The following is a 134,155-nucleotide window of genomic DNA, read 5'->3' as shown; positions in this document are numbered from 1 at the left end:
TGTTGAACAAATTTTTTCATACATGTTAAATAAAAATAAACATGTACTTATGAGCATTTGTTGCAAATTTTGTTGTGGTAAACATGCCTTTAAAATATTTTGAACACACTTTACAGTTCAACTTATGTTGAATTCAAAAATGGTGTTAAGAACATAAATCGAAAATGGCCTTAGTTTTGGGGTTTCATTTCCTGTTTGAGTTTATGCATGAATGTCTGTTAAAAACACATTATTTTCGATAGGGTTTTGCATGTTAAACTTCGAAATAAACAATTCACATTTGAAAAAATGAAATAAATATATATTAATAAAGTTAAAAAAAACCCACTTCTGAAATGAAATGAAATCCTACAAACCTTTACCATCCGTGCAAAAGATGTAGAATGCAGTTGGTGATTTGTGCATATATGTATTATATAGATGGATGTAGTGTATAGGTCAATGGTATGACGGAGAACATGGGTGACAAAAGTTGATAATAGATATCTTCTGTCGGCTTAAGACAATCGCTAAGATGCTAGCCCATGTAACAGACGGGCACCATTCAATAGAGGTAAACATACTCGCTTTTTTTGTAGCTGTTTACACGTTTCAACATATTAATCATCCCTTGTTTCACATTGTGGAGGATTTTTACTTTGCGCAGTTCGATATAATCTCGTGTTAGGTAAGCTGATTTCTAAATGGTCAAAATGTTTCCTAAACAAAAAATCGATGCATCAAGGAAAAATTATTATAGTCACTAAAATGTTCAGCATTTTTATGATTTAAAATGCATAGGAAACAAGTAATCTGGTATTTTTACAGCAGCAGTACATGTTTTTTATCATCTCAAGAAGTATCCAGAATATCTAAATTCATAAACAGTTAGTCCTTTAGTACGCGCATTAATAATTCCAAAAGTGTACTTTCGACAGAAGTCACTCTATAAGTTTATACCCTCCATGTATGTAAAATCTATTTTTTTGTAATATGGGATAAAAATATAAAGCGAGAAATTGTCTGTTAAATCCCGTAAAACAGACATTACTTCTTCGAATGATTCTGTTGTTCAAAATTTGATAGAATCTGCGTTGCCGTTTATTTTGCGTTCACAGGTATATATATCTAGTTGACATATGAAGGAAAATGATATTGATAATTGATAAAACGTCATCGATATATGGAAATGTTGAATGAAAACCTCAGCAAAAGTTTTTTCATCTTCCAATATTGAAACGAAAGTAAAACACTGTCTTCTATTAAAGAAGCACAATTAGTACGAATGAATTTTAACAGATTGGTGGAAGCCCTAATCTCCAAAAAACTACAACTATGGAGATTGTCTCAACATTTGGTAAAATGAGCTAATTAGAAATTAATCTGTATTTATAACATTTTCTGGGTAAATAGTGTTGTTTCTGATAAATTAAGTAGTTCTGATGTGATTATTTGAAGAAAATTTGAGTCATTAGAATAGTAGTGTTACCGTTCCCTGCCACCGGGAGCAATATACAACGTCAGGAAAGATAAACGTCAGTGCTTAGAATTTTTGGGGAGAGGGGGGTGGGGTGATTCAGTTATTACCAGAATTAATTTTTCAATTTACCATAAAGATTACTAGCATATAAATTTATGAAGCGTCTTTTATTGTTTTGACATTATTTGACATTAAAATATACGAACAAAGTATGTACGTGTGCATGTATCCAATAAAAATAATTTTAGCCTTATTTCTAAGGTTTTTTCGCCTGTGTACTCAAATGGAGTTGCACAGTGTCACTTTGATAACGATTATTGTCCAATTCTTCAGCCGGACTTTTTTTTTTAGTTTTACTTCTTTTATTTCTATTGACATTTATTTCCAAGACCTATGACATCGAAGGTAATATAAGACAATTACCATGGACGGGGTCCTGGCTAAGCTCCCTCTGTTTAAGTAACAATATATTATAGTTAACCCTACAGCACCACGCAGGTTGCTTTATATCTAAATACAATCACACGCATATTTATTCATAAACATACATTAAATAAGTATATTGAATTGTATAAAATTTAGAAGCAAATAATAAAAATTTTGCTTCTTCACATACCTAGAAAAACCATTTCTATCATTTTAAAATACTAAGAACCAGAAACATTTCCTTGTGTCCCAGACATTGATATATTTTGCATTCCTATTGGAGTGAATTCAAATTCAAAACCATTGTGACGCCTGTTCCCAAGGCATCCGCCATTTTTCAACAAAGCAGATATCAAACCAGTTTATATAAAGCGTTATAAAATTCATATTAATTACACCACACAAGCAAAATTGCAGGAAAGATAGCTTACTCTTAAGAATTTATATTTCCAACCCCGAAATTTCTGATTACTTTCTCATATGATTCTAAATATTATATATTAATTTTTAATTGCAATCTTTTGGTATGCTCCGTCTTCTTATATCCAGAAATGAAACATTCTATTAAAATAGGGCTCATTTGTGAAATTCTTGACTCTCGGTTCCTACAAAACCACGCGTGTCCACGGAATTTTGGGACAACCCTCAGGTATTGTCAATGAGAAACTCCAGCATTTTCCCTTATCATCTTCAAAATCCATGGTATAGACTTATAATGAATTTTAAGAAAGTGGGTTTAAAGATGACCAATCACAAGATATGAAAATTGAAGAGTTCCAATTTTATTGATGAAAGTGTTGTCCACGATGTGAAAAAGCCTATTCTGTAATTGATTCACAATTATAAAGTCACATAGAAATTGTTCCTCCGTAGAACATGCTCTCGACTCAGTTGGGAGACATAAACTCTATATGCAGGTGATAATGGTATATACATGAAAACGGTAAAAGCAGTTGACGATAGAAAAATTGGAGTAATCACGTTTATTATAAAGTTGTTGTGTGTCATCAATGTTTTTCTTAAGCAAAATATCAAATATGAAACAGATGCGTCAGTCTCCGCAGTGTCTTTATTTCGAGTTCAAAGGCATATATCGAATCAACTTAGATATCATTAATTGACAAAACGTCGATATATCTAAATAGAGAGGAAACAGAGTTGCTCGAATCTGGTTCCACGATTTACATAATCAGATATGCGGAACTTTGAAATTGTTCTTTTTAGAAACTAAATTGGAACCATTCTAGATCGTATAATTTTATGCCAGTATTTTTTCTCAAGTCTTCCAAGGTAAAGTTTTGTACCTCGGGTATGGAAGACTACTTTTTATTTCTTTTAGTTACTTCACCGTATATGAAATACAAAAATGATAATGGTTAAAGAAAATAAAAGTATGAAATAAAAAAAAAGTCCCTCATTGTTAATATAATAACAATGTGATGTGGTGCATCATTTCAAACAGATGACATCTAAGGTTTATTTAAAAGCTCAAAGCCCCTAAGGAACATGAAAAAAATTGGTATTAAAAAGATCAAGTGCCAGCATAAATATAATGCATTCAGTCATCGTAGATTTGGTTCTTTGTGTATACTATTTAATTCTTTGTATTTTCTGTATATTGCTAGACGTATACGACTGAAGCATTCATTACCTCTATTGCGAAGAAGTAAAACACTGAACTGATCAGTCGGACGGCGGGTCCCAATTTTCACGTAATGCAGTCGTTGGAAAGTGGCAGGAATTACACAGCTACAAGAAATAATATGTAAAAAGTAAAAGGTACACATACTTTTCCTCATCATAGACACGCAATGAAAACATTTGTTTCGTTTGTACAAAAAAGACGCTAAAGAAGAATGAAATATGAAGATAACGAACAGTATTCAATCTCGAAAGTCCAATGAAATGATACGAATTTGGAGCAGAGCAAACACGGACCTCAAAATTGAGGGGTGGGATCAGGTGCCATGGAGGAGTGAGCATCCCCTGCTGACCGGTCGCATCCGCCGTGTGCTCCTTGTCATGATCGGGGAAAAAAACTGGAAATATCCGTAGACAGTTCAGTGTATAAATAATGGCCTAACAATTAGTATGAAAAACGTCAGTCAGCATTTGACTCAATGACAGGTTGTATATGCTGACAAGGTCATTGTATCGACCGAAGAACTTGCGAAAAGATGACTTCAAACGAGACTGTTGATATCTTTGTTTCGTCAACTTGTTTGTCAATAGCTTGCCTTTTAAGAAATTGTTCATACGTAGAGCATGCTCTTGCGTATCGAATCAACTGAGAGACATATACCCCATATGCAGGTGATAAGGATATATTGCTACATAAGTAAGGGAAGTTGACGATTGAAAAGTTGAAGTCATCACGTTTATCATAAAGCTTTGTTGTTAGGTTACCATTAACGTCTTTTTCTAGTAAATATCTAAGTATGAAACAGATGTGGCAGACTGTGTGGTGTCTTTTATTTCAAGTTCACTGGGATATATCGAGTCGACATGTGAATGAAAGTAACTATTGTTAATTGATAATACGTCGTCGATATATCTAAAGGTCGAGTTGAAGGCCACAGCAAGTGTTTCCTTCTTCTCATGTAGAAGTTTTTGAATAAATTCTGCTTCATATGAAAACAAGAATAGGTCTGCTAATAAGGAGGAGCAATTGGTACCCATGGGAATTCCAAAAGATTGTTGGAAGACCTGATCTCCAAAAACTACATAGATAATGTCAATCAAGTATCTTTTCCCCATTTTCGAAGTTGAGGCAAAACATATCCTTAAAATAGGACTAACGCTCAATAGAGTATGTCTTTACAGCACATGTAACGAACACAGGATACATGTTATGCACATTGGTTACTTTAATTTTTGCAGCCAAAACAACAAACAAACTAAATTTAATTTTTATTCAGTAAAAAAGTCATAGTTTATCAATACTATTTTTAAAGTTTCATATTGAGTCTGCAAAAACGAAACGTATGTAATTTGCAAGCGGTAATGAAAACCTGGGTTTGAAGCACACTCTTCTCATTTCCATGATAATTATTGCTGAAGAATTCCTTGATTCTAGTTTGCAGAATTAAAACATACTAGATGTGAAATTTGTTTTATTGTAAATGCGAAAGTAGAAAATGTTTGATTCATAAAAATATTAAAAAAATATCATGCCAGTGTATATTAAGCATTTTTAAATGACGTCATTTTTAAATTATCCTGCTTGTAGCTATATTGTTGTTCTCCTAATTGCTGACTTGTTGTGAAAATTTGGATGGTAGAAATGTTGTTTTTAAGCTATATTAGAAACGATTTATTTCAATAATATGAGTCTATTACGGAAAAAGTATATCATTTTGACAACACATATTCAGTTAGCTTGAACTCTTCTTTACTTACCAATGTCAAGGAAAAAATTTAATATAATATATTTTCAACAGGGAAAACTTACAATTATATTAAAATTGAAAAGTTCTGTACGCTGTGTCAGCTACATTGTATGGATTTATAAGAACATTTCCTTTCTCCTGAGTCACATATTTATTTTTCCATAGGCGCCGGAAGGCGTCAGCAAATTAAAAGTGGGGGGGGGGGGCTAATTAAAAGAGAAAAAAAAATCAAATCTGTAAAAAGCTTGGCCCCCCCCCCCCCAAAAAAAAAGAAAAAGAAAATTGAAAATTTTCCAAGCCCGAAAATCCTATTTCGGGGGAGGGGATATCACTTCTTTCAGTATCAATTCTCTTTGAAAAAAAAAGTGGGGAATTAAGCCCCCTTTAGCTCCTGGTTCCGACGCTTATGTTTCCTGTTAAGAGCTACATTCAATATTTGAAAGCTTTTACCTTTTGCTAAACAACACTTTTAAACTAGCCTGATTGTGAAGAAATCTATCTGAATATACATCATCGATCCTTCACATTGATTATTGAAAAACTTCTGTTTTGAGTTCAAATTTTAAATTGTTATGAAACTTAACTAGGTATATAGGACATATAAATGTACTAGTTTTGGAATTAATGCTTCAACACTTTGAATGTTATGGCTTGTGTAAGTACAAAAAGTCAAACGATACATGATGGATTAGAAACAAATAATGAAAATGCAAAAATGTAGTTGTTATTAACAAATCATTCGAACAGAGGGTTTTTGTTTTGAAGCTTCCAGCCAATAAGTCATCATTTCTCCTTTACCCTGCAATAAAGAAATAAAGTAAGACCTTGGTTTACCTGTAATAGCAATAGAGTCTGTAACCACAAGCATTTCTTTCTTTAAAAACTTTACCCCGTAATATTATGAAAATATTAATATACTTAAGAACCTTTAATCATAGAAACAAGCAACTTTGTTAACAACAAATAAATTTAAGATACAGCTTGAAATGTTTTAACAATAACACTGCCATGTATATTATTCAATTTAAGATTTCTTCTTTTTCCACTTATTGGTTATAAACCACTAAATGAAAAAGGTGGAAATAAACGAAAAGTGATCTTTAAAAAAACTTCAAACGATAGAAATGTATGAACATGGCATAAATCATGAACCCCAGGAAATTTCAGAAGTGGGGCTAGATGCCTTAAAGGAATAATCATCCCCTCTCGACTGTTCACTCGCTCTGCGAGTCCCTTGTATTGATCAGGTATACGGAATATTCCTTAATCAAATTTAGTATAAAAACACGCATAACAATTGGTATGAAACACGTCAGCCAAAATGATGGCTTATATTTGCTAACACAGTCATGAAAATGACCTTACAATTAGAAATTTTTGAAATGCTAATTTTAAATGAGGTAATTGAAATCTCTGTAACATCAAACAATATGTCAGTAGTCTTACCTGGTTTAAAAATTAATCGTACTCAGAGCATGCTCTTGAGTACCGACTAAGTTGGGAGACGTGAACACCATATGCAGGTGATACTTTCCATTAGAAATATTGAATTATCAACCCTTTTCGTGACAATTATGAATCAAATACCTGATCACAATCTTGAAAACATGCTTTGACCAGATAAAAATATGAAGTATGAATAATCAGTATGTTACCTTGATTTTAATAAATCCCCTGGCAGTATATTGAAAATAATCATATCTACTAATTATTTCACAAGTGGTGGAGCTCAATTGTATTCTTCCACCTGAAGAAAAGGGACATAATCAAAATTTTTAAGGCTCTATGAAAAACATTTCATATAACATATATTGAGCTAAATTCAGTGTAATGTTAGATGTATTCTCCATTATCAATAAGATATCTGTATTTCTTAAAAAGAATATTTTCTCCGTATACTATGAATCAATTTTTATTTGTGAGATCTTTATGTTCGCGTAAGTATGCGAGACTGCCTGCTCGAAAAAAAAAATCATTATCACGTACATTAGTAATATGTAAGATCATACAAAGACCAAATCTCGTGTAAAATGTCTCGCTTATAAATACCAAACAACAATAGCACGAAAATTAAGTGTCGCGAAAATTAAGCGAAGTACAGTAAAAACTATAAGAATTTCAACTGCTCGTACCTTGGCTGGTCGACTCCATTCTGGAGGCTGTATTGACGGTATCTCCAAACAAACAGTAACGAGGCATCTTTTTCCCTACCACCCCCGCCACACAGGGCCCTGAAATAGCATATATCGTAAGTAGCAAGTAGTGCATTCTAACAAATCCTTAGGGGAGTTTTAGCATAGTTACAGAAAGTCCTCAGCTCTCAGTATTATATCCTTTTAACAAAGTAGGAACACATGGATTGATTTCTTGTATATTATTTTATTACATTCTCAACAGTGATATATTGTAATTTATTTACTGAATATAAGTCATAATATGTCACAGTGTTTATGAATATGAAAGAGGTATTCTTTCACAGTGTAACAGAAGATCAAACTCTCGATTTTCTTTCCCTTCAGGAAAGTGTTGTAAAATAATTCCAGGTCTGCTCTGAGATAGCGTAACTAAACCATCTTGACAAAGAGACTGAACTGCCAAAGTTTCTCCAAATGTGTTGTTGAAGTCTAATGTTATCAACGTTTTCAATCTCACAAATGCTAAGCTATGACGTCTCAACTCTTCAATTATGATGTCACAGCATATGGCATTAGGTTACGAAAAAAAAAAAAAAAAAAAAAAAACAGAGGCTAAGATAAAATCAAAGAAAATGTAATAAACAGAAAATTCAATATTTTTTAGTTGGCTATGGAATTTATTTCACTCCTGAGACAGGAATTTTTGTAAAAATCCACTTGTGACGTCACTTTTTGTTTGAGCGCTCCATTACTTTTCAGAACATTAAAACGGTGTTTGTTACAAATTTCTACTTTCCATGCATCTACTTGGTCAAGAACTTAGAAAATTTTATATTCATAAAGTTATATTTTCATATTAAGAAGAAGTGTAGCACTTCTGGGAGTCGAACTCGGTAACTTTCCATTAGTATTCGAACACTCATCTTACTACGCTATTGAAGCTGTTGAGGGAGTGAGGGTTTAACTAACTACAAAACACTTTCTATGCTGTAATTTCTCTATTTATAATTAAATACTACTTACACTTTAAATGTATATTTAAATTGTATTGAATTTAAAGAATGTCTTTTTATATATATACTGACAAGCAATATTGTACAAACATTTACATCAGTGGATTTTAAGCGGGTGAATATACTCATAGCACTTCATTTATAAAATGGCAAAGGACCTAGGCCCGCTCGGGGCCTCGGCTCCATTACTTTAAAGGAATGGAGAGCTACTCGTACATTAACCCTTACATATAAAAACAATTCTGTCCCACTCGTGAAATAAACTCCATACGCAGCTATAAAACATTGAATATCCTCTATTTACGCCCAATTCGAGAATTTTTCACTCATATAGACGTCACCATATCAGGTCTCTAAGTGACCTCTAAAATTAAGGCGCCAGCTGGCTCCTAAAAAAATTAAGTCGCCAATGCAGAATTTTAATCGCCAGGCAAATTTACTTTAAAAGCTGATATTAGTAAATATAGGAACCCATGAGGGATAGTCATGGGAGGGGGTGTCCAGTGCTCCTTCCATTTTTGAAAGTGGAGGGACACAAGAGTATCTTTGTGCTCCCACCGCCTTGTCGAAATAGTAATGTAGGAAAAACAGTAACTAGAATATGATTTTCTCAGCTTAAAAATTTCTTTTCGCCCCTTCAGAAAAAGAAGTAAAAAAGATTGTTGAAAATGTTTATAGTTCCGGAATTCGACGATCGCCAAATCAATTTAAAATGGTGACCAATTTGGCGACTTATAGTAGAGAAATACTAGGTGCCAATCAAAACTTTTAGGCGCCATGGTGACTAAATTAGGGTCCTGCATATACCAGTGAAGGGCTCAAATTTAGACCTATACTCGGCACTCAGGTCCATTGAGCAGTGAGGGGTTTTATCGTGTGTACGCTTACTATGACACGGAACCTCAGTTTTTAATTAGGATCTCATCCGAAACATTCGTGAATTTCATTTCTAGTGCTGGGCGTATGGCGAAGGAATAGCTCTATGTTTACGTCTTAGGAAAATTTGGCGCGGCGAACGGGAATCGAACCCGGGCCTCCCGATTTCGAAGCGATCGCCCTCCAACTAGGCAACTGTGACCGGTAGGAAGATGTGTAACAAAAACAATTGTTAACTAAATATTTTATTTTAAAAAAGAGCGAATAAAAATATTGAGTTCCTTCTGAATTTGCACAACAAATATTGAAGATTAATTCTTTGGAAACGCATGATTGATGACGTTTGGGGACTGATAGTATTAATGGTGGAGATCAGCTGTACGAAGCTTGATTATTCAGTATGATTTTAGGTGACTGGTTTGGCGTTGTAATCAAGTGGATTGTATTGAACAGTCTATGTGCATTAGCCATTATAATTACCTTTTCAAAGTTTTTGTCCAAAATAAAACTACAAATATTGTAATAGCTTTTTAATCTCACAAAGGTATTTGCTCACCATGCACGTCACAGAACTGCATGCTTTCTCGCTGTGTTGCTTAGTAATACACTTTGCTGGGCTTGCTGAAATTTCTTATTATTGAAAAAAAAAATTATTGAATCAATGATCAGGTAGAAAATTCTCTGTTTTTTTTTTGTTTTGTTTATGATGATGCACAATCAGTTTGCTTGCGTGATAATTTTACGCATAAACGCCTTCGACATTTATGTAAATTATCACGATTGATCGCATAAAAAAATAGATAGTTTGAATATTGAAAGTGATTTTGAAAAGATACGAATAATAAGTGGTCTCCTTAGAAAAGAAAATGTACAGCGTTACCGTAGAATCTTTCATATACTGCTTCTTTTGTCAGTTTGTGTTTTAATTAAAGTTCTCAAAGGTATAATTTTTAGCAATATTCTTTTCTTATCACAATTTCATACACAGGTTTGATTTAAAAAAAATTATTTGCTTAATGACCTTTTCAAAATTTCTTGTAAGCTTTTCATACTCAGATTTAATCATCCATCTATCATTCTGAAACCTCTTAGGTCTATTATTCTTTTTTTTTTTTTTTTTTTTAAGTTAGATTGATTCCCGCGCCAGCGCAAGAAACCGAATAGATGCCATTGCTAACAAAACAATTCTATTTTCAAGGGATTTCTATTGACAATTTAGGAAGAAAAAATGTTATTCAATTTTTCTCATCAAACAAAGTCATTCTATGACTTTAAGAACAATGATCACAGAAGTAAATACTGGAATATGCTACCCGATAATTATATGATTTACTTCATTTTATATTCTGCTATTTAATTTAGAATTTCATTCCGCTTTTTAATATTAATTTGTTTTGAACGTATAGCGTAGAAACCTCAATTTTTTTTTTTTTTTTTTTTTTTTTTTTTTTAAAGTAATCATTCAGATTTAAAAAAAAAAAACTGCGTGCCATGTACCCTTTTTAAATGCAAAGTTCAACAGTACAAATGTATATAAAAAAATAAATCTCCTACTCCCCATTTGAAAATGTCTATAAGCGGCTCTGATGAGCATAAAGGCATCTGCAGCGTTGTGTTATAGTGTAAATAATCGGTATTTAATCTTTCAGACAGTAGCGACAGCGCATGTGCATGTACTATAGGTAATTAAATTGTCTTACATATACTGCTGGAAAAGTATTTTCTCCAATAATGTAGCCCCACTTTATTTTTTAAGGGGGGAATGTGCTTCAAATTTTCAGGATCTCCGTATTGGTGCAGACAGAGAGTAATTCGCTCCTTCAAAGATTTTGGCTTAGATACTAAATAATTGACTTTCTTATAAATACATTTATGTCTCACCTGAACAAAAAATTGTAGTTATGCAAGACGTAAATTGATACCAAAATAGGATGGATAGTTCATATGTTGTTTTTCTTCGTGCAAGTAAAGTTTCTTTGGAATGTATACATGTACCGACCTTGATCGATACGTTGTGAAAGCGCCAATGAGACATAAGCCATGGATCTCTAACTGAATAAAGAAACCATCTTATTTCAACACAAATAATAAAAAAAAACCCAACTTGAATGTATTTAGTTATTTTGTTTGTAACAATGAAAAAGGCAAAAATAACGAACAGTGATGGATCTTTAAAAAAACCTGAAAGCAAAACAAATATGTGAACTAGGCATAAAACATGGTATAAAACAAGGCCTAAAATTGGTACAGTTGGTATGATATATGTCAGTCAGAATACGATCTAACAAGGTCATTATAAGGACCATAGAATTTACGAAATGCTGACTTTAAAGAAGTTGTTGAAACCCATGTAATATCAACTTATCTGTCAGTAAACTGTCTCGGTTTAAGAATTGATCGTACTCAGAGCATATTCTTGAGAATGAAATATTTAGATAACGAACAATTAATATTCAAGTTCAAAGTCCATTACAATCGAATATGTTAAAAAACGTAAACACCATATATAGATGAAAGCGGAATATTTCTTCATAGTCCTCAATTAAGTTGTTAGTTGGCCCTAAGTAAAATATCCAGATATGAAACAGATGTGACAGACTCTGTGTGTCTTTGATTCGAGTTCTTTTTGATATATCGAGTCAACATATGTATGGAATTAATAATTGTTATTTGATAACACGTCGTTGATGTTTATGAATGTCGAGTTCAAGGCCACAGCACGTGTTTTTCTTCTCATGTAGAAGTTTTTGTTTCGATTTTGCTTCATAGGAATTTAAAAGCATGTCTGCTAATACTAGAGCTAAATGCATGTAAGTACCCATTGGAATTATAACAGTTTGTTGGAAGACAGTCTCCAAAAACTATAAAGATGTTGTCAATGAGGAACTTTAGCATGATTTTAGTATCAATTTCAAAAGTAGGAATATGTTGTGTGTATGGGGGGATGCATCTTAATTATGCATATACTTTTCATCCATCTATCTGACAGGAATTTCTAGACACCTAGGCAAAAATTAATATAGAATACCCAAAGAAAAAAAGTTGGAAAAAATTGATTTCATTCTCACGTTAGTATTTCCTTAAATAATGGAGACAATTTGAATGAAAAGGGCAACAGTGATCACATTCATTATTTCTGTAGACATGATGAATCGTGAACAGGGCATCAAAAGAAAACTCTGGAAACATACAAGGTGGAATCTTGTATTAAGGTAGAGTAGGAATCCCCTGTTAACTAATTAAATCCGTAATTAGTTTTCAGCATTGATCATGTAAACAGTGAAATCGGTAGACATTCGATCCTTGTTTTAAAACAATGGCATAACAATTGGTATAAAATATGTCAGTACAAATTTACCCAACGATAAGTTGAATTTGCAAACATGATCACCATGATGACAATAAAATTTGTGAAATACTGACTTTATACCAGACTATTAAAAGACCTACAATATCAACATGTTTTTCAATACCATGCCTCGGACTAAAAACTTATCTTTTTCAGAACATGCTCTTGTGTACCGAATCGGTTGGGGAACATGAAAACGCCGTATGCAGGTGATAGCAAAATATTCCTTCTGAAACAGATGAATTTGACGATAGAAAATCTGAAGCAATTCAGACTGTCATATATTTGTTAGTTTGCCTTTAATATCTAGATTCAGTTAAAAATCCTATTGTGAAACAGAGGCGGCACATTATTTCGAGTTCACTTGAATATACCAAGTCAGCACATGAATAAAGATAAATTGATGAAACGTCGTCGATATTTATCTCAATGTCGAATTGTCATATGTCAATGGCGTAAAGAAGGCTTAAAGCAAAAGATTTCTTCCTCTCATGCAGAAATTTTTGAATAAAGTCGGCTTCAAAAGTTGACTAGATAATACAATAAAAAAGATCATTTTCAGTTTGCTCGTTTAAATCAAATATCAACTAAAAGTATATCTTTAGTCCATGTTTTACTGTTACTTGAAGATTACACATCTCAAATCGGAAAACGAAATTTAATTTTATATAAACCTAAATACAGCTATTTGTCAACCACTTGTTCCAAAATGTAAATTGTCATACAATTAATGAAGCATCGTCATTTCTAGCAAGTAAGCTTAACTTAATGCCACTATTTAGGAGGAAAATTGCATTATTTATTCCAATCGTAGTGAAGACACGTATTTACATTTCTCAGTAAAGTAACAATATTGAATGTTGAGAAGAAATTAAAATTGAATTCATTAAAAAATACGTTAAAAATATATTACCTAGTGTATTTTGAATTACTTTCGTTTGGCAGATACCAAGATTATTGGCTTCTTGTGCAATACTTTGGACACTTATATATCTAAATGTAGTACTGTGACATAAGCAGATATTTCTAATTAGAAAATATGTATTTCCTGAGCAGAGGGGTTAATGGACTTTTCTGTGTGTGTTTTTTGAGTGACATTTTCCTTATGAATTGCTTTATATCAAATATGAAGTCATTCGCTTTTTTCTTTTATTAATTAAGAAGATAACTAATATTCAACAGAAGTCTGCCTTATAGATTCCTGCTTTGCTGACCTTTAACAAAACTGAAAAGCTCTGCATGCATTGAAGTAATAACGAAATTTAATAGTTATATGTTTTCGTTAATATCCAAGTAATTTCGATGTATTTGACCTAAAATGTTACGCTTAGACAAATCTGGTTAAAAACAACAATTATGTCTGTTCCAATTTAATCAATCTAATCAAATATGATATATATAAATAAGAACGATACAATTGGTGCATCTTTGAATGCTACTTTGAAGTTAAATATATGCTATAGATGATGCCAAAGACCTTATTTTATATTTTTACATATGGGTAACCCTGGTTTAAGTCAACGTATAGGACTTCCCATCTCATCACATCTGATATTTAAAGCAATCTTGTGCACATAAAATCTCTATGAAAATGCTAGATCTAATGATAATACTAGGTCTTGGATAATAAATGCTAACCAACGCCAGATAAGTCAAGCTCAAAATGTAGTTTCCAAGGCATAGGGCTACAATTTTAATCTGAGCGATTCTGCACCACTGTGTGATGCAACAATAGATTTTTTGTAGCTTGTATACAAAAAGTCCTGCATTTCACTAACATTTCATGCATTTTAAGTATCTCAATAAAAATTCCAGCATCGTTTTTCTGTGATGACATGATAGAAAAATTAGAAAACAGAGCTAACTGATACTAGGGTTCTTTAGTTCATGCAATACTCTATGGCACAACTTCAGTTGTTATTCAAATTTTGAAAATGAAATCAAAGGTTTTGGAAATTTTTCATTTGGTTTCAATTCCTCTATTAGCTCACCTGAATGTATACCAATGCGTATTTTGATAACCTCAGAGGAGTGAACAGGGGACCGGAAGTTAGTCATACTGTCCCGGATATCCAGAGCCATGTTACAGATATGGAGCGCATGCGCATGTCCATTTGAGACTGGAATCCCGCTTGTAACCATGTAGGCATCCCCAATGGTCTCCACTTTGTACACGTCATACTTATCAATACAGTTATCAAACAGGCTATCGGAGAAAAGGAAGTAGAAAAGGATACCATTCCAGATAATGTAGATAATACAAGAATAATCTTTAAAGGATAGAGTATACATGTATTTACATTAATAGAATAATTGATAGAAATTTGTGACTCAAAATGAAATATAATAAAGATTTATTTCTACTGCATTGTGTTGGTGATATTGCCTATCTGTTTGTATTTCTATTATAAATTCTTTTTAAAGTTATATTTAAATTAATTGTCAGGAAAGTGGACAGAATCTTTCATTTTGAAAGAAATGTTTACGGAACAAAAACGGACATAGTTCACTATTGAAATATTGAAGAATTAAAAGATGAAAAATATATTCGGATAAACTTACGAATATATTTCGTTAAGTAGGTCTATAACCTGCAAAGGTGAGCTTCTACTGCACAGTGAAGTGAAATCAACGATGTCACTGAAATAGACAGAAGCCTGAGAAAATTCTTCAGCGGGTACAAATCCCTTTGATTTCAACTGCATTGCAATTTTCCTAGGTAGCATCCGGTATAGAAGTTTCTCTGTAAGTCTCTTTTCTTCGGCTAATTCCTTGGTTTTGGATTTGATGTCGCTTGCATACCTTGCGATTCGTAACGTCATTTTGTTAACACACGATATATACCAAACCAGCAATGTAAAGCTTGCTAATGCCACAATCACCTGTAGGCATATGAATAAAACAAAACGGAACTGAGCCTCGCTTCGGATGTCTGAGAGATTTTCCTTTAGTAGTCTGGAAGAATTGTGATGAATGAGAAAGGAGAAGTCTATAATCATTGTCATGTTCCTAAACCATTCTACACTCATAGCAAACCTTTCCTCCTCAGTCTGGTTTTGGCAATCGTAAGAATTATTAGCCCACAGTTTCAAGCTTACTTCGTGAAGGTATCTTTCCGCATTAAAGTCGCTTTCTGTGTATGTATTGGCAATGCTGGAATCATAGGTAACCACAATTTCTAAGTACGATTTTGCTTTACCTTCAGTGTATCGGTACATTTGAAATTCATGGTTTGTGAATCCACATATTGTGAAAAGATAGGCTATTCTAGCTCTTTGAAGGCCAATAAGGTCAATGTGACGTAGAAGTGCCACTAACACAAACAATTTGGAGTAAAGATGCTTTCCTTCGGGTATTTGTACACCCACTAGCATTTCATCCATCAATGCGTTATTTATATTTGTATAAAATTCTAAGACTTCTAGGACTGTTACTTCGGTGTTCCAGATTTTATTTCTAGTTTCTCTTATACTAGAAATTATATCCTTTTTGGTGTATGTTGTAGTATTTATAGAAAACATTCTGTTTCCAAAGGCGATGTTTTGTATGCCGGCGTCAGTGTTCTGCTGTGCTTCCTGGAGTAGGCTCTGAGCCTCAGACGCATTTCCATTTACAGTTAAAAATGTGGCAGACCTTCCCCTTTCTCGTTGAAGCATCTGAATTAAATTCGCGAACATCTGAGCAGAGTTTATTTGTGATGTAGCAGCATCTGTGTCCTCCATCAGCTGAATAGCATTACTAAGGTTAAAGGTCGAGAAAACGATCATAGCGACGATTGGGATGATGATGACAAGAATCATTCTCCAGTGTTCGACGACTCTCCGACATCCACCTGTGTCCCGGAGATTTTTTTGCAGGAGATCTTGATAACTTCCTCCAACTTGTAGGGATTTTCCGGACATAGGAGATATGATTTCCCTGTCCGGATATTCAGGAGTAACCGCCCCTCTCTTCATAGCCTGTTAATAAACCTAGAGAAATGATGTCAATAATCATAAGAAAGTTACTGCAATTTTATTTATATATACACATATGTATATAAAATGACCAACTATACGAACAATAGAAATTGCTTATATATATATATATATATATATATATATATATATATATATATATATATATATATATATATATATATATTTTTTTTTTTTTTTTTTTTTTTTTTTCAGACCTCTATTGTTCCTGTTTTTTGTCATCTTTAGTGCTTTGTATAAAATTCCCTTTTGTGACCTTGTACCTATTTATTTAGAAGATCCGACACATTAGGATAGATGGTCTTGTTGGTATTCTAGTGCATGCTTACTCCTCCCAGACCCCGAATCCCAACTCAGGAATTCTCAGAGGTCCGTGTTTTATGTTCTCTATACAGTATTGTATTGTTTATAGTTTTTGTGAGATCTATCAATGTTCGTTATTTACAGTTATTTTCAATCTTTTCATTATATATATATATATATATATATATATATATATATATATATATACCCGCTATATATCTTTTTAGGAATCCAGTATAGGTATGGTAATTCTAATTCAATTTGATAGTTGGGAAAAATATTAAAAACTGAGATGATTTTGAAAAATTTCCTCCTAAGTAGGGAAATATGGATCTAAAATAGACTAACACTTGTAGAATTAAATCCCAGCTCTTCTGAAATACAGTTTTGATATTGAGCCTTACAAAGACAACGTTGTTACATGCTTTGTCAGCTGGTACCAGTAGACATTGATAGTGTTATCTATTTTATTCTTTTTTCACTTCTGAATTATTGAATACAGAAGGAAAAATGGTTTTGTATCATTAATTTAACTATCATTATATACATACTAGATTTCCAGAATTTAATTACTAACATGATTTAAACATTTTGAATGTTGAAATTAAGTGACATTTCATGACCTAATAACTTCTATGTCACTGAATGTGACAATATCGTGATAAGATAGGTTGTTCGTAATATTCCGTTTGAATATTTGTCTCAAATGTAAATATAATGTAACATGGAGATAATGAACAGCACTCAAGCTCAAACTTCCACTCAAACAATACAAATCAGGAGCAGAGCAAATACATGCCTCTAGAACATCAGAGGTGGGATCAGGTGTCATGGAGGAGTGAGCATCCCCTGCCGCCAGGCACACCCGTCGTGTGCTGCTTGTCAAGATCGGTAAAAACGAAACATTCGTAGACAATTCAGTGTGTAAATAATGGCCTAACAATTAGGATGAAAAAAGTCAGTCAGCATTTGACTTAAGAATGGATTGCATTAGCTGATAAGGTCATTGTATCTACCATATAACTTGCGAAAGGATGAATTTAAACGAGTCTGTTGATATTCTTGTTTCATCAACTTGTTTTTCAATAGTTTTCCTCGTTTTAGAAATTGTTAACGTAGAGCATTCTCTTGCGTATCAAATAAACTGAGAGACATAAATCCCATATGCAGGTGATAACGGTATATTGCTACATATATATGTTAGGGAAGTTGACGATTGAAAAGTGATATATCGAATCAACGCATGAATGAAAATGGATTCTGTTTATAGATAAAACATCGTCGATATTTTTAAGATGTCGAATTGACGACCATAGTAGGAGACTTTTAGAAGTTTTGAATTCTGCTTCATGTGGATACAAAAACAGGTGTGCTTATAATGGGGCTTAATTATTACAAATTGAAATTCCAACAGATTGATGAAAGACCTATTCTCCAAAAACTACATAGATATTATTATTCAAAAACCCCAGCATTTCGGTGAATCAACTTTGGAGTACATGTGTGTAGAATCAGAATTTTTTTAACAAAATAATTTTGCAAATGACAATAATGAATTTTAATTGACTGTGTAATTTTATCGAATAATTGTTAAAAAATATTGATATCTTTTATGAAAGAAATCAATTTAGTACACATTATGCCGTGTCACTGTATGTATGCATGAACCTGTACAAATGAAATAGAGAAGATAATTTATATATTGATTAATTGAAGTATTAAATAATTAAATTTTACACATTCTGAAATAAGTTATAAATAAGTGATACCGAAGATACAACCTAGAAAATATTTAAATAAAGTTCATTGGCGTGCTACAGGCTCGGATGCAGTCAGGCACTATCCCTCAGAGAGAGAGAGAGAGAGAGAGAGAGAGAGAGAGAGAGAGAAAAAAAAAAAAAAAGAGAGAGAGAGAGAGAGAGAGAGAGAGAGAGAGAGAGAGAGAGAATGTTACATGGGGGACAAACAACAAATAAGGGCCTTTGTTTTTACACTTAATTTGACTACGAATTGTTCCGTCTACCTGATGAATACATGATGCTCACGGTTGTGAAGTGTCAGGGTGTGACCGGTCAACAGGGGATGCCTACTCCTACTAGGCACCTGATCCCATCTCTGGAATTTCCGGGGATCCGTACTCTATTCCATATTCACAGATTTGTATTGTTTGTAGATTTTTTTTAGATCGTTCCCTGCTCATTATTTTAATTTTTTTTCATTACATAAAGTTAAGATACATAGTGTATAATTGGTTTATAGTAAGACCGATATATATGACTTGTCTTTTTAGTCTTTTTGAATTGTAATAAACGTCAGAATCCAAAGACATAATGGGAAGTAAGAAATCAATGTTTATCGAGAAGTTTACGATGTTTACGTATCTTGAGAATGTTTTTGTGACTGTTTTTCTGAAATTAAAAATAAATTTCTTTTAAGACGCATTGATTTTTTTTTTAATCTTTGATTTAAACAAAATATATTCAGAAACAGAAATCAAAATATGTAATGAATTGATGTTGGTAAAATTGCTTGAAACTGCGGAATACGCACTCAGTTTCATTTGGTGAAACATGAAATTTAAATTCCTCAAACAAAATAATGTGTTTTTCTTCTCCAAATTGAAACAAAAGAGAAGGGACCCCCTCCCCCGCCTTAACTGTCCATGTGATAAGTAAGTTTGATAAAATATTTGATAAAATATTCTTAAACCTATTTCTTTCCTAAGGACCAACAATTATGCTATGCATAAAGAAAGCAGAAATCACGATCCTAGAAAATCATTTATCTAACAAAAATGAAATATATAACTATTGCAAGTATACAACAAAGCTTAAGAATATTTCTTATTGAGAGTTATGGAGAGAAAAGGGCCATCATAAAGGGTTGTTCATTAATACGTATTTTTGTAGGTAATTATATAATGAGTGTTATGGCTCATTAGACTTTTGGGATCATTATAAGCTATAGTTTAATTATACTTCCGTCGTCCAATTATCTAAAGACATCGTTCAAAGCCTGAACATGGTTACATAACTTTGTGTAAAGGAAAATTAGAGTGCAAATGATGGCCCCACGGTCGCTTTTTGTTGTACATAAATATAGTCTACTGAGCTGAGTTTTATGTGACAGAAAATATTAATTTTATATTCATTTTCTAAAGAACGAAGCCAAAATAAATAAATTTATTCTTCCAATTAGAATTGTTCGAATTAATTCTAGCCTAAACATGTTTTGACAAAATGAGTTTTTAATTAAAAACAAATCCCGCTGTAACATAAATATAAACTAACATTGAGGATAGGACGCGACCCTCACAATGTGACCAATATTTAGATACAAATTCAACCCTTTGGACTTGTATGTTACAGGGAATATTCTACAAAAATATGTTACAGCAACTCTGTTTACTTTTTTGGTTGTGTTTGAGAAGCATGGCAAACGGGTAACATTTTCAGGAGTCTGTTTTTCTGCCTAACTTGTTTTGGGATCACAAAAAAAAAAAAAAAAAAAAAAAAAAAAAAAACAAAAAAAAAAAACAAAAACAAAAAAACAAAAAAACAAAAAAAAAAAACCGAGAAAAAAAAAACAAAAAACAAAACCCCCCCCCCACCCCCCCCCCAAAAAAAAAACCAGCAAAGAACAAAAAAAAAAAAAAAAAAAAAAAAAAAAAAAAAAAAAAAAAAAAACCAACTAGTTTTTGTTATTTTTTTAAAGAAGAAAAGAGGATTTTTAAAAGTGTTGAGATCGATGTACTTATACTAATCCTGACATATTTGATATTTTTATAATGTGAGTAAGTCATATAAAAACAAATTAATGTTATTGCTACATAATTTAACTTATTCGTGGCTAACAGGTACAATTATTTAAATGACTGTTTTATTATTAATAAATTCATCAGAATCAATTGGTTATTGAAAACATTTAGCAGAAGAGACTGTTGTTTAATAAGCTACGGAAAATTACAAATTGACAAAAAGTTAATATGCAGATGTTGAGTTAAAAAGGGGGTTTCATTTCACTGATGAGCAAAACATTGAAAGAGCCTTGGACACATGTTCAAGTAAATATAAAAATATATGCAATATTCTCAGTTGTTTCTTATATGACACGAATCTGATAAAATCCAATTTTCACATTCAACAAACATATGATAAATTTCAAAATGATAAATGTCGCTTTTTGAACTTTAAATAAAACTCGAAATGGGGTGACTGACAGAAAACTTATCCTTATTTGACGTAAGGCAGGAGACTAAATCATACATGTATATTTATTACTTTTCCCGAGCTTTCATGATATAATTATTTCTTCTGGTAGGTTTTATGGAGAATTCAAAAAATAAGGTTCTATACTTTTAAAAAACAATTAACACACATTTAATGAAAACAAAATTAAATGGAAAACACTGGACACCAGAAGTTGGATCGGGAGGTTGTAACATAAAGGTTACTAAGGTTTTTACTTAAGTACGGTCAAAAGTATGTTTTTGGCGCAATCTTAGGACCTGCCTAAGTACTACTTAATTATGTCTTAAACGAACTAAGCGAGGTCTAAGCGAACTCAACATTATGTTCACAATATTTTTTATGAATCACACTAGTTTTTTTTTTTCAATTTATTCAATTGTGTTTAAAAATACTCAGTTATGCATGTAATTATATAAAAATTCGACGTCCTTTCTTATATTTTAGTTAGGTTACATAAGTTATCGTATTAAAACTATAATTCTGTAAAAACGATTCTTAGTATTTGAAAACAAATTTTGCACGTTCACAAAGTGGCATGGGTTCAATTTAAATGTACAACCTTTGTTTATCACTCGAAATTGGGATGTTTTCAATTAACCTTTTATTGTTATTCTTTTGTTTTGATAAATGTTCACTCGCTTTATCATTCTCGTAGTAGGGACAATTTGAATTCTTTTTCCCTGATGCATCGGCCCATGTCAGCAAGCAAAGACTGTATACGTAGATGTTTTATGATATACTTATTTAAAATTTAATCAAGGATCGAAAAGAATTGTTTTCAGAAAATAATTTTTCGTATATCTCCATATTAACAGTTCTTTCTCTCAGACTGCAGTGAACCCCTGTCTGAATCCGCGCTTGTTGCGTTCTACATTGAATCTAATTTACAGACACTCTTTATTAGCTTTCTAGTCATCACATCATCCTCTATCTCAAGGACAATTTTTCAGTCTCTTTAAATGTATTTTATCGCATATTTTCACAACAAACCTCATGATTACTGTATACATTACATATAATGATAAGTGCTTATAACCTAGGTCCCACTAGTATTTCAGAAGATCCCAAAAATAAAATTTTACATCTACATGTATGCCATATTGAGAGTGAAACTGGAATCATCTATCAGTGATCAATAGAACTGCCCCCCCCCCCAACCCATCCCCGGAAAAATTCTGAAACCAGTATTTAACAGAGATAATTCTTTTAATGCATAATAGGAATAGAGGAATGTTTTAACGTCGAGATTGAACATTTAATAGTTCGAAGTATTTGTATAAGATAGTTAAGACATAGTTAAGTCACCTCTACCGGCCGCTTCAGTTTTGCTAAGATTGTCTTATCTTTGCTATAACACGCTTCTAGTTATGGTCTTAAGTTTAAGACTCTACATAAGTCCTTCTTAAGCATGGTCTTAGACTTAAGTACCCTTTGTATTACGACCCCCAGGTGCCTACGAGGAGTTAGCATCATCTGTCATATTCTCCGTCAGCGTTCTGTGTATTGATTAAGAAAATTGAGTAATCCGTGGTCACTCAAAATTATACTCAAAGATGGACTGTCATTAAAATAAGATCGATACAATGACCATAGAAATTACGAAAAGCTGACTTTAAACAAGACTGTTGAAACCTCTGAAACATAAACAGATCTGTTAGTAGCCTGCCGCAGTGTAAAGATAGAGTACAGGACATTCTCTAGCGTGCGGATATGGTGTCTGTCTCCCAAATGATTCCGTACAGACACTATATACAAATGATAATGTAATATTGCTACATGTATAAGAGAAAAACCTTTATTTAGTTTAGTTGTTAATATACCGGTAACGCCTGTATTCAGTCTACCATTCAAATAAGAAAGCAGAAGTCATGACTCTGTAGTGCCCTAAATATTGATTTCACCGGGATATAACTGGTCGACATATGAAAGAAAAATGAATATTGTTAATTAATTAAATGACGTCCATACATCTAAATTAAAATCCACAATCCACAACAAGATTTTTTCATCTTTGCCTGTAGAATGTCTCGACTTGAATAAATTGTGCTTTGAAAGACTACTATACACAGGCAAAAGTGGCTCGCATAAATTTTTTTAAAATAAAAAATTTACATGAATTTCATGTGAATTCTTTGTTTGAAAAAGGGACGAAAAACAAGACATGCAAAAATTTTGTGAAATCTTCATGGGATGTGACATAACTTGCATATAAATTTTACATGAAGAGCATATCGCAAAAAATATTGTGCAAAGAAAAATTCATATGAAAGTTCTAAAAAATTATTTGAATATCATACATACTAATTCACATGATATTCGAATGAAAAAAATATTTATACAATTTTTACATGATTTTTGCATAATAAATAAATAAAAAAGAAAATCACATGAATATCATGTGAGCCACTTTTCCCTGTGTTAATTAGGACGACCGAAAAAGAAACTACATGTAAATTTGTGCCTATAAAAATTCAAGCAGATTTTTTGAAATCTGAATTTCCAGTACAAGTTCCATTTTTTCAGAAACACTGGTCTAAAAAATCAAATTTTGTTTAAGTTCTTTTAAATTTATGAATCCAGATTTGATTTACACCACTTCATTAATATGTCCTAGTTCTCAGTTCTACTGGTTTGCCTTTCACTGCAGTTCATATATTTTATAACAAATAAAGAAACAGGCTTGGTAAAATATTTACTTGACCCTGCCATTTATCTTTGTTTTGGTGAAATGTTTGAATCCAGAATAGGTAAGGTAACTTATAATAAATACCTCCCGTTGTCTTTGATGTTAACAGTATTTAAAACTAAATCTTCGAATTGACTTTGAAGAATTTTATCCACTGAAAGGTAACCGGAAGTATAATGGCATAAGTAAAATTTTTCCATATTTCTTTGGAGTACCTACAGTCCATACATTCATTTGTCGCTGACGTCAAAATAGTTTTCGTTTACATTAAATTTTGCTACTCGTCAGAAACGTCTTCCTGAATTAAATGTAAAAGCTATTAGTCTTACCTTAATATCTCGTTAGATGACCCTTCATTTCCTTTACTTTGTGTTGAACTTTAAGCTGAATGGAATCTATGTTCAGAGTTTTCTTGTAATTTTCTTTTAATTGTATCCAAATATTTTCTGCTATATGTAGGCTTTACGACTGTGCTGGCCAAGATATAGTAATAATATTCTTTTCTCCACAAGGTATGCTGAATAGTCAGGATTGATGAGCGGGAGTATTGTCCTAAAATATAATTTCAAACAGAAAACTGTAGAGTAATATCAGATCACAAATTGTTTTCTTTTATATCTATATATTTTGAGAGTTAATTTTCCACTGATAAGTTCCTACCGCTTTTTAACATATACAACCCTAGACCATAGCAATAGTATGGTTCGACGGTGCTCACAGAAGATGGGGATTATCAACTTCGTCGACCGTAAGCCAAATGTACTTACAATAATTATTTCCAATACGAACCTTCTAATTGGATGTCCTTTTTTTACAGGGATGAGCTCCAGTACCAACCTGTCATCTCTAACTGAATGTCCTGTTTTTACAGGGATGAGCTACAATTCTGTTCTTCTGGTGCTTACACATTTTATTCCCATCTTTTTCTGCAAACCTTATATTCCACATTAAATATTTTTCTTTTTTCGCATTAAGAGTTCTCACGTAAAGAATAATCTTTCTTTTATTCTAAGCATTTAAAAATTTATGTAAGTCCTCCTTCTGTTACTTTTCATAAGTCTTGAAAATTTCACTTCACTTCTATTAAAAAAAACTTTAATTTCATTGTTTCATCGTTTGTAATTTCTCACTGAACAGAATTCAGAGATAAGTAGAAAAAAATGTATGTTCTGACGTCATAAAAAATAATAAAACTGGTCAAACCTCAAAAACCGATAATTTTTATTTGTCAACTATTTTAAAATATTTATCCTATTAAATTCAATATCAAACCAGAAGACTGACTGGAAAATGACGTGAACATTTATATTTTTAAAGAATATTTTACTAGACTTTAAGTGTCAATAAAAAAATACAAATGAATACGTCGACAGTAACCCCCCCCCCCCCCAAAAAAAAAAAAAAAAACCGAATAAGTTTAGATGATTTGTTAATGGCAAAGTTGATTAATCTGAGACTTTAGTTACACTATATTTGATAAATCCTTAATATAAATCAGAACACGTTAATTTAATTGCAGTAGTCTATCGGCAAAAGACGCACATCAAATGACATACCGTTATGTGATTCAATGCAACGTTTCGCTACTGCTAATCCAGAAGAATCAAACAAAATGAAAAAGATTGCTAGATATTGATTAACATATAAAACATAATTTGAACATTTGTAAACAATTATCAATAACATATATTTTCGCTTTCAAACATTAATTTATTACTAAATAAGTTTTACTGTGGCCCTCTTGGAGGATGCGGTCCGTTATCTTGTGTATTTGTCAAAATAGAAAACTACTTGTCACGGAGTTGTGTTTTTCTCTCTTAATATATAATTAATGCAAACTAAACACATTTTACAGAAAAATTTCAGGTATTGCTATACAGGAATTCTACACCAATGTCTTATTGTGCATGAATTCCAGATGGATGTGTGGTAACTGCACAGATTTCTCACCAATGAGTGGTCGTGCAGGAACTTAACCTTATTGTCGTTTTGGTCATTTAGTTGAAGTCGTTCAATATACATTTATTGACTGGGTTCGAGGGCAACATTTTGCCCGAGAACACAGTCAATAGATAATAATCTTTTATATTTTATAACGACGTATCTTCGGTTGTTTTCCATGGTGTAAAGGACAAGGTAGGATAAGACCTTTTTGGCCCCTGGTTTGGGATGTCTTTTAGAATGATGCAACAGTTTATCAATAGAAACCTGTTGTTACCCCTGCCACAAAATGGGTATTGATTCTAAGTCATGGGATACACTGGGGTCACAGGAAGGTCACAAAATATGCCAATTACCGAATTTTCTCATTTTTATGCAAATTTTCATCAATTTTACAGCACATTTGTCTCAGAAAACATAGAGCACAAGCTTGCCTATCTACCAAATTTATATATTTCATACACTAGTATCAGATGCATCTTGTGTATAAAAATCTCAGATAGGCAAGCTTGTGCTCTATGTTTTCCGAAGTGAAACGTATCTCAAATTTGATGAAATTCCACCAGAATTCAGGAAATTCGGGAAAATGTCCTTCTTCTGCAACCTCTTGTGGCCTCTGTGTAAGCTTTGAATCAAAATTAGTGCTGGTTTTAAAACAAGCATCATTTTAAGTTCTTAAATACAAACTATCACAATTTTAACTGTGTTCTGATTTTTACATCAAACAAGGGGCCAGATTCGGCCGTTACCATACCTTGTCCTTTCGTTTATCCTCACTGCAGATTTAAACTCGGTCAGTTCCGGAACTGTCGAACACCAAGGAATGCAAGTAAGATACGACTGATCCGACCTACATTAGTGATGTTAAAAGAAGTAATTGCGGTCCAACATTTCATCGACATGTCCTAGATCTACATCAATTTTTAGGGAACCGCTCAGTAAAACATTAAAAATGTTAGACTTCTTAAAGGACATGTATATATTTATTTTAATAGGAAACAATTTTTAAAGGTATAATAATAATAATAAACATTCATAAAAGCCTCAATCAATAAGCAGAACTTCACAGAAAAACTGACCATAACAATTTTAAAAGCGTTTCAATAAACAAGACATAAATTTTACATTGTTGGATTTAAAAAGGACAATTTATATTCTTTTTTTATATACAATATATTCTCTAAAACAATCTCATCTAAAAAAAAAAAGCCACTCCTGTTAGTATGTTAGTATCCAATTTACATTCAAAACTTGAGCTATCTTCCGAATAAATCATATACCTACGTGTGTGTTTTTTGTTTACTTTTTCTGTGAAGAAATATGTTTATCTTATTAATCTTTTGTCATCTAAAATGAAATCCTCTCTGTAATCTGTGCTGGACAAGTGTTTTTGATATGTGTCTCCTCTATAAAACCCTTGATATTAGCTGCTATGAAACGTAAAACTTTTTTTCTTTGATCTCCATGCTTACTAATTAATTAAAAAAAAATAGATAATATAAATAAATGAAAAAGGAATAACATGAATAATCTATGTTATTTGATTAGAACAGTGTCAGTGTCCCTTTACTCTGACAGAAGTAAGAGAACATTTCAGACATACAGGTCTACAACATAAGAACAACATAAGAAGTGAAGCACAAATGAGAGCTCTCAAAACCTCCCAAGGACTAGTAGAAAATTTGAAATCAATCACCCCCTCCCTTAATAGCAACAAAACGTATGACTTTTAAAGAATTTATACAGGTATAATCATTTCTAACGATGAATCAAAGACAAGGCTTTCTGATATATACACATCATCTTCAATATAGATGGAACTCGAATACTATCAAATCTATCAAAGTTGTTATCTAAAAAAATACTTTGTTAAAAATAATCCTAGTTCTACATTTACGTACCATAAAGGTGATAGTGGAAGTACAAGATTTCCCCACGGAATCTACCTATGTAATTTTCAGAAACCAGGTATTCCACCAAGATGTTTAAATTCCAATAGTCACTAATTCTGCTCCTGTACTTGTTAAATTTAAGAAAAAAAATAAAATAATTTGTAAGACAAAGAAAACTCTGGCAGTTGCTTTTGATTCGACATTTTGATATATATTAATTGATTTTTTTTCTCAAAAACATTTTTTTCATTTATATTTCGACTCGATATATCCCAGTGACCTCAAAATAAAAAAAAACAAAAACCACATGTTTCATATTTGCATCTTTAATTGACTATAGACGTTAATGGTAAATTAAAAACTAAACTATACATTAAACGGGATGACATTAACTTTCCATCGTCAACTTCCCCTACTAATAAACCAGGTGTATTAATTATTTTATTACATCTGCATATAGTGTTAATGTCCTCGAACAGATTCGGTACGTAATAGCATGTAATAAAATTTTAAACCGAGGCAGGCTACTGACAAATAAGTTGATGTTACAGGGATTTCTCGATTATCAGTCGGCGTTTTGCAAATTCCATGGTCTTTTTTATGACCTTGTTTTCAAATACAACTAACCCATGGGTCGTTTTTGACTTACATGTTTCCCATTATCTATCAGAACATTGATGTTATACTTATTTGATTAGGGATGAATCTGTCTTACTGATCAATAGAGATCAAGTCAAATACTATCAAATTAGTGTCAGACGGTACTTTAAGATTGACCACGCAGCTATGTTTACTTATTATTCTGATAATGTAGAGTCAGCAGACACCAATACAGATTGTCAAGGACATCAATTTTGAAACAACTACATGTACTTATTTTAAAGGAAATGCCTGGGATGCTCGGATACTTATCTACTCTGTCTCAACCTATTTGATCGTAAGGGGTAGCATAGAAAATTACTAACGTCTGTAACAAATGTATAATATTTATCGTGACCTGTAGAAATGTCTAACAGTCAAGCAGAGCGATTGAGTTAAATCCTCCATACCACACGTTGTCAGTAAAATTAACCACACAATAAAATATCATCAAATCAAGTTTTAAGAATCGAAATCACGAGTGAGACAATTCCCTGGGAATCAACAATAAATATCTGGAAATGACAAACGATAATAAGAATGGCACTTAGCCATGATTTAGAACTACACGCAGAAAAATGACAAAACATATTCATATAAGGGACATTAAAAAAAACCTCCTAAAATTGTGAAAAACAAAAGATATGGAGAAACTTATATAGATTTTTGATATTTTTTTTTAACTTTAATTACCATCTTATATAAAAAATAAAAAGTTTTAACATTCTTGTAAACATTAAAAATTTTGAAAAAGATTGATCCACTCCTCTGTTTCCCTAATTTGCGCGTCAAAGAAGTCGGTGACGTCATGCACGATCTGTTAGTACAGCAAGATCATACTCGGTGAGCACGGGGTCAATATTATTATGTAAAAACAGGTCATAATCAGTTTATGATGAAATATTTTAAGAAACAGGGAACACAAAAATTATTTTTGCATGGATGATGATGGAAATCTTATGTAGGTATATCTTATTTCGCTTATTTAGCTTACGTCATAGTTGGTTTTTCCCGTACTCGAGAAATGTCACGTGACACGTTTTTGTCATGCCTTTGTCCTCTTTAACGATGTCCTGTGAAATTTTGAGGCCAGCTTCACCATTCGAAATTTTTACAGTTAATCAATAATTTAAATATTGAATGATAGAATTACGTTTTTTATTGTTTAAGTTGTCTTAAAAAGTACGTACTTTTCCCTATCTAGATGCAGTATAATAGAAGAAACTTGCTTTTTTGAATTTTAAACCCTATTCATACTCTGAAATACTTTAAAAAATACATGTCCACTTTAATGTTTTTTATATGCTTTAAATTTTATATTGCTTAAAAAATCCCATTATGGACAGAGTAATGCGCCCGGAAACATGGAAAATTAAAACTCCACTTACATACTGTAGGGCATAGCTTTTATCAATCAATATCACCAAAATAAGGTAAGAATCCTAATGATGTAACTGCTTAAAGATAGTGGGACATACTTAATTAGAAATATACAAAATAGGAAAAAAAATTGAATGGCAAGTATTTTTTCAGCTCAAGATCCTTCTTCTCCTTAAAGTTGGAAAAGCTAGCTTTAAAGTTGGAAAAGGCAACTTTAAAGTTGGAACAACAAAGATTTGAGTTTGAATTATCAACTTTAATGGTCACCCACGTATCGCAGTGGTAAAAGCATTTGCTATAAAGTCGCGAAGTAAGGAGATGATCTTTACGTCGAGGGTTCGAATCCCACTGCGGGACGTGGAGACCGGCCCTTCTGATGAGACCGTCAAACCAAGGTCCTGTGTCGCAGTTAAAGATCCTTCACTGCTCAAAGGCCGTAAGTGCTGAGTAAAGGTTTCAATTTGCAGCTCTTTACCGGCAAGTGGTGGCGTCTCAACATGAGTGAAAAATTTTCGAAAGGACGTTAAACAAACAAACTTCAATGTTTCAAAAAGCAAAGATTGAAGTTGAAATTACCAACTTAAAAGTTGAAAAAGCCATGATTAAAGTTGGAATATTCGAACTATAAAATTGAAATTACTAAATGAAAAAAAATATAACGTGGCTCTCATACGCTTCCGTAACTATTAGATAAAGGATTAAGAAAATTTAATAATCAGCATTACCATTTATTTTTACATGGATGTACGGGTACTGACAAGGAGCAGCTTTTTAGATAGCTGTCTTTGTTCTTGTGGAAAACAAGACTCGAGGATGCATATCATATTTACCTTGTTTGTAAAAATATTCTTTCAACAACCTCTTTTAAACTCAGCGGCATTTCGTAAATAATGACCTCGTTAGCAAATATAACCTTTCATCGGGTCGTATCTTGGCTGGTATGCTTCATACCAGTTGTAAGGCTTTTGTTTTTATACTGAATTTGACTACGTAATGTTCATTCTAACTGATCAATACACACGGCGGATGTGACCGGTCAACAGGGGATGCTTACTCCTTCTAAGCACCTGATCCCACCTCTGGAATTTCCGGGGGTCCGTGATTTATGCCCTCTTCACAGATTTGTATTGTTTATAGATTTTATTATATCGATCATTAATCGTTATATTGAAAATAATTTTCATTTACCTCCTTAGAGTTGACAAAGGCACAATAGAAAAACGTTATACGTTACTTTGGAGGAAACGGAGGATTGTTAATAAAATTTTAACTATATATAGTTTTTTGTTGTTCATAAAACTTTAGAAACTTATAGGTTTATACAGTATACGTGTTTTCAAATAACTAGTAAGGTTTATACCACTCTATGAAGCTACAATCAGTACAACAGTATATTTAGTACTTTTAAAAAAAAATTGGAGATGAACTACATATATTCAATTGACGAAACTTTTCTCTCAACGCTTTAATTTGAAGTAATTAAATACCCTTTAAAAGTCAGAGTTGGGAAAGATGTGTGCAAAGGGTGATAGGGGAGGTGCGTTGAAGGGAGGTGACCTCTGCTGTAGACTTAGTATGGAAATTGTCATTTAAATAACTGGCCACCACTTCTTGACAAAAAGGAAGGGATCTTGCTATCCCCCTTTACCTATACGGAATTTCTTTTTGTTTGTCAAAAATTTTTGGGCTCTTTTCTTTGCTTCTCGGTTATTTCCATGCCCCCCCCCCCCCCTTTGAAAGGACAATGATACGTCCCTGTATATTATACTCCTATCGTGCAGAATAACTGAATGGACCTTATTTGTCCCATTAAATTTTTTTTACCTTTCTTCTGTATTTGCTTTTATTGCAGAAAATTGACCCGATGTCTGGAAATCAGTTGAGATTCAGAATCATTCACATCAGTGTCTGCTCTGGAGATGTAACATTTTGTTCATCTGGCACTTTGAAAAACTGATTTTTTCACTGACTTGTCCAATTATTAAAGACCAAAACGTATAAAAATATGGTTTAAGTGAAAAGTACGAAATACCTTTGGAATTATAACTAGTTCAATATATCTTTTCATGTTTCTAAATCACAAAACCCAATAAAGTATTGAATGTTATAACGTACTTTTGTATTTTATGACATTTTTATCCGTCAATATTAATCTTCAGTAGATAAGAAAATGGATTTGCTGGCCTATCATAAGGGCTATTATAGCAGCTATGCACCTGTTCGTAGTATTAAGAGAGAATGTCACGAATCATCAAGCTTCAGATGGAAACTTAAAATATTAACCTCCTGTTTTCTTTTATTGGTTATAAAAAGTGTTCACAGTACACAACTTTTACATATATGAAAATGAAGTTTGACCAACAAAACTATAATTTTTTTCCCTTGCTATGTGTTGCCATGGAAACCACAGTAAGTTAAGAAAAATAGTTACGATTTTAACATTTTTGGAAGAATATTTCAACTAAAAGAATACTGATATCATCTACAATAGACTTTATGCTAATTATCAAAGATATGTAGTAAACAAAAAAGTTTAAAAGCAAATCTAAATACCTAAGCATCTGTTGCCATGGCAACACAAATATTGTACAGTTTTACGGTTTGAAAAATTGAAAATTACCTCTAAGTTTAAACTTGTATATATAAAATCTACAACAAGCTGAGCATTAAAATGAATTTGATTCTTGCACAATACATGTTGATCTTCAAGAATGACATATAAAATTGAGAAGCATTTTTATTGTTTTTGTGGGAAAAAAAACGAGTAAATTTTATGTTTTTACTCTTAAAAAATGTTAAAAATACACAGCAAATTTTAAGGAAAACTTTCAATTTCTTCCAAATTGATAATTTTTTAATGTATATTTGCTATTATACTCTTGCATTATCAATAAATAAAGTGATAATATGAGATAAAAATCCTGTAATGTGTCCATAGCAACCAATTTTACTGCATAGCAACCAAGGCATTTTCAAGAGAATGTGTCAAAAAATAAAGGAGAACATGTATTTAAATATAAAAAAATTAGATAAACAAGCTTTATTTAACTTAGAAATAATAAAACATACTTTAATCATATTCTGTGCATAGCAACCAAATGATGTCCATAGCAACAGAGCTGAACAGACATTTTGTTATTTACGAATTATCAAAAACTATTGGAGACACTTAAATGGACTACGGTAGTTATGAGAATTCAAATAAATAATCTAGTAGTGTGCATCCCTAGATGCAATATTTATGCAATTTTGGTCTGATACCTTCATTATCTTCGTCAATCAAAATTATGATTGACCAACAGAACTGTTATCTTATCCCTTATTATGTGTTACCATGGAAACAACATTAAGATTAGAAAAAAACTGCTTCAATTTTAACAATTTTCTAAATATGTTTTAACAAAAAGTATACCAATATCAGCTTCAGCAAAGTATGAACTTATTATTAAAGGTATGTAGTATACAAGAAAATATAAATGCAAATCTAAATACCTAGGATCTGTTGCCATGGCAACACAAACTTGTACAGTTTTACAGTTTAAAAATGTGAAAATTACCTCTCTAGTTTGAACTTATATATATATCTAATCTGCAACAAGTTGAGCATTAAATTGAAACTGAATTTTTCAAAACATAGGCTGATCTACAAGAATGACATATAAAATTGAGAGGCATTTTTATCATTTTTTGTGGAAAAAAGATTAAATTTTAAAAGTTTTTACACCAAATAAAGGTTAAAAACACACATCAATTTTTAAGGGAAAAACCTTCAATTTCTTCCTTGTTGATACTATTTCATGTATATTTGCTAATATACTCTTGCAACATCAATAAATAAAGTGATATAATGTTGAAATAATTATGTAATGTGCCCTTAGCAACCAATTTTACTGCAGAGTAACCAATGTATTTTCAAAACACTGACAAAAAAATGAAGGAGAATATGTATTTTAATACAGAAAACAAGATATCTAAGCTTCATCTCACTTATGAATTATAAAAACATATTCAATTTTCTGCATCAGTTATGTAATCTGTGTATAGCAACCAAATGAGGTTCACAGCAACAGAGCTGAACAGACATTTTGTAATCCTTGAATTATCAAAAAATGTTGGTAACACTCCAATGAACTATTTATGAAAATTCAAACAAAAGCATGATCAATTTATTTATGAGAATTCTTTTCTCTCTCCCTTTTTTTTTTTTAGGTTTAACCTTTACATAATTTGTCTTAAATTCATTATTTCTCTTCTTTTAATTGATTAGTCATTCCTCATTCGATGAAAGCTTCAATCCATCTAATTTTCATCTGTTTCTTAATAGGACAATGCCCATGTCACAGCATTCAAAGAAATCATCTCAAACTGTACTTTTCGGAACATAACCAGAGAGACCCATAATGCTAGTGGCTTCTGTCATCTCACTTGTCTCACTCATGTCTGTTTCTTGACTCCCTGGCAATTACAGTCTTTCATGAAAATCTGACTGCTTTGTAAAAACTTAAAAAATTACACAAAGTTGTCCAAACTACATTCCTTAAATAGAGAAAAAAATTAACAATCTCAAAGGATAGTTTATTCCTTTAATCTGAGTAAAATTAAAATATTATCTTGGGTTCAAATTAGCAATTTATGAATTAAAAGAAAAAAATTATAAGAAGAGTTCCATAGGTCACATTGCTCACCTAAACCACTTGTGCAATGGTATTATTTTTTAGAAGTTCTTGAAAAACATTGCAATCTATATTCCCATGAAACATTCATGTAAAATTTGCTTCCAAATTAGGCAGATTTTAGCCCCCCCCCTTTTCAACCCAGCTGTATCTACAAGACTTGGGAATTTTGATTTTCTCATGAAATATATTGCACACCATTTATAGTTTCGCTTGTTATTGGCACATTAGGATACAATGAGTTCATTTAAGAAATGAATTCAACTTTTGAGAATTCATAAGGACATGAATTAGGACGCTTCACACAATTTATTTTAAGAAACGTGATTTGAACAAATTTAAATCTACATACCTGAGGATGCTTCCATATAAATATGACTGATCAAGGCCTTGCTGTTTCAGAGCAGATGATTTTCAAAGATTTTTCCTATATATCCCTATGTAAGACTTTGATTGCCCTTGTTGACCCCATCCTACCCCAAAAAGGTCAAGATTTGAACAGAACTGAATTTACACTATGTAATGAAAGTTTCACATAAGTTTTAACTTATCTGGCCAAATGGTTCTGCTTTTTTAAAGATGCCACTAAATTTTCACTAGATTTTCTCCCTCTTGAAAGATTGTTTACAGCTCAGGTGAGCTAAAGGGTGCAAATGAAAAAAATAAACAATAATTATTATACATGATAATGTACTAACATTATCGTAAGATCCATCTGTGCCTAATATAACTGATACTGGTTTCAATAGATAATTTCTTCATTCTCTCTATGAAAGTATAAAAAAAAATATAATTATAGGTTTACCTTGAAATTATGCCTGTTATTACACTGACTTTTCCGTGAATGTCAAAATGTTATGACACTCATCCATTTCACTTGAAAATTGAGAAATATTGGAGAAAATAAAATACATTTAAGCAACATGTTTTTTAATGGACAGAGGGAATTAAAATTTAGTGATCACTATTGGAAGGTTTTACATGCATGGGCATGTATATCATGATGCAGTATTGTCTGTGGAAACATTGATTGTATGGAGTTTTATAAATCTTAGCAATGCCACACTTCTTCAACCATGAAATTAATTTTTTTTCTCAAACCTTGAAAATTTTACCCCTCAAAATTAAAAAAAATATATATTTTACAGTATTTCTTTTCTTCTGTTCAGAGACATAAACAACAAATAAATAAATGATTTATATTTCTGTTCTTATTTGATAAGTCTTTCTGTTTAAAAATAAATGACTGCTAATACCAGTGAATAACTGCAAAAGGCTAAATTGTTTTTTTTTTTCTAGATGCTAGCAGCAATTTTGAAATATTCTGTTGAATCTGTAGAGTGAAGAGTACATGTATCTGCATGTAGAGCTACCTTGTATAATTTACATGAAGTTCTGTACTGCTGCTAACAAGAGGTTTTCTTGGCTTTTGTAGAGTAAAAAAGGAAAGAATATAGAAATACATTTATAATACATTCATGCATAATCTTTTATCTGAAAACAAATCAGTTTGACACTGTCATCTTGCAAAATTAATTAATGTATTGCAATTTGCAATTTCCATGTGCAAATCTGATATACAGACTTTCATAGTAAAAGTAACAGTAAAATGACCTTTGCCGAGGAAACAAGGATCCCTCTTATATTGGTAAGCAAAGTAATATATCTGAAGGAATTGACTTGAGAAAGTATCCTTTCATACACCCTCCCCATCCCCCCTCCAATCCTGAAATTGAAAAGGTTTTTCAGGGATTTTAATTTTTTTTTCTTGCATGTCAAAATTTTTATGTTTGGCATCTGTTAAAGTTAATGTGAAAAACCCCACCCCCACTCCATCCACCGCAAAAAAATCTTTGATCCGCAACCTGAATTTCAATGTGCGGTTTTTTAAATGTATTTATACAAATTAATGTTTCACTTTAAGAACATTTTAAACTGTTAAATAAATTTAAATAATGATTAAAAAATCTGTGATTTATTTATAACATGTACATAGATATATTAGGCATTTCAATAACAAATAAATATAGAGAAAATACATATATGTACCAGTTCGATAGGTGTCGGTCTTGATCATGATTGCCCACTGCATCATCTGTGCATGATTATTCATGTTACTAAAATATTTGCATCAAATGAATTTAATTGTTTCTGCATACTTCTGCAAAAAGGAAAAATATTTATAAATTGAAGTAATGTGTGTGGCGATTTTTTGGATAATAAACAAAGGAAACTAATTCATTTGTATTTTACATGCATTTAGTTACCAGTTTACTGCAAACAGATGAATGGAGAAAATTCGGATAAGAAAGAAAGTGATCGCTTTTGGGAATAAATATTTTTTTTTTTAATTGTATTACCTTATTTGTCAAAAGGTTTTTGTTGTTGACAAGATTCCAAGCTTATGAATCTTTTTCTCTCTTGAAACAACATGAGTTTTCCTTGAGTCAATGCTCCAGAACATCCAAAGGTTGCCAACATTTTTTGTTTCTATCACAGAAGAGCTTCCAAGGGAGGTAATTCATGACAATAAAAGATGGGAAAAGTACCCATCAGTATGATAAAAAAATCCTTTCAATTTAAGTCCACTTAAGAATGTTTCTCAATTTTAATTTTGATATAAACAGTAATAATGTTCACCTTTTTGAGAATAGCATGAGCTATTTATTTTCTTGTTGTAGATTTGAGAATTCAGTCACCGAAAAAGGGTCAAAAATAGGCTAAGTGCATGTAGAAAAACTTATAGAAATTTGAAAGTTTTTGTTCACATGCAGACAAAATATAAAAATACTAGTTTCTTAAAAATAGTTTCAATCAGTTTTATCAATATTTATTTATTTTTTATTTGTTGTACTATGCAAAAGTACTGCAAATTGACTGAATCTGAATTTTTCTAAAGCGTGTATGTTACTTACTTTGATATATGGTTACCATGGAGACGATTTGGCTGATCATTGTAAAATTTTACCACACAAATGATAAAACTGTTAAAGAGGTTTATTAACGCAAAAATCCCGAATTTTTTAAATTTTATAGTTTCCATCAATTACACTGAGTAAGCTTGATGATTCGTGACATTCTCTCTAAATAACATTGAAAACAAACGGTTTTTATGAAAACGTTCATTTTATGTTATTTTATCCAGCCATATATATATATATATATATATATATATATATATATATATATATATATATATATATATATATATATATATATATATATATATATATATATATATATATATATATATGTTTGGCGGTGTTGAGATTAAAACTTCCCTGAATTAATATCCACAGAAAACAAATACAGGACCTAAGAAGTTCCCTCTTATGTACTGCACGTAGTAATTGACAGCTTTCTATTTGATTTTAACTTTTATTGACATTAACAATAATGCTTTGATTTCATCAATCACAGTAATTACCAAGCATTCAAAACTAACCTTTTATATGATGTAAATAATAAAGCAAACGGAATGATTGATTGGTTTTATATTGTTTTACGTCCCATTCGAGAATTTGTCAATAGAGGTTACCTAATACCGGTAAAGGACTAGATTTTATTCGGCGCCGGGAGCAAGTGAGTAAAAAGGGATCTTTATTCTGCCATCGCCTATTGTGACATGGCGCCTTGGTTTTTTGAGATCTAACCCGAAAGACCCACAACTTTCAATTCAAAATGCCGTTTGGCGAAGGAGCAATTACTACTGTAACGGCACTCTATTGCCGTCAATGTATAATGAGTTCGAAAAGAACTTTGCTAAAGAATAATTTTCCTCAGTCACTGATTAAATATTTATTTATTTATTTGAATGTCAATAATAAATATAAGAAGAAAATCAGTAATAAATAGTCAGTAAAACTTTTTATTTAATAGAATGAAAACATTACACTAACTACTTTTTATCGACTTAGGTATGTCGGGGCCGGTATTTGAACCCACGGCTTTCCGTGATTTCTATCAACTGAGTTATCGTAAAGGAAATAAAAGATTTGATAAAAGACAGTAGTCGTTATAGCTCAAAGAAATGTAGAAGTTGTGATGGTTCAATGATTTGATAGTAAGGAATCTGAAAGCTTAAGTTTAAAGAAACATGCATATAATTGAGAATTGCATTAATTTTGAGTAAGGATTTTGATACATCAAATAGTAAGTTATACAAATAAATTGATTCTCTAAAATTAAGAATTGTAATGCACAATTAATGTAGACCAACAAATGTAACTTCCCATCCTGTGAAATACACTGCACACGATTTTGTCCTATCATTACCAACATCGATTACTAGTAGTCACCATCAGAGAATATAAAATATACTTCGTTGTTGATTCTAATACATCACAATAAGATACTAATGAATTTATCATCCTTTTGCGCACTAAATCAATAAGACTTTGCTATTGCAAGCAATAGCGTAAGGTTAAAGCGTATGTCTTCCCGAACTGACCTTCCTCCGTTTTAATGGCAACTGTTCTTATTTTAAAATTGCATGCATAGCTACACTTGGCGATTATTATTAAAATGAAGTTTCATTAAGATTATCCAAGCTAACTGCGAAAAACTCTGGCGGACAAAATTAAGGTACAGTAATAACAATCGCCCCCTCCCAACTTCCTTCTCGGTAAAATTATTTCTATTATAGCACGATTAAGTTGATTCAAGATATTGTAACATTCAACTGTGTGCGTTGGGAAGGTGGATCATTTTATTCCAGGGACTCAGAGATGTAATATTTTATCCAAAGTATTCGTCTGAAGGAGAAAGCATCAGAGATCTAAGTTAAAGCTCGGTATACACTAAAGTGTGGAAAGCCAAAAAGCACAATTAAGTCACCCTTTATATCATGTATTTTTAAAACAGTGTTCAATGTATTATGTTCACCTGAGTTTCGTTATCCTGGGAGTAGTCCAAAGGAGAATATATCAAAAGAAATCACACCACTATGATATCAATTGCTTTGTTTGATTGTTTATTGTTTAACGCCGAGTCAGCATTGATCGAAATCTCAAATAGCACTGCAATTCAAGATGGATCTTTTTTTTTCTTAATATTCAAAGAGACGGATATGCCTAGTAATAAAAGGTGTATCATAATATAAAATAATTAATAATATTAAAATAAAACTGAAGAGAAGTTTTGCAAAGTTGAAGAAACTAACCATCCTTCCTCCCATGGGACTCTGCTTCACATACATATTATGTGAATTTCTGTAGGTTTTTCGTAATGTAAGACTTACAAATTAATTTTCTCTCAATTGCTCCAACTTTGATAGAGTATCAATGGTATATTTACTGAAGAATCAATCTGGTGAAGAATTTTTGATTAAAAGATTTTTTTAAAATAAAATTTATTACTGCACCATAGCACATAAACCAAGCTTTTTGCGGCATTAATATCTCTAATTACGAGATCAAACATTTAACATTGTCACGGTAAAGATGTATCAGAGAGAAGTGGAAAATTGAAATTTGATTAAAACTGATCGAATTAAGCATTGTCATTAAGCGACGTTTTTCGCTACTTCTGATTGAAGCACGAGTATTGAAACATAAAATCAAATCAACACCTCTCCGGAATAAATCTTAATTGAGGAAGTATTATAAGCTTACAAAACTCAGTCAATTCAATAGTGAGTAGTACAAACAGTTTAAATATTTTTTTAGAATCTCAAATGTCGCCTGACCAGCAATTAGTTTATCATTTTTTCTTTTATGTCATTGCCCCTCTTAACAAGTACTAGTGATATATTACTCTAATGAGGAATAAGAAGATTAAAAAAAACCCACCTTCATATAAACTTAAACTCTCTCTCTCTCTCTCTCTCTCTCAAACAAAGAAATGTTTGATTGTTTGAGGAAATCGTAATGCACGATTATATTTCTTAATAAAACTTGAATCAGTGGATTTTTGAAACTATTAGAAGTTACAGATGTTTTTTTTAATCTTTAAAATGTTCTACCATTTATATTCATTTTTTTAAATTGTATTATTATCTAATTAGTGATTTAGTATCTTAGTAAATGTACATACCGTGACTTGTCGTAATGATGCCTTTGTGAAAATCTGTGAGAAGATTAAGAGATCCAGGTTAAATATCCTCAGCATCTATTGATTTCTCAAAATATCAAATCCAGGCAAAGCAAAACAACACTTCTAAAACATATCTTTATTTCCCAGGTATTAGTTCAAAGCTGACAAAGTTTTTTTTCTTGCGAACAGTGCATAAAAACTTTAAAAATTGCATTATTGATTTAGCTTAGTTCTCTTTTCACATTTGACTTTTGCTAGTGAGACACAAAGTATTTACTGACAACCTGTTTACTGATGAACAGAAGCCATGGGTTATGACTCACACACTGAGAAAGACAAATTATTAAAATCTAGTCAAATCTTAATGTAAGTTCATCTCTCCTTATCCGAGAAAGAGAGATTTATTGTGCAAATAAATAAGGAACAAGGACACCGTAATAATAAGTTAGAGAAGAGGTGTTGATAACCGACACACTTAATATTGAGGAATTATTGGTGTTGTAGGCCAAAAAAAATATTTTGTTACCTTTTTCAAAGTTTAATAATAGAACCTGATCTTATAGCTATTATTGTAATTCTTGAAATGTCATCAGAATGTCAAGGCACATTAATCGATGATGAATTCTCTGAATTGACCAAAACATTTGTATATTTAAATATTAATAGTGTTTTCTTGTAATGGCATCTTCTTTTGACATCTAAAATGACATGTGAATTTCCAGAGACTCATTTCTAACTAAAAAGTATGTAGTCATACAGACATTCAAAAATTAAAATTAAGTTCTATTTTCGGATCTTGTACATTATATAATTTCTAATTTATTTGAAGAGAATATTGTCCCATATAGGATTTAAATTGCCTCAATATGAATTTGTAAGTGAGATTTGGAAAAAAATTTATGATTGCATGAAAAAACTCTTTGGAATTGATATTGGATGAATAAAATGGACATTATTATTGGAGAACACTGTAAGTACTATAACACCCTAATAACGTACTCAAACACATATACAGAAAAAGATGTTAAAACAAATTCCTTCATTCGAAGGAGCTAAAAATAAAATTGTTTACTATTATGAATGAAATATGGATATAACGAACTTTAATCATGCTCAAAGTCCAATTAGATATACAAATAGGGAGGAGAGCATAGACAGACCTCCAAAAACATCAGAGGTGGGATCAAGTGTCATGTAGGATTGAGTATCCCCTGCCGACCGGTCACACCCGCTGTGTGCTCCTTGTCATGATCGGGAAAAATGAAAAAAAAAATCGGTAGACGATTAAGTGTATAAATAATGGCCTAACAATAAGTATGAAAAATACTTACACAGGACACATTGTGATACTGAGAAATTGGATAGAAAATGGAACTGTCTATCATTTGTATCATGTGTAATTGTTTTGTTGATGCTATAACTCCTGCTGATCCAATAATTAAATATTGAAGCAATGATCTTTATGGGTACCTGATTTAAAAGAACCTCCTTTTTAATGAAAAGACATAACCTTCAATAGAGGAATAGAATAGGTCGTTTTCAAACAATTATGCAATATTTATAAAAAAGGATATACATGATAAAAGTATTTCTCTAAGGAAGAGTCAATATTCATACATATAATACCAAAAAAAAAAAAAAAAAAAAAAAATGATTTTTTGTATTAGTTATATAATATAGTTTTTTTTTTACTATACTTGCGTATGCATGAATTGTATGATTGAGGTGTGAATTTTGCTTTTCCTTTTTTTTTGTTTATAAAAAAAACACCTATCACAAGATATAAATAATTGATATAAGAACTCAAATTAGTATGCAGAATCTAAGGTTCCCCAATCTTGGCTATAAACTTATTAATCACCATATTCACGTGAGGGAGGTAATAAAAATAATTGATAAAAAAATATTGTCCCATGTAAATTAATTTTTTTGCCACACTAATTAATTGTTAAAAGCGCGTCCGACCTCATCACCCTCGCAATTCCTGTCCCATCATGTACATGTTTGCACAGGTCCTGTTCTGGTGAATTTTTTTTTAATATTACCTGGTTCGTTCAAAACCTTGATTTAATTGGGATTCATGCGATATGACAACAATAGGAGTACATTGATTAGTCTTGATTAGTTCATTATTTAATTATTTCATAATTGTACTGTGACAATAGACTGTGAATATTGACGTATTTAACAGTGGTATATATAACTTATGCAAATAATTGGTCGACCTTACGTGTATACGTAAATGGATAAATACAAGATTATGTAACGGACCCGGCAACATTCCAATTAAACATATTATTAATTAAACATATCAAACGTAAATCTATATATATAAATACTGATAAGTCTTGTGGTATAATAAGATTAATTCTGGTTTAATATGAGAATACACTAGCCTAATTTCAAACATTATAACAAACGTATCTAAGTAATGAAATATATGGAGATAACGAACAGTATTTAAGCTCAAAAGTTCATTATACAATACAAAATAGGAGCAGAGCAAACACGGACCTCCAAACATCAGAGGTGGGATCAGGTGCCATGGAGGAGTGAGCATCCCCTGCCGACCGGTCACACCCGCCGTGTGCTCCTTGTCATGATCGGGAAATAACGAAAAATCCGTCGACAATTCAGTGTGTAAATAATGGCCTAACAATTAGTATGAAAAACGTCAGTCAGCATTTGACTTAATGATAAATTGTATTTGCTGACAAGGTCATTGTATCGACCATAGAACTTACGAAATGGTGACTTTAAACGAGACAGCTGATATTCTTGTTTCATCAACTTATTTGTCAATAATTTACCTCGTTTTAGAAATTGTACATACGTAGAGCATGCTCTTGCGTATCGAATCAACTGAGAGATATATACCCCGTATGCAGGTGATGAAGGTATATTGCTGCATAAGTAAGGGAAGTTGACGATTGAAAAGTTAAAGTCATCACGTTTATCATAAAGCTTGGTTGTTAGATTACCATTAACGTCTTTTTCAAGTAAAATATCCAAATATGAAACAGATGTGTCAGACTCTGTGGTATCTTTTATCTCAAGTTCACCAGGATATATCGTATCGACATAAGAATGAAAATAGCCATTGTTAATTGACAATACGTCGTCGATATATCTAAATGTCGAGTTGAACGCCACAGCAAGTGTTTTCTTCTTTTCACGTACAAGATTTTGGACAAATTCTGCTTCATATGAATACAAAAAAGGTCTGCTAATAACGGGGCGCAATTGGTACCCATAGCAATTCCAATAGGTTGTTGGAAGACCTGGTCTCCAAAAACCACATAGATATTGTCAATCAGAAACTCAAGCATCTTTTTTATGTCAACTTCAGAGTACTTTGTGTACAATCAGAATGTTTTTTAACAAAATAATTTTGCAAATGACCAATGACAAGGTAAGTATATTTACGAGTTCCATTTTTATTGAAAAAGCAGCTGTCAATGATATCAAAAAGCCTGGACTTTAATTTATCGTGGGAAATGGTTGTGTATAAAGTTGAAAAGTCGTAAGTTTTTAAGCTGTTGATTTTGGTAAAATCTTGTGATTTCAAATTTTCCAAAAGTTCCTTGGAATTTTTAAGTATCCACATCTGATTTACACCACTTCTCGAATATATTGTTGCACAGTACTCTTGAAGTTTCTCCTTCACCACTGTTAGTATCTTAGTGAGGAGTAAAGATAGAGGCTTGGTTGAACATTTACTGAACCCGCTATGTATCTTTGTTTGTAAGGATTTTTATGAAGTTTCGGAATCCAGTATAAATATGGTAATTCGAATTCATTCTGGTTATTAGGAATATTAAAAATATTCAAAACTGAAATATGATTTTGAAGAATTTCTTTCTTAGAAAGGGAACTATGAGTATAAGTTGGATTACCACTTGTAGAATTCAATCCAAGTTCCTCTAAAATACATTTAATATAATGAGCCTTACAAACATAGACAATGTTGTTACCTGCTTTGTCAGCAGGGACCAGTACGTACTGATCATGTAATCTATCTAATTCTTTTTTCACTTCTGGATTATTGAATACAGAAGGATAGATGGTTTTCATATTACCTCTCAATCTTTTAATGCGCAATTTTAACATACATCTGATACATTTAATCCATTCTGACAAACTGTCAAGGTCTTCTTTTTCATGTCTGGCCCATCGCCTGGCGTAGTCCTCTACAGAATCCATAATATTTATGAAATTCTTACGCCAGTTGAAGGATCTGAGTTCCCTAAATTTAGGACCTTTTAAAATTAGTGATCTAAGGTCCTTGTAGGGCATGTGACTCCCCCCCCCCCCCTTTTTAAATGATGTAATAATAGTAATGTTAGGTTACATGGTGTAACTTTTTATTTTATCCACAACAGTGTTTAATCATTCTGAGTCGATGACTGTAATATTTTACTATATTTGTGTGAGCTTGGAGCGTTGATTTTTCCATCAAATAGGGTCAATGACTGTAATATGTTATCATGCATTGTGGTGATTTGGAGCGGGTTGATGAAATTTGTTTATTCACAGTTTTATTTTGTTTTATATGAATGTGCTATTCGCAGAGTTGTACCTAAGTCACTTAATTGTAAATGTATATACTTGTGAAACAAGGGTAGATTGATATATTTTTATAACATAAACATGACTGAGATAATTCGAACTGAGATAGAGTTTGGTAAAAGATTGATAAAGTATGTCATTTGTAAATCAGCACTTAAGCATACATCCTAAGACTATAACTGTGTGAAATAGTACGTAATTGTTGTTTGGTTGGTGTTATTTAGTTGATATAATACCTGTGAAATAGTCTAAACTTCTGTTGTCACATTGTTTGACAGTTTCGCTCTTCATTACGGTGTACTTCCGGTTTAGAAACTTGTTAAAGTAATTGATAAATTTATCCTTGCATTTGTAATATAACCGATAAATATATCGAGTTTGAATGGCGGTATCTTATGAATGACTGTATTTTGAGATAAACTGAATATTGTTTTAAGTTTAATTTGATTTGTTTTAATTATTTATTGTGAAATATATTTTTATTTAATTGATAGATATGTAAGAATTAATTATTTCATAATTGTATAGAACATTTGGTGACACTTGTTCACGTGAAAGATCGTGATGTTTTACAATTGACCAATCAGATTGTTCGATATAATTGATCATTAATTGATAATCCAATGAAATTTCATAATTAATAATTCGGTTAATATCCGTCATTTTCCAGCATTTTCTGTTATTTTCTGTCATAGAGTCATATAAAAGTTAGACGCTGAGATTTTTTTAGTCACTCTTCTGCTTATTTTGATTTGGTAGGTCCGTTTTACGGAACTCTCAGATTTTTTTTTAGGATTTTTTTTTTAATTTTTATTTTGTCTATCTTTTATTTTATTTTATTTATTTATTTTTATTTAGGAATTTATTTTTAATTTATTTATTTAGGATAGGGTTTTACCGTGAAGGACACAAAATAGTAAAATATTTTTGTCCGCTATCGGTTGTTTTTAAAGACTCAACAGTCTATGACTGAGTAGTCTTCTTTAGTAATTAATTGATATAGGATTATTTTATTTTTCATTTTTACTCTATTTTATTTCATTTTCATTTTAATGCAAACTATGTAACTAAAGTTATACGTTTGCTATCTTTCTCTTTTATGATGACTAAAGTTGATTAATTCAACGAAAGTCAATTATTTATTTTATTTTCATACAGTAATTTAATTATTCTAGATACGTAAATTTCTCTTCAATTATTTTTAATAGAAATTATTTTATTAGAGTACTTGGGAATTTTTAAACGTTGCTTCTCGATAAACTTACTTATGATTAATGGAGTTATCTTTCTTTGCCCTTAGTGTTTACAAGCTAATCTGTTAAATACAGTAATGCTTGTTGTTAGGTTTAACAAGTCAAGGTTAGAAATAACCACGGCTTGTGTCCTTATTTAATAAAGTATTTTAGGAGTTTAACAAGCTAACCTGTTAAATACAGTAAAGCTTCGTGTTAAGTTTTACAAGTCAAAGTTATAAATAACTACGACTTGTTGTCACATATTTTTATACGCATAGGAATTTTGGGGTGGTTTTTCAGTCTGTTTTATGGTATGATTTTAATTATTTATTTTAATTAAACATTTATTATTATTAGTTCGGTATGAATGTGGTGTGAATGTCGTCGTTTAAATAAATTGTTTGTTGATAATGCACTTAATAAATTTAATTGTTAATGTTTATAATCTTACGTCTTCTTTGCGAATGGTACATTTATAAAAGGAGTTGAGTGAATTATTTGTACTATGAAAACAATTTCTAGCAGAACCGCTAGCGTTACAGTCCTCATTATTAACTATATTTACGTCACCAGTAATTACGTGTCCAGCAGGACTATAGTTATAGGGCGAAGAAGAACATGAACACGATGGAGGATTATGTTTCAGATATTCGATATCCAGGCCCTGTAAAGTTTTCTTGTAATTAAAAAGTTTGGAAGCAATAGTCGATGTATATTTGTAGGAAATACAAGGTGTAGTCTTTAACTTGAAATATGGTGGAATACAAGACTGGACCCTTTTGTGATTAAGAATATTACTTATATTAACCGCGTCAATTCCTTTGTTGGCATATTGAAGTTTAAGGAAAAAAACGGATTGTTTTAGCTGCATTTTCTTCAGTAAAACGCGGGGGTTTAAAAAGCCTATGATTGGCAATATCCATAACTACAGATCCGAGCCTATATTCTGGTGTCGAAGAATCAAAAAACGGACTTTCCTTGACCTTTTCAAAAAGACTATTTAAAAGTTTCAAAGGGACAGAGTAAAGTTTGGTGCAAATATGATGCAGACCTAACTGTTGATTTACGTAAGATAGTAATGAATCAAAAGAGACATAATTAAGAAATCAAATACATAATCTGACTTAGCTAAGATCCAGATCAACTTCTGCGATCATTTAGTCTGACTTTAACACTGCAGTGTAAAAAGGGGACTTGTATCCGAAAAGTCTGTGTGGAATATTTGAATGAAGGAGTCTCTAACAGTGTAAATTTAATAGGATGTGTCTCAATTGGATAAGAAAAACACAGAGTCTATAAAAGTATCTATTAAATCGGGTCTGTCTAAAATTAGCAAATTGTGCCCCAAAGAATAAAGCTAGAAAAGGCACTCTTTAACAGTGTAATTTAACAGGATGTTCTTCAAATAGACCCCCTCCCCCCCCCCCCCCCCAACATTAACTGCAGTAAAAGAGAACTTCAGACGTACTGCCACAACATATTCTAAATGGTGGAATCTCAAAACTCAAAAGAACTTAAAGAAAATTTAAAATCACGCAATTTGTCAAAAGTAATTGGCATATTACACTATAACTTTTTAAAAACACTTTATACACACATTCCTCAAGATGAATTAAAAACTAGGCTTTTTGGTATCATAGACAGCCGCCTTTTCAATAAAAAAGGAAATCGGAAATTTTCATATCTTGTGACTGGTCATCAACAAAATTACTTTATAAAAATTCAATCTAATTTTTCACACAAGTACTCTGAAGTTAAAATTAAAAGGATGGACTATCGATGGGCAGTAACTGCCATTTTATTAGCTTTAGCCGACCTGTTTTTATATTGCTATGAAGCAGAATTCATCAACAAAACTTCTACGTGAGAGGAAGAAAAACTCGGTGTGGCCTTCAACTCGATATTCAGATAAATCGATGACGTTTTATCAATTAACAATTGTTTTACTACTTCCATTGATATGTCGACTCGATTTATCCCAATGAACTCGAAATATAAGACGCCGACACATCTGTTTCATATTTCGATGTTTTACAGACTATAGATAATAATGGTTAACTAACAATTGACTGTATGAATAACGAGATGACTTCAGTTTTTTCATCATCAACTTTCTTATGTAGTAATTTTCCGTAATCATCTGCATTTGATGTTTATGTCTTCCAACTAATTTGATATTCAAGGACACTCGTGGGACAAACCCCGGAAATTCTAGAGGTGGAATCAGGTGCTTATAATTAGGAAGAGTAAACATCCCCTGCTGAGCGGGCACACCAGCCGTGAACCTATGTATTGATCTTGTAAAAGGACACTCCGTTATGAAATTTAGTACAAAATCAAAGGCCTTACATTTGGTATGAAATATGTCATTCAAAATTTGACCCAATGATAGGTTTTATTTTCCAACAAGGGCTTTATAAAGACAATAGAATTTGCGAAATACTGACATTAAGCGACGCATTTGAAATCACTGAAACATTAACTTATTTGTCAGTAGATTGCCTTGGTTTAAAAATTCATCAAACTCGGAGCATACTCTTGAGTATGTAATTAGTTGAGAGACATAAATACCATATGAAGGGGAAAGCGGAATATTACTACATAAATGATGAAAGTTGACGATGTAAAAGCTGAATTCATCTTGTTTGTCATACAGTTAAGCTGTTAGTTTGCCCTTATCGTCCTTAGTCAGTAATATAATGAACCAAAAATTTGTACTTGTACGAAAAACGACAATCAACATCCGACCTAACGACAGAATATATTTGCTAACAAAGTAATTGTATCGATCAAAGAGTTTATACAAATTGCTAGGCCATGATTGTCACGTTGAATTGTGTGCGGATTTTTTTCCCTTTAACCCGATTGTGAGTAGGAGCACAGGGAGGATGTGGCCGGTCGGCTGAGGATGCCAACTCTGTTTTCAGAGATTTTCAATTTCGTGTTTCAATTTTCAGAATTACTGTTCGTTACCTTCATATTTCATTTTTATGCCTTTCGAATTTTGAGAACTGCTCATCTTGGGCTGAAATTCTAGGTTTACACAATGCACAAATAAAATATTCCTTCACAGAAAGTCTGAATAGCGTAGGATATAAAGGTATATTGTATTAAATCAAATATAGAAAAGCTTTCATAACCTTTTAGTTCAAGAAAAATAATAATGGGAATAATGCAACATGGAATAGAAAAAAAAATATGTGGTGTGCATTGTAGGTCGTAGCTAAACCTACTTCATTTAATGGTTAAGATAAAACCACTATTCCAGCGATACTATCCCTTTCATGACAACCTTTTCCTACATAACACATTTTGTTTGATTAAAAGAAAGGAAGCTCTATACTGTATACTGAATCGGAAATGGACTAGACAATTAGGAAGTATTGGTTGAAAGAAAGCAATCGTTATATGAAGAAATATCAATGCATTGATGTTTCCATTTCATAATCTATTGTATTTCAAAGACTCAAGAAATCGATTTCAACACAAACTTAATTATATCGAAGTTTCAAAAAGAAAAATCAGTAGGAGATATCTTGGTCTGTCTCTAAAATATAATTTTATAGGGAATCCTATATCACTGAATGAAGACTGATGAGAAAAACTTTAAAAGATACAGAGGTGTCTCAAAATTTATGCTTAGATATAAAGTTCAAAAATGCAGGTATGTTTGTCAACAAATTGATTGGTTAATTGATTGATCGTTGTTTAAAGTCCATTCGAATATTTTTCACTCGTATAGAGACGTCACCATATGCCGGTGAAGGGCTTAAAATTTAGACATTTACTCGGTACTCAGGGCCATTGAGCAGCATGGGATCTTTTTTGTGCCAATGCCTACCGTGAGAGTGGTCCTAGGGTTTTAAAGTCTCATCCGAAAGGCTCGTAACTTTCACTCCAAAGCGCCGAGCGTCTGGCAAAGGAACAGTTGCTACCTTTTTTCATTAACTAAGGTTTCGTAGCAGCCGGGGCTTGAACCCCAGACTGACCTCCCGATTAATGAGCGCGTGTTCGAATCTACCGAATGAGCTAGTGACAGTATCAACAAATTGAACCCACACCCACATCAGAGTGGAGTGATTTTATGGTGGCACATTTCTGCCCCCTACATGCAGTATTTATTATGTTCATATGCAACATAATTATGTTGACATGTGACTTATTTATGTCAACTTGCAAATTAATTATGTTGACATGCAAGTTACCAATCTCTTTAGAGAATCTTATTTTAATATTGGTAAACTTGCTTACTAACGCCATTATATGAAATCATACAAGCAAGATACAATAGGATGAAGTTGACACGCGACTTATTTATGCTACCATGCTAGATAATTATGTAGACAGGCGACTTATTTATGTCAACTTGCAAGACAATTATGTAGATATGTAAGTTATGTCAACATGCAAGATAAATATATTAACATGCGAGTTAATTATGTCGACATGCGAGATATGTATGTTAACACGCAACTTATTTTCTTGCATGTTGACATAAATACCTTGCATGTTAAAATATAACACGCATGTTGACATTAATAAGTCGCATGTTAACATAAATAAGTTGTATGCTAACATAATTTTCGCATGTCTACATAATTATGTTGCATGTTAACATAAATAAGTCGCATGTTGACATAAATATCTTGCATGTTAACATAATTATCTTGCATGTTAACATAAATAAGCCGCATGTCAACATAATTCTGTTGCAGCTTGCATGTATGATGTCGTATACTGCCGTTAGTAAGTAAATTTACCAACATTGAAATTAGATTCTCAAAAAAGATTGGTAACTTCCATGTTGACATAATTATTTTGCATGTTGACATAATTATTTTTCATGTTGACATACTTTTCTTGCATGTTAACATAATTTATCTTGCATATAGGGGGCAGAAATATTCCACCATATGATTTACCTCAAATACACATACCTAGATCTAGGATGCGGCTACTGTCAAAGAGGGACTGATGTAATTTTTCAGCATACATTGTTTATGGTATTTGATAACACTGAAAAGCCAATGATTGCAAATTGGTTTGAGTTATCCGTGTTTCTGCCATTGAATCTGTCCTTCAATTTTATATTTTATGATACTTTAATTGGACTTCTGAACATGAGTACTGTTCGTTATCTTCACATTTCATACAGAATATGCACTGTAGCAATTTATCAGCAAGTGCCATGGATGATATTTTACTGGCGCTTTCTATTATCTTACTCTATTATAATGATATCAAAAACTTTTCTTTTGAAATCAAGAACGGTTTGGTATGTTTCAAGCTGGCTGTTTGGAAACAAAATCCTATGCTGCACATACTTTTTAGACTGAAAGTTAATTGAACCCATTGTAATATAAAACCCTTTTATCAACATTTTCAATTAAACAAAGCTCAAGTTCCATATTATTTTACTTCTGGAGACGAATTGTAATTTGTTTGCAGAAATTCAGCACATGAGCATAACATATACTAACTAACAGCAAATAGTTCATTTCACAGCGTCCACTAACACTTAAAATACTTAAATAATGAAAATATGGAAATAGCAGTAGTAGTGTACTTTTTATAAAATCGTAGATGGACCACCACAGAAATGTCGATTTATAAATATCAATTGGTCAGAAACAATTATTGTCAGAGATTGGGTTAAGAGAAATAACTCAAAACTACTTATTCAAATATTCAATATTTGAACTGAATAAATATAAAACACAAAAACTCAATTAATGATATGTGGAGCCTATATTATCTATGATCGTAATATAAAAATAGGCCTGACTTGATTTGATGATAAAATTGTACATTATTCAACCTTCGTGTTAATGATAAAATTGTACATTATTCAACCATCGTGTTAATGATAAAATTGTACATTATTCAACCATCGTGTTAATGATAAAATTGTACATTATTCAACCATCATGATAACTGCTGATGATACAACGATCACCAGTGATAAAAATTATATTTTGTATCGCGTTTTACGTTGCCGTAGAAGTGGAAGAGCAAAAAATTAACAACATTGAACTGTTAAATATACGTATACTTATCAGCTAAACGATTAATGCTGTATATAAAGATATACGAGGTTCTTTTGGTTATATTAATCAGACATAATATTGAAATAGCCAATAATCTATTGAAAATGATGCTATTTGTCCAAACTGCATTTCCTGTAAAATCTTATCAAGCAATACGAATGTACCTACAGGTTAACACTGATACGTGTATCATTAAAATAGCAGGTTTAGAAGATTTTATCTGTATAGATTTATTTGCATAATTAACTATGATGCAACAATTTAAATATTTTATGCTCTTAACACAGCTCTTTTTCAACTCTAAACATTACTTATATATGAATATATAAAGAACATGAAATTATTGAGAATGTAATACAGCCGTATCGATTTGTCTCAGATAAAATTTCTGCATCAGCATCTCTACATCTCTTCTCAGCTACTTCCCAACGGCGATTGCCTGGATTATCTCGCGTACCGTTTCATTGAACCAGTCGGAAATTAAAATTGACTGTTCCTACTCTGAAGAGTTCTTATTAAAGAATGAAAATGCTTGTGCTAATAAGCCAAGGTATTATTTTTAGTGCAATTTTGTATAAAGTAAAGTTGTATGTTCTATCATAAATATTAAGGTATTCAATGTTTAACGACCATATTTTGTATCTAATAAATGAATGGTCCGATATTTTTCAGCATGGTAACATTTTGAAGATGTTTTCAAAAAAAAAAAAAACAAACAAACAAACAAACAAACAAAAAAAAAAAAAAAAAAAAAAAAACCAAAACAAAACAATACTGCACCGAAGGAATTTACAAAATTTTGATTATTGTCCCATTATTTGCTTTTTGTTTTTTTGTTTGTTTGTTGTTTAACGTCCCTCTCGAGAATTTTTCACTCATCTGGAGACGCCACCTCTTGCCGGTGGAGAACTGCAAATTTTGACCAATGCTCGGCACTCAGGGTCATTGAGCAGTGAGGGATCTTTTTCGTTCAATCACCTACTGCGACAGTGGACCTCGATTTATACGGTCTCATCCGAAGGACCCGTCTCTACGTCCCATGGTGGGATTCGAACCCGCGACGTAAGGATCAACTCCTTACTCCGCTACTCTAGAGCAGACGCCCATTAATTGCACATTGAATTTTAAATTGAAGTCTATCATGAGCAGCGCATCTGTTATTAAGATATTGTTAAAAGTAATCTGAATTTCATATAAATCTCATTTAGGAATGACTCTAATTCTTGGCCAAATTATTCGAGTATAACCTGGTTTGGGTCAGTTTACGCTTTATAATCCGCGAAGCGGATTATAAAACAGCGTAAACTGACCCAAACCAGGTTATACTCGAATAATTTGGCCAAGAATTAGAGTCATTCCTTATAATTTAATTTTAAATCATTAAATAACTATGGGTGTAAAATTTCGTTGCTTTTTATTAGTTCAAATTTGCCGCTCAATAATACAACCGTAGTAACGGAAGTGATGGGAAGCGAGGGGAGGTAAAAACTGATAAATAGGCCTAGCAGCCATGTTGTTTGTTTACATGTGGTAAGATCGAATTATTGTTTGAAGTTAAAGGTACATTTATTAAATCTGGAATTTTCCATGAATCCCGACGACTGGAAATGAGAGGATTGTATGGATACAGATGATTCAGCTGGTTGTCAGGGGGGTGTGTCCCCATACCAAACCAGGTTATACAGAAATAATTTGTGTTCCTTTTTGGAAATTAACCAATCAGAGGCAAGAATACAAACAAAATTAAATTATTTTAAAATATTCATAAACTCTCTTTCTTCAAATATAAAATAAAATGAATCATTTACCTTAACTATTTTGACAAAATTAATTTTTTGCTTTTTATAAAGGGCAGACAACTGTTCAGAAACGTTTAAGGTGCAAAATAGCCGGCTTCTTATATGTTATCAGTCTTGTGAATTTGGTTCATTTCACTTTCATCGTTATCTAGCAATACATATTTAACTGGTTTAAAATGATTTAAAATTGTTCAGTTGTATCACTTCATTTTACATTGAATACCTTAAATAAGCATCGGTCCTTGAGAAAAAAATCTTTTTCTTTTTGATTTAACCTGTTGCCTTATGTTAGGTTTAACTGCTGGTAATGCTCATTCACATATGGACAGAGAACAATATTAATAGGATTTCATGTAACATACAATCAAATCTGAAGAGAATTCTTTTAAATAGCTGCTGCATGTAAATTTTGATCAAGAGAAAAGTTTAAATTTCCCATACTGTAGTATGACATCCTTTCATGCAAGGCATTAGGAAAAATGTTTTCAGAATGATAGAAAATTTATATATTAAAATCAGTTATCGATATCACAATAGAAACATATTTAAGTTATACATTTCTAATCCTCATTAATGTCAAATAAGGCAAAAACCACTTTTCAAAGCTTTACTGGTTTCATTTGACATATTAAAACAATTGTCATGCAATGAAGGCTATTTTTTCCTAAATAGACGTGTTTTCAACAGAAAGCCCCCAAAAAACCCACAAAAATTGGGCAAAGTTGATAAAATTAATATATTGACAACAAACAACCCGTGAAGGAGGTGTAGTCATACAGGTAAACATTGGTGTATGTTTCCACCTGAACCCACACATGTGTCCCGGCCTTCAACTCCAACAGCAGGGTGTTGGATCCCGTGTGGTAGTAATTTCCAGCGTTTTCCCCAGAAATAATGTAGCCCTTCTTCACACCATCTACCATAAGGGAGGTTGCGCAGTGGTGACTTCCGCTGTGGAAACAGTTCATGGTCCAGTGAAACATATAGAGACCATGGACAGGTGCGATAAAGATTCCGTCTGTTGGGTGGTAATGATCTCCAATATTGGTTGTAACATTACCGAATTTCAGAGAAAATCCCGGACTCATTCCAGATTTTGTTTTCATCCAGGCAGAAAATGCTACAAGATTCTTTCTTATCGGCAATATTTCTAAAATGAAATTAGTGTAGTGAGATAAAAACTTTACCCTGTATTACTTCGATTACTTATATATATATATATATATATATATATATATATATATATATATATATATATATATATATATATATATATATATATATATATATATATATATATATATATATATATATATATATATATATATATATATATATATTATTTATTTATATTAAAGATAATTAATGATAAATAAAAATACATGATAAAATTCATTCCATTTTCGCTATAGTAAGGAAACAATTGACTGGACTCTGTGTTTTCCCTCTGTTTTATACAGACAAATTATTAAAGTTACTAAGAATTTGTGTCTTAAATAGATTTCACTCCTTTATCTTATAAAAAAAAAATAAAGAATTGAATATTCTGTTCAAAATCATTAATTAAGAATTGAACACAAAACCTTAAATTAATACTTTTCAAAATATCTACCTTTTTTCTGGAACTTGATGACCTGTATATCAGTGATGCTAGCATTATCCTTCCCAGTCAGAACACTAGCCAGGACCCTCTCCAGGTTAGTAATGCGGGACTCAAGACTTGGAGCAGCTTTCTTTGGTGTTTTCATGGTCGTCTCATGACCAGTGCTAAAAGACGCCAAGAAGAGGCAGACAGTTATTAAATACATGTACATATTGCTCTGTCCAGTGGCAAAAACAACTGTGAAAATATAGCGTATGGCAGGATAAGTTTTGTCAAGAAGCCTGACTATTTGACTGGATTAGTAAGAGGATCATGCGTAGATAACTAACATTTGCAGTATGACCTTTTATCCTGACACTTAATCGTGTTAGATGAGATGAGGATGTAGTTATTTTTGCCCAATATTCAACAACTTAACAAAGTTTCAACCTGTATGAGGCAAAAACATGGTTGTGTATTATATATTACTGTACCAAACTTTTATCTAAGTTCTTTTGTAATAGAGAAATGTTCAAAGAACATAAAATATCTAATTACGACATTTAAACTAATCAAGAAAACATATCTGAAAACACCATAAGCTGCTCTTGTTCACGAAACACTCAATATGATTATTGTAATATATAGTAATATTGTAATATAGTAATTGATGCACCGGAAGTCCATATGTCTATTTTTCTAACAAAGATACTTTCATGTTTTCACTGACTCTTCAAACGAAAATAGATGTTAATGGTGTTATTTATAAGGTCTGAAATAACGATTGTTTCTCACAGATTTTAACTACTTATGTGGAAAACTGCTATATAAACCTATTTTCTACTGCCTATAATAACTACAAATGCAATAAGGGAATTTATGTATGTTAAAAGAGTTAAAGGAATAATGGAAAAATACAAAAAAGGATTCCCTTTAATTAATGGAAAAAGGATTCCCTTTAATTAATGGAAAATCTTTGTAACAATGGAATGTGATCAATGTCAAAATCCAACAACATACTACAGTTGAAGGCAGCTAAATGGAGTAATCCGAAGATTAATTAGTATGAAAATACGATCATATTTCATCCTACTTTTGTTCCAGATATACGATAAAACACGGTTAGGTAGAAGTCATAAGGACTTCAGATTTCACATCCTTATAACCAAGATTTTTTCTTATATCTGTATAAGAAAAATAGTGCAATGTCTTTAACAGGACTTGTTTAATTTTTATTATAACCATGATTTCCTTTTAAGACCTGTTTTACATATTTCTATAATGAGAAGAAAAAGTCACTTGCTGTGGCCTTCAATTCGACATTCAGATATATCGACGACGTCTTATCAATTATCAACAGTTACTTTCATTCAAATGTCGATTCGATATATCCCAATGAACTTGAAATAAATGACACTATAAAGTCTGTCACATACTGGATTTTTAACTGACTATAACTTTGACTAACGAGATGATTTAAGCTTTTCCATCGTTAACTTTCCTTATTTATGTAATAATATTCTGTTATCACCTATATATAATTTTTAAGTCTCCAAATTATTTCGACACTCCAGAGCATACTCACGATAAAATTTTAAAACTGAAAGATAATTTAATGGAATAAGGATTTCATCAATTTCGTTTGAAGTCAGCATTTTGTAAACTTTATGGTCGTTATATTCTTGTTAACAAATATAACCTTTCACTTGGTGGCATTTTTGCTGACATGTTTCACATCAATATTTTAGATTTTTAGTATTTTTTTTATTGTGGAGTGCTTGCGTATGAATAAGAGTTATCGTAGACCCGGAACTAGGATCATAAATACAGACTTAGAATTAAGTCCAAATTTCAATCGACCATAAAATGTTTATAACTTGTGAACCGAAAATTTAATTTACATGCAACAGCAGTTTATTGACACAAAGTGAAAAAGCATTTTCATTTTGGACTGCTAGATTTCTATAAGCAATATATAATTTTTGACTTAAGCTTTGAATGTTTCATGATACTGGGACCTTCAGAAGATTTTTTTTTTATATTCCCTTGCCAAACATTAATCACCTTCTGTCGCCCAATCCTACCTCAGTTTCCAAAATTTTGAGGATTCTGAATCTGAACTACTGATTTATCAAATAAACCTTTTAAATTCCACTAGTTTTGATATGAGATTTTAAAAGATTTCCCATTATTTTTTATGCAAGGACACACTGATCTTTTGTAAAGTAAGACAATATATCCATTGATGCAAACAAAATGATTGTTTTACCTCAGAAAATAGGTATTCTTCAAAATCAGTATACGTTTGAGAAGAATAAAGTTAATAATTGCAGTAAAACAATGAAAAAGCAAATAGAAAAGTGAAGTATAAATATGACTGAGTCTTAGTATGTTTTTCTCTTCGGGTTATTTGTTAATTTGTATTCCTTTCATTTGATAATTTGAAGAAATTTCGGACTATATGAATATTATTTGAATATGAACGTTATTTGTTAGTAAGCGGTGAGGATGTTTTAATAACTTTTTTTTTCTACATATGAATTTGAAGATTGTGAGAATCAGTCCTCGTTTCAGACCTTATTGGTAAAATAAGTTACACCTACTTTTGATTGAAGAGAGAGAGAAAGATAGAGATATCTCCATAGTCTCTCTCCTATACACATAAGCCTTTAAACTTCCGATCCATTATGTACAAATTTAAAAGGGTTTCCTGAAAATGAGAAGCTTAATAACACATACTTGTGATACGTGTCAAAACTTATAACTTCATTATTTTAATTGTTGTAATTAGATATTTCATTTATTTTGAACACATTTATATTTCAAAGAAACTTAAAGAGAAATAAAGTGAAGTGATATATATATATATATATATATATATATATATATATATATATATATATATATATATATACATATATATATATATATATATATATATATATATATATATATATATATATGTACTGTAAGCCAACTATTATTCGCGTCATCTTTTATTCGGAATTCGTCAGTTTGCAATAATTCCTCCACGATTAATTTTTTTCGCGACCGAGGAACATTCTACAAAAATACACAGCAACATAAATATATATATCATATATAATAAGATTCAAGGGATAAAGTGCAAAATTCAATTATGTTCTCATGCCCCTTAACTAATCCAATCGAATTGCTTGTACCCCTCTTTCCGCCTTATAGTACATTTCCATACTTTTTTTTCTTACTTCACAGTTTCGTTTTCATTTAACATAGCACTATGTTCATGCGTACGTTTATTGTTTGTCTTTTTTCGGTGTCTTTTTGCACTGGTCAGAAAACGACAAACAAAACTCTCCAGAAAGCTGCTGTTTCAAACCTTGAGTCCCGCGTGGCTAACCTGGAGAGAGTCCTAGCTAGTGTTCTGACTGGGAAGAATAATGCTAACGTTACTGATATACAGGCCATAAAGTTCTCGAAAAAAGGTAAATACATGTACTAGACTAGTATTAAGCCTATTTATTTAAGGATCTTAGATCTAATCAATTTAAACAAACATAATATAAATGTATTAATATAAATAATTTCCAGATTACATGTTTTATTCAAAACATACAAAATCTTTTAGTAAATGTGATACAGTGGGAACCACCCCTTCCAACAATTTCTAATATAGCTAAAAGAAATAGTTATTTTTGTTTAATTTGATAATTTTTATAATCAATAAAAAAGTAATATAACCTATATTTTTATTCAAATGCTATAATTTTTCGTTTTAGAACTATTTCCAATAAGAAAGAACCTTGTAGCATTCTCTGCCTGGATGAAAACAAAATCTGGGATGAGTCCGGGATTTACACTCAAATTCGGTAATGTTACAACCAATATTGGAGATCATTATCATTCAACAGACGGAATCTTTATCGCGCCTGTCCATGGACTCTATATGTTTCACTGGACCATGAACTGTTTCCACAGCGGAAGTCACCACTGCGCAACCTCGCTAATGGTAGATGGTGTGAAGAAGGGCTACATTATATCTGGGGAAAACGCTGGAAATTACTACCACACGGGATCCAACACCCTGCTGTTGGAGGTGAAGGCCGGAACACATGTGTGGATTCAGGTGGAAACATACACCAATGTTTACCTGTATGACTACACCTCTTTTTCAGGCTGTTTGTTGTCACTGTTTTGATTTCGTCAACTATGTATAAGCCTTCGAGTTTTCTCGCTTTGTATGGATGAATACGTTTCAAAAGAGAATTGCAACTCAGTTTCACTGTATATTTTTACTTATCGAGCAAACTTAGTACAGCTATAAAAATTTGTATACTTTTTTAAATTTGTTGAGACTATCAATTATTCATTTACTATCTTTGTGATTTTTGCTTCTTTTTTTCACCAATTTTGCCTAAAAGAAATGTAAAATTTGAATGTTATATAAATATCATTACTATTTAAAATTTATATTGATATCAATGAACATGTATCATATATTTGATGGTGTCATTTGAGAAAGTATAATAATTCTTCTTATTTTTGGCTCTTTATGGCAAGACAACTCCCGAAAGAATGATGAAATGTGAGAATGCTTAGATTTATTTACGCAGATTATCGGAGCAGTTTATTACAGAAAAAAACAACAATAAATCTATTTCTCTGAAGATACGTAAATTTAAATCATACCCTAACAAAAAAACCTACAGTTTACTATAGCTAACTATAGTTTACTATAGTATCAATTTTTTTTTACTTTAGTAAATTAAGGTATTTTACTATGGATTTCAGATTGTAATATTTTTTGTTCTTCAATTCACACATGCACATTTTGTTTTATATTAAATGGAGCTACTATTTATATATTCATATATTATTTCCAAATTTTACTTCAATGTTATCAAATTTTAGAGATTTTAAGCTTTGAAATCTCAAAAAAAGTTCCAGAGTAAAGCTTCAGAGTAAATCAAAGTATCAAAGTTTTTACTATAGTTAACTATAGTAATTTTTTTATTAGGGTAGGTATAATATATCAAAATTGTATATTTACTTTCATTTTAATATTTATCGCTAAAATTGCATTTTAGATATATATCATGAAATATAAAGGTAATGAATAATGATCAAGCTCTTTAAGAAAATTTGAAATACCAAACTCAATAACATAAGAAACGTATGACTTTTCTTTATACAACCATTCCCCACGATAAATTAAAGTCCAGGCTTTTTGACGTCATAAACAGCTGCTTTTTTTAAAATAAAAATGGAAGTCGTAAATATACTTACCTTGTCATTGGTCATTTGCAAAACTATTTTGTTACAAAAACATTCTGATTGTACACACAAGTACTCTGAAGTAGATATTAAAAAGATACTTGAGTTTCTGATTGACAATATCTATGTAGTTTTTGGATATCAGGCCTTCCAACAATCTGTATCAGAATCCCAATGGGTACCAATTGCGCCCCGTTATTAGCATACTTGTTTTTGTACATCTATTCATATGTATATGTATAAAGAATTTATTCAAAAACGTATACATGAGAAGAAAAGACACCTGCTGTGGTCTTCAATTCGAAATTTACATATATCGACGACGTATTATTAACAAAAATTTCTTCCATTCATATTTCAACTCGATATATCCCTGTGAACTTGAAATAAAAGATACCACAGAGTCTGACACATCTGTTTTATATTTGGTTATTTTTCTAGAAAAACGTTAAAGGTAACCGAACAAGAAACGTTCTATCGTCAATTTGATCGGAAGGTCGTGTGTTCGAATCACGGCCGCGAATGACCTAAGTCGATAAAAAATAGGTGGCAACTGTTCCTTCGCCAAGCGCTCGGCACTTTGAATTGAAAGTTGCGGGTCCTGTGTATGAGACCTTAAAAACCGAGGCCTCGTGTCACGGTAGGCGTTGGCACGAGAAAGAACCCTCACTGCTCAATGGCCCTGAGTCTCGAGTAGAGGTTTAAATTTGAAGCCCTTCACCGGTATATGGAGACGTCTGTATAAAAGTGAAAAATTCTCGAACGGAACGTAAAACAACATACAATCAATCAATCTATCTATCGTCAATTTCCCTTACTTATGTAATAATATACCCTTGTTGTCTGCACATGGGGTTTATATCTGTCAAGGCCATCTTTGCAAAGATTGCTTGGTTGCTCTCTTCCGACCGATTGGCTAAAAATGGTCAGACTCAAAAAATTGTTAACCTTCAGAAACAATTATTTTTTATGCATCTTGAAAAAAGATTTTGAAAATTCAGCATAGCATTGAAATTAAAATTTTCTGAGAATAAAAAAGAAATTCTCACCTACCTACCGACCCAATTTTGTCATCCCAAGTCGGGAGAAGGCAAACATTATTTTAAAATTGACTCAGTTGATTCTCTACGTAAGAGCATTCTCCAAGTACAAACACTTTCTAAAACGAGGCAAGCTATTGACAAATAAGTTGATGAAACAAGGATAACAACAGTCTCGTAAGAGCAAGTGTCCTCAGGTGAAAAATATTTATCTTGTTTATATAATGAACCGTTGCTAGATTGGATCCACAATAGGGGGTTAAAGTTAAATATTGATACCTGTATCTAGTGAACCTTCTTTTCAAATCATCTCAGTTGCAAGAACGACCAGAACACATTTGGTCATATTGATATACAAGCATCGAAGCAAGTTCGTTTAAAACATGATACCTTGGGAAATGGTCCTGAGAAGATAGAGGGATGAATTTTACTTTTGGGTATGAGCTTAAAATTCTTTTAATAACAACATTGCCTTTGTTTGTAAGGCTCATTATATTAAATGTATTTTAGAGGAACTTGGATTTAAATCTACAAGTGGTAATCCAACTTATACTCATAGTTCCCTTTCTAAGGAAGACATTCTTCAAAATCATATGGCAGTTTTGAATATTTTTAATGTTCCAAACAACAAAAATGAATTTGAATTACCATATTTATATTGGATTCCGAAACTTCCTAAAAATCCTTACAAACAGATACATAGTGGGTTCCAGTAAATGTTCAACAAAGCCTCTATCTTTACTCCTCACTAAGATATTAACAGCGGTGAAGGAGAAACTTCAAGAGTACTGTGCAACAATATATTTGAGAAGTGGTGTGAATCAGATGTGGATACTTAAAAATTCCAAGGAACTTTTGGAAAATTTGAAAACACAAGATTTTACCATAATCAACAGCTTAAAAACTTACGACTTTTCAACTTTATACACAACCATTCCCCACGATAAATTAAAGTCCAGGCTTTTTGATATCATTGACAGCTGCTTTTTCAATAGAAATGGAACTCGTAAATTTACTTACCTTGTCATTGGTCATTTGCAAAATTATTTTGTTAAAAAACATTTTGATTGTACACACAAGTACTCTGAAGTTGACATTAAAAAGATGCTTGAGTTTCTGATTGACAATATCTATGTGGTTTTTGGAGACCGGGTCTTCCAACAATCTATTGGAATTCCCATGGGTACCAATTGCGCCCCGTTATTAGCAAACCTTTCTTTGTATTCATATGAAGCAGAATTTGTCCAAAATCTTATACGTGAAAAGAAAAAAAAATTGCTATGGCCTTCAACTCGACATTTAGATATATCGATGACGTATTGTCAATTAACAATGGCTATTTCCATTCTCATGTCGTTACGATATATCCCGGTGAGCTTGAGATAAAAGATACCACAGAGTCTGACAAAGCTGTTTCATATTTGGATATTTTACTTGAAAAAGACGTCAATATTAATCTAACATCCAAGCTTTATGATACACGTGATGACTTTAACTTTTCAATCGTCAACGTCCCTTACTTATGCAGCAGTATACCTTCATCACCTGCATACGGGGTACATATCTCTCAGTTGATTCGATACGCAAGAGCATGCTCTACGTATGAACAATTTCTAGAACGCGGTAAATTATTGGCAAACAAATTGATGAAACAAAAATATCAGCTGTCTCGTTTAAAGTCACCATTTCGTAAGTTCTATGGTCGATACAATGACCTTGTCAGCAAATACAATTTATCATTGAGTCAAATGCTGACTGACGTTTTTCATACTAATTGTTAGGCCATTTTTTACACACTGAATTGTCGACGGATTTTTTCCGTTATTTCCCGATCATGACAAGGAGCACACGGCGGGTGTAACCGGTCGGCAGGGGATGCTCACTCCTCCATGGCACCTGATCCCACCTCTGATGTTTGGAGGTCCGTGTTTGCTCTGCTCCTATTTTGTAATGTTTAATGGACTTTTGAGCTTTATTACTGTTCGTTATCTCCATATATTTCATTTTAACATTTTTTTCTCTAAAACAAACTTACCATAATTGTCATTTAAAAAATAGTTTTGGTACTAACTTTTTCGGACTAGAGTCGTCTTCAACATGGGATTCGAATTTAAAGTGGGAATATATCTTCATTTCAAGAACACCCATTTATTGCATACTTATAAGCATGTGTCCTCAGATAATGCATATCCAATTAGTTTTAAAATCCATGATCCATGGCGAAAAGTTGGGGTTGCAATTAGCAGTCAAATCTAATTGGAAACATCTTTCAAACATTTCTTAGTTTAACCTATATTTGTATTCATATGAAGCAGAATTTATTCAAAACCTGATACATGAGAAGAAGAAAACACTTGATGTGGCCTTCATCTCGACATTTAGATATATCGACGAGGTATTATCAATTAACGATAGTGACTTCCATTCATTTGTCGACTCGATATATCCAAGTGAGCTTGAAATAAAAGATACCACAGATTCTAACCATCTGTTTCATATTTAGATATTTTACTAGAAAAAGGCTTTAATAGTAACCTAACAATGAAACTTTATGGTAAACGAGATGACTTTAATTCTTCAATCTTCAACTTCCCTTAATTATCTTATGTAGCAATATAGCCTTATCACCTGCATATTGGGTAGTTGTCTCCCATTGATTCGATACGCAAGAGCATGTTCTACGTACGAACAATTTCTTAAACAAGCCAGGCTTTTGACCAACCAAATTGATGAAACAAAGATATCAACAGTCCCGTTTGAAGATATTTCGCAAGTTGTATGACCTTATCAGCAAATACTGCCTATCATTAAGTCAAATCCTGACTGACGTTTTTCATATTTATTGTTAGGCCATTATTTACACGCTAAATTGTCGATGGATTTTTTTAATTTTTACCGATCATGACAATGAGCACACGGCGAGTGGGACAGGTCGGTAGGGGAAGCCAACTTCTCAATGGAACCAAATCCTATCTCTGATGTTTTTAGAGGTCCTTGTTAGTTCTTCTCTCGATTTGTATTGTCTGCATGGACTTTGAGTTTGAATACTCTGAGACATCACGGCTAAAATCAATATTTTTGAAACGCTAACAATATCATATACTTTAGTGGAAAGATTTTTCAATCACATCTTTGCTTGCAAAAAGAAACAAAAATTTGTTAACTAGATCTTAAGTTTCAATAAATGTAGGTTAAAATTGTTGAAATCATAAATTATGCATATTTTTTATGACTCAGTTGGGCGTGATGAACAAGGGAATTTTGTCTGTCACCGGTTACTTCAATCTCCAGGCTTTGTTATTTTGAAACTCTTTATTTTTTGCTTTTTCAAACTTTTTCACTCATATAGAGACGTCGCCCTATACCGGTGAAGGGCTTCAAATATTGACCTTTACTTGGCACTCAGGGCCATTGAGCAGTGAGGGTTCTTTACCGTACAAATGCCTACCGTGACACGGGGCCTCGGTTTTTAAGGTCTCATCCGAAATAACCGCAATTTTCATTTCAAAGTACCGAGTGCTTGGCGAAGGAACAGTTGCCACCTATTTCTTTATCACGGCCGTGGTTTGAACACACGACCTTCCGATCACGGAGAGAGCGCTCTATTGACTGAGCTACCGTGACGGTGTATTATTAGTCCCCTACTGGTTAAACCGGAATGGGCTATAGGTTTCCTCTGGGTGTGTCCGTCTGTCCGTCTGTCCCTCTGTCTGTCTGTCAGTCTGTCCCACTTGGTTTTCCGCACTTTTTTTCTAAACGCTTGCAGATATTGAGTTGATTTTTGGTATATAAGTGTATCTTGATGGTTACAGATTAAGTTTGCATTTCATTCCGCTTCAATGATTTTTGAAGGAATTACTACCTTTTCAATTTTTCAGGGTTTTCCGCAATTTTTTTCTAAACGCTTGCAAATATTGAGCTGATTATTGGTATATGACTTTACCTTGATGAGTTATAGATCAAGTTTGCATTTCGTTCCACTTCATTAATTTTTTACTGAATTATGGCATTTCAATTTTTAACAGGAACCAGATTACACTTGCCGCTAGGGGACTAGTATTGCTAATGCAATACTCTCAGAATGCATGTTTATAGATGTTTTGAGATCGATCACTGTTCGTTATCTTTACCTTTTTCATTGAAACAAAGAACAAACTTTTTTTTTCTCAAAAAGTTAATGTTTTTTCAATTTTTCAGTGTTATTGTACAGGTTTAGACGATTCATTTTCATGCGTTTTCCGAAAAAATGTTCACTTAACATGTTGCAATAAGTGTTTTGTAATTCCGTAGCAAATTGTAGCATCATTAATTTTGATTCAAAATTCAACGTATCCTACAGTTAATTTTAGGCAGTGCAATGTAAAATGAATATTTTATGTCGGTATATATTATCTCCTTGGGTACAAGAACGTATCAATTAAAATATAACATTATCCAATAAGAAAATTAAAAACATCCTTTATCGTAATCTTCCATATATATTAACTATCGCAGCATGACATATCATATGCTTCAACAGCAAACCTATATATTAATTTCACTTTGTTTCAAAGTTATTTACATATTGATCAAGTAAAATCTTATTTCGAAAAGCATGTAAACGCCTTGGAGACATTGTATAGACAGCTCCGGAACTGTTAATCTCCTGGATCATGGCGCTCCTAGCGCTTTTATCATTATTGTCTTCGTTCTCTATCCAGGAAATTAAAATGTTGTATTGAAATGATTTCCTTCTTGTGAAGGGGATGTTTTACTGGCACTTATTTTTTCATTCTGCAATGTAATATGTTTCTTGATAATCCATACTGTTCCTGCTGTCTTGATATCTAATGAAGGAGAAATGTTGAAATACTTCATAAACCTGACTTCACAGGAATTAAACATAATACAATATCGATGATTTAAATACATGTATATATGGAGTCATGAATTCATGGAGGAGAAAAGATTTATTTCAGTATCTGTGCATAAATGCAAAGACTTCAGATCTTAGTGTGACAACTTTTAGCAAAATTGACCGATTGATTCAAGTTATCTTTTCCATTCAAAGACTGTTCATTTTTTACTTCTTTTCCGATCTAAAAATTATAACCTAATTTGTACAAAAAGTAATTTGTAAGGAACTTCAGATTAGTATTATGGTGTCTTCATACAGGATTAAGTAAGAAAATAAGTAACTCGGAATGGGCATTTAATAAATCTTTGGATATATCTTTGGATCAGAAAAGAGAAACATTTCATGAGGACTGGGTCGCATTATACAATACAAATAATGAGCAGAGCTAACACGGACCTCTGAAAACATAGGTGCAAATAGGTGTCATAAAAGAGTAAGCATCTCCTGTCGACCGATCACACCCGCCGTGTGCTCCTTGTCATGATCGGGTAAACGTAAAATTTGTAGACAATTCAGTATGAAAATAATAAACATTTTTTTTTAATGAAAAACGTTAGTCAACATTCGGCTTAACAGAAACTTGTATTAGCAAACAAGGTCATTGCATCGACCATAGAGTTTGCGAAATGTTGACTTTAAACGATATTATTGTATCATCAACTTGTAGGTCAATAGATTGCCTCTTTTTAGTTCTTTTTAGTTCTTGCGTATCGAATCCACTGGGAGACTTAAACTCCACATGCAGGTGAGTAAAACAAGAAATCTTTGCTCAGATCTTATTTGCAACCTTTCTGTTGTACCATTAGATAAACAGTGCCAGGAGTGTATAATCTTTATAAAGCCATTTCAAAAAAGTTACTCTCACAGTTGTGTCTATTTAAAATCCTGTACAAATAAATACTACCTAAATGTATATGCCTATGTTTTATACTTTTTATTGGACAATGACACTTTCTCTGATTGTTACCTTACGCTATTATATATTACTTCATTTTTGATAATTCAAGTGAAAACAGTTTAGCGCTTTTCATCTCTTTTGAAAAAAAATATTTAAAAAGTAAGTTTTATTTAAGAAAGGAAACTTCTTTGTTTTTCTTTAGATTGATTGATTGTATGTTGTTTTACGCCCCATTCGAGAATTTTTCACTCATATAGAGACGTCACCATATACCGGTGAAGGGTTTCAAATTTTGACCTTTACTCGGCACTCAGGGCCATTGAGTAGTGAGGGTTCTTTATCGTGCCAACGTCTGCCGTGACACGGGGCCTCGGTTTTTAAGGTCTCATCCGAAGGAACCGCAACTTTCACTTCAAAGTGCCGAGCGCATGGCGAAGGAACAGTTGCTACCCATTTTTTATCGACTTAGTCAGTCGCGGCCGAGATTCGAACTCACGATCTCCCGATTGTTTTACTTTATAATTGGAAGGAGTTTTTATAATTATAGTTTGTGTACTTTTTATAGGTCTAATGAAGTATTCAGGTGAGATTATCACGTAGACATTTTTTTCAGGCGTCGTGCCTGTGTGTCCAGTTATAGGTTCCCCGCATTCCTGTTGAGTTTCAAATTAGAACTATTGCATTAAGTTTATTTATTTTGAAGAGATTTAAAAAAAAAAATAAGGGTAAATAGAAAGTTTTTACCCCTTTAAGGAGGATACATATGGTTTACTTCAAGGGTAGCAGCTTAACCCTTGATGTAAAAGTTTTTACATTAAGAGTAATTTTTACATTAAGGCTTGCAACAGATGATAAGTACACCTATATCTCTTTCCAAATTCACGCCATTGCAATTACATTCTTGTTATTAAATATATATCCAAATTACATTTGTTTTCTCATTCAATATAGTATACAACTGGTTCAATACAATTTATCAAAGTCAAAGTTTTTTTTAGAAATTAATTCTTTTTAAAAACGCTTATTACTCAACAAAAGACGAGAATGGCAAAATTTATATATAAATAACGCTACCCTTGAATCTTTGTTGTCTGATTGGATCTTAAAAAAAATCTTAAGTCAAGGAGCTGAGTGCGGGTATTCTGGACGTCAATTTTAATAAAAACTTCAAGTTTACAACTTGAACGAACATTAAAAGAAATAATGTGGGTTAAGGTTAAAATATTTTTGTCTGTTTTAATTTCACCATTTGGTCTCATCAAATTCAGTTTAAGGTGCTTTTAAGATCTGCGCAGTGTTAGAAATATTAATACTTAAAAAAAACCTATTGCAAAGAAACATCGTTATAAACAAAATATTACGCAAAGGTTCATGTATCTGGAATGAGTATTCATTAAGCATCACTAATTGCATTATATACCTTCCATTGATATTGAATGTAAATACTATTCTAATCATAAAAGTATGAGCTTAAGGTTTCATGCAGATACAGTAATGAAAGCGGTAATAACTGGTCTTGATGACGGTCATTTAAGTCCAATACGTACCTGCCAACAGTTGGCAAATCTACAAAGGCTTCATTATTAAAATGACAAGATCAAAAAGTAGTGCTAATGTAGGAAACTATAATCATTAGTACTCTACCTGTATATAAACGATCTGTACTTGTACTATATCGTAGATACCTGCTGGCTCTTGGTTCGTTCACAATGGCTCTCTGGTTAACTAGACCTGTGTATTTTGTATTTCTGGAAATTATAGATGTTATAATTTGTAAGGATTTTCACCTTGGGCTCCTTATGTTGCGGGGACAGAGAAATTGGGCTAGTTATGAACTTCAGGCTAGTGCAATATCTATTGCTGTGGACAACGCCAGAAAAGATGGACATTTCTTGAACCACACCTTCAGGTAAGTTTTGAAACTTGGAAAAGTAGTAAAAATAACCAATAAACAAGTTATTAATAACTTACAAGTATGAAAAAAATCTAGAAAATATAATTTATTTTTACGGTCAGATTAAACTATTCTGAGGAATAAAAGTTTTCATTGATCATATGCCCTTCTAAATTAAATACTGAAAAATGTATTCGCTATCAAATTTATTAATATTGATGTTTCAGGATGGTATCATGTTATGGCTTTTTAGACGAAAATGTCGGTAAATAGTGATTAATAATCTTAAATATGTGCAATTTTAAAGCAATCAAATTAATCGGTAGACTGAATATGAGGTTTTTAGCAACTTAAATTAAAAACCATCAACTGTTGTTCGGTATGAAAATCTTGGTTTACAATTCTAGTACATTTTTATTAATAAATGTAATTCAGTTTTGAGAATTCGAATTAATTTAGGAAAGATCGGATATTTTAAACCCAAACATATTTCACGAAGCACGTTATTGCTGCTTCATGAAAATATTCCTGTGTGATATGTATTAATGCATCTCCTTATGAACTGAAAAAAACCCCCTAACATTACGACTATTCATATTTCATTCAATAACACTGAAATTGACAAAGTGCCCTGGATGTATTTCCTCAATTCACTTAAAAAGGGTCATGAATCTGGCTGCGAATTTACTCCAAATTTCTTAACATTAAAAAATGTCGCAAATATAATTATTTCATTTCCGTAACCTAAAATATACAACAGAATTGCAAAATTATCGTTTTTCTGATAATATTATCAGCTTCAAACTTCTTTCACACACAAAGAGAAATAAAGTTTTTAAATTAAAACGACACTGTGACGCACGCACGGGAAAATTGACAAACATAGAATTTTTACATGACCCTTACAAATTTTGTTCAATTCCTAAAAGTATTAGGTTTCAGAAAATTACAGGTTTGGGAACCTAAAAAAATCTATTTTTATGGAGAAAAAAATATTTTCTGTATAACCCAACACGAAAATATATGTTACTATTTCCTCCTTATTGTACGCGTGCGCAGAAAAGTTAAAGAAGTTACCATGGTTTCAAGTACCAAAAAATGAATGTCGGTAGACCAAGCATTTTGATACAATCTTCAAAAAAGATTATTAGAACATTTTTCTCACCTTTGCATGCTCTGATTGAATGTTGTTTACAAGTTAATACGCTAAAAATAAAAATGGCATGACCGTGACATGCACGATAACAACGAAACGGTAGATACGACCTTTGTTTTTCCGGCACTTTTATTGTGCAGTCTTCCCCTGCTCTGCAGTGCAATTTAGTTGTCATATTCTCGCTATATTCGTAATTTTCATTAATCTTTCGCTTTATGATACAGATATCTTAAAAGAAACACATGATTTTGACTCATTATATAACTTTAACGCAATGTAATTAAAAATATTAATCGTCTTTTAATTTTGAGAGTAAATCTTATGTAAAGGCATAGATTTATAGTCAAAACATTGATTTATTTTTTCAATTGTCACAAATACACTCCTCTACATTTATTTATTACATACTTAGTAATACATACAGGTTTTTTGCCTGACGTCACAATAACCGTACCAGCCCTGCGCGGCTAGGATAAGGCTGTCCGAAGGCTTAAAATGCACTCAAACAAACTGGTTTATTTAGTCTTTGATTTCAATTTGTAATTTAGGTATAAATGTACAGCCAAATTGCGAATAGAGTTTTATCAGGTATAAAATAACATATTTTTGTGATGTCACATGATGTCGGTGATCACGTGATGTTACTTAATATTTCCGAAATGTAGCACAAAAATCACATCGGCAGAAGTGATAAACAAAATTATTGTGAACTCGTTGTTATATGAATCAATTAATCATAACTGTTCACGGTAGCTCAGTCGGTAGAGCGCTCGCTCCGTGATCGGGAGGTCGTGAGTTCGAATCTCGGTCTCGACTGTCCTTCGGATGAGACCTTAAAAACCGATGCCCCGTGTCACGGCAGGCGTTGGCACGATAAAGATCCCTCACTGCTCAATGGCCCTGAGTGCCGAGTAAAGATCTAAATTTGAAACCCTTCACCGGTATATGGTGATGTCTCTATATGAGTGAAAAATTCTCGAATGGGACGTAAAACAACATACAATCAATCAACAATCAATTAATCATATCGTATTATATATATAAATGCTGGGGGAAAGTCTGAATGTTATTTAAATACTAAAATATTTTATGAAAACTTCATCTTACAAACACATATGAGGGTATTTTCCACTCTTTATAGCAATTAATACAAAATAGGCTATAAAGCAAATTATCCCCAGCAAGATTCAGTTAGAGAACATACTACTCTTGTAGATTCACACAGAATATCTTCAATTTATCCTTCTTAATCACTTGTGCCAGTCGAATTTATACGCGATGTATAAATTCTTACTCTGTCTGAGGACGTGTAACGGGGAGCATTTCACATTCTACTTTTTTTTTTTTTTTTATAAATGTTTAAATACGTTGTATATCAGACAAGAGAAAGAAATCACGATATCAATGCAAATATTCACCATTATACTAAAGCTTATAATTAATCCAGACACTTGAATTCAACAACAACGTAAAATACATTGCACATGTCATAATACAGGAATGTAAAATTTATGACACTCTCCCGTCATGTCAGCTCAAGTTTGCAGTAACATGACGTCGTATGCTATTATGTCGTCATATCTACATGTAGGTAGTTCAGAGAAGTTACTACTGTTGGCGCACTGTGATCTTATACAGACAGCCTTATTCTGTCACAGATTTACATGTACATGTATATCACACTCCTAGTAGATTGAACCTTAAAAACAGTGCTTATGATATCACAAATATTTTTTTCACATTTTACTTATTTTATATATAATAAGCTACATGTCATTAGTCAGTGCATGATTATTTATTTGTACTTTTTTATGTTGATGTGTGCTTTTTTTTTATTACTAAGTAATAAAATGCAATTAAGAGGGAAATCTGGCTGATAATGGTGTCTCGGGCAGATACAGGATGTGATATGGAGGAGGGCGTGTATTATTCTCTATATATATTATCCTTATTCAGTTTTTGAAATAAGAACCTAAAGAATACACATCCATTTTACTTTATACATTTTTCCCCTCACAATATAATGATTTTTTTCTGTAATACACGGCTGACTATTACTGATTTAAATTGTCTTGATCAACGACGACTTGGGTTGATAAAGCCATGATGTTAGTTTTCAACTCAGTGATTTTTCCCCCTTACTTACTTATATATTTGTCATTTATTATTTCCCTCTCAATTGCATATTGCGTTCGTTGTTTTTTCTTCCCTTATCTTGTTATCAATGTCACTATTATATTCAAACAATATTGATCATATGTAATTAGATAAAATTCAAATCACATCGGGAGATGATTGGTGATTCCTGTCGCCATTGTTCACACAGCATTTAAAGCATTTGTGTTCATTATATTTCTTCTTTTCAAGAATTAGTTTTATTTTGAAATTGTTATTTGAACAATGAAATATATATAAATTACGAACAGTATTCAAGCTCAAAAATCCATTCAAACAATCCAAATTAGGAGCAGAGCAAACACGGACCTCTAAAACATCAGAGGTGTATCAGGTGTCATGGAGGAGTAAGCATCCCCTGCTGACCGGTCACACCCGCCGTTTACTCCTTGTCTTGATAGGGAAAAAATGGAAAAATCCGTAGACAATAAAGAGTGTAATAATAATTCGTAGACAATTCAGTGTGTAAAAAATGGCCTAACAATTAGTATGAAAAACGTCAGTCAGCAATTGACTTAATAATAGATTGTATTTGCTGACAAGGTCAATTGTATCGACCATAGAACTTTCGAAATGATGACTTTACACGGGACTGTTGATATTCTTGTTTTATCAACTTGTTTGTCAGTAACTTACCTCATTTTAGAAGCTGTTCATACCTAGAGCATGCTCTTGCGTATGGAATAAACTGAGGGATATAAGCACGGTATGCAGGTGATAATGGTATATTGCTGCATAAATAAGAGAAGTTGACGATTGAAAAGTACTCATTTGTAGCAAGAATCTATATTAAACTTTTTAAGTTTATTTTGTAATCAGGAAAATTAAATATCTATTTAAAATTCAACTCGTGGAAAAACTTGGTACATGTATTGTTAAATTCAACTTGTGAAAAAAAATAACGTAGGATTAATTGTGTATTCTTCGAGAAAAGGGCATCCATATACTTGTAATATAATCTTAAAGTAATCGATGAGATTGGAATAATATAAAAAATAGTTTCAATGCTTATCCTATATATCCAAATAAATAAATTAATAATTATCGTTACATTTGATTACAATTAATTGGATACTTGAAATGACATTGAGTACGTGTCTATCATGTAACACATCTACACATTTTTAATATTCTTATTGAGTTTCAGTAAGACAAAAAAAATCGAATATTAAAAATATGAAAAAATCGTTTTTAGAGTTTTGTGACAAAATTGATCTGTAAAGTGATGTTGTAAATATATATTCAAAACAAAATTGAGATACTTTGTAAAGGTATTTGCACAAGTGTTAGCAAAAAGCACCTTAATATATGGAAATTATTAGCATATCAGTGCTTCATTTTCGTTTTTCTATCAATTTCCCTTTGCTTGCCTATATATACATACTTTCCATAGTCACAAGACTTACTTGGTCACTCAAATATTGTGTGCACTAAAATGTTAATCACAGCGGGTGTGCCCGGTCGTCAAGGGGATGCTTACTCCTCCTATGCACCTGATCCCACCTCTGGAATTTCAGGGGGTCAGTGTTTAATACCCTGTTCATAGATTTGTATTGTTTGTGGATTTTTTTGAGATCGATCACTGTTCGATATCTTCACCTTTTCCATTCATTCTTAAGGTTAAGTATACAATTTTCACAATAGATTTTATTTTTGCTCTATCTATTTCTGGAATATATAAATTTTTGCTCTATCATTCTCAACTCTATGATTGCCTCAAACTAGAACACATGATCAAGTTTAAAACAGCATATTTATTGGATGTTTCTATTTAAAGTTTCCAATAAAAGCATATGGACTGTATGTTGCTGAAATAGGAACACTCTATTTTAAAACACCAACAGTGATGACATAACAGAAGTTGATATTGTGATGTTATACTTGGTATGATGCAATAAAACTTTGAATATGGAACTACTCTATGATGTGCAAAATAAATTGATACCAAAATAAAAATAATGAAAATGTAGCCTTTTGATTTGATATAAACCCTAGATATATCGACCTCAAACTAAAGCATATCGACCTCGCTCTTCAAGCTTTGTGAATATATTCGTTCCAAGGTCAAAATATCTAGGGATTGACTACATCAAAAGGCTATATTTGTATATCAAAATAAACATTGAAGCACGAAAGGGTTTTTTTTTTTTACATTACCAAGTGCATATTATCTCAATCATTCATTTATGTTTAATTTTTTATAACTTGTAAACCTTGGGGGATGTATGTTAACCATGTAATACGCGTATAGTGCAGGGAACTAATTTTATTACATAAATCAGCAAAACAAGCATCAGCATCCAGCTAGCATCAGGATCAGCATAAAAAAAAACAGTATTGCCAAGATCGGTATCAGCAAGCAAACGATAGAACTAGCATAGCTAGCTTTGACCTACTTAAAATCAACAAAGACCTACTAGCAGAAAATCAATGAGTTAATTTTTCGGTAATGAATTGAAAAGTGAGAAAAAAAAACTGGTAAAAGTATTAAAAATATAACTATTATAATAAAATAGAGTTATAAAAGGTTTATAAAAGATTTTCATTGCTTTAAACTGCAATGATGAAATCAGTTATCTTCTTCCGGTAGCATGATGCTACTTCCGGTAGAATTGACCTAATTATAAAACAGCAAAGGTAGCATCAGGATAAGGAAAACAGCATTAAATCAGCAAGCAAAGGAAGCATTCAAATCACCAAGATAGGGATTTTAACAAATCAGCATTAATGCATTACCAGAATTAGTTCCCTGCACTGTAAAGATTTACGTATGTTATTTTACATAAACATTAATCTTATTATACATACTTCAACCAATTATCAATTTAACGTCGTTTTTCTTTCATACTTTCGTTATTTACCAATTTGCTCTCATGATTTTACTAATCTGATAAGTTTGATAATTTGCAACCTGGAATATATAAATTTGTTGATCAATTTTGGGAAAACAAAGATTCATACCTTATTTTCTTGAAGTTCTTGCTTTATGTTTATTTTTTATTCACTTTTTATTTTGATTGCTATTCTTTTTGCGGAATAAGTATTGGTGACAACTGATTCCTGATTAATCAATAACTTCAATTCTGATACTAGAAGTATCGTAAAAAATAGGATATGAAATCATCAATGGAATTAGAGTTCTGTCATTTTTATACATAAGGCCGATAGGAGTAAGGCATAATATCTATTACATATCTTGATATTCTTCATGAAATATGAAATTAATGAATAGAGATCAAGCTCAAAAGTCCATTGAAACAAACCAGAGCAGAGCAGATACATGTACCGACCTCTAAAAAACATCAGAGGTAGATTTTAAAATTTAAAATAATGTAAAAGGTGAAGATGACGGACAGTGACCTATCTTATAAATTTAGTAAACAAAATAAATCTTGAACATGGCAAAAACATGGATCCCTGGAATCACCAGAGGTGGGATCAGGTGGCTAGGAGGAGTAATCATCCCCTATTGACCGGTCACACCCGCCGTGAGTCATATGTATTGATCAGGTAGACTTATTACTCCGTAGTAAATTGTAGTGGAATAAAGGAATGACCTAACAAATGATATGAAACATTTCAAACAAAACACCCATTAAATCTGAAATAAATGTCAGATGTCATTCCTTTTTTATTTAAAATTTCAATTAGTTTTGACAGTTTTCTGTTAAATTTTATTTCAAAAATTTCTTTGTTATTTATTATAAATGTTTCAACTTATCTATATAAATAGATAAATTTTAAAATTCTTTGAGTCTGCAATTAAAACTTAAAGGTTTCAAGAATTATATCTTAGTTTTGGTATTGTCTTAGTTTTGGTTTTAATTTTATCCGTATTGGATTTGGAAAACAATGCAAAAAATCAAAATAATTTGAGGGAAGAACAAATGAAGAACGTATTTAAAACATTCCCCTGTTATATCAGAAAACAGTGTGTCAAATAAAGTCTCCGAGAACGGACTTTCTTATGCTTTACTTTTCGTAAGATTTATTTAATCATATTAGATCATCAGTTTAATATGTGGTCGTCAAAAGGTTCGATAATAAAATATGGAGATTATATGAAGTATTCAAGCACAGAAGTCTATGCAAACAATACAAATCAGGAGTAGAGCAAACACGGATCTTTAAAGCATCAGAGGTCTGATCAGATGCCATGGAGGAGTCATTGTATCGACCATAGAATTTGCACAATGATGACTCTAAACGAGACTGTTGATATTCTTTTTTCATCAACTTTTTTTGTCAATGGCTAGCCTCGTTTTAGAATTCGTTCGTATGTAGAGCATGCTATTGCGTATCGAATCATCTGAGAGATATAAACCCCATATGCAGGTGATAGGGGTGTTTTGCTACATAAATTAGGGAAGTTTACAATTGAAAAGGCCTGCTTATACCGGGGGAAAATTTGTACCCCTGGGAATTCCGACAGGTTGTTGGAAGACCCGGTATCCGAAACCATATAGATATTGTCAATCAGAAACTCAAGCATCTTATTAATACCAACTTCAGAGTAGTTGTGTGTACAATCAGAATATTTTTAACAAAATAATGTTGCAAATGACCAATAACAAGGTAAGGAAATTTACGACTTCCATTGTCATTGAAAAAGCAGCTGTCAATGATGTCAAAAAACCTGGGGCTCGTTTCATCAAATGTCGGACGCCCAGTCGTAGCCCTAGGCCAGCGTAATGTCGGGACTAGCACAAAGATTTGCGTTTCATTAAATAGCGTATCATTAACCCGGATTAAAGTTAGGCCAAGATTTTACATCTGCTCATGGGTAGGCGTGAGTTTGGACGTAAACAGAAAATAAAGCGATTTTACTGATTTGAAAACGATTTAGCTATTCTTTAAGAAGAATTACGGTTCTAAGAAGTCTTTCTAATACAAATGAGGCATAATTTGATATCACAAACTATGAAGATTTGGGGGAGCGAAAATTGGGGAGGGGGGTACACCCACTCGGGGAGGTAGTTGACATGCAGTATTTAAATAACTTCAATAAATTTCTTCATAAAAGATTGCCTTTTTAGGGATTTGTTTTAGCACCATCTCTTAAGTTTTGATAATCCTGCATTTTTACGCATTTGATTGTTGTATTTTGAGTATGCGGATGTATTGTAAATCCACTACATGGTATACATTTTGTGCCATTCACTGAAAAGAAACCTATAAAAAATGTTTATTTTGAAAAGAAGCTATTTTCTAAGTTATTTTCTTTAGCATTGCATGGATAATATCTATATTTAAAAAAAAGTATCGTGCTCGAAAACTCCATATCTTATTTACTCCACGTTTACACGCGCGGATCTAGAGGGGGGTCAGGGAGGCTCCAGCCCTCTTCGCGGCAATTTGCGGAGTTATTTATGTACATGTACGTACAAATCAAAGGTAAAGGAAGTGAGAAATGAACTGACCTTGGACCCCTGTTTAAGATTTAAGTTAGTACGTTGGTAGGAAGAACCATATTTATAAAGTTTGGGAATTGAAGGGAAGGACCCCCCCCCCATAAGATTTTCAGGTTTGGGAAAGAAAATTACGATTTTTAGCTTGTCAACAAGTTTCTCAGATGGATTTTTTGTTTACTGATGACTCTACCCCCCCCCTCCCCCCTCTCCTTTGAAAAAGATCACAGACCAGCACCTGCGTCCAGAAAAAGTTGTTAACATTCAAAAGACGAAAAAGATTCCAGTTGATTGCGTAAATATACTTGAAAGTCAATTTTTCCTGATACTGAATACAAATTAGAGAGCATTTTACCTAAGGGACTAGGAGGCAACAAAGTCACTCGGTAGATTTTGAGAATCAGCTGTCGGAGAAACTTGACTCAGAAATGACTGTAATTTTACAATTATTACGCCAAGGTATGACAACATATTAATGCTGAAACAATGAATGATAAATTTCTGAAAATTTCAAACTGAATATCGAGGGTAATCGCCTTTCTTTAGCGAGAAAAATAAAATGAATCCGCATTTTAAGAGGGCTGGGTGGTCTTGGCCATTTTTAGACTTTATTGATCTCCTTTAGAAGAAGAACTCCATATAAAGATATACAAAAATGATCAAATTTTAAAACTATAATGTATGAATTTTTTCTTTGCCAAATGATAGTTGACAGCTTAAGATATCATATCTAAAAAAATAAGTTATATCTGATGGTTAATTTGTTGACCCCCCAGCCTCCTTAAAAAATAAATACTATAATTTTTAGGAACAAACGGAATGGCGCAATGTCATAGAAGAAATAGAAAAAAGTCTTTATTTTTTCCTGATGATGCATATTTTGTATTATTTTATCGATTCAAAAATTTAGTAGACAAGTCATATGCCCAGTTACATATATTTACAAGTATATTCAATTGTAACGGATTCTCTCTCTCTCTCTCTCTCTCTATCAAATCGAGGGGGGTGGGTGAGGCGGGGGAGGATGCAAATATTCCAAAATAAATACATTTACAAGAACATTTATTTCTTTTCTTAGACCTTTAATTTTGGAGTTTAATCATATGGTATGTTGTAAGTAGTTAATATTTTATATTAAGTAGATTTAAGATGCATGTTTTCTACAAGGTCCCTAAAAATTCATGTAATTTTTCATTAAAGCATATTTGACTAATTGTGTAAAATGTATGTAGAACAGCACTCTATGTTGCATTGTACACAATACATGTACGTATGTTTATGTTTTTTGCGCATGTGCAATGCAGCGTTGTCAAGGCCTTAGTCCTGAGACTAAGCGTATTGTTTACGACTAGTCTTACGCAACGTCGTGAAACGCAAATTACGTCCAACTAAATTTTGGCGTAAGCCCCGGAAGTATACCTAAGTTAGGTCTTAAATTTACGACTTTTGATGAAACGGGCCCCTGGACTTTAATTTATCGTGGGGAATGGTTGTATGAAGTGTTGAAAAGTCGAAGGTTTTGATGTTATTAATTTTGGTAAAATTTTGTGTTCTCAAATTTTCTATATAAAAAAAAAAATCTTTGGAATTTTTAAGTATCCAAATCTGATTTATACACTTCTCAAATATAATGTTGTACAGTACTGGATTTACATATTTCTTCCTAGAAAAAAAAAACCTCCCTGCTATATCTGGAAACTTGATTCAAATCTACATGTATATCATTGAATTAGCTAGCAGGTAGATTGGAATTGATTGTAAGCTCAGACGTCAATGCTATTAATTTCAGAGAAGGAAATCTCAATATCCCATCAGGAATTTAAAAAAGTCTCATTTTGTCATTGGTTATACGATAAGTTGTGATATTTTGCCAAGGCGCCGTGTATTCCGCTGTAATTATTTGTCATACAAAACTGAAACCAAGCATTAAAAACAATCAAATATATCTAATGAAAGATCATGTAACTCCCACTTGTCTCTGTAATAACCGATTTGATTGATATTACCTCTTTTTGAGTCTTATCATGCTTAATTAAAGCATATTTAACGTTTAAATGACACGGTTAGCAATTAATGAGACTATCGCCCGTGAGAGTAAAAATACCATCGGTAAATAAATCAGTTACACATATTTCAATCTTTTTAAAATTTGATTTAATAAGGGCAAGAAAATGACATTTGGAATTTATGTGATCAATTTTTTTTTCTGTTTTTGTCTTTTCCGACGAGAATCAATAGGGTATCTATAAATGGATTTAATAGGTGTCTACGGGATCTATACTGTATTATTCTAATGCCTCTGTTTTTAAATCAATTAGAGTTAAGATTTGGAACAATGGTATAAACTCATTAAATTCTCCCTTATTTATGCATTACACTAACTTTCCTTATATATGTAAGGATTGTAACACGGTTTGACGCTTTGTGAGTTTGTGAGACCGAGGCAACCGTGTTATAAGGATGAAATGAAAAAAGTGAAGATAACGAACATTGATCGATCCCAAAAACTCTACAACCAATACAAGTCTGTGAACAAAACAGAAAACTCGTACCTCCTTGAATTCCAGAGATGAAATCAGGTGCCTAGGATTAGTAAGCATCCCCTGCCGACCGGAAACACCCGCCGTGAGCCCTATGTATTGATCAGGTAGACGGGACATTCTGTAGTCAATTATAGTATAAAAACAAAGGCCTAACAATCGGTACGAAACACATTTGCCAAAATACGATCCAATTAACAAGGTCATTATAACGACCATATGATTTACAAAATGCTGACTTCAAACGTGAATGTTGTTATCACCGTAACATCAACTTATCTGTCAGCTTGTCTTGGTTTAAAAAATTGATCGTACTCAGAGCATGCTCTTGAGTATCAAATAAGTTGGGAGACGTAAACTTAATATGCAGATGATAGTGGAATATTACCATATAAATAAGGAAAGTTGACGATGGAAAAGCTGAAGACATCTCGTTTGTCCTACAGTTTAGTTGTGAATTGGCCTTATCGTCTATAGTCAGTAAAACATCCAAATATGAATGTCGATTTTAAGACCACAGCAAGTGTTTTTTTTCTTCTTGTGTAGGGGTTTTTGAATTAATTCTGCTTCACAGGAATATAAAACAAGTCGGGTAATAAAGGAGCTCAATTAGTGTCCATCCATAAATTCCAACAGTTTGTTGGAAGACCTGATCTTTGAAGACTGCATAAATGTTGCTAATGAGGAACTCTAGCATCCTTTTAATATCAACTTCAGCGTACTTGTTTGCAGAATCAGAGTGATTTTTAACAAAACAATTTTGTTGATAACGAATCATAAGATACGAAAATTTTCCGAGTTCCATTTTATTGAAGAAACATTTGTCTCTGATATCAAAAAACCTAGTTCTAAATTTATAGTGAGGAATGATTGTATAAAGTATAGAAAAGACGAACATGTTGTTATTGACTTAAAAAAATTAGGTGATTTTAAAATCTCTAAAAGTTCTTTGGAGTTTCTGAGCATTCACATGATTTAAACCACCTCTAGAGCATGCATTAGCAGTTTCTTCTTTACAGGTTGGATATTTTTGTAAGGAGTATGTATTTCTATTTGTAAGGATTTTCATAAAGTTAAGGAATCCAGTATATGAAGTGTAGATCGAACTTACCTTGGTTGACTAGAATGTTAAAAGTTTTTAACACTGAAATGTTATTTTAAAGAATTTCAACCTTAGAGAGTGAACTAAGAGTAGAAGTTGGATATCCAGACCTAGAATTGAAATTCAGGTATAATATCGAGCCTCACAAACAAAGACGATATTGATATAAGTTTTGTCTGCTGGTTTCCTTAACCTGTCAACCGAGGCAGGCTTCTGATAAATAAAACGATATTACAGAGTTTTCTACTTTCTCGTTAAAAGTTAGCATTTAGCAAATTCTATGGTTGTTATAATGACATTTTTTGCAAATACGACTAATCACTGGGTCGTATTTTAACTGACAGGTTTCCAACCAATACGTTTTATTTCCATTAGTGAACTCTTCAAAATTAGAGGCGCGTTTGGTCGTCTGACTGGGACAGCATGGCGTTGCGGATAATACAAAACATGCCAACCTCAATCCAATTTTAAATGTTAAATGTATTTGTCATTCCAATTAAAGAATAGACGAACTAAAAGACATATGTAAGAGAGCGAAAACCCTAAATTTATCATCCATTAATTAAAAATACGACATTTCCCAGGCATGTGTATTGTATTTAAATGTATCTTACGATAAATAGATACATACGATCAACAATAGATATAAATTGAGATATCGTTGTCATTTCTACTCTTAATGTATATAAAGTCCACAACAATGAAATATTTCATCTGCATTTTGTTAGAATTTGTTCATCGACATTCAACATATTGTTTACATGTTTATGTTACGTTTGTCCCAGAAATCCCGCGAGATTTGTACATTTTCCGACTTTTTCACAAAAGAGCGCACTAAGAAGTATAACTCTTCAATAGTGGAAATAGAACGTATCGTTAGGCTATACACTATTCTGACTGTGGATTACTCCCTTTAAATAGGACTCGATCACGGAAGGTGTGAACTATCCACAGGGAAATGCTTTCTCCTCCTGGGTATCTGATCCCACCTCTGGGGTTTCCAGGTGTCCGTGTTTTTGCCTTGTTCACAATTTACAATGTATATCCTTTAGTGGATTTATGAGTTTGTTCACTGTGTGTTATTTTCACCTTTTTCATACTTAATCTGAGCACTTGCGACTAAGAACTTCCTGACAATTATTTCTTTTCTTTTTTTTTTTTAAAAAAAAATCAGAATTTATTTATTAAAATGCTTTGAGAAACTTTCTAAGAAGATGGTGTATAAAGATTTCTGCATAAAATTCCTTGATATGTCCTCTTGTCAACTGCCAGTATATGCTGCTGCTGAATCCGACGTCTTTTAAAGAATATTGAACATTGGCCTTAATTTTGATCCTCACTTCATTTATAGCTACTGATATGTCGATAGTAATGACATTAAACTCTATCAATCAAATATAAGTGCCATAATATGATAAAAACTGTTACTCTCATATATTGACCCCTCTCTGGACCAGGATTTGAAGATACTTTTATCAATACTTCTAACCTGTTCACAATTTGTATTGATTGTAGTTTTTTTTTTAGATCGATCATTTGTCGTTATCTTCATTTTTTTTTAATTATTAGAAAGCTATGCATAATTTTTGTCTTTTCCTCTCATTCATTTCCCTAGTTATTTTTTTTCTTTATTTTGTAATTAATTTTAATTTTCTTACTAATTATAAATCAGAGCTTTTTTTAGAATTGTAAATATTTAACTCCTCTTTTGTATGTTTTCTTGCTAATAACACGAGGGAAGTTTTAATTATCAATTAACACAATGTTTTTGACTACTTTAAACTAGCCAACAGAATTTAAACTGGGGTTACTATAAAGCGTTGCTAGAGCCACATTAAGGCTATTGACATCTGTTGTGTGACTCATAGATTTCATATTGGACTGCTGATTGATTTAATGACGTCATTTGAATTACGAGACAAGTAAGGTAAACAAACTTTTTCAAATTGCACTCATTTTTTTATCATCCCTATTTTACATTTTTATTGATGATTTTTGTTTCAGTGTGACGTCAGCTTTTGTGAACGACATGTCGCAGACAGCAGGAGAAGTTGTGCGCATGATCACAGAGGATAAGATCGATCTTCTTTTAGGTCATCCGTCCTCAAAACGTAAGATTCCCTCTGATATTAATGTGGAAAAATATCTTTCTGAGAGACTATTTTCCTGTTTGATTATTATCATATACTCAGTATTTAATACACCGATTCCTACGAAAGCCCAGAAGGCTCATTCGAGATTCGAGTTTCGAAATAAGAGATTCGAAATTGGAGTTTCGAGATTCAAGATCCAAACTAACCAATCAAAAGGCGGATTCAATATTTGATTACTTCCCTTTATCAAGTTTTTACTATCAAGAAATCACTGAATATATTTATTACAAATGGGTCATTTGCTTAAATAATAATACAAGAAAAAATATTATATGTTTCAAAACAAAATAAAAATGATTTTTGGGTAACGTTCTGAAAAATATGTATAAAATCTTATTTTCCTCATTAAACAAAACAATAGATACATCTACAGAATATTATATGGTCTTATAGTTGAATTGCGAAGTTAGTAGGTCGATAAATTATTTAAGGAGGTTCGATCCTGATCCTTTGAGCAGATTTTGGTCTGGACCTTTATTTCTAAAATTCTGCATCATTTTTAAATTCTAACATTAAATCTGGATTCTACAATGCAAACTAAACTATATCCAATGAAAAAAACGCGATTAAATTCCATTCAAATTGGATTAAGCTAGGAACTATATTTTGTGGCGGAAGGTTTTTTAGAAGAAAATGATCAATTTTTCCCTTTTGAAGTATATACAGTACTGTTAAGTTTAAATTCCTATTTTTCCATGCTGGTTGCACACAGAGCTGTTTTTTGCAGTGAAATGTTTTATTCTGGTTCTGAAATATCTATTAATTAAGTTATTTCTCATGAATTTTTTCATTATATTGTGGCAAATATAGTAAATATATTCTGAAAGTCCAGGAAAAAATTGAGCCAATTTTAACATAAAATTAACACTTTTTTTAGTAATATCTAAAAATTTACATCATAGACCCCCACTTTTGTTTTTCTTTTCTGAATATATAAGATAACTTTGATAAATCTGCTTAAATTCAGCAAAAGTTTAAGACTTTAAAATAATTTTTTTGCTTGTTAAATTTTTAATGCCAAAAAAATCACATTTTGTGAGTGCAGAAAGGTCAAATAATTGATTATGCGAAGCAATTTGCAACTTTTTCTTAGGCACAATTTCAATGTGTCTTTTTTTAAATAAACTAATAGTTTATTTTGTCCCATGCTTTATTTGGATAAAAACATTGGAGGGAAAAAAGTCGAAGAGGTGATTTTTGATTAAGACACAAATTTCAGTACAAAAAGGTCATATTAAATGTACTGTAGCGCTAAAAGAAGCATATTTACCCCCATTTTTTGTTTTGATTTTTAATTAAGCTATGTGTGTAGAAACTAAAAATATACTTGACAAAAAAAGTTTAAGACTTTAAATATCAGGATCCAACCTTGTTAATTAGCACATGGATGAGGGAGAAATTTATTATTGATATGAAATACTAAGGACCTTCTTTACACTGCACAGTAATTTAATCAAGGATACATCTCATTACTTTTAAGGGTGCATTTGTGCAGTTAGACTGATCTACTATTTGATATGGAATAAGATAAATTTCAGTCTGTATTGTACATATAATTTTTAATTAATTCAAGTATTCAAAGCCTTAGAGCAAGATAAGTAATTGGAAACTTATTTTCTATGTATTTCTCCTATTGGGAAACAGTGGTGTATATTCCCTTCTGCTAATGTGTAGGCTACTGAGAAGTCACAGATTTCACCTAAAGCGCATCATTGCCGAGTTGCGGATAGGCAAGGAGGGAGTCGCACCCTCTCAATAGGGGGGGGGGGGGGGTCGGAGGACCACTTTCTGCGATCTTGGAGACATCTATCATTGTCATTATTCAAGTGAATATAATTATAAATCATTTAAACATATTTTTATGATATAGAAATTAAAGTCATCATGACCACTCTTAATAAGATTGAGAAATTTTAAAATCCTTACACAGTACTTGGAAATTATGGAAACTTCTTTACTGAATAATCTAAATATAGTTTTAAAAATGTTTTATGTTTGACTTCCTACTAACACAAACATATTTCCTAATTCCTATTCCCAGTCCTAATCTTAGACTCTTGTTGCTATCATTTTTTAATAGTCTGATATCGAGGTAACATTTAAATTTTAGATTTAACCAGCTATAAAAATCAAAAGTTGTGTATACTGTAAAAATTGGATAGGCATAAAAGTGTGGATTGCTAAAAATACTTTTATTGCATTTGATAAAAAATATTCTAGTAACTGGTAAATAAATAAGATTTATGATCAACTTTACCCCATTTTGAACCAAATACATGTATAAATAATTTTTTTACATCAAGAAAATGATGTATAGGCTACAGCCTTTTTTTTCACCTATATGGAATATACACTACTGGGAAATCGAACGCGATTTTTCTTTATCACTACTACGATGTCTTCAGGATTTCCTGTGTACACTAAAAGGCATACATAAACTAAGTAATTTTATTGCGTACTGCTCTAGGCTATATGATTTTTTCAAAGTCCTAAAGGTGTATAGAGGGTCCACTGTTTTGTTAAAATAATTAATTTTTTATCATTATCAAATACTTTTATATTTTTTTTTCTCTATGGCCATTACATCACGTCTTGAAACTTGTGTATTGATTGGTTATGTATCTTGCGAGACCCGAGCGGTTTCCTTATAAATAATTATCGAATATATAAATATTTTACCCATGCATTGCAAGATTGACACTGAATGTTGATAACCGATCATTTGAAATAAAAATAAAAAACATAGCCATAGGACCCTGGGCACGTGTCTCTACCCCCCCCCCCCCCTTACACACATTCCCCTTATATATTTTTACCGATATAATATACTATAGAAAACATACAGCAACTTTATGCTTGTGTCCTTTCAAAAATAAGGTCTAATAACCGTGATAACCCCTGTTGCTTTTTTTGGAGGGGGGGGGGGCTTTACAGTGATTTTTAAAATTATTTCCTACGGGCCTGAACAAAGAGAAATCATTACTTTTATTAAGCATGTATATTTCAGCCATCCGTACTTAAGGGGCTGTCTCTTGGTTTCACAAACTTGGTCATAGGTCACTTTCTAATACCTTTTCACAAACTATATCCACTTTGAAACCCGTATTGGTCACTGGTCACAGTCTTGAAACCCGTATTACTAATTATCATTAATCGCTAATCACTTGTTTTATTGCACACTTAACTTTTATTAAGCATGTATATTTCAGCCATCCGTACTTAAGGGGCTGTCTCTTGGTTTCACAAACTTGGTCACAGATCACTTTCTAATACCTTTTCACAAACTATATCCACTTTGAAACCCGTATCAATTGGTCACTGGTCACTTTCTTATACCTTATCACAAACTATATCCACTTTGAAACCCGTATTACTAATTATTATTAATCGCTAGTCACTTGTTTTATTGCACACTTAACTTTGAAACCCGTATTAGTCACTGGTCACTTTCTAATACCTTGTCACAAACTATATCCACTTTGAAACCCGTATTAATATTTATTATTTAATAATCGCTAGTCATTTCTTTTATTGCACACTATTAATTCTCATCGACTACAATACCCCCCCCCCCCCCCCCCCCATGCTCTTTGAATCCGAATAACAATATTTATTATTTTGACATCAAACCCGTAAACAAAGTAGATAATACGGTATAGATATTCTTGATATAAATCTATTATAATATTTAAGAAGTTATAATGAGTTTAAGCATATTTTGCAGACCAAAAACCCAATATTTTTTCTAATTTCATTCTGATATATATAACACTCTTTCTTGCATTGTAATATAATCAAATGACCTCTTCGGTTTGAATATATTCAACGATTTCTAGAAGGCAAAAACTTAGCAAAGGGGAGCAATTGAATCTTAAACCGCCTTTTGATTGGTTAGTTTGGATCTTGAATCTCGAACCTCGAATCTCGAAACTCGAATCTCGAATGAGCCTTCTGGGCTTTCATAGATTCCGCACTGTGCGATACAGGTGACGTCACAATATCCCATTTTAACGCAGAAAACCCGTATAATTAACGCATCAGACCGGCTTGCAAAAATGCATAAAATGAATATCAAGCTTGAAATAACGTATAAAATTCATAAGTTAATTAATTTAATTCTATTAAAAAAAAACATGGATACAATTTCTGTACTAAAAGTTGACTTAATTACTTTCCTAATGACCTAAAATTGGTTACATTAGATTTTAAAGAAAAGGTCATATGTAAATGCAGAAAACATTCTTTAATGATGAAATGTGAACACACAAATTAAAAGTTTTAAATAAAAGATAAAATAGAATATGGAAGTCACAGCGAACTACATACTACAATCTATACCATGTGTCATATCAACCCTCGGGCGTATCTTAATTCATGAATTCCAAATAAAAAGGTAACGCTTGCATGACATTTTTTCAAATTAGGCATACGCTAGTTAATATGTCTTTTTTATTTGTGTATGAAATGAATGTTTCGAAGTGTATTATTAAAATTTGATATGTCTATATTTCTTTGTCTCAAACAAAAATATTTACAGTCGTCTTTTATTTTGGTATTTGAATGATGACCTTACTGCATTTATAAAGATTATTTGCTTTGAAATATAAATGTAGGGAATCTTGGACCTGCGTATGTGACACCGTACTATAAAATGCCACATATAAGCTGGGAAGCAAATGACCCGACCTTTGGAAATAAGGACGTTTTTAAGACCTTTGTACGACTATCTGCAACCTTTAACAAAGCTGGTCTTGCCACAGCGGCACTGTTCACCAAATTCAAGTGGAATGTTACTGCAATATTTATACAGACATCATACGGTAATTGAACAAAATCTAAGCTCTCATACTCTATAAAATTTTCTGAAATTATATTGGATGTTGCAAATATTCACCTTGATTGTCCTAAACACTTTTACCATAGCTCTTTGTTTACATGCGATGAATGGTTTCCTAACGAAGATAACTGAAAAAAAGATAACTGTGGCTTCCTACCAGACTTTCACAGATGATCCGACAGACAAAGAGATCGACAAATACCTGCACATTATCAAGAAGACAGCAAGAAGTACGAAAGTTTATCATTGAAGATGTTGTGCTATTAAACGTTTTTCATGTGATTTGATAGCGCCATTGAAAATGTGAACAGATTGTTTCAAATAAGATTTAACTTTAGTTGTTTTCGTAATCTCCACAGATTATTTGCTTACTTTGGTTTCAAGAGATTCTTAATATTGAAATGCTTGTTTTCGTTTTCTTTCTAGTTGTTTTTATGTGTGCAAGGAATAGCAATTTCCGAAAAATAATGATACGAGCTCACTATAATGGAATGACGAGCGGAGATTATGTTTTCATTGATCCAAACTTCAAAGCAAACGATGACCAATACCAGTACCGAGCATGGTACAATAATGACTCTGATGACGTCATATCACGTGAAGCATTTCGTCATGTTATTCATGTAAGACATTTCTATAAATTGCAAAATAAAAAAGTGAAGCAAGCTGAAAGCAGAAAGAATAAAGAATACTTGTATAATAATCTACAATTTTATAATTGATAGAATCGTTTTTCCACAGAGATCCACTACAGGGATCAAAATAAATAATTCCTCCACCCTGACAAAGAAACAAGAACCTGCAGAGACAGGAAACTTTACCAATGGATGTCTGTCAGTCATATATCTGATGTTTTTTTTGTCTTTTTTCGTATTTTGGACATCTTTTTGAGAATTAAGGGTCTGTTTCCTGGTATCTAAACAATAGTTTATCCTAATGTAAGTTTTAAAGGAATGGCACTATCACTTTCTATCTGAGAAAAAAGAACAATGCGTGGTAAAATGGGTATATCCATTGAAAAATTTATAGAAAACCACAAGATCAGAAAACAAATGAGAGTTTTACGAAAGGTTATCGTGAAGCTTAGATTTAATTTGTCCAAGTAAAGGCGTCTGCTCTTTACCAAGATTACAAAGAGATCGAATTTTATATATTACAAATTTACAAATCTCAATAATTTTTTTAATCAAAAGCTTAAGGATAATCATTGATCTTCAGATTAAGCAGATTATTTCGTTGGAGTCTATATTTGTTAAAATGAAAGTCTCAGGGCTTTGTTGTTCCTCAACAGGGCATCAAAGTAAATACGGTGTATAAATCTCAAGGATTGAAAGGAAAGTTGTTGAAAACATTCAATTGATCAGTAGAACCCAAACTGATAGAACCTGTTTTCTTCAATACGTAAAATAGATTAAGTAATGTTCAAATTATAAACCCATGCAGATTTAGGTAGTCACCCTCTTACAGGTTACAGTTTGTTAAGTACGAAAAGTAAGTTCAAAGATGTTCATGTATCTTAACTCGGGACTACAGTGTGTACTTGTAACCGATATGGAATGGTATTCTACAGGATCTTACAAAACAATGGCGCAAATTGGTTAAATTTTGAGCTTTAACTACCTGATTTCAGTTGACGGCAGCCAGATGGTTTGACGATACCAGCAAGGAGCGTCACTTAGAACTAATGAGGATGATCCCACAGAGAATGACCGAACCCCCCTGGAATGATTCTACGGCACTTGATGAAGGCTTATCTGTAATTAGGCTTATACTGTAAAATTAGTTTCTCTTTAACAACAATAAACAATTTATAACGTAATCTTGGTCGTTTTGTTAGGAAAATAACCTCTTCCCTCCTCAAGTTTAAGACGTGTGTGATGACATACTACAATTGTGTGACTAATTATCATCAGCAGAGAAAAAAAATATGTGAGAGGAATAGTCTAAGTTACAACACGCCAATTTTGTTCCATTGCATTTTTTTTAAAAATATGATTATTATTAGCATAACAATATCAAAATAGTTACAATTCATCTCTTATTTGTTGCATAGCCATGAAAGCACTTGGTTTTCTGTATGTTTTGATAATATTTTCTTGATACAGCCCTCCCACTCGGCTTCAACGTTACATGATTCCATGTATCTAGCTGTTCTTTGGTGGGAACATTGTTACAGTAACAATCTGGACCACAAGGACGGATCAGGGTTTCTCCAGTTTACAAATAATGTAACTTATAATGGTGAGTATAATAGTAATTTGATGATCATATGATTGATTTCGGCAGTCAGCATCTAATTTTCGCTTATTTTGCGACCATTTGGAATCTCAAAAGATTTTAAAAAAATAATAAATCTATACTATTATATCAAAATAATAGACTCGAATTTTTGGCCTTTAATACCGATAAATCGCAAGAGTACTGTCTTTTGTTTTATATATTTTAAACATCATTGGTACTTGAAGATTACCAATTTGTTTTTATTTTTTCTCAATTAAGCTTCGCTAATTAATAATTAACGAAAATTCCTCAAAAAAATCCGGAAATCATCTGGATTTTTTGGATTTTACAATCTTGCGCGTGCGCATTACATTCACGCTAAATCACGGTGTTCAAAAGTAATTTGTACTAAGTAGAGATGTATTTGTTATTTTATAATTTCTCTAATAAGAAATCATAAATATATATGAACAAAATATACAGCAAATTTCCAATGAAAATTTACACGTATTTGTATTATTGTTTCTGAGTTTATCCATGCAGGGACCTATATACTAAGTTAGTATATAGGTCCGTGATCCATGCAAATGTGATATTGTGGCCACGTGGGTAATTATTCGCCATCTCGGAGACACATTTATTATAATTATGTTATTTATGTCTCTGGCCATCTCAACGGAGGCAAAAAGCTCATGATCGTAGAAGCAATATTAATGTAACTACCCCATTTTATTTTATCCTTCCTTTCTTTTATGCCTTTTTGAGGGGAAAAGGGTGTGTGTGTGTTACAACTGCAGCTAGAATCACATTTTGGTGAAGTAGGCATTCTTTTTCCGCCAAAAATAACAATAACATTATTTTCATTTTTTAACTTTGAAATAAATCGAATTAATTAAATAACGTCAATATAACCGATATTTTCAATTTGAAATGTGTCTAAATGATTGCAACTTGACTTTGTTCGCCATGTTTACTATTACCTTCACTGCTGAGATTTATAACTTCACCTCCAAAAATTTCTTTAACTTTAAAAAAGTGGGTGAAATATGTAAATTATTGTTATTGATCTTCAGTACGTTATATAGAAGGGACAGCCTGTTCTAGGCTAGATCTTCAAAATATGTAAAAGGTTGTCATGGTAACTACGCTTGATAGGTAGTCTGAAGTCAGCCCTTGCGGCCCGTATAGTTCATTCTATCAATGCTGCTAAAATATCGATCGTTTGTAAAATATAGGGTGAGTTTACCATGCATTCTCATTGGCTGTCCCAAAAAAAAAAATCGGTCAAGGTCAGTAAACTTTAAAGTTTGCGCTAAACTCAGACTTTACTAAATATTTTGAAAAAATTCATGCTCTGAATAATTAAATCAGAAACATTTATTTTAAAATATTTCTGATTACATTGTATGATTTCAATTTAAAAAATGGAAATGATATTGTATGATCCAAAAAGAGTTGTAACCCCCCCCCCCCCCCCCCCCCAGGAAAAGACTTCATTATTGCAGCAAGAAGTACCTTCAAGTTCCTACTTTCCTATTTAGGATACCCTTGCTTGGCTTATCTAAGATAATGATAATTTTTGTATCCCATATATTTTATACTTAGCATAAACAAGAGGCCCATGGGCCACGCCGCTCACTTGAGCGACTAATTTTAATGGTCAATTACTCTAACCCAAACAGCTTTAACAAATCAGAAATATCTGTACAAATTTAGTTTTTTTATATTAAATTTTTGAAACATATTCTAACTTTTTTCTCCAAAGATTTTCATATGTAAAATTTACAGTAAATATTTTGTTCTCCCCTCTCCCTTTGTGGTTGTACCCTATCATGACCCCTGTGATCGTCATCATCAAATTTGAATGTACAATATATGAATTTACATTTCAGAAAACCTCTCTGGTCAAATAGGTTTGGAAAAGAAAATTCATTAAAAAATTTCCTATAAATACTCCCATGGATAACCCTCCCCCATTGTGGCCCCACCGTACCCCCAAGGGTCATGAAAGATCATGATAAGATTTAAACGAAATTGAGAATGCTTCCACATAAGTTTCAACATTCCTGGCCAAAAGGTTCTTGAGGAGAAGATTTTTAAAGATTTTCCCTATATATTACTATGTAAAATTTCAACCCCCCATTGAGACCCAACCTACCCCATGAATTTAACAATTTAGAATCTACACTACCAGAGGATGCTTCCACATTAGTTTCAACTTCCCTGGCCAAATGGTTCTTGAGAAGAATATTTTTAAAGATTTACCAAAAAATTTCAATATTTCTTAATTATCTCCCCTTGAAAAAGGGCGTGGTAGTTCATTTCAACAATTTTGAATCTCCTTCACCCAAGGATGCTTTGTGCCAAGTTTGGTTGAAATTGGCCCAGTGGTTTTGGAGAAGAAGTCGAAAATGTGAAAAGTTTACAGACAGACGGACAGACAGACGAACAGACTGACGACAGACAAAATGTGATCAGAAAAGCTTACTTGAGCTTTCAGCTCACGTAAGCTAAAAAGTAAAACACATTACATTTGTTGAATCATAAAAGATGAAAAAAACTTTCAAATTGGTTACTATTTATTTCGAATTTTCAATAACTATAACAGGTTTAAACACAACTGAAGCAAACATATTGTTTCCAAAAATCGAATCAAAATTATTCAAAAACCGAGGGTTGGGTTTTAATCGAATCGATTCAAAATATTACTAATTCAAGGATATTACATTAATTTTTATCAAAACAGACAGTCATGAAAGCATTTTCTTATATCATATATTTGATAAAGTACATTTGATATTCTTAATTTTTATTATGATCTCTTGAACAACCAGTATGTTTTTTTTTTTGTTTTTTGTTTTTTGTTTTTTTTTTTTTGGAAGGGGGGGGGGGTATTTGCAAGATAATCTGTCCTACTTCACATCTGCTAAATTGTGTAGAAATACCAGTATAGCACATTTGTCCATTTTCATTTCTGCTTTTACAGATTATATACATGTCTATAACCTGTGTACATATAAAGTATACGTATTAGCAGTGCTTAATAACTCTTTTATTGTTGAGGTCATATTTTGAACAATTTGAGACCTGCAGTGTTAAAATTGTTACAAAATTTATTACACATTTAGTTTAATAACTGATTGTGTAAAAATACCAGCTTAGCATATTTCTTCATTTTCATTACTTTGCTTGATATGAGGTGAAATTTATGTAAGCTCCGGCGTTATTCGAACTCATGACTTGATTTATAGCTAAACTTGGGGTCAAACCCATTCTGCGCTACGCCGTTACGCACCAATTTTAAGAACAAACAAAAAAAAAAAGAAAGAAAAAAAAAACAGAATTATATTCACATTTATTGTTTATTTCAAAAGTACCTTACAATATGAATGTGTCGATGTATCTATTTTGTAAATGTCCGATATGCACATGGATACATTCATAACAATGTCAACCCATGCACGCGCGGGTCAAAGTCTAGTAAATAATAATGATAATAATAAAAATGGAGAAAAAATAGAAAAAGGGAAAAATAAATATTCTTATATACGTATAATGTAAAAAAAAATACTTAATAAAGAGATCAATACTTATATGAAAACACAAATTTCGGTTACTCAAATAAAGGTAATGCTTTTTGATTATGAGCTTATGCAGTTAGAACCATGAAACAGAAATGCATTGGATTTACTTTTAATTTTTGGGACGTTTTGTGAATTCTATAAATAGTACCAACCTAAAAAATATTTTCTAAGGAATTTTGTAGACTTTTTTTCTGTTTTAAAACGTTTGTGTTATGCCGCGCCACTAGTTTATTTTTAAAAGGTACAAGTGGAAAAATTAATTTTGACGGGAATGGCGACAAACAGCCCGTGTTCTGGGTGGAGGATATGAAGAACGAAAGCGACGAGGCCAGGATATTTGCTATTGTAGAGACGGGATCGGAGGTAGGCTTTTTGTTGAGACAGGCTCGGAGGTTGTTTTTTTTTTTTTTTTTTTTTTTTTTTTTTTTTTTTTTTGTGGAGACGGGTTTGGAGGTAGTTTTTTTTTTTAGTAGAGACGGACTCGTAGGTAATAGCTGTTTCAGGTTTCTAAATAATGAAAGATTTGAATTAAATAAAACTAATTTATCTTTTTCAATGCCTTGTTTATTCAAATCTATCTAAATTAAAATTCTTAAGAAAAACAAGGTATTTTAGGTGACCATTTTATGGAGGATTCTGATAACGGGAAAAAAGAATAATGTACAATTTCAGAAAGTGGTGCAAACATTCAAAATAATGTGTTTGGGTAATTAACATGCATAGAATCGAAAAAAGGAAACCTGATTTAAAAACTGTGAAGGTAAGTTTTTTATAGAACTTATGGTTTATTTTTTAGATAGTGAGTATTTGGCAAGATAAGTCTACTTTGTGGTTGACCAAAGACGGGGAGGCACCACCAAGTACACCACCGTGTGGCTTCTCCAACGAGTTCTGTCCCCCTGTGAACAAAGGTCTCTTTCAAAGTTTTCTATTTATATTTTTCATTGAATCTATGAATAACAGGTATCTCATCGCTTCTGTTGAGAATCCGAAACTGTAATAGGAGGTGATTAGAATTTATGTCCTTGTTACCAAACAATTACCTTAAATTATTATTTTTTTGCATGCAAATATAAGGTTTGATTTCCTCTGAAGTATTTATATCATTTTTAAACATTTACTAATTTGTGAAAGGAAGCATGTGCCAACAATACATTGGATTACACTTCTACAGATTATTATCACTGTAAACTTTTAATAATGCCATATTTGATATTTTATTTGACACTTACTTGTGCTATCCCTTTTTGGAGAGTTTAATTGTATTGTCTGTAACAATAGACATTTTATTGATTCAGATCATACCACAAATATTATCATCGCACTCTCTGCCTTTGTCTTGCTACTCATCGCTAGCATCATCGCAGGATTATACATAAGGTTTGCGAACTACATGAAAATTAAAATATGACAAGATTTTGTTAAGTCCGTTTTTCCTTATGAAGATGCTTTTATTGATATCATCGGATAATTCATTTTAGATAAAACCAAGCAAAATGACTAGGATAATGTACAATGCATCTTCTATTGAACTTGAAAACGCAGATAAAGCAGGTTATGGTTTAAAAATAAAATAAATATAATTTTTTCTTGCAAATTGAGACCAGAAGCTTGAAACAAATGTTATTTTACAAACTATTCTAAAAATAAGGGTTTTTATAGATATGATATTGAAAATCGTATATCTTTGGATGGAAATATTTTCCTTTAATATTGGTCTTAACCTTGACAACAAATCTGTAAATATTCAATTTATTTACAGAAAGAGAAAATACGACATGACGATTTTGCAGATGACCTGGAAAATTGATTTCAAGGACATAAGTACTAAAAGGAACAAACGTGGTATTGGAAGTCAGGTAGATATGAACTATTGAAATTTATTGTTAATTTATTATTATTTATAATTTATTGTTATTGTTCTAGTCATCACGTGAAAATCAATAGCTTATCGATGGGATGCGTGTTTCAAGATAAATGTGCATGTACGAAAAGTATTAGCCCAGCCCTAACAAAAAATACTATAGTTAGCTATAGTTTACTATTCTTAACTACAGTGAAATTCTGACACTATGAAAACCATAGTTAACTATAGTGATAACTTTAACACTTTGATTTACTTTAGTGATAAATATGAAAACTTTGATTTACCATACTGATAACTTTGACACTATGAAAACTTTGATTTTCCATATTGATCACTATGAAAACTGTGATTTATACTATAGTGATCACTATGAAAAATTCTATTTACTATAGTGATCACTTTGACACTATGAAAACTTTGAAATACTATAGTGTTCACTTTGAAAACTTTGATTTATTAAAGGTTTATTCATCAATTAAAGATTTATTCAATCAAATATACTTTCTATCAATGCATTTAAGATGGTTACTCTATACATCTTGTTCACATACTTGATAACATTAAATCATGTTATTTCCTACTATAAAAAAGGCCAATGGAAATAAAAGCTAAACAATATTCATTCTAGAAATGTTATCAAGTAGAAGTCTTTGAAAAGTATAAAATCAAAAAGTATGAAAGTAAAAATAAAATTGAATAAAAAAAAATGAATTGCATGCAAAGTGCATGGAATTATTTGAAATAGAATTTAAAACAGAAAATTATATAAGGTAGTACATTTAATAAATTTTCAATTTCTAGAGGCTTCATGTCGAAAACCCATAATGCTGACTTTGAAACTTTGATTTAAAAAAAGTGTAAAGGTTGACACTTTGAGTTACCATAGTGATGACTATGAAAACTTTGATTTACTAAAGAGATAGTTTTGACACTATGAAAACTTTGATTTACTAAAGTGATAACTTTGAAACTCGGATTTACTATATTTAACTATAATAAATTATAGTTTACTATAGCATTTTTTTTGTTAAGGATGTCCTTATAAACTCCCAATCTATAAACCTAAAGGAAGGCATAAATTAATCGCTTTTGAAAAATGTTATTTTGATATCAAAACTGGGTAGACGACTAGGTAGTTTCATTTCATCTAATTCATCATTAATATATGTGGATACAAGTGGTTTCTAGGAATAACTACGGAATAAAGTGATCTCCGTAGATGGTATGTACAGTGTATGCATGATATTCCTTAATTATTACACTGGTCACACCTACTCTAAGGATTGTATCCGGAAAAGAGGCTATATAACTTTTCTAGTTAAAAACTGACAGAAGACTAAAAAACTGATATATATTTATAAATCGGGACTTACATAATAAAAGTACAATTCTTACGGCAAAATTTGCGCGTCTGTGGACATGTAACCGTAATAGGCGACAAACCGACAGCCATACCTCTGGGTTCTAATTTAACTGATGTGTGAATCTTTACCCTTATCTCCACGATGACGAAGCGTTTAATTAATTAGACTTTTTTTGAAAGTCATTTTATACTTGAACAATGCATACGCTGACGCATAATTATTTTGTTTGCTGATTAAATTAGTAGGTATTGTCAGAAATGACAGGTTCACCAGCACCTCGTTATCAGACTCTAATTTGACATCAATTTTTCTCACCCAAGCCAAAACTAAGAGTTACCTTTTCTGATTGGAAAGTGTTGGGCGATCTTCTGTTTGTTTGTCTGCCTGTGTGTGACATGTTTTTCTGTAAACTTTGCAAATTTTCAATTACTCTCCAGAACCACCCTCCAAATTTCCCCCGAACTTAGCACAAATTGCCCTGAGTGTAAATTCGTGAGACTTCATGGCTAGCGGAGCAGGGATGGGGCTGTAGTAGGGGACTCAAAATTTTGCATACTTGAAATATTTTGAAAATCTCAAAATTAATATTTTCAGGAAAAACAAGGTCAGAATTAGTCCTGACTATTTAATCACATCTATAAGTAGTGTATGTGTGGGGATGTCCTACTCCAAACACGTTTCCCTATCTAATGATCCTCTTAATATATAGGTCACAAACAGTCCATATTAGTATAAGCTTTGCAAAGTTGATCAGTAAAATTAGGTGACTGGAAAAAACCCCTAGAAAATAATAAGAACGTGAAAACTTTAACCTATTCACTCATTCGGACAATATGTGACACTTAACATTCAGTGCGAGGTATGTATGAACGTTAACATCCCAGAATGAAACAATTTCCGCAATTTGGTCAAACTACTTATATATATATATATATATATATATATATATATATATATATATATATATATGCAACAAAAGTTGACTTTCAAATTTTTTAAAACAGATCAATATGTACGAGGGGTTATCAAAAAGTTCGTGGACTGATGCGATAAAATTAATACTATGTAGTCTGTGCTTACAAAATTTATAACAAACATAAAACAACAAAAGTTTAAGAAGTTATGAAAATGTTAGTTTGATAAGTTGATAATTTTCTAAATTATTCTAAAATTAAAAAAGACGTTATATGATCACCCGGCGCTGTCGCCGTTTAGTTTCATGACGTCCGACAACGTAATTGTTTCTCAATGTCCACTCTCTCCATCTCATACACTTATCTTAGTGAGATTATCTGGAGTAAAGTAAGGCATTAACCCCGTCTTGTTAATATGACTTTAAAATGTCATGAACAGCTGTTTTCAACGCATATAATATTGTAAATGGATCTATACATAGGGAAAAATCCTCACTTGATTAGCTTGTTGGAGTTCAATTTCTACTACACATGATCAACGTCATTTTTAAACGTGACTGACTTTTGACACCCTGACTACAAATCAACATTAACTGTGTATCTTTCATCTCTCGAGATCCTTTTGAGCGTTTAAAAACAAGCACTCTGGATGCATTTTATTCTTCTGTAGCCCTTTTAAACATTCCCTCAATCTATACCAGTTTTTCCAGGTGCGAAACTTTATAGAATACTGGAAAAAGAAACTCCTCCCCCCTTTTTGACGTCATTTTCAAGCCCTTAACTTTTGAACACTCCATTTAAAATTTACGATAAAATTTCATAGAACTTACAGAATGGGGTAAAAATTGCAAATTTTACGGAACAATTGTGAGGTACCACATGCCTGAAATAACGGAATTTTTTTATGACAAATGCTCATATCATAAGAGTTTTTCTCAGTTACTCTAGGTAGAAAAAACGTCATATTTGAGGTTGCGCCGCATGGACATACCATTGCTTACAAAAATATTAACAATTTATTAAAAAAATAAAACTTCTGATTTATGGTTTATTCTATAGATAGAAAAAAAATATGCTAACTAAATGTGTAAACATTCATTGATGTACCTAAAGCAGTTTTAATTTTATAGCGCTAGTCCACAAACTTTTTGATAACCCCTCGTATATAAAGGAGAAGTTATTAAGATAATTGTGTTTTAATGATGCAGCCATAAAGTTCTAGTTCCTCAGAATAAAGTTAATAAAAATCTTTGTTGTTTCTTTATTTTATTAAATATGAGCTATTTTTATCCTAGTCTTTAGTACCTTTTCCTTGATTTTTAGCTCCTATTTGTTGTCCTAGCCTTTAACTTTAACTTTGTTTTACCATATTGATCACTATGAAAACTTTGATTTATACTATAAACACTATTCACACTATGAAAAATTCTATTTACTATAGTGATCACTTTGACACTATGAAAACTTTGAAATACTATAGTGTTCACTTTGAAAACTTTGATTTATTAAAGGGTTCAATCAAATATACTTTATATCAATGTATTTAAGGTGGTAAATCTATACATCTTGTTTACATACTTGATAACATTTAATCATGTTATTTACTAATATAAAAAAGGCCAATTGAAATAAAAGTTTAACAATATTCATTCTAGAAATGTTATCAAGTAGAAGTGTTTGAATACCATAATTTTTTTTTTCAAACAGTATAAAATTAAAAATAAAATTGAATGCAAAAAAATGAATTGCATGCAAAGTTCATGGAATTATTTGAAATAGAATGTACAACAGAAAATTATAGAAGGTAGTACATTTAATAAATTTTAAACTTTCAATTTCTAGAGGCTTCATGTCGGAAACCCATAATGCTGACTTTGAAACTTTGATTTAAAAAAGTGTAAACGTTGACACTTTGAATTACCATAGTGATGACTATGTAAACTTTGATTTACTAAAGCAATAATTTTGACACTATGAAAACTTTGATTTACTAAAGTGATAACTTTGAAACTCGGATTTACTATACTTAACTATAGTAAACTATAGTTAACGATTGTATTTTTTTTTGTTAGGGAGGTTCTTATAAACTCCCAATCTATAAAGCTAACGGAAGGCATAAATTAATCGCTTTTGAAAAATGTTATTTTGATATCAAAACTGGGTAGACGACTAAGTAGCTTCATTTCATCTAATTAATCATTAATAATTGCAGATACACGTGGTGTTTAGGAATAACTACGGAATAAAGTGATCTCCATAGATTGTATGTGTGCATGATATTCCTTAATAACACTAGTCACACCTACTCTAAGGATTGTATCCGGAAAAGAGGCTATATAACTGACAGAATATATTTATACATCGGGACTTACATAATAAAAGCACAATTCGTACGGCAAAAATTGCGCGTCTGTGGACATGTAACCGTAATGATCTAAAGGCAACAAACCGACAGCCATACATCTGGGTTCTAATTTAACTGATGTGTGAATCTTTACCCTTCTCTCCATGATGACGAAGTGTTTAATTAATTAGACTTTTTTAAAAGTCATCTTATACTTGAACAATGCATACGCTGAGGCATAATTATTTTGTTTGCTGATTAAATTAGTAGGTATTGCCAGGAATGACAGGTTCACCAGCACCTCGTTATCAGACTCTAATTTGACATCCATTTTTCTCACCCAAGCCAAAGCTTAAAGTTACCTTTTCTGATTGGAACGTGTTCGGCGACCTTCTGTTTGTTTGTCTGCCTGTGTGTTATGTTTTCTGTAAACGTTGCAAATTTTCAATTACTCTCCAGAACCACCCTCCTAATTTCCACCAAACTTAGCACAAATTGCCTTGAGTGTAAATTCGTGAGACTTCAGATCATGGCTAGCGGAGCAGGGATGGGGCTGTAGTAGGGGACTCAAAATTTTACATACTTGGAATACTTTGAAAATCTCAAAATTAATATTTTCAGGAAAAACAAGGTCAGAATTAGTCCTGTCTATTTAATTACATCTATAAGTAGTGTATGTGTGGGGATGTCCTACTCCAAACACGTTTCCCTATCTAATGTTGCTCTTAATATATATATAGGTCACATACAGTCCGTATTAGTATAAGCTTTGCAAAGTTGATCAGTAAAATTAGGTGACTGGAAAAAACCCCTAGAAAATAGTAAGAACGTGAAAACTTTAACCTATTCACTCATTCGGACAATATGTGACACTTAACATTCAGTGCGAGGTATGTATGAACGTTAACATCCCATAATGAAACAATTTCCGCAATTTGGTCAAACAACTTATACATACATACATACATACATACATACATACACACACACACACACACACATATATATATATATATATATATATATATATATATATATATATATATATATATATATATATATATATATACTCCCTCAATACTTTGATACTTAATATAATGCAACAAAAGTTGACTTTTCAGAATTTTTTTAACAGATCAATAAGTATATAAAGGAGAAGTAATTAAGATAATTGTGTTTTAATGATGCAGCCATAAAGTTCTAGTTCCTCGGAATAAAGTTAATAAAAATCTTTGTTGTTTCTTTATTTTATTAAATATGAGCTATTTTTATCCTAGTCTTTAGTACCTTTTCCTTGATTTTTAGCTCCTATTTGTTGTCCTAGCCTTTAACTTTAACTATGATTTACCATATTGATCACTATGAAAACTGTGATTTATACTATAGTGATCACTGTGAAAAATTCTATTTACTGTAGTGATCACTTTGACACTATGAAAACTTTGAAATACTTAAGTGTTCACTTTGAAAACTTTGATTTATTAAAGGGTTCAATCAAATATACTTTATACCAATGTATTTAAGATGGTAACTCTATACATCTTGTTTACATACTTGATGACATTAAATTATTTTATTTACTAATATATAAAAGGCCAATTGAAATAAAAGTCAAACAATATTCATTCTACAAATGTTATCAAGTAGAAGTCTTTGATAACCATAATTTTTTTTTGTTTTTTTTTGAAAAGGTATAAAATTAAAAATAAAATTGAATGCAAAAAAATGAATTGCATGCAAAGTTCATGGAATTATTTGAAATAGAATGTAAAACAGAAAATTATATAAGGTAGTGCATGAAATAAATTTTAAACTTTCAATTTCTAGAGGCTTCATGTCGAAAACCCATAATGCTGACTATGAAACTTTGATTTGAAAAAGTGTAAACGTTAACACTTTGAATTACCATAGTGATCACTATGAAAACTTTGATTTACTATAGTGATGACTATGAAAACTTTGATTTACTAAAGCAATAATTTTGACACTATGAGAACTTTGATTTACTGAAGTGATAACTTTGAAACTCGGATTTACTTTAGTTTACTATAGTAAACTGTATTTAACTATAGTTAAGTATAGTATTTTTTTGTTAGGGAGGTTCTTATAAACTCCCAATCTCTAAAGCTAACGGAAGGTGTAAATTAATCGCTTTTGAAAAACGTTATTTTGATATCAAAACTGGATAGACGGCTAAGTAACTTCATTTCATCTAATTTATCATTCATAAATGCAGATACACATGGTTTCTAGGAATAACTACGGAAAAAAGTGATCTACGTAGATTGTATGTTTGCATGATATTCCTTAATAACACTGTTCACACCTACTCTAAGGATTGTATCCGGAAAAGAGGCTATATAATTTACAGGAGACTAAAAACTGATATACGTATTTATAAATCGGGACTAACATAATAAAAGCACAATTCTGACGGCAAAAATCGCGCGTCTGTGGACAGGTAACCGTAATGATCTAAAGGCAACAAACCGACAGCCGTACATCTGGGTTCTAATTTAACTGATGTGTGAATCTTTACCCTTCTCTCCACAATGACGAAGTGTTTAATTAATTAGACTTTTTTGGAAAGACATTTTGTACCTGAATAATGTATAATTATTTTGTTTGCTGATCAAATTAGTAGGTATTGTAAAGAATGACAGGTTCACCAGCACCTCGTTATCAGACTCTATTTTGACATCAGTTTTTCTCACCTCTGTCAAAGCTTAAAGAAACCTTTCTAATCGGAAAGTGTTGGTTGATCTTCTGTTTGTTTGTCTGTCTGTGTGTGTCTTGTTTTTCTATAAACTTTGCCAATTTTCACTCTCCAGAACCACCTGCTAAATTTCCACCAAACTTAGCACAATGAATTCTCCTCCCTCGATTCTTTAATACTTAATACAATGCAACAGAAGTTGACCTTCACGACTTTTTTAATGATGCAGCCATAAAGTCTAGTCCCTCCAAGGATAACAAAACATTTTATTGTTTCTTTATTTTATTAAATATGACCTAATTTTGTGCTAGTCTTTAGTTCATTTTCCTTGTTTTTTAGCTCCTATTTTTTGAACTAGCCTTTAGTACCTTTTCTTTGATTTTAGCTCCTATTTTTTTTACGAGTTGATGGAACATCAACTCAGTTCCGCTCTTACTCAGGTTTTCCTGCATTGCAACCAAAGAACACAGCTCATTTATTTAGTTCCTTCTTCAATAATTTATCTTTGATTTTGAAAAATTCAACATAAATGAAAACGAACTTATTTTTTGTACACATTATACCGTTTCTTCTCAAAAAGCAAATTCATATTAGGTATACACAATATCATTTTTATCGAATTTCTTTATTTTGCCGGTTCGACAAAAATATAGTGTACTTTAAACCGCTGAAGAAACAAAAGTGTATTTCGAAACTTCTCATATTCCTATATATACATATGTGCAGAGTCTATTTTTTAAAATTTCATTTTTTCTCAAACATATGATGTATTACATGAATCACTTAAAATGCTGAAAGAAAGGGTTGAGATTAAAATCTGACTGAACTATTTTTCATCTTCCTACGCACCACACTGTTTTGTTTGTAAACAACAATAAATGCACATTGGCACGAAAAATCGACAGTGTTACTTCAAAAGAAAAAGACTTAAATTGATGCATACTTGGAGGGATAAAGGAGACACAATAAGGTAATTAAATTTATGCATTTATTTATTTAGTTATATGTAATTCTAACAAATAATTAAGCTAAGTCTGTTAGTTTATCGATAGTCATACTGAACGAGTATACGTGTTGAATGTTTATATAGCGCCATCTTCTCACTGCTAATGGCTCGGCTTTGTACAAAAAAACTTTGTACAAGACGATACAGAGTCTATTAATTCAAAAAGCTATTTGTTTATTTAAAGAGCACGACTCTTACTACATGTATTAAGGCTGAGGTTGACCTGGTGAAATAGGCGAAACTTATCTCCATCACTGTCAGTGTAGCTGATAAGAACTGCACTGTGCAATGTCAGCTCTGTTTACAAATTGCCCATATAATATTCCAATCCATTTTGTACGTCATTAAATAAACAAATTGTACAACTGAAACTTGTGCACTCTCTGAATCTATATCATTGATCAATTAATTTTGAAACAATTCGATCTGCTATATATACACATATACATTAATCACAAGATATAAGATTCTCGAACATAAAAAAACTATTAATGTAAATCTCATTTCAAACAAATACTTGCAGTTTTATGTTATCGTCATTTTACTTTGGAAACCATTGTTTGAAAATATGATTTGACAACAAAGTAAATACTGAAAAAGAAACATTTTATTTATTTTCGAAACAGCAACATATTTACATTAATTAATCCGATCATTAACACACGAATAGGCACTGCCACATGGTCTATACCAAAGTATTAAATATAAGTGCCTAATTTAAAAGGGGAACAACTCAATTTTCTCTTAGAATTAGTATAAAATTTTAAGTGTTTTGGTTAATTTTGGTAAGACAATTATTTTATGCATATATAATCTACTGGTAACAAATGATTAAAAATGAATAGAAACTTTGTATACATTTTAAAGTAAATTAATTAATATCTGTCTATGCAAAATGCTTACTTGAAAAAAGAGGCTTGTTAAAAAATTACCTACCGTAATGTTGACAAGTTTTTCCAGACTGGCTGAGAAATTGAGAATTTAATTTAAGAGCTAAATAATTGTATTTTGTCTGGTTTTTAAATGTGAGTAAAGCATGGAAAAGAGGAGAAATTTCTTAAATTTCACAACAAGAGGGAATTCCAAAAATCCTGGAAATTAAGAAAATTAAACTTAATCAAATATTTGATATTAAATCAATAGTCGTAAATATATCAATGCTATGTGCCTCTCAGAACCTTGATTTTACTTTTGTAGAAGCATAAACCACAAAAGGCAGTGCAAAAGAGATGGTCATTGCTTTGTGCCTGTGAAGATATGTATAAACCTTTTGTTGAAGTACTGGAATTTCAAACATAGATATATTGAAGAATTCAGCTGGCTGTGTTTTGTATGTTGGAAGACAACCACCCCTTGCTTTCAAATGTGAAGTGAAGAATGCCCATCTTTATAATAAGGACTTTTCCCTTATATAAATATTCTTTGTAAAAATTTATTTAATAACAGCTTATTGTGTTTTTCTTTTGAAAGAAAATGACTTTCGTCAGCCATGAACCTCAAATCACTTGACACTATTTTAGTGTTTTGGCGCTGTGATATATTCTAGGTTTAAAATACATACTAGGTTTAAAATACATGTATCAACCGACACAGACTGTTTAGATTTTGCAATATTATCATTATCACCTTTTCATTTAGAATACAGGTTTAATCATCAAGCTCCAACGTTTGATTACTTTTACTAATGGTGTCAGGTTAATTTTTAGCTGTTCCTTTTGAACCATGGTATAAGGTCCATGACACTGATTTTTAGAATTACTTATTTGTTATAACTTAAACTGCGAAGTTTATAATGTGTCGATGTCACTTTATGTTGATTATATTAATTTGACCCTGTGTATCATGATTGTATTATTACTTTCATTATTGTATCATTTATTTGTAAATCTGAAACATGGATACTGTATTAAACTTATGGTATTAAGATTATATTTTTTGTTTTTGCTTTCTATATTTGAAAATGTTTGTGTCAATTATGAAATATTTACGGACAAAGAAAAATTGACATTGACTTTCTAAAAATTCATTCTCTTGTACTGTTTATTGGCTTACTACACTTCAAACTGGAAGACCAGAATAATGTTTTAAAAATTGACATTTTTATACGTGGTATAATACTAGTCATTGATTATAAAAAATGTAAAATGAATACTTGCTGCATACACACTAAGGAATGTCAAAAATTGTGGTTTTAATATACCTTTAGATAGTTGTGCAAGTGCATTTCATTTGTTAAAATAAGGCAGCAATGCTCAATGAATGTATAACTTGTATACATTTATACTGTAAAAAGAAAGAAATATTGTTTTCTTATATTAACACAAAGTATTATTTGTTAATTGGATTTTAAAATACATTGCATCATGTCAAAAAATTGACATCAGAAATAAAATGGAAATTTAAATTTCTGTTTCTAAAGAGACATTTCAATTTTTCATCACTAAAGCAATACCCATTAGCTAAGCTTGGGCAACCATCAACTCGTATCAGTACTTTCAGTACTTTGATTGTCCTAGTCTTTAGTTCCTTTTCTTCTTGCTTAGCTCCTATTTTTTGTCCTAGCATTTAGTATCTTTTCCTTGTTTTTTAGCTCAGTAAAAGTACGTTTTCTTTACGTGAGAGGGACTGTAGCAGTGAAGGCACTGGGGTACTGAACTACACACAGACTGCAGAATACAACGGCCAGACAGTGGCACTCAAATCCAGCCAGTTATCCAGCATTCAGCTAAGCATGACCAATCTCATAGAACTCAAAGCTGTACAGTGTTTTTTTTTTCTGATTTTGTTCAATTTCTTAAAAAAAACCCCAACAATATTAATTACGGGAACTCTCTTTACATGTGATGATACATTAACAAAAAGATGACACAATGGTACATTGTTGCTTTTAGATGCGGGAGTTTTTACATGCCAATGTGAATCCCTTTGTTGGAGCTTGCATTGATCCTCCCAATATCTGCTGCCTCTTTCTTTATGGCACCAAGGGGAGTCTTCAGGTACATTTGCTCTTGAAGATATTTTATTGATAGCTTTATTAACAGCATTCACAATATACATTAAGTTCCATTCATTGAAAAACAAGATAAGTGATGAATATAGATAAATTTGTTTGTTATTCATGACTTTGGAAGTTAAAAATAGTTTCTCTTTCAGTATATTATGATGATTTTTATAATGTTCAGTCCCAAATACACACTGAAAAGGACTGGATATTTTATGCATTAATATTTTTCCACGGTAAATGTTTAATATTTTTTCAAGGTTTTTCTATTTCTTTAGGATGTATTGGAAAATGATGATATTAAGTTAGAATGGGCTTTCAAAGTTACAATACTGAAAGACATCGCTTTGGTAAGATTTAATATTGAATATCTTAAGACAGGGCTATTTTCTTTTGTTTTAATTCTATACCCAGTCAGACATTCTTGTTTAAATTCAGGGAATGAAGTATCTCCACACATCAGTCCTGAAATCCCACGGTCGACTTAAAAGTTCTAATTGCATCATCGACAACAGATGGACCGTGAAGGTTACAGATTACGGTGCATCTGCTTTCTACAAACAAGAGGGTGTCGCAAATATTAAAAAAATGGAGGATTTCAAAGGTTGGCTTGGAACAGACATTCATCATTAACAATGAAGTTACTCCGTCGACTAGAAAGAAATCAAATGTACTGAATGAGGAATTTTCTACTTTTTATTATCAGTGAATATCATTCAAAATTTACATGTCCTTTCATAGCAATATTACTTCGTGCAAATCTGAATGTAGACTCCTTTGGGGATATATGTCACTTATTTACATTCTTGTATAATTCTTTATGCTCATTAAAGGCATGTGTTTTTTTTTGCGAAAGCCATCAAAATCTGGTTGTTAATCAAAAGCAGACGTCATGATTATACGTTTTTTTTTGCTATTCTGTTGTTGGATTTGGTAAGAGTAAAAAAATGACTTCGAGTAAAACTTTATAAAAAAAAAAAAAATAGGAGGAAAAACTCATAAATATACAGGTTAATGTGAACAAAATTCAATTTGAAAAGAAAAAAAAAATGAAATTGATTGTCAATGCATTCAAAAACAATCTTTTGATCAAATTCAAGGTAATGTCATATCCCAATAATAAAGAAAGCCAAAACAATATCTGAATTTTCAAAACTACAGAGTATAATATAAGATACTGCCGATTCTACTTAAATAAATGGAGTGTATCTTTAACATTGCTCTCCTAAACCATTAGAGTTTGATAATCATACATTAGTACAGCATCACATATTGCAACTTATTGATGTTGCTATCATGTTCATTTCTATCCAGATTTGTTATGGACTTCTCCGGAAATATTAAGGTTTGATGGCATTTTCCCCAGGAATGGTACAAGCACTGGCGATGTATATAGTTATGGTATCATCATGCATGAAACGTTTTACCGAAACGGTCCATTTCCAGTAACAGGAAAGACACCGAGAGGTATCTTTGATTTTAATTAATCAATGTTTATAATGACCTTGGAACGATAACACCGAATGCTTATTATTTGATTTTCTTATTCCTACCTATAAAAAGGAATCTTATATTGTTCGTCCGTCCTATATATCGTTTGAAAAAAAGGAATTAGCTTGGGGAAATAGTATTTTTATGGTCAAGGAAATATTTTGATTTGATACTTGTCAGCAAATACAATCTTTCATGAAGTCGAATACTGACTGACTTTTATCATACTAGCTGTTAGGCCCTTATTTACACTCTGAATTGTCCACGGATTTTTCTGTCTACCCGATCATGACAAGGAGCACACGGCGGGTGTGAACGGTCGATAGGTAATGATTACTCCTCCATGGCACCTGATTCCATCTCTGATTTTTAGAGGTATATGTTTGCTCTGCTCCCGAATTGTATTGTCTAATTGGACTTTTGAGCTTGATTACTGTTTATTATCTCCATATTTCACGTCCATGAATTAAAAGATTCATGAAATCTCTTTATTATTATCATCATTACTAAAATGCATTATGTTTTATACGGAACTGCTTGGACTTCTCTACTTGATTATAAGTCGTTTTACATCCCGGTGAACTTTTTTCTTAACATCCTAGAGAAAAGCTTCTCAACAAAACTATGGTTGTTTATTGTGTTACATGTAAACCTTTTGCCACTGGAAGTTAAGGGTTTTAAGATTTCCATATATAAATTACACATACAATACTAGATGTTTGGCAAGGCAAGCTTCTATTTATATTAAGTCATGGGTCTGTCAGGTAGAAGACGATCTCATCACTCGTGGTACTCCTCTCTTATTACTAAATGACTCATCTTAGAGGTGCACTGTCTATTAAACAATATCTTGTTGAGATGTCATTTATGTCATAGTATTAATGTTATGATAAAGAAAAAAAATATATGTACTTTATGCTAGCAAAAACCACCTTCAACCTTCCTGTCACCTTGATTTTTTATAAAGCAAAACACAAATTGAATAATAAAATACATTTATGACTCTAACAGACGATAAAGAAATAAATTTGAAAAATGCTTGTGTTTTTGATTTTTTTTTTCATTCTAGATATAGTAAAAGCAATTCACAGTGGTCACTCCTATAAACCGGAAATTTACACGTCCGAGGTCATCAAACCTCAAATGCTGGAGTTAATGGAGATGTGTTGGGATGACGACTGGCGAAAGAGACCCGATTTTGTCAGCATAATAAAATTTATCCGGGATAATAACTCAGAGGCGTAAGTTGTTGGCTAAATAAAATTTATCTGGGATAATAACTCTAAGGCGTACGTTATTGGCTTAATAAAATTTATCCATGAAGATAACATCGGTACATTAGTCATTGGCATAATAAAATTATCTGGAATAATGACACAGAGACTTAAGCCAAAGGTACAATAAAATTTTTCCGGATGATTTAAAAGAAGAGACAAAAGTTATAAAATTATCCGGAATAATAACACATGCAGAAGCTAAAGTTATTGACATAAAAAACTATCCGGGATAATAACATAAAGCTAGAAGCCTAAATCAAAATTAAAATACCTAAAATTAACAATTTAAACTCAGAAATGAATGAAATGTTTAGTGAAATCTCTATCACTATATATTGCTGAAAAACTGTACATCATTTGTATATACAATTTCTTTCACAGATGTTTAGTCCAACGATGTCTGCTATTTCGATTATATTGAGACTTTCTTGTTCCATTGAGTTATTTTCAAAATTTTCCTAAAACTCACATAGTTAAAGTCATATACTTGCGAGTTAGAAAACAAAATCTCAGGTTAATATTTTATGGATTGTTTTGGAACATCATATTTCAAAATATGGATATGTATTGCGGCATAACCGTTGGAGCACATGACTGTATATAATTTTGTCACTTTTGATTGAAATCCCTGTGTACAATTTGCAGATTCCATTAAGAGTATAGTTACTACTTGACCACAGACCATTAATCGTATTTTATTTTCTAGACCCTAAGACGAAGAAGGAAAACATGAGCTTTTCCATTAACTCAACGTGAAGCTATTATCAATAATGACAATTATATTTGCAATCCATCGTTTACCTCTAAGATGTGGTCATTATCAAATATTTTGTCCTTTGATCCACCTGGCAATCAAGTTTCCATTGGTTGTACAAATTTGAATAACAGCATGCAAATGCAAGATTTGTTAATACTGACTATATGTAATAACACACTTACATTAAAGATGTTCTATAAACCATACTTAATTTTTAAATGTATTTTGAAATTCATGTGAGTTTCAGAAACATACATGGCTGTACAAATACATCTCCAGATGCAACAACTATTCATATTTGAATTAAACTTACTTCTGGTACTCATTTCGAATGCCTTTGCTTCAAACATTTAAACTTGATATTATTGCTTAACAAGAGAGGATAGTCACATACAGTAATCGAAGGATCATTAGTGATAATTTACACGTCTGCAGAATATACATGTAGGTACATGGGAAAAACAGTTTAAAAACTTTAACCTGTTAACTTTTTCAGAAAATATGGCCTTCGTGCGACAATGAATAAATGGTAATATGGAAAGCATTCCATGATATAACATGAATATAATTCTACTAAAACTGGACATTTAGTTGCTTGGAAAAAGACAAGCTTTCTCTACCAAATATCACAAATGTAGCTTTCAAAAGCAAACTTTAAGTAGTAATGTGGCAAGATATGGCAGCATCTATGCAAGACGAATCAAGGTACATGTACTGATACTTGGGAATGGACGGGGTTTCTCACTTACTTAGAAAATAAACCTCTGATGAATTATTCAATTTATAATTGATAGAAGGCAACATTTGTGTTTTCAACCATGTAATGTTAACAGTAGAAATTATTGCTGTTCGTTAGTGAAACTAAATACTAGTACCCTCTCTTCACTAGGTCCCTGATCTGATCTCCTCTTTCGATGCGAGCAAAAAACTTTCCTTGCTGGAGGACATTTTGGGTTTTGGCTCTGAAATTTTTAGAAAGATTTTTTTAAAATTAGATTTCGATAGGGAATCTTACCATTCAATATCATCTTCTTAAAGTAACACATTTTCACTAGAAATCTATAGCAGAATTTTAATAACCCTATCACTCTGTAGAAGAAGAAATTAGAGCAAAGATAATGAGAATTTTAAAATGATTACAAGCATTTTAACCTGATTTCCACGAATACTGGAGGGAGTTTTTTTCTTTGTCTGTGGCTTTCGTGGAAGCTATTTTCAGCAGTATTAATAACATCGTACATGAATGGACGTGTCTAGAGAAGTATATATACAGTAAATATCTGCAGAATGAAATAAAATAAATAATATTTACTATAATAAAACAAAACACACAAGCAAACTTCTTTTGCGAGTTAGACACTAGCAGTCATGTAGACAACATTTATCTTCTCTTAGACACTAGTACTCATGTAGACAACATTAATTATTTCTTCATTCGTATTACGTTAAACATTCCCTTAGTAATGAAGTTCAGAATGGACTCGATTCTAGAATAAAGATTTTTATTTCGTTCTTTGACCTTTTGTTATAAAATGTTTGTGATATAGCTGTATCTTTTTTCAGTGCGTTTACAGCTTAGAGTAAATCTGTCATTAGTTAAATGTCCGCTTAATGACACTTATATAATTTATAAAATAAGACTATATAAGCATATATGTATGTAATTTAGACTTTTCTTTACAAACATCATTTAATGATGAAAACAACTTAGAAAAAATTAGATATATACCAATTAATGAGCAGAACTAATATCATTCGACGGTCTTTGATCTATCTTCAAACGATAGCATAAGTATTGGTAATGAACATGTAATTACTCTTTTTCAGTAGGTTTGCATGATTTTATTCGAATTAATCTTTTTTCGATTGCCAGGGGCGTGAGTATAATTGACTCCATGATAAACATGCTGGAAACGTATGCCAACAACCTAGAGGACCTCGTAGAAGAGAGAACAGTCTCATTAAACGAAGAAAAAGATAAAACAGATCGCCTACTTTACCGGATGTTACCAAAGTGAGCACATATCGGGAGCAAATCAACTATCATCATGTCACACATTATGGACTTTATAATTTAATCATTCCTTACTTGAAACAAACAAAACAATAGTATTGCAGAGTGAAATAAACTTTATTTATTAAGGTTTATTAGCTCTTTGTCTCTTGCAAGAGAAACAACCCTCGCTTATAGTAATGTTTATTATTCCCTTAAGAAATGGTCAAGTGAAAACGTGATTTCTGTCAAATTCTGCACCGCAAGATATTCTGATATTGTTTACTTTTAATTTTATTTTAGATTCCCTTAGTAAAATTGTTATTATTAAGGCGTAATTTTATGCAACAGAGGGATGATTGACAGTAATGAGTACTGTAGAGCATTGTTATAGTCTACACCACAGCGGGCATTCCTTAAACATATAGTCTAGTCTTTACACTCATTCTTTTTGTATGAAATATGAAGAAAGCGCACGGTAATCAAGCTTTATAGTCCATTGTATTAATGCAAATTTAAAGCAGAGCTAACGCCGACATCTAAAAACATTAATTGTGGGATCAGGGGCATACAAACACGTCATTTTTGTATATTATCTATAGTACTCAAAGTATAAATTTAAAATTTATATTTAAAAAAAACAGTGTGCATAAGAATTTCTTGGTGACTGTTACGGAGAAATGTTGACTTTCTGACGTGTGTCTTGACACAATCTAAAGGCCTTTTGCAAATCATCAAGATTCCTCATCAGATAAAAGTATCAATTATTTTCGTTGGGATTGTCAACGGGATAAACTATTAACTACATACATAAATCATTATACTTCTGATCTGAGAAAATGTTTAAAATCATTTCACACCAAAAGTCCAAATCAATTAAAAAATTGTATAAAAACCTTTTATACAATTAATGCCCTCAGTTATCTTTTAATGTTGTACGAAAAGATACCTTATTTATCTTGGGTTATTGTTTTATGAGCTCGTTAAGATCTTCCAAACTAAATAAGTATATTGATGATAAATCAAGACATATTAGCAACTGTATTACTGAAGTTGTATCAAACATTATTTTTTCATGTATAGATCTGTCGCTGATAGACTGAAGAGAGGAGAATTTGTTGTCCCTGAAGCTTACGAAACGGTTACTGTTTTCTTTTCCGACATCGTCGGTTTTACCACCATCGCAGCTAAAATCTCACCGCTAGATGTCGTTGACTTCCTTAACGAGATTTATACGTTATTTGACGATATAATTTCAAAATATGATGTGTATAAGGTATGGTTTTATTAATATCCCTATGAAGATTGTGTTGATTAGAGAAACTGTTTTTACAATTGTAATTGTACCATTGGAAAAGAATATCCATTAAGAGTTTTGGGGATCACTTGTAAATCTGAATGAAAGTCTCTTTTTGTAAGATAAAAAGAGTCATATCAATAGGAAACAATCTCATGTCCTTTACTTCTAGTATATCAGCTTTATAGTGGCTTTGTAAATGATCTTATAAATTTCACTTTTTGTATATCAAATCTTATGTTACTTACTCAAAGAAGTAGTTTTTGTCCGCCCTATCTTGGGCATAATATGAAATTGTATTCACTTCATGACTTACGCAGAACGTCTTTTGAAAAAAGATGTATGTTTTTTTGCTGTTTTGCATAGTATATTTCTTCTTTAAAAATTTAAAATATCATTCCCATCGCAACCCACCTCCTGTTTACTTATTGATCAATGCAATTCAAATGAAATGCTCTCTCATTAGAAAGGTTTAACAAGGAATTTTAAACTTTCTGATAAAAATTTTTACTACAAAGTAAACGAAGACTCTGTGCTGTATATTTAAGACTGAAAATTATTTTTATCAAATTGACACAGAATTTTTATTACAAATCACTATGTTATATTTTTTCTCAGAGAAAAATAATAATAGCACTTCCAGAATTAATTCCGAAACTTTAAGAGCAAGATTTACTGTTTGTTGTTGCATAATATCTGTCCCAAAAACAGTTCAGTTGTTAACTTTTTTTTATCTATCAGATAGATTGCAATTTAGATTTCATTAGCAATGAAAGATTATATTGAACAAGAACTCAAGCAAAGTAGGTTTTATAACGTCTTGGTCAATATCTCTTCAGGAAAATTTAACTTCTTTTACTTGTACAGGTGGAAACAATTGGTGATGCCTATATGGTGGTCAGTGGTCTACCTGAGCGGAATGGGAATGCTCACAGTGGCGAGATAGCTAACATGTCACTGGCCATATTGGAACAACTCAAACAATTCACGTTAAAGGCTATCCCTGAACAAAAAATAATGGTTAGGATAGGTCTACACACAGGACCAGTCTGTGCAGGTGGGACATAAAATGATAATTGTTTAGTTCTGTTCAATAATATGTAGAATTAACATAAAAAAAACTTGCACAAATACTGTAGCACAGAAACGGTTCCTGTCCTATAACTGGGGACATCCTAAAGACTGTTATATTTACTAAATCTGTTTTATTTTCCGTAGGAAATGGAAGGTTGATTACAATACCTTAAAGAAAATCAAGAGTTACTTACAGTTGTCAGTAGTGAAGTTGATTATAAGTCCTTAATATGATTTACTAGATATCAAGGGTGGTGGGCTTGATTATTAATCCTAAATTCCTTTACTTTCTATCATTAGCTGTTGTATTGATTATAAGTTGTAAATCTGTGGACCTTTTCACAAAAAATCTAACGGTTTTGCTTAAGATTTTAAATAAAGAATCTCTTACGAAAAAACTTAAGTACTTTTCACGAACGCATTCGTAGCAGATTGAACTTAAATTTTTACTTACGACAGACTTCTTCCCTAGCAACGATCTCAAAATGCTTTATAATCCTTTAAAAAGTAGATGAGAATAAAAATGAAGCGAAGTTTTCAACACTTATAAGTGAAACAAACACTAAGCACATCAAAAATCGAGTGCAATTGATTGTGAAGCAAGGAAGTTTGAAATCTGACGTCACAATCACTGTTATCTGTTATATTGTTAAATAAAAATCGGCTCTAAGATATTAACATGAGGGGCAGGACTCTTGTAAAGTTACGACAAATTTTACACATAAGAATCTCGTAAGAATTTTTGTGAGAAGGAACAAAATCGTACGATGAAAATTAAACATACGATTTTTTGTGAAAAGGGCCTGTTTTTTTTTCATTCAGGTGTGTGGGCGATAATTATAAGTCTAGACTTGTTTTATTTATTGCCAGAAGTGATGGTCTTATCTTTTAGTCCTAAACCTGTTTTACTTGTTTTTTACCTGCTGTCATGAGTGATGGGGTTTGATCATAAAGACTTAACCTGCTTTACTTACTTTCATGAGAAGAGATGTTGATCATAAGTCCTACACCTATTTTATTTGTTTTCAGTAGTGATGGGGTTACTTATAACTGTTTACTTGCTGTAAGGAATGATAGATTTACTTATAAGTGTTTGACTTGCTGGCAGGAGTGATAGGGGTAAATTACAACTATTTTACTTGCAGTCAGAAGTGGTGGGGTTAAATATATCTGTTTTACTTGAAACATATGGAGAAAACGAACAGTATTCAAGCTCAAAAGCCAAATAAACAATCCAAAATAGGAGCAGAGCAAACACGGACCACCAAAACATCAGAGGTGGGATCAGGTGCCATGGAGGAGTGAGCATCCCCTGCCGACTGATCACACCCGCCGTGTGCTCCTTGTCATGATCTGGAAAAATCGGTCGACAATTCAGTGTGTAAATAATGGCCTAACAATTAGTATGAAAAAAGTCAGTCAGCATTTGACCCAATGATAAATTGTGTTTGCTGACAAGGTCATTGTATCCACCGTAGAACTTCTACTTGCAGTCAGAAGTGGTGGGGTTATTGATAACTGTTTAACTTGCTGTTAGGAGTAATGGGATAAATTACAACTGTTTTACTTGCTGTCAGGAGTGGTGGGTTTAATTACAATGCTTCATTTGCTGTTAGAAGTGGTGGGGTTACTTATAAGTGTTTTATTTGATGTTAGGAGTAGTGGGGTTACTTATTACTGTTTTATATGCTGTTAGGAGTAGTGGGGTTACTTATAAATGTTGTATGTGCTGTTCGGAGTGGTGGGGTTTTATTTGCTGTGAAAGAAGTGGTGGGTTTTATTTCCTGTTACAGGAGTGGTGGGGTTTTATTTCCTGTGACAGGAGTTGTGGGGTTTTACTTGCATTGCTGTCAGAAGTGGTGGGATTAATTATCGGCCACAGGAGCGGCGATCTATTTGTGGTTGTGTTAGAATGTGCACATGGGGAATTGGGTCGTTATTTTTTCATGATTAGATGGAATTTTTTCTTTTAAATAACTTTCATAAAAATTATAAAAAGTTTTTAAAATTTGCTTAATAATAATTCTAAATGGTTGTAGTTACCTTTTAATTAGTTTTTCATTTCTTATCAGATATTTATTAATTTATAATTTTATAGAAAGTTGTTACATGAACTGCTCCCCAGAAGAATGGGAGTGTAAGATATAAACACAGAACGTAATGTTTCCAGATATCAATTAGAGTGACAAAATGATTAAAAAAAATGTTTTAAAAATATAAACAAATGCATTATAGCTGCAGATGACATAATGATTTTTTTGGACACTTTGCATTTATTATGATGCTTGTCTATCACAACAAAAACATAGTCATTATCAAGTGACAAAGATTCAAGAAGTCAGCACGTGAAAAGTTTACACGTCTTTTTTGTCAAAAATCATTGAGCCATTCATTTATAATAAATAATTTGATCATGATATATCCTATTCTTTATCGCCGATTTCAATATCCACGAATCAATTTATTCTGATCAATAGTTATAACAAGTATACAGTTTGCAAGTAAAATGTATCGTTTACATTGTGTTACATTGTGTACTTTCAAATTTAATTTTCAGGACTCATGTGGAAATATTTTAAGATGCTAAACATGTTTGAGGCTGATTTGATGCTTTGCATCAATTTCACTAGTAATAACTGTTTTACTTGGTGTCAGGAGTGGTGTGGTTTATTACAACTGTTTTATTTGCTGACAGGAGTGGTGGGTTTGATTATGCCAAGGTACTGTCTATTTGGGGACACAGTTAACACAGCCTCAAGAATGGAATCTAACGGAGAAGGTAGGAAACGATATCCTTTTTTGCACTCTTGATTGATATTATAAAACTTACTTTATTTTAATCTTATGTGATTAATTCTCTGTGAATACAATGACTGTTTTATAGGAGGTAAAATTCATATCACAGCGATGACGAGAAATGCATTGCTTGATTTAGGAGGGCATGAGATAACAGATAGAGGGAAAATTTTCATAAAGGTAAGTCATACAGTTTTATCATCTAACCTGAAACATGCGTATAAATTGCTATAAAGTGTGTGTGTTTATATATATATATATATATATATATATATATATATATATATATATATATATATATATATATATATATATATATATATATTATATATATATATATATATTACTGTTTCCCATTTCTTCAAAACTTTATTAATATCTTTATTCCGGTCAAAGAATGAATTGTTTCATGGCTAAAAGTCATATTCAAGCATTTAAGACATCATAGATACATACACTTACATCATTATTAATGATACTTACCCAATTTATATTGAAATAATTCTTAAATAGTAAGTTGGGTTATAAAACTTATTTATAACTAAGAGGGTAAAGTTCTAACTGTTGTCAGAAAGTAAAAAAAGGAAGACCTTTGAAACTCTTATCGAAGACAAAAGGTGCCGTTTTTCAAGTGATATCACTACCCTGGTACAAGAATTTGACTGTTTCCCTTGTAGTCCTGAAAAATGTATAATGCATGTCTTATTTATATATCAATCATTATAATTTTATTGACTGCGTTCGAGGGCAACATGGCTTTTGTCGGACCCAAGAACGAAACTGTTTGCTTGAGGCCGCTAGGCCAAAGGAGGACAGTTTTGTTCGAGGGGCGAGACTACGCATTTTGCCCTAGAACACAGTCAATAAATGTTTTATATCTTTCATTTTTTTCAAATACCTGTATCTAGTGCTGGCTTCCATGATGTAAATTTCCTTTATCTGCACTTCGGGTAAACTCGGTCAATTCCGTCACTGTCGAACACCAACAAATGCAGATGAGATCTAGCTTATCCTGCCCACAGTATGACGTAAGCGGTCCAGTATCTCATCGACAGGTCCAATATCTCACTCCGCGGTCAAACATCAATTTTTTTATGACCGCTAAAACCCTTGAAATGTTAGACTTTTAGTATAAATCTTTATGGTTACAATTTTTTAAAAGTGTAACAAAATAATTTAATGTTTGCAAAGACATTTATTGTTACAAAAGTTGTTCTAACATATTGGTCCTAACCCATTCATCTTCCTAATCTATATTTGAAAGGTCAATTTAAATCATGATTTTACTCCTAGATATTGATTTGACTATCATTCATATAGCCCATGACATGTGAACTTATTTACATGATTAACTGTCTACTAGGCTACGATAATCACGTCAAGGTTTATTCTCGGTGTTAGGAGAGGGACATATGAATAGAAATGAGAAGGATTAAAAAAAAATAGCTACGTAAAACAGAAAGGCCTGAATTTCTATCATGGTAAAGGTTTCCCATAAACTCTTCAAATAAAATGGTAATTAAAACTAAATGACGTCGGAAAATAAAGGGTATATTATCTTGACATTATCTTTATTGGTGTCGATTTCACCTTTCTTACATAATGCTACTGCTTGCTTTCTTATACTAAAGTACAGTTGGCTTATTTTCTGAACCTGTACTCACTAAATCAACTCTTTATAGTCACACTCAATAAGAGATCCACTCAGGGATACAGGTAGAATTCACCTTTATTATCTATATATAAGTGTCCAAATTAAATGCAGCGTTTTCCTGATAAAATTATATACTAAACACAATTTGATTGATTAAAAAATACCTAAAATGAAAGGCACTGAATATTTATTTTTTACCAATGCGCGTTTGAGAAGGAACAACAAGTACATGGAAAGATGTTTAAAGGGGTCAAACTTCCTTTGGTCTATAATTAATAAATATTTTAGTTCAAATACATTTAAAATTTTTAAAAAGAAACATAATTGCACAATATATGAAAAGTGAAAGCATGTTTACTTTTTACAAACATTATCTACATAACACTTGGATTTATCTTTATAAACATCACATTTAAAGCACTGTTATATATTTTTTACACACGGAGAACTTTGTTTTTCAAATCACATTTGGGTCACTATCTATAATATAAATTATGTTAGTACTGTTTTATTTACATTAAATGTAAAGCACTGATATTCTTAGTAATCATATCACGACTGAAACACACGTTAGTAGTTTTTTTCTTCAGATTAAGGGAACTTTAAAATGTTTCATGTCATCAACACTTTTTGTTCACTAATCAATGCAGTAGATGTATTTATACAAAGCTAGGTTCTGAGTCTTTGACCGCGTTCTCTGTTTGAAATGAACAACACGTTAGCCATCTTTGGAGGTGTAGATGAAGAGTGATGCTGCATGGATTTTCATTTTTGTATGTGTGCCGTTTTGTTGCTTTTTTTCCCTTGAGCTCAGAACTTGGATCATGTCTTGAACGAACTTAGCATGTCCTTATCAGAAATTTGCTTTTTAAACCTAACGTTCAAAGTAAACTTATCTTATCAGTTTCACTTCCAATTATTTAAATTTCATGCTGTTACTTGGAATCACTATTCAAAATTCAAAGTGTAGTCATTTGTTTTTAAATTTTTGTATCTTTAACTTGCGCTTCTTGGTAAATTTTTATCAAAATAAATTAATTTAAGACATTAGTTTTATGATGCTAAGTAAAAATTATTTTGAAACTATTCATTGTTCTAATATTTAGAGTTTATGTTTTGAAACCATGATTTTAAGAATAAATGAAAATAAAAAAAAAATATTTAACAGAATAAAAATATTAAACCCATTTAATGGGATATACTGAAAATTAAAATAATATGACAGATAGATAGGTAGATTTTCTATGCAATTATACTCTACCTTTACCCCTTAGAGCCCCCCTTAATTGACTGTAATAGTTAGATATTGGTTTTGGTGAGTAGACATTTGGATAACAGATCCTTGTCGTTTGTTTAAAATAATATGTTCACTGAGACAATAATAAAGAGATACACCTTTTCTTGCAGAATACTAGAAGAGAAATCAAAGAGAAAATAAGGTTCATTTAAGCAGTCATATCTTGTAGTTTATAATAAAATTTAATTAGCTAAAATGTCTCTTATCTAGCAAATTTTAATGTAGTGAAATAAGTTTACTATGTTTACCAAAACTTTAATGTTCTTCATTGATCTTTCATGCTTCTTTGATGACATGTTGATTCGCTGTGAAAGTAAACTATGTATATTTTTGTATCCCCGCTTGAAAATTGGACGTATAGAGTGATAGGAGTTTCAGTCCGTCCATTACACTTGAGGGTAGCCATTCATTATCCGAAACTCCACTGAATGCAATTTCACCACTGAATGCAATTTATTGAATTTTTCCCCGAATTCTTTTAAAATTATATATTTTTTGAAAAATCACACTTTAATTTACCACAGGTTAAATCTTTGATACTTTGATAAACTTTGTTAATTAGTATAGGAATTTGATATTAAATTCAGTGGCATTGTTTCTTATAGACATTATGATGTTCCCTTTTTCATTTTCAGGGAAAAGGAGAAATGAACACTTATTGGTTGGTCAACAAAACAGAAGCTAGCCATAGGAAGTCCTCAGAATCTGAAACGAAAGTGGATTGATTTCAAAAAAAAAAAACAAAAAAAAAAAAAAAAAAACCGCTCTATTATTCCTGAAGAAATTTTTGTATCGTTTTTTGTAAACTGTAAATAAATATTCAGAAAGCTCAATGGGATTGTTAATTCGAAAAATGAATGTTTATAATACAAAATATTGAAAAAGACACAAAGAAAATAATCATTGAGTGAAATAAGTGTTTTGTTATGTTGAAAGATAAATTCATTAGCTTTACCGTTATATATAGGTTTGGAAACCTTTGTTATAATTAATTATTGTCACTTTTTAGCAATATGTATAGAACTAGCATTCTTTTTTTATTACCATGATAAACTTCAATTTCCAACAAACTTTAATTTTTTCTTTAAAAAAATGCTCCGACTAAAACGTTGTATGACAAAAACATTCATAATACTAATTCTGAGTTTCACAATACTTGATTTTTCCCTTCTTTTTGATAGACGTAATCATTGGAAAACTGTTGAGATTTTTCTATCGTTATTGTGAATCTTCTTTCACATTCTGAAATCAGGCGTTATAGGAAAAATAACGAGCAAATCCGTGGGAGAAATTACGTCATGTTATACCGAACCATTGTAGAAATGAAACATATAAACTATATTCACCATATCATTACATTAATAAAGGAGATGTGACCTGAAAACAATAGTCTTTAACAACTACACGATAAATGTCACATGATATCGTAATTGACAGGAAAATAAAACATATGCGTCCATCTCTATTTCAGTTTCACTTCACCAATGATATACAGAAGGAAAAAACAATTGATTTAAAGGCAAAGGGATTTCTCCATCAATTAATTTCTTCCGATTACAGACAATATCTCCGATATCAAGAATACGAAGGGGTTAAGCTACATCATAATAATTAGTAGATCAATTCTCATTGTCTATGTCGCTTGACAAATGAATATTTATGTATTACTCTATGGTTTGTTGATTTATATAAGTTTAAGATATTAATTTTCAAAGATGCTTTAACTTATTTGATAAATTCTCCGTAAAATTACGTATATACCAAACAGAATGATACGGACGCCCGTTGAGGCCAGTTCAGAGAAAGAAATATTTTTTATTGCGTTTAAACGCAAAACATTGCGTTTGATCGCAATAATCATTGCGTTTTATGTATTACTCTATGGTTTGTTGATTTATATAAGTTTAAGATATTAATTTTCAAAGATGCTTTAACTCATTTGATAAATTCTCCGTAAAATTACGTATATACCAAACAGAATGATACGGACGCCCGTTGAGGCCAGTTCAGAAAAAGAAATATTTTTTATTGCGTTTAAACGCAAAACATTGCGTTTGATCGCAATAATCATTGCGTTTAAACGCAAAAGATTGCGTTTAATCGCAATGTATATTGTGTTTAAACGCAAAACACTTTGCGTTTAATCGCAAAAGATTGCGATTAAACGCAATTTTTTGCGTTTAAACGCAATAACTTTGCGATTAAATGCAATAGTTTTTGCGTTTAAACGCAATAATATTTTTGCGATTAAACGCAATAGTTTTTGCGTTTAAACGCAATACTTTTGCGATTAAACGCAATACTTTTGCGATTTAACGCAATAATTTTCCGATTAAACGCAATAATTATTGCGTTTAAACGCAGTAATTTTGCGTTTAAACGCAATACTTTTGCGTTTAAACGCAACAATTTTTGAGTTCAAAGGCAATTATCTCTGTGTTTGAAGGCAGTCATTTGTATCAAATCTTGCAGAGTACAATGGACCCACGCATACTTATATCATATCTTTTATTTTTTTCTCTTTTTACTTATGAGGAAATTGCGTATTGTTTAGCTTTATAGAATCAGATTTCTCCGAGCAAACGCTCTCTGAAAGGATAAATCACTAATAAAAATTTATAGAGGAGAAAAAAAAAAGTCGGATTGTAAAAACAAAGGCAACCTAAGAAAGAGACATGTCTTAAGCTTATTATTCTCTACATTCTAAATGAAGTTTTGGTCAGTTGCTCTGTTAAAAAACTGTCCCTTACGTTGCGGTCACAAGCTTAACCCATGTATAAAGGGAATTTTGGAAATACAACATGATGAAGTATTTAGACTTAAATGTACATTCATAACCTTTCCTATGGTTGCATACATTTAACACACATATGTGATGGATTTATATGAGATCAAAATCAAAATCAAATGAAAACATAATGATCGATGTGCACTACATGTATCAAATTGACAAGTGCTATTAATACCACTGAAACATTCTCTATAAGTTGTGATATACGTAAGCAATTGATCAGAGACTTTATTAAGAGTTTTGGGTTCTAATACACTTAAGACATTCAGGTTGTTAGGATGCCATTGTTTTTCACTACAATTTTCAAAAACTGGAAAAAATTTTGCAAAAAGACACAGAACAAATCGGATCTTCTTAAAGTTGAAGTGTCGAATCCTAGTACATGTACATGAAATTATAAGCTTTGACGAATTCATGTTTGATTTTGAAGCTACAGTATCATTGTGTTTAAATGCAAAACAGATCCTTATAAGGAAGGATTATTGCGTTTAAACGCAAAAATTATTGTGTTTAATCGCAAAAATTATTGCGTTTAATCGCAATACTATTGCGTTTAATCACAAAAGTATTGCATTTAATCGCAAAAATTATTGCGTTTAAACGCAAAATGTATTGCGTTTAATCGCAAAATGTATTGCGTTTATTCGCAAAAGTTTTGCGTTTAAACGCAAAGTGTTTTGCGTTTAATCGCAATCTTTTGCGTTTAAACGCAAAGTGTTTTGCGTTTAAACGCAATATACATTGCGATTAATTGCAATCTTTTGCGTTTAAACGCAATGATTATTGCGATTAAATGCAATGTTTTGCGTTTAAACGCAATAATTATTGCGTTTAAACGCAATGAAAAATATTTCTTTCTCTGAACTGGCCTCAACGGGCTTCCATAGAATGATGCTAATCTTAAAATCTAATACAACAAATAGTTTTCAGAAATATATTTTTCTTTATTAAATCACTTTCTTTACAGTCACACATATGCACCACATTTTTTTCTGGAAAAGAAATTATATAATGGTTTACATAAAGCGGTAAACTTTGATTTATTTGTATCAATATTAAGCAAAGCAAACGTTACACGAAGGCAGCTGTTTATTTAAAAAAAGTGTAAAATCTACATTCACTCAAAGTTAGGAATACGACTTTTGAAATTCAAAATATTAAGTTCAAAGGTAGCATTTTGCATTTTTCTTTGCCTCAATCAATTAGCATGTATTCATTATCTTTTTCTTTGACAAATAAGTTTTTAAAATGTATATGTCAATTACACAGGCAAGGAATCCCAACAGTAACTGGGGGACCCTTCTCGTTATCTACTGAGTTTAGAGATTTTAAAAATGAATATTTTGTAAGTGTATAGCTTCTATTCCTGCAAATGAATTTACTCCTGTTTTCATTATCATTTACCTTAATAGAAGTGTACAATTAACATGTATCAAAAGGCTTGATAGCTGTTGATTTTTACCTTTTGTATGGACTATGTTTTTGGACGACAGGAGGAATTGCCTTTAGAAAGTTTACATTCAATTTCGGTGATTTTTATGGGTTTAATTATGAATAATGCTTTATCATTTGGAAGAACGATTTTGAAATAATAATGATGGAAACGGAGATACTCTAATTGGAAATCATTTACAATTTGAGGGCAAAAATAGACATGGATGAACAATCATTGGAAAAAATAAGTGAAAAAAAACCGAGGTAAGTAAACTATGCTTTATCTGGTATGATTTATTTTTTTTGGTAAGAAACAAATAGCTAAAAAATAAAGAATTGAGTTTAAACATCGATGTGAACCACTGAAAGCAAGGAAACTGATTATTAGATGTATTCCATCAAAAGAGGGGATTGATAAAACGGAAATAAAAGAGGTGAAAATAAGGAACAGTGATCGATCTCAGAAAATCTACAAACAATACAAATCTGTATACAGATAAAAATACTGACCCAGAAAATCTACAAACAATACAAATATGTATACAGGTAAAAATACTGACCCAGAAAATCTACAAACAATACAAATATGTATACAGATAAAAATACTGACCCAGAAAATCTACAAACAATACAAATCTGTATACAGGTAAAAATACTGACCCCGAAAATCTACAAACAATACAAATATGTATACAGGTAAAAATACTGACCTCTGAAAATTCCAGAGGTGGGATAAGGTGTCTAGAAGAACTTCAAATCCTCTGTCCATCGGTCATGCCCGCCCTGAACATTTTTTATCAGATAGACGGAGCAATTGTTAGTCAAATGTAGTAAAAAAAAAAAAAGAAAAAAAAAGAAGCATAACAGTTGAATTGAAATAATCGATTGTTTTTGATGAGCTTAATGTAGATTAAGACATCACAATAACAATATGAATGATAATAAGATATAAATTCCCGCCAATTGTTAGACTTTTGTTTTAACATCAATTTGACTAAGGGCAAGTCCTAAGTCCTAGACATCTGATCCTATCTCGGGGTTTCCAGAGTTCTGTGTTTTCACCTGTTCACGATTTGTATTCGTTACTGTTTGAGATTCACCACTGTTCGTTATCTTCACATTTTAAACGTAAAACAACGCCTAAGGCTACACAGAGGAGATAATATCAAACGAAATCCAATACAAAATTACAAATTTCACAGGACGAGGTAACAACAGACTGTAAGAAATATACATAAAGAATCCAAATAACACTAAGTCACCTGTAGCTAACTTGATAAATACTTTCTTTTGAAAAAGTTAATATGAGAAAAAATTCAATTTGAATTCAATTTGAATCATCCAAATTGCTGAATGTAATGTACAAACTGACAAAGAGTTCATATTTAAACAAGTAACATTCTTCCTAAACTTAGAAATCAATGTCTTAAACGATATAGAAACTATCTTCTATATCTGAAAATCTTTGTATAAATTAGTTCTTTAGACATCCGCTTTTTTATATTTATTATTTCAAATATTTATTTATCTAAAATAAATAGTTTACTCTAATATAAAGGTAAAGATAAAGATTGATTGATTGTATATTGTTTTGCATCCCATTCGAAAATATTTCAGTCATTAAGTGAGACGTCACCATATACCGATGAAGGGCCTCAAATTTAGACCTATTATCGGCACTCGGGATTTTATCGTGCCAGCGCCTACCGTGACACGGGGCCTCGATTTTTAAGGTCTAATTCGAAAGACACGCGAATTTCACTTCTAGTGCAGAGTGCTTGGCGAAGGTACAGACCCTACCTTCAATGTGTGGTTACGTCTTATGTATGGCCCGACCCGGCGGACAAGATTCGAACCCTTGGCTCCCAATCACGAAACGAACGCCCTATCTCTAGGCTACCGTGACCTGTTTAAAGATGAGAAAGAAAAAGGCAATATTTTTCAATCAGTGATCAATTTCCTAAATCAAATGACCAATCTCTTAATTCTTGGAAACAGTACAAACTATGGAATAGAACAGAAACATGGACCCCTGGAAACGCTGGAATTCGGATCAGGTGGCTAAAAAGAGTAAGCCATCCCTGTTGACCAATTACACCCGAGAGGCCTTTGTATAGATCAGTAGAACGGTGTAATCAATAGTTAAACTTAACGAAACCAATTCAAATGCTTAATTTTCAACAAGATTGGGCCTCGTCAAGATAAATACTATGTCATAACAATTGGTATGAAACATGTCAGTCTAAATACAATTTGATTCTGAATAAACGCATGACTTTTCAAATAATAATAGGCACTGGATATGTCTTTTCCTTTTTAGAAGAATTAAACTGCGTTGAAAGTTTTTAGCATTAAATTTTCAATAACACGGATGACTTTGCAAGTATTGGTAGTATATGAATGTATATCAGTCTTTATTACAGCATGTATGAATAAAGCCTGATTTTATATGACGTTAATTTCCTACTTGATAAGCCCTGCGCAGTATGCAGTTGACAGACTTGTTCTTAAACATAGGTAATTTAAAAAGGCTTATTTTCGTTGATTTATCATGATGAATTTATTTCATCTTTCAGGTGATTTAATTATTTTGCAGAGTACTTATTGACTCCTCTGGTCATAAGGGAAATCTCAAAATCTTTTAAAAGATTGACACTAATGCCTTACACAATCATACATCTGTAGTGTTTAAGATTGTACTTCTTAAAACGATTTTTTATGACAAATTTGTAAATATGATGACGAAACTAACGAACTGACTGACCGACCGATCAACCGGAAAATTCATGAAATCTCATATCTAACAAACAGAGAATCAGTCATTAAAGTGTGCTTGCAACAAATGTTGTACTCTAGTTATCAGTATCAGCAATTATGGATTAAAATCTGATGTTCGTGATAATTTCACGATGTTGTTGAATTATGCAAGGAATAAAATAGTAACGCAGAAATCAGTGTAATTGAAACTAAACCTCTCAAACTGATTAAAAAAAGGCCGTAGGAACCGGGGGTAGGGCAGGAGGGGCCGTGCTTCCCCAATAATTTTGCCAATGTATAGAATTCTACAAAAACATAGCTAGTATATGCTTGTGCCCCCTCAATTATAACGTCTGATGACTTTTTTTTGCATGTTAAGGAGTTTTTGGTAGCCCCCAAATGAAAATGGTTGTGCCCCCTCCGTAAACTGAAATTGCTTCCTACGGGTCTGTGTATATTCTCCCTGTTGTTCAGAAATGAGCATGACTTATTGCATTGACGAAAGAAAAACTGTTTAATGTAAATCTGACAGGGGATTGAGAACAAGAGGCCCATGGGCCACATCACTCACCTGAGCACATTAGCTAGACACAAATCAGTTCAGTATTGAAAAGATTACTGGGGGTTGGGGAGGGGGGGGGGTTGAATTTTAAACTACCTGATGATGCTTCCATGTCAATATAACAAATAGCTTTGTTGTACTTGAGAAGATTTTTTAAAAAAAATTCCCATATATTCCTTTGTAAAATTTTGATCCCCCATTGTGGCTCCTCCCTATCCCAGAGGTCATCATTTGAACAAACTTGAATCTACACTACCCGAGGATGCTTCCATATCAATATGACTAAACATAGCTTTTCTGTTCTTGAGAAGAAATATTTTTTCTATGTGTTCTTATGTAAAACTTTCGATCCCCATTGGGCCCCAAACTACCCCTGGGGGTTATCATTTGAAAAAAAAATTGAATTTACACTACCCGAGGATGCTTCCATATCAATATGACTAAACATAGCTTTTCTGTTCTTGAGAAGAAATATTTTTTCTATGTGTTCTTATGTAAAACTTTCGATCCCCAATGGGCCCCAAACTACCCCTGGGGGTTATCATTTGAAAAAAAAAATTGAATTTACACTACCTGAGGATGATTCCATATCAAAATGACTAAACATGATTTTTATTTCTTGAGAAGAAGATATTTTCCAATATGTTCCTATGTAAAAATTTTTTGATCCCCCATTGTGGCCCATCCCTATCCCCGGGGGTCAAACTTGAATCTACACTACCTGAAGATGCTTCCATATCAAAATGACTAATCATGGCTTTGCAGTTCTTCATCAGAAGATACCTTCCTATATATTTCTATTTCCGACATTGATCCTCCATTGTGGCCCCGCCCTACCCCAGGAGGTCATGATTTGAACAAACTTAAATCTATACTACCTGAGGATACTTCCACATAAATATGATCAATCAGGGCTTTGAAAGAAAAGAAAATTTTTTAAAGATTTTTCCTATATATTTCTATGTTAAACTTTGATCCTCCATTGTGGACCCGCCCTATCCCCCGGGGTCATGATTTGAACAAACTTGAATCTACACTACCTGAGGATGCTTCCATATAAATATGACTTATCATGGCTTTGCTGTTCTTGAGAAGAAGATTTTCAAAGGTTTTTCATATATATATTTCTATGTTAAACTTAGATCCTCCATTGTGGCCCCGCCCTACCCCCGAGGGTCATGATTTGAACAAATTTGAATCTCCACTACCTGAGGATGCTTCCATATAAATATGACCAATTAGGGCTTTGCTGTTCCTGAGAAGAAGATTTTTAAAAGTTTTTCCTATATATTTCTATGTAAAACTTTGATCCTCCATTGTGGCCCCTCCCTACCCCCGGGGGTCATGATTTGAACAAACTTGAATCTACACTTCCTGAGGATGCTTCCATATAAATATGACTTATCATGGCTTTGCTGTTATTGAAAAGAAGATTTTTGAAGGTTTTTCCTATATATTTCTATGTTAAACTTTGATCCTCTATTGTGGCCCCGCCCTACCCCGGGGGTCATGATTTGGACAAATTTAAATCTCCACTACCTGAGGATGCCTTCATATAAATATGACCAATTACGGCTGTCCTGTTCTGGTTTTTCCTATATATTTCTATGTAAAAATTTGATCCTCCATTGTGGCCCCGCCCTACCCCTGGAGGTCATGATTTGAACAAATTTTAATCTACACAACCTGAGGATGCTTCCACATGAGTTTCAATTTCCCTGGCTTTGTGATTCTTGAGAAGAAGATTTTTAAAAGATGCTATTAATTTTTCACTAATTCTTTATTATCTCCCCTTGACAGAGGGCGTGACCCTTCATTTGAACAAATTTGAATCCCCTTCACCCAAGGATACTCTGTGCCAAGTTTGGTTGAAATTGGCCCAGTAGTTCTGGAGAAGAAGTTGAAATTGTGAAAAGTTTACGCCAACGACGACGACAACGACGACAACGCCAACGACGACAGACAACGGACAAAGAACAAGGTACGTTTTCAATACAAATCTTGCCCTGTGTTTTTCTTAAAAATAAAAGTGATGTAAAAAATTAAAACTCATGCTTTTTGAATTATTGAAATTCCATGCAGAAAGATCATACAAATCTTTTTTTCTCACATGACCTTCCAAATGCTAATTGTGACGTCATAAACTTGTGCATTTTCCCGTATTTTCTTAAAAAGTTGCAGAAGACATCAATTTTCAATGGAATTTTCTATCAGATAATATTGTCCACAGGCATCGCCCACAAAGGTTTTGGGATATGTGATTTTTCAAAGAATTTTACACAACATATCTAAAAATTAACGTGGGCGACAGCTGTGGACACTATTTTCTTAAGGAAAATAACCCTTGAAATGGGTCATTCTGAGGCTTATTCTGTTTAAAATAGAGAAATGCATCAAATTAATGACGTCATATATCAAGAATGGTACTCTATCATGCTATATCCTTTCCTGATTTATTACAGTCATATACTCAACTAATATAAAAGTCAGTTTCAAAACTTCTTGAAAACATTAAATTTTTAGGGCATAAAGCTAAAACCATACCTTCTTCTTCTGATCAGAAAAGCTCACTTAAGCCTTTGGCTCAGGTGAGCTAAAAATAGAAAATATTTCTTGTTTTTTCTACAACTTAAGGACATTGGCAAGGTTCCTGGTTATTGTATAGAATATTTCAAGAACTTTTGAGTAGGTTTAAATGTACTAAACAGGCTATATTCTGGATCGTTTTACCTACCAATCCATCATTCTTTTTTAGATTTTGTCAAATTAGTGTTTTCACAATTCTTAATGCATTTCCTATGTAAAATGTTGATAAAAGAGACCTACATAATTTTTCACCATAATATTTCTTCAAAACCCATTTATTTCATACAGCTTTTGTATTATATACATTATTGTATCTTCATTTCCTATGACTTCTAGATATTTTGGCTAAAATGTATATTTAGAAACAAGACATGGATATACCGGCACCGATCATTATTTTTGAGTTGCGTCCCTTAACAGCTAAAATTGGTCAAGAGACTGGTTGATTGTTTTATCATGTAATTGACTGAATTGAAACACATTGTCATAAAAATATTGTCATGGATTTATTTTTAACTTTTAATCGTAGTTACTAAATGCCGATTCCTTCACATGACCTAAGAACTGTTCTCAGTCGGCATGGTCGACCTACCTTTCAGCATATGTCACATCTTTGCCCTTTCCAGCAAACTGAGCATAACTATGGTAAATAATGACCTGTTGGCTCTTTGTCCCTGAATACAATGTACAACAAAGCCATTACAGCTTTTCTTTCTTGCTGTATAGATGATTCTACCCGTTGAAGGAGGTACACGTGCTTATGTTTATCTCTGTGACATACACTTTATTGGTTTTCACCGCTTAGAGAATTCTACACGGGAGATCACTCTCAATCACTATTTTATAAGCGAAAAAACCCATGTATTAAATCTTTTTTCTCCGGAAAACCCTGACTTGCCAATGTCCTTAACGTCTTTGAAAATTTGCAGCCATAATTGATTGATAAATGCATTCAAGATGAGTGTTTTACGCTTCAAAATGACACGAGGTCTATCCGAGCTTGCAGGTGTTGTAGAGTGAGACCCCCATTTCCTTCTCGCTTTAAAGTGAATCTCCTCCCCTTGTGAATCCCACTGTCAATTTTTTTGGGTATGAAACGTGGCAAATAAAATTCAATGCAAACTAATTTATACTTATCAAGGTAAGGTCAAGGAATCAAAAACAGAGTGAACTATCTCATCAGAATGAATTTGTAGTATGTAATAGAAAAAAAACTGATTTAAAACTGACAAAGAGCATGCTTATCATTTTTGATTTGTGGGGCAAAGGTAAAAGTCACACTTTCAAAGTTATAAATACCACTTAAAAAGACTCATCGTAAAAAATGATTATCCAAATTGAAATACCTTCTTATGTATGAAGCGTTACAAAGTATTAACAAATGAAAATAAGAAAATGACGTGTTATTTCCAATTAAGTTTTATCCTCTTGTTTGAAAGGTGGGGGCTCTATTGGATATATAGTAAAAATGCATTACTTGTTTGAAAAATATCTGCTTCTGGGAATTAAGCAAATATAATAAGAGCAAAATTATGATGAGCAAGGGTGCCTCTTCCAAAATAGTGTATTTCATGTCCCCTGGGTTAGGGCTTCTGGTGGTGGTGGTCGGTCTCTATTGATGGTAAAGTGAAAATGTAAAGAAAATAATTATTTGAATATTATTTGCTCATTGGTTTTAAGTAGATAAACTAAATGCATAGTAATTATGAGGGCGTTAGCCATTTCCAAAATTGGGAATTTCAAGACCACTGGATTTATACTGAAATGCATTATTTGAAAATATTCTGCTCTGTTTCTGGGAAATCAGAGTATAAAATTGTAATTAGCAAGGGTATTTTTATCAGATTTGTGAAAATATGGACTACTTGATCAAGTGCTATTGTTCTCGTTTTGGACAAGGCTCTATTAATTTGTATTCTTCTGAGAGAGGTTATTCCCATTGCAGTTCACTTATGATAATTAATTACTGCAAATAATGTCATTGAAAGATCAACTAAATATGAGAATAGTGCAATAATTCTAATAATAATAAAATACAAAAAGTACTTTTATTGCTTTTAATGGTCACGTATATTTGTAAATAATAGATTAAAAAAATTAGACAAAAGTACCTTATTTTTCTATGTATTTTATGTTCTTCAAAGACCAAGGGAAGCCGTTATGATAGAATAAAATGGGAAGAACAATTGTATTCAAGTACTATTGTTTTGTTTTGTTTGCATGCAGATAGTGACAAATGGGGGCAAGTACAGACAAGTATATGATCTACTGTAAGATTTGTTACTGAGTGCTAATTATTTTCTTGATCCCTGATCATCCTCTCTCTCTTGAGCACCATAACTTCATTTCTCAGTTTATTTCATTTAA

At 31.9% G+C, this 134,155-nt stretch overlaps 4 protein-coding genes across 4 annotated transcripts; 2 read left to right on the top strand and 2 right to left on the bottom strand.

Moving 5' to 3' along the window:
- Nucleotides 1–6,001: 6,001 nt before the first annotated feature.
- Nucleotides 6,002–16,603, bottom strand: LOC133196742 (guanylate cyclase beta-like). Its single transcript, XM_061332602.1, has 5 exons — nt 15,210–16,603; nt 14,639–14,853; nt 7,407–7,505; nt 6,930–7,021; nt 6,002–6,073 (listed from the first exon to the last, which is right to left on the bottom strand). The coding sequence occupies exons 1-5, from the start codon at nt 16,601–16,603 to the stop codon at nt 6,002–6,004; spliced, it is 1,872 nt and encodes a 623-aa protein (XP_061188586.1).
- A 38,061-nt stretch (nt 16,604–54,664) lies between these two features.
- On the bottom strand, nt 54,665–55,919 carry LOC133196741 (cerebellin-2-like). Its single transcript, XM_061332601.1, has 2 exons — nt 55,684–55,919; nt 54,665–55,221 (listed from the first exon to the last, which is right to left on the bottom strand). The coding sequence occupies exons 1-2, from the start codon at nt 55,883–55,885 to the stop codon at nt 54,803–54,805; spliced, it is 621 nt and encodes a 206-aa protein (XP_061188585.1). The 5' UTR covers nt 55,886–55,919; the 3' UTR covers nt 54,665–54,802.
- Nucleotides 55,920–58,905: 2,986 nt separating this feature from the next.
- Nucleotides 58,906–60,047, top strand: LOC133196740 (cerebellin-2-like). The gene is made up of 2 exons (XM_061332600.1): nt 58,906–59,117; nt 59,412–60,047. The coding sequence occupies exons 1-2, from the start codon at nt 58,913–58,915 to the stop codon at nt 59,828–59,830; spliced, it is 624 nt and encodes a 207-aa protein (XP_061188584.1). The 5' UTR covers nt 58,906–58,912; the 3' UTR covers nt 59,831–60,047.
- Nucleotides 60,048–69,450: 9,403 nt separating this feature from the next.
- Nucleotides 69,451–122,383, top strand: LOC133197054 (atrial natriuretic peptide receptor 1-like). The gene is made up of 23 exons (XM_061332894.1): nt 69,451–69,650; nt 84,021–84,127; nt 88,783–88,989; nt 89,093–89,236; nt 89,433–89,629; nt 90,637–90,762; nt 91,112–91,247; nt 95,052–95,173; nt 95,607–95,682; nt 96,109–96,190; nt 96,573–96,669; nt 107,612–107,779; nt 107,913–108,017; nt 108,301–108,372; nt 108,461–108,626; nt 109,337–109,456; nt 110,583–110,754; nt 113,421–113,561; nt 114,624–114,816; nt 115,705–115,894; nt 118,607–118,690; nt 118,796–118,887; nt 122,294–122,383. Exons 1-23 carry the CDS (start codon nt 69,451–69,453, stop codon nt 122,381–122,383), a joined length of 3,087 nt encoding a protein of 1,028 aa, XP_061188878.1.
- Nucleotides 122,384–134,155: the final 11,772 nt, after the last annotated feature.

The sequence above is a fragment of the Saccostrea echinata genome, unplaced genomic scaffold (assembly GCF_033153115.1).
Source record: "Saccostrea echinata isolate AGI-Se365-2 ecotype Australia unplaced genomic scaffold, CSIRO_AGI_Sech_v1 ptg000030l, whole genome shotgun sequence".
Classification (NCBI taxonomy): domain Eukaryota; kingdom Metazoa; phylum Mollusca; class Bivalvia; order Ostreida; family Ostreidae; genus Saccostrea; species Saccostrea echinata.
The sequence above is the reverse complement of the archived record's forward strand: the minus strand, read 5'-3'. Positions and strand labels throughout refer to the sequence as shown.

Excerpts from the sequence above, each read along its gene's own strand:
- LOC133196741 (XM_061332601.1), bottom strand. The coding sequence starts at position 55,885 with ATGTACATGTATTTAATAACTGTCTGCCTCTTCTTGGCGTCTTTTAGC. Across the intron at positions 55,222-55,683 it reads CATCAAGTTCCAGAAAAAAG|AAATATTGCCGATAAGAAAG; the intron begins GTAGATATTTTG and ends ATTTCATTTTAG.
- LOC133196740 (XM_061332600.1), top strand. The coding sequence starts at position 58,913 with ATGTTCATGCGTACGTTTATTGTTTGTCTTTTTTCGGTGTCTTTTTGC. Across the intron at positions 59,118-59,411 it reads CATAAAGTTCTCGAAAAAAG|AACTATTTCCAATAAGAAAG; the intron begins GTAAATACATGT and ends TTTTCGTTTTAG.
- LOC133196742 (XM_061332602.1), bottom strand. The coding sequence starts at position 16,603 with ATGAAGAGAGGGGCGGTTACTCCTGAATATCCGGACAGGGAAATCATA. Across the intron at positions 14,854-15,209 it reads CTACTTAACGAAATATATTC|CCTGTTTGATAACTGTATTG; the intron begins GTAAGTTTATCC and ends TTTCTCCGATAG. Across the intron at positions 7,022-7,406 it reads AATGGAGTCGACCAGCCAAG|GTGGAAGAATACAATTGAGC; the intron begins GTACGAGCAGTT and ends CCTTTTCTTCAG.
- LOC133197054 (XM_061332894.1), top strand. The coding sequence starts at position 69,451 with ATGGCTCTCTGGTTAACTAGACCTGTGTATTTTGTATTTCTGGAAATT. Across the intron at positions 84,128-88,782 it reads AGGTCATCCGTCCTCAAAAC|GGAATCTTGGACCTGCGTAT; the intron begins GTAAGATTCCCT and ends ATATAAATGTAG. Across the intron at positions 95,683-96,108 it reads ACCACCAAGTACACCACCGT|ATCATACCACAAATATTATC; the intron begins GTGGCTTCTCCA and ends TTATTGATTCAG.